This window comes from Ahaetulla prasina, chromosome 1, assembly GCF_028640845.1.
Source record: "Ahaetulla prasina isolate Xishuangbanna chromosome 1, ASM2864084v1, whole genome shotgun sequence".
In the NCBI taxonomy this organism is placed as follows: Eukaryota; Metazoa; Chordata; class Lepidosauria; order Squamata; family Colubridae; genus Ahaetulla; species Ahaetulla prasina.
Window position 1 is genome coordinate 223,278,327 of NC_080539.1, and position 144,179 is coordinate 223,422,505.

At 38.4% G+C, this 144,179-nt stretch overlaps 1 protein-coding gene across 1 annotated transcript; it reads right to left on the reverse strand.

Annotated features, from left to right (window-relative positions):
* Window positions 1-6,246: 6,246 nt before the first annotated feature.
* Window positions 6,247-94,704, reverse strand: SLC4A10 (solute carrier family 4 member 10). The gene is made up of 18 exons (XM_058188317.1): window positions 94,550-94,704; window positions 84,114-84,302; window positions 77,764-77,849; window positions 68,934-69,091; window positions 67,787-67,874; window positions 67,371-67,517; window positions 66,135-66,235; window positions 64,450-64,624; window positions 64,168-64,301; window positions 63,287-63,532; window positions 40,100-40,205; window positions 31,653-31,814; window positions 30,602-30,745; window positions 21,406-21,579; window positions 20,965-21,087; window positions 17,864-17,931; window positions 16,116-16,232; window positions 6,247-6,610 (listed from the first exon to the last, which is right to left on the reverse strand). The coding sequence occupies exons 1-18, from the start codon at window positions 94,578-94,580 to the stop codon at window positions 6,544-6,546; spliced, it is 2,316 nt and encodes a 771-aa protein (XP_058044300.1). The 5' UTR covers window positions 94,581-94,704; the 3' UTR covers window positions 6,247-6,543.
* Between the last annotated feature and the right edge of the window lie 49,475 nt (window positions 94,705-144,179).

The following is a 144,179-nucleotide window of genomic DNA, read 5'->3' on the forward strand; positions in this document are numbered from 1 at the left end:
TTGTGCTTCCCCCCCCCCTTTCTGAGAGTTGAAGATCACTTGGAGGGCATCCAGGTTGGGAAAAGCGGAGTTAATAGGATTGTACTTTGAGTCTCTTTAATGAGTGGAAAAATTAATTTAGTGAATATTAGCAGCTTTTCATAATTGCGACAGTTCCTATTAGTATCATGTAACGAAGTTTGTTGAGTATTTTATATTCAGTAAGTCAGTGTCAGATCTTACTTTTTCTGGCATGGTGAGTTGTCAGTAACATTAGGTGTGAATTCAAAGTAGACAAGGGAAGGGAGAGCAGAGCTTTGTGGAGAAGAAAAATCATTTTGTGATACATGTCATAAAGATTTTAAATTCAGCAGAGAAAGAAAATGTATTCTGATTCCTTCGAAGTGAAAGTTGTGCGGGAAGCTTGTTAAATAAAGCAGATATAAAGTGTCATAATCCGCATGTTTCTGCACCAGGAAGCAGTCCTATGTTGTTACTTTTCAAATGCCTCCTGCTAGCTCTACTTAAAATCTACAGATGCCTGAATTTTAAAGTAAAAACAGGCAATCATTCATGAAGTCCGTCAAATACATATGTAATTTGCTCTTACATAAATGGAATTGTAAACTTGCAGTGGAAAAAAAAAAGACTGGATTTAGTTCTACCGAGAATAATACCATTTAATACATATGTAAGGAATTAGTCCCAATGGGTTCACATTGACTTTTCTGAAGTGTCTGCATCTATGGATCTGCAGTTCTACATGCTTGTAAGTATGTAGGACAAGAGGGACAATCTGCATCCCAAGAGCCACATATGCCCTTAAAGCCTGCTCTGATCATGATTGGTGATTCCTGGAAGCCTAGTTTCTTGCCATTTTGTGTGGAGTACAAATAGGAACTCAAAGACATTTAACACCAACATTCAACATTTCTCTTAATGCTTGATTTAGACTTGTCTGCAACTGCATGTAGGCATCGACATACCTATGCTGAGAAGGGGTTGATGGATAAGCATAGGTTGCAGATCAGTGGTGAAATGCTACCGGTTCACACCAGTTCAGGCAAACTGGTAGTGATACAAATGACCGGTTCGGGCAAACTGGTAGTAAAAAAAAGGTACCGGTTCCCCTGAACCAGTATTTCCGACGATCAGCTGTGCCACGTGATTTAAAATTGCTAGAAAGCCAGAAATCCTGCTTTCTAGTGAATCTAAATTGTGCGGCACAGCTGATCCCCCCTTGCTGTTCTACTTACCTTCCAAGCCTCCTTTTGGCACGTACTGTGCATGTTCAGCACATTTGGTGTGCATGCACGCGCAGTGCACGTTTGGTGTGCATGCATGCATGCACAGCATGCATTTGGTGCATCATGCGCATGCGTACACATGCAACATACTTTTGGTGCACACTGCGCATGTGCGGCCAGCAAACCGGTGCCAAACCGGTTCAGATTTCACTGTTGCAGGTGGTTGCAAAAAGGCTGCTGTGCATACCTCCCAAATCTGAACTATGCATTGTGTGGAGATGCAAGTCCTGCATGTTGATTGGTTGATTCAACTTCCTCTTGGGAGGCAGGTGGAAGGCAAGGCACATTCAAACCACATTAACATTTATAGAAGTGCTAATGCAACAGCCATGCAACCCTCTCTGAATGCTAGGTACGTATAGAGAGTAACAGATGTCTAAACCAAACTTTACTCTGTCCACACCCCTTCCTGTTAAGGGTTACTCATCCCTAATTTAGATATAATATACACAGATCTTGAAATTTTCTAAAAATGCTAGAGTGGATTGCAAATAGAATCAAAAATATGCTACAATGTAATTTCTTACTGGTTCAATTGTGTAGAATTCATCAATCTAGTGATGATTAATGGTACTCTGTCGTAAATAAACTTTCCAACTTGAACTCAACTTCTGGTGGCTTCATAGATCTATTCATGTAGCTTTCTTGGCAATAAGATACAAGTGGTTTGCCATTGTCTCCTCAATTTTTTAAAAATTTCTTGGTAGCCTCCCATTTTAATGACTCATTCAGTCTAACCTTGATTAGCTTTTTGGAGATTAGCTAAAGTCTGATAGATGCTGTTAAAACATAATGTATTGATTTAGACATGAAATAGCACCATGAATGTTTTAGAATTGATTAAAATTCATTAAAATAATGAATTTTAATATTGGGATTCTGATGCAGAGAACTGCAATATCTAAAGTTTGCATGTTTGCTATAAGAGAGGCCTGAGACCAGGTGTCAGCCTCCACTCCAAGCTTCACTCTATTTGTGTTATATGTGTGCAATTTGTATTCAGTAGTTAGATTGCAATGTCAGTATGTAATGTAAAATAGCCATGGACCTAAGATGTATACTATCCCATTCAGATTAACAGAAGAGGGCCCTTTAAGAGTGTCGTCTGACATAAAAGAAGGAGGGAGGGGGGAGTAAAGGTTTGAAATCAGCATAAACGCCAGACGAGAGGGCTTTCCAACGAACCCTGCATTCCTGAGATGATAAACTGCCGGAGACCTTCGGAAGAAGATTACCATTGAGGGGGGGTGAGAAGGAGCTGGCATTGGACCAGGCCTGCCTGACCTTTTGTGGGAAGGAGGGACTAATGAAGGGATATGGGATGTTAGCCATATTTTGTCTCAGATCCAACTTTAAACAGCTGTAGTCCGGATGTATTTAGTAAAAGTACTTTTCTTTATTTCCAAATGAAGTCAAGGTGTATTCTTTCCTAAATATAATCAGAGACTGCCTGACACCAGGACTAGCTAGCACCAACTCACTGCTGCAATGGTCACAGGGGAGAGCGCTGATTAGCTGTGCATGTTGGATAAATCCTTGCATAAAATCTTGTGTTTGTGAAAAAGATTAATGACAATGTATTTTGTCTACATCATAAGCAATAAACATAGGCATGTTAAATATAAACAGAAAGAACAGTTAGGATAAATATTTATTTCTGGATAACACTTCTTGAATCATGAAAAAACAATATTCTATTCACAGGTACACTTAAAACTTTTTAATAAATTACATCCAAGAAATTAAGCAGTTTGACCTGGAAATGGGAAATCAAAAGAAAAAATAGTATTGCCAGTTGCATTTTACTCTCTTATTATGATTTGAAAATGTTGGGATTGATACTTACACAAAAACAGGATATCTATTTTAAAAAAGAGCCCTCCAAAATACTGAACAGCAATACTGTAGAATAATTCAGTTCATGAATTTTTAGTGTCCAGAAAGCTGAGTAGATTGTTCTGCACATTAGCATTTTTTTTTAAAAAAAATACCAGCAGTCTCTCTTCATGGATCACTCTACATTGCATGGCTATTAAGAGACTCACTTGGAATGTTACAAGGGATCGTCCAGTACACAATGACAAAGCATTTTAATCTTATCAGAGTCATACTTTTATCTAAATTTATCCATACATTTTAGTCAATGTGTTTTTTTTTCCTTTGAATTTTATCATTTGCATAACATGAATTTGAGGAATCTAGACAACACTGAAAGCCTGCTAATACTGGGCATCAAAAATAACTTCAGAAGCAATGCTTTTCATTACGTAAATCTAATTTTGCCTACTTTTGGCACAAAAGCAGCTGGTGTGATACTGTGTTCAAAGCACAAGGCATATGGAATTGGGTAGCCTTGACTCTTACTCTGCTATCACTGAAGAAAGAGTAGCCTGTGCAGATGGATGAGGCCCATTTCTCAAAGCAGCCGTTCCCAAGCTCCTGCAGTTGAGCGGATGCTGTGAATTTGACCCACACACGGCTCTTAAGGCTACAACTTTCTTGCAAAAGGCAAGAATACTGTACATTCTCTTCTAGCTGATGATAGAAGAGAACATGTCTATGGCAGGGAAATCTTGGCGCCTTAATCTTGGTTTTCCATCCACAACATGGAATTAACACCACATATTTCCTACTTGAGCACACGGGAAAAAAATCTGAAGCTGGTAGATGCTTTTGATTACAACCGTAGCAGATGTTCTGCAGCAAAGGTGGGGAACTATGGCCCCTTTTATTACTTGTGGACTTCAGCTCCCAGAATTCCTGAACCAGCCATGCTCAGGAATTCTGGGAATTGAAGTTCACAAGTCATAAAGGGATCATAGTTCCCCAACCCGAATCTAAATCGCTGCTGCTTGGACCCACTAGGTGGTTCTAATGGAGTGGGAGGTTGTACAGAAGGAGGAAGCCTTCTATACGCAAACTGTATGCTAAAAGGTTAAGCCATTTCCAAATTGTAAAAAGAACTATGCCTTTTTTTTCTGTCCTGGAAAATCCCTATTCTTTGGTCCTATGTTCCTGTCAACATGTACTGTATATGCTTTGAAGTTCATGATCCTTTGGAGAGAAACAGGCACAAACGCTTCATCTAAAGATTTCCATTTGTTTCTTGCACAGGCTTAATTTCATGTATGGCACCCACACAAACATTTCAATTGAGAAGTCAGTTCAACAACTGCAATCTTTCCAGGTCCCTGTCTAGCAAACAAGAATCAGGGCTGGTTCTTATCACTGATACTGCCTCCTTATTCTCTTCTAGCAATGCAAGCCCTGCTGCTTGTGGCTGTTACCATACCTGGCAGCAGTGCTCAGCTGAGGATTCTTCCCATATTAGCGGCAACTTGGAACTTGAAAAAGCCTGTATGTTGAAATCCCATAGATATATTTTCCTGATTCTTGAAATCACTGGTGAGCTTGTAAGATCTGATTGTTTATTAATATCCTCCCCCCACCCAAAAAAGCTAAAAACATATAAAAAAATTAAAATGTTTGATATTGCCCTCTTATTTTACACACAACGCATTCATTCTCACAGGTGTTTGGGGTATTTCCCCCCCCCCCTCTTATCTGCCTTCACACAATGTGACCATTCTCTTTGACAGATTGGCCAACCAGCTAGACCGACCTCCCCCCCAGTCTCTTAGCCTCCTTCACGAATATGCAGCCACAGGTTGCTTATGCTAATTCCAAATGAGCAACCAATGGGTTTGGCTATGGGCAGAATCATTATGGTGAGAGTGCCCTAAGGAAATTGTGCCCAGGCACCCTACTAAAACTAGGACTCCGTTACTTGGCATGGTGGTATTTGACCGTAGCTGAAAATGGCCAAGAATGGGGAGCTGTCCAGCACATGCAACCTGCTTGAGGGATGGAGCCTCTTTGAAGTTGTTTTCTGGGATGTTTGGCTATCGTAAAATTCAAGACAATAATAATATAATATGGCTTCTACAGAAAGAGTGTGGATTCCAAATACATGAAATTTTTTAAGAAAGACTGAACATACATTTGTGCAGAACGGAGACCTGATCAGTAACAGCCATGTCCATAAATGTCAACACTTTTATTTCATATTGGGATTCGGACTTCAAACTTAATTAGCAATGGGAAGTAAATGAAATTACAATCAAATCACACCTTGGTCCCATTGGTATATTTAAAAAAAAGTTCTTGCTCGAACAATTAGCCTGAAATCAATAGGTCTTAAAAATTTAACTATGGATGGATTGTGCCTGGAAGCATATGCACTTGAGGGAAAATGAGAAGCAATTGCCCTCTTGATTACCCTGGATCATTTTTACTGATCATTTCTGTCAAAGATTATAATCCAGAAAGTTAGGAAAAAAATAGGTATTATTTATCTCCACAATGCAGCTGTTGGACTTACCACTGCAACATTTAGTACAGTACAGTATAAGATACAATAGTAACAGCTTGCATTCACAACAAATATTGTACGGATAGTGCACATCGATGGATGTGGCTTTTTTTCCAAACAAGATGAGAGAATGTTAACTATATTCTATATATCTTTATATATTATATTGTTTTATTTTTCCAGTTATATAAATTTAAATATTAAATATCCAGTATTAAATCAAGGAAATTGCACAAATATAGGTCTCATCCTGTAAATCACACACACATACATACGATCGTACACCCACACATACAAGCCATGATTTTAAACTTCGGGCGGGGGGGTGTAACTTCCTTAGAATGTCATGTGTTTGGAGGATTAAAGCACTCATTATTGAAAAATAGCTCTAAAAATGAATTTTTCTTTGTTACTTTTAGATTTCTGAAACAGTTGGCCCCAAACTATACAATTCTTCAATTGTAGGAATATGAATTCAATAATTGAATCTTTTATTCATTTGAATAAAGATGATTTCCAGTTGGTTTTTTTCCCCCCTTCTGGTATGGAAAAGCTATGAAAATAAGTCACATAGGCAAAGTAGGAAAATATGTCCAACTCTACAGAGAGAGGTTGGAATGGAAACACTGGTTCACATATCCCAAGGGTTTCAACTGTGGAACCCCAACAAGGTTTCATTGGCTAACCCCATTTTCTGCACTGCTTCGGCCAGAACCAAAGAGCAGACAATGAACTGAAGCACATACTGCACGACTTACATTATACCAGTGCTACTGTGAGATGATGCACAAGATGTACAAGGGGGCAATCAAACCTGGAACATTAATGATTGCGGCACTCCTGCATTTCTGGTTTTTTTTTTCTTTAAACACACTGAGGAGCAAGTTACAGACAAGTCTCACGATCCACACCTTTCCCTGAGTCAGCTTTCTTCTCTCGTCGGCCTTCAGTGCTAATTGGGGAAGAAGAGAGGAAGGAATAAGTTGCACAGTTGTATTCCCACAAGGCATCATTTTGAGGACTGAGTAAATGAAGCAGCTCTCTCCCCTTTCCTCCCCCCCCCCACAGCCCCCATGCTATCAGCCTGGTGAAATGCTCCCGGTTCAGACCGGATCACCTGATCCCATAGTGATGGCGGCAGGTGGTTCGGAGAACCGGTAGCAAAATGCCCTGCTCCCCCCATGCCCAGCTGAGCCGCGCGATCATCAGAGGCTTTTTTTTAACTTTTAAAAGGATTTTTTTCTTCAGACGAAAAAATGCTTTTAAAAGTAAAAAAAAAAAGCCGCTGATGATCGCACGGCTCAGCTGGGATCATCAGAGCCTTTTAAAAGCATTTTTTCTACCACCTCTTGCCACCGCCCCACCCCCCCCATCACGCCCACAGAACCAGTAGTAACAAATTTTACATTTCACCACTGTATCAGCCTATGCTACACTGTTCAGTCTGGAACACAAGAACAGAAATGGGGCTGCTGTTTGTGGATTATGATTACAAAGAAAACTGTCAACATCACAGATAAATAAGGAAGAAGCAACAGAAATATTTAAAAAAAAACTGACATACAAATCTGCATGCACAAAGACCAAAAAAAAAAAAAAAAGATACAGTAAATTGCATGAGGGTCAAACAGCAATGAAAATGTCTCTTGCAAATAACAACTGACAAGGTATTTTAATGGCAGAAACAAGAGAACATCATCCAATTTATTTGCCTTATTTTTATTATTATTTTTGTTTATTATCATGACCATTGTTTGACAGAAAGATGAGATAAAAAGTGTCAATCAATATGTACATGTGCAATAATGCTTTTTATCTTTTAGTAATGTTTCAATGGGGGAAAAGTCATACTGTTAAGGGGGGAAGTGAGAAAAAATAGATGTGCAATATTTACAACACAACATAATAGGAAGCTTTACTTGAAAGCTTATTCATTCTGTATTTGCACAATAAATTTTATAATTCAAGCCTACGGTTAGGATATTGAATAGCTGGAACAGTAAAGTGTACAATAGGCCAGAACACAAAGTTGTAGTTGATTAGTTAGAAAGTGCTGACTCATGTATGAGACAATCTGCACCATGATTGGTTGGTGTCAGTATAAGGATGAGCTTCACTTTTTCTCAGCCTTTTTTCTTTTGTGTGTTCTGTGTATTGTTTTAGATTTACATATATATATATGTATTATATATATAGCACAAAGCCAAAATTATATGTATTATATATATAGCACAAAGCCAAAAGCAGCAGCCTGAAGATGATGAGTGAGACCTTGTCAAAACGTCGCCAAGATACTCTCAAACTTACACGGGAAAAGACCCGAAAATGCCAAGACATATATATATATATATATATATTTGCTTTCGTAGGTTTTCACGGGTATAGGTATATAGGTCTTAGCATTTTTGGGTCTTTCCCATGTAAGGTTGTGTTGTGACTCCAGCCCCCGAACCTGGCCCCATGCCCGAAAGTGACTCCGAGAGTGAAGGGGAAGGGCCGATAAGGCTTACTTCGGGAGCACCGATTCATTTGGCCCGGCTCCAGGAGCCAGAACCAGACCAGTCGGAGGACGTAATGAGGCCGTCATCCCGATTCCTCCCTTCCCCAGGCTACGCTTTCAGACCCAGCTGATAATAATAATAATCAAACTTCGATTGACCCGCGATTAGAGAGGCAGCGTCATCAAAGGGATATATAAGGAGCTTTGGGACTGCTCTCACTCCACGGGAAGCAAAGTTTAGCTGATCCATTTCAAAAAGAGCTGAAAGTCTTGCTACGTGAGTTATTTGTTTGAACTTTGGCAGGCAGCTGCGTTTTCTCTGCCAGAACTGATAAGAGCCGTGAATCCACTGTCTGAAGGCCAGCTCGTGGGTCTGAAGTGGGGAAGGAGACAGAACAGGTTGAGAGTGTCTTGGCGACGTTTTAATGAGGTCTCACTCATCATCTTCAGGCTGGTGTTTTCGGCTTCGTGCTTCTGTGAGCAAAGCGTGGTCGGAGCTGCCGTCTCTCTATAAATACCGGTGGGGAGGTGGGGAGTGTTGCTGTGAGCGGGATGGTTGGCTGTGTGGTTGCATCTTGATTGGTAGATGGAGTGGGTGTTTGCAGATTGATTGAGGTGTGGCGTGTTGCTGTGAGCGGGTTGGTTGGCTGTGTGGTTGCATCTTGATTGGTAGATGGAGTGGGTGTTTGCAGATTGGTCGGCTGTTTCATAGCATCCTGTGTGGGTGTGGTCCTTGTCTTTTGTTCCTGAGCTTTGATATTGTGGCCTCTGGAGTTCTGTGATGTGATGTCATGAGCAGATAGCTGTGATGCAGCATCCCGGGTTTTGGTTTGGCTCCGAGTCTGAGGTCTTGTCATGTGTTCCTGGCATGTGTCAGCTTGCTTTGTGTGAGGGATCAGAGGGGGGGTGCAGCAGCCAGTGGTGCCGGCATGGTCTGGCTTCTGGATGGTGGTTGTGTTGCATCTGTGGGATAGGTTTGGGTTTGAATCTGGTGAGGATGATTGGTGGTGGGGTTGTGTGTTATCCTGGGTCCGGTGTCAATTTTCGTGGCTGGGACTCGTGTTGACTAAGGCTAGTTTTCAGATATCTGGTAGGCGGGAGGTATCGTCCTGTTTGTTCATGTTGTGGGGGTTGATGGCTTCCATAATTATTCTCTTGTTATAATGTTCAGTTTTGGAGATTAATTTGGTTCCTTCAAAATCAATTTCATGTCCTGTGGTTTTATGGTGCTGGAAAAGGGAGGAGGTTTTTTCTTCTTTTCTGACTGCATTTTTGTGTTCTGCAATGCATGCATTTATTCTATTAGTTTGTCCAATGTATGTGGCTGGACAGATTTTGCATGGTATTTCATAGACTCCTTGATTTTCTAGATGGATCTTGTCTTTGGGGTTTCTTAAGATGTTAAGAAGCACGAAGCCAAAAGCACCAGCTTGAAGATGATGAGTGAGACCTCGTCGAAACGTCACCAATATACTCTCAACCTTACACGAGAAAGACCCGAATATTCCAAGACCTACATAAATCTAAAATCTATATATACACACACACAATTTTGTGTTAGACGTGTCTTCAACTTCATCTGGACAGCTGCTGTGCAATGATATCTACTCTATCATTTGCTTCTATAAATCAAGAAATGTATAATATCATTTTCTTGTGTTCGTGCATTTATTGATGTTCTGCTGAAAAGCAAACATTTACAACATTCTGCACAGCTCTTCCAGTCAGGAAGATGAAATTTTGTTTCCCATTTCTTCTCATACCTTCTCAAACAGATTTTTTTCCAACAATTTCCCAGACACATTTATTTCCCTGTTGTTTTGTCATGCCCTCTTACTAATTTCCCTTTTGTTTTGAGGAATGATTATGGTATTTTCCCAATAAACTACAAAACCTTATCAAGCATATCTTAACATTTTCTTCAGTTAGAGCATCCACTTCTGCAACTTCTCACCACATACAAGGCTACCTTTTCCTTACTTGCTTCTTGATATTTCTTCTGTCTTAGAATTTATTTCAATTGCACTCTTCAGCATAATTGTTATCATCCACATACAAATCTCTAAATCACTCATTCCACCACAGCTTCACTTCTGTGTAATCACAAATTATTTTATCATTTTTAATTCCATTCATTCTTCAGCATGTTCTTTCAATTGCAGTTTCCAAAAAGTTTTCTATTTGCTTCGAAGTTGAACTTCCTTTGGTTTTGTTTTTTTTTAACTTTTCATCATCACTTGCTTTCTTTGCTATTGTTTTTCTCTAATAGAGTTGTCTAACATTTTTCACTCATCCTTAGTTTCAGAAGTAATTGTTCTCTTATGTTCACTTTTTCTTATCCATGGCAACTTCTACTTCATTCCCCCTTCAATACTGTTTTTCATGCTACTCATTCCAGTCACTTCAATAACACTCAGTAACATAATTCCGTTCACTTTGTTCCAAGTATCTTCCATATCTTTTTCCTTACATCCACATTCCATTCATTTTGTTGGGATATCTAATATTTTTTCCGCACAGGATTTGTACTTTCTTTTTCTAAAGTTATTCTACTTTCATTCACTCTTCCATGAATTTCTTTCATTTCTCCCTTTGTGTCTATGTCCAGCCTTGGTCCAATCAATGGTCTGTCCCATCTTTAAAATACTTCATCATCATTTTATTCTTCACAAATTATCTCAACATTTCATCATAAACTATCAAATAAATTAGCTGTTTATATCTACTTTCATCCTTTTGTTGCATGATTTCATGAATAGACTAAAACTTAAACCACATATTCAAAAACAGATCTTTTTCTACACAGATACTTGAAAAATAGTCATCATTTTTATTCTATTTGTATTCAAATGGTGCAATATTTTTTTCTGCATTACCTTGCCTTGTCCCCAACCATCCATGTGGTTTATGTCACTTAACAGAATAATTCTGCTCCCCTCCATCACATCTGTTGCCCACCAAATCAGAACTCAAATCATCAATTACCATAATTTCTTGGCACGTAATATGCACTTATATAATCCTAAACAATTTCACAGCAACTAAATGACACTAATCCACGCTTACTTACTCCAAATTTATCCCTTTCATTCATAATTAAACTACAGCTTCATTTTTGTGCATGCATTCATTAACTCCATTCTCCTAGATTAGATCACCTTTATTTATTATTTATTTATTTGTTCCACTTTATTCCTATTTTCCATTCTTTTTCTTCATATCTATTATTTTTATTTCATTACATTCATTCATGGTCTGTATCATTTGCTATTACATTGTACATAGCTGCTTTCCATTTGCTAGGGTTAGCATTACAAGGGCCACTAAATATTGATTTCTATTGGCGATCATAGTTTTGATCATATGAAGCTTTCACATGATGCATTTTCATAAGCGACTGAATTATTACCAGCCTTACCTGTACTTGTGCCAGAAATATTGCTCCCCACTAATAGTAAGGGCAGTAATTTAGAATTCTAGCACATTTTGATCAGTATATTATTGGGACAACCAAGGCCCAGTTTCACCTCTAGAAACTAGACATTGTCTTGCAATCAAATATACTGGTCCCACATTCTAACAACCAGGTCCTTTCAGAAGCTGGAGCTCCTTGAAAAGACTTGCTGTTCTGTTATATTTCTGTTATTCTTGGTGTACAATCTAACTTCGCAATTTCCTGTCAGACCAGGCTCTCCTCTTGTTGCTGAAGCTTACGGAATAACAGAGGTCTCCTAATCCAACCTCGTACTCAAGCAGAAGGCCCTATACCTGTGATGGTGAACCTATGGCATGCAAACCTATGCCATATCTTCTGGCACGCAAGCCATTGCCCTAGCTCAGCTCCAGCACGCATGCACGCGCCGGCCAGCTGATTTTCAACTGACTCTTCCCATGCCTCCTCTCCCAGGAGTCTCCACACAGCCCGTTTTGGATGCCAGGTAAGTACAGGGCTCTGGGAGGGCATTTTCGGCCTCTGGGGTGTGGTAGAGGCCATTTTCGCCCTCCCCAGCCTCCAGCAAAGCTTCTGGAACCTGGGGAGGGTGAAAAATGGGCCTACTGGGCCCATCAAAAGTCAGGAAATGGGCCGTTTCTGGCGTCCGGAGGGCCTCCGGGGGATGAGGGAGACCGTTTTTGCCCTTCAGAGGCTTCAGGTAGGCCTGCTAGGCCCAAAACGGGACGCAGGGAGGTCATGCATACATGCATGGAGAGCGCAGGGGGGGTCGTGCGCGCATGCGTGGGGGGCAGGGTATAGGGAGCATTGAATTATGGGTGTGGGCACACGCATGCACCCCCCCTGCTCCCCCCCCTTTTGGCACGCAATGGCAAAAAGGTTAGCCATCACTGCCCTATACCATTTCAGGCAAATAGTTGCCCAATCTCTTCTTAAAAATCTCCAGTCCTGGATCATTCACAACTTTTGGAGGCAAGTTGTTCCACTGATTGTTTTGTCAGGAAATTTCTCCTAAGCTATTAAAAAAAAATGCTTGTAGGGAGACATTTGGGAGCCAATAATTGTTTAGTCAGGTGCCAAGCTTCCCAAGGATTCTTTAAAATGTTACCTTAACTCATACATTCAGAAGCCAGGAAATTGGCGGGATGGAAGAGTAGTTTGAATTTTACCTCCCACTTTGGCAAAGTATGGTGGTGGCATTCTCCATCAAGGATCAAAATGGCACAAAAGTTAGTTGGGTGTGATTCTATCTTTCATCCAAGGTAGCCTTGGACCACAGCCACTCGCCCAGAGACAGGATAGGCATCTGTTGGGGACTGGAGGCTATTTTTCAGCCTATTTTCCAGAGAGTTGCAGCAGGCCATGTTGACATGAAAGCATTGGGTGGGAGATGAATATTTTGGGCGGTTTATTTTATGTTTGAGAATGGGAATGGTGAAGGGAGGTATGAAAGCAGTATGGCTCCCAGAGCCGCCTGCTTCTTTTTCCATCCTTAGTTTTTTTTGGGGGGGGGAAGAAATATGACTGCTCAAATACATTTTTCCCTTCATGAAAAAAACAAAACAAAAAAGCCCAGTGACCCTGCTGACCGCAGGTTGAGGCTGATCCTGGTTTGAAATTATGCTGTTGCCGCATCTCACTTAATGGAATGTATGAATTAATCTCCACCATGGACAGATCGTCTTGTTTATGCTGCTGAGGGAGAGGAAGACCATGGCAAAAGCAGCATGCTCTTTTGGGGTGACAAAATACCGAGGCTCAAGCTGACATCTTTCATTCCTGCTACTTTATTAAAGTGAAGGAGTGTGGCTAAAACCAGTATCTCTTCTAAGTTTCGTGCGTCAGTATCGTGTCAGTATTCATTTGCTAATATGAAGCTGAATGCATCTCCACAGTTTTCCAAATGTGCTTTTCGTATTCCTTTTGAAATGCATTTTGTCTCCCCAAAATTTATATGCAGTACGTTTGTGAAAATATCAAAAGATACCACACAGTAACAATCAAGACAAAGGTTTGGAGGAAAGGATCTTACCTTTGGGAAATCAGCTTCTAGAGTTTAGGAGGGGGAGCTTATGGTAAGGATGTGATAATGGAACAATCAAGTAGAAAATCACGTTAATTCAGACGGAATAGTAACCGAGGGAACAGTAGTTAAACAAGACTTCACTTACCTCAACACTCTACATAGAGATTATCACACAAATAAACCTGTCTTTTACGCTGAGGCCTAGCAGCCTTGGAAGATGGAAAAAGTGAGAGAGGGCTCCTTAGGCCCATACCCTCTATGTTCTGACCACTCAGAAGTAAGCTACTTCAAGTCATCTTCTTATGGGAAGGGCCCTTTTCAATTGTTACCTATATGCATAATACATTTTCATTGATGATATTTTATTCAGCCGGGAAAGTCCACCTGCTTTAGCTCTTTTCTTTCTGTCATTCGGGGGTTCTCAATTCTATTAGGTTCTCACTCTGGAGCACAGTGTACTTTAAAGAAATAGTGCCATTACTTGCAATGGTGGGATCCTGCTGGTTTAACAACCGGTTCGGTGATCGCGCGCTTTGCACGCACGTGTGCAGTTTTACTTTTACAGTTCTGCGTTACTGCTGGGGAGTAACACAGCTGAGGCGTGGCAATCTGCTCTGCTGCGCAAATCAGCTGAGAAGATATAGGTCAGTAAAGCGCAGGGGTGGGCAGGCAGTCCCACCTGATCGTTGGAGCGAACTGATTCACTCCCAGCTGATCGTCGAAGCTACTGGTTTACCCGAACCGGTAGAATCCAACCCGATTACTTGTCTCCCTCCATTTCCTTCCCTCCTGCTTTCCTCTGTGTTATATCTATTAGATTATAAACCTGAAGGCGGAAACAATGCCTACTGCCCTTCCCAATCAGATTACACTAGAAAATAGATCAATTCTGGATGATATGAGAACCAGTTTATGTCCGCCAGAATCTCTGTAGCGCCCAGTAAGTCAGCTCAGTTTTAAAAGAGATGATGACAGGAGGGACTGAGCAGACCCATCATAAGGAATCCTTTAGCATTATTAACACATGTCTCTTGTGCTAGTTTTAAGAGTCTATAAAGGCTGTACAATGCCTGCTGCTGTACTATAATTATATTGAGAGAAACAAGCTCTTTTTTTGAGACAAGAGCATCAGGAAAGAAGAAGGGACAGAATGGAGAATGCATCTGAGAAGTGTGCTAAGCCTTCTGTTGTGTAGTTTTACAAAGAAAGGGGGGTACAGGTGAGAGATTACTTATATCCCACAATACAATAATAATATGGAGAACTCTGTATATATGTAGGCATGAAAATCTGTGTCTGTGTCAGGGGATTAGATTGATCCGCAGGGTGATTCTGGCTAGCTAGCCCGATTCCCTTGACAATTTACACTAGTCCAAAAAGACTAGCAGGTTCCATGTGGTTGGCACACAAGCTGTGCTGTTCAGAGACTTCTGTGCCAGAGATCCTATATGTGTTCTTCAATATGATTGCTTCTGAGAAAATCCCTGTCTCAATCCAGTTCAAATAACCACTAGGACTCAAGAGACAGGGGGAATGGGGTGGAAATATTTGCCTGAGCTTCTCCTAGCAGCTTATGGTATTCTGGAGGAAAGCAAGGTTAGCCAATATGATCCCTGAATAGAAGCACTTTTTCAAGGGGACAAAGATGCATTACAATATTTTGTCCTAGGCTCCATTTCTACATCCTAGAAAATTCTCTTGGAGTTCTCATAGTTTTGGGGAAGAAAGGAACATTTAGCACTTAGCACTTAGACTTATACACCGCTTCATAGTGCTTTACAGTCTTCTTTAAGCGGTTTACAGAGTCAGCCTATTACCCCCAACAATCTGGGTCCTCGGAAGGATGGAAGGCTTAGTCAACCTTGAGCCTGGTGAGATTCGATCTGCCAAACTGTTGGCAGCCAGTGATCAGCAAAAGTAGCCTGCAGTACTGCATTCTAACCACTGGGCCACCGCTGCTCATATTTCCCAAGTTATACACCCCAAGGCCTGTACAATCTTTACTAAAACAACTGTGGGCAGTTATTAATGACAAGATGTTGCCAAACAGGAGTTTGCAGGATCCCTTGTCACTGCCCTGTTGACTAAGGTTGCTTGAAGGTTGTTGGTGAGCAATGACTGAAAAGTCAGAAGGTTACCTCCGCTAGTGTAGAAGCTGTATGTTGATGCAATAGCTTAGTGTGTACATATCTAGGGTGCACTTTTATAGACTCTTCCTTCAGATTGACACTATATTATTCATACTTTGGGAATTTCCCCCCCAAAATCAATTGAATGCATCCATGGTCACATTATGTAAATCTAAGTAATAAATGTATAGTGGTTTTACTTTGCTAAGCAAAGCAAATACTTGATCCTCGGCTACCATGAATTATAACATGAAATAAAAGGTACAGTGGAACCTGTTCAGCTCAAAATATACTGATTCAGTCAACCAACCCCACTTTAAAAATTGTATAAAATAAAAATATTTTAAAAACCTTTTAGCAGGAAAGCTGGACTCCTTGTCCTTGGCATTTTCTGATGATATCAACATTGTCTTCCATACAGCTGTTTTTGCCATCTCATCAGAAATATTTATGACAGATGGGTCATCTCTAGAATAAAATCAGCACACTCAGAGTCACAATCAAACTATGAATGTTGCCGTTTAGTGCAGTCAAAGGAGGAGAAGTGTGTCAGTCTGTTTTAAGGTATTAATTCAAATTACCTGCTAGAACTGTGTGAAAATTTCTGTGGGCAATTTAGGTAAAAAATTTCCTAAATTGCCCACAGAGGTAAACCTAAAGGTAAAATGAGGACCCAGATTGTTGGGGGCAATAAGTTGATTTTGTATATAAATATACAAATAGGATGAAGACTATTGCTAACATAGTGTAAGCCGCCCTGAGTCTTCGGAGAAGGGCAGGATATAAATGCAAATAAAAAAAAAAATTTGAAGGCGATTCAGTCAAAGCACTGTTCAAGGTGAAATTTTCGATCAAATGAATTGAATTATTTGCCCTCCAATAATTGTGATTCAATTACAAACTGAAGATGTAATGGATTTCCTGGTTGAGTTAAAAAAGTGGCAACAGCATTCAATGATTACTTCTCACCCTATTGGTGCCACCTTCATTCAAATACCTATTTTCCTGGACCCTGTATCATTTTCATGGTTACCATGAGAGTGCAGAAAAAGGTGGTTACTTTCAGGAGTCACCAATAGTGATGTGTGCATACATTACCTCCGAATTTCCTTTCCCACTTCAGATTTGAGTGACTGTGCACCATTAGGAAGAGCTACTCCTCAGTGACAAAGGATCTGCTTTTCACAAGGCAAAAGCTTGATCCCTGGCACCTCCAGGGGCTTCTGGCTGAGAGTCACCCAGAGCCACTCTGGGCAATAATGAGTAGAAAGAGCCCAGCTCTGGAATTAAGGCAGCTTTCTTATTGGGCTAGAAATGATCCAGCTTTACCATATATAGACCAATAGGCACTTTTAAAGGTTTAGCTTCAAATAAGAGCCAAACCAGAAATGAGTTGGGAGATATATAATCAATCTGTATTTTTAATTTTGCACCAGGGTTATCATCATCATAATCAAAGGAGATGCAAATGTTTTTTTCTAGCATGGAATGAAAGCGGTGGAGGTTTTTTCCCCAATAGAAATCACAGAATTTGATTTGAATCCTGCTGGATAAAAAGGGGGAAATATTTTTATAGCTTATTTGTAACCTATGATTATCATTAAGTTTTAAACCTTATGATTCTTGATGAAGGTATCTTTTCTTTTATGTACACTGAGAGCATATGCACCAAGACAAATTCCTTGTGTGACCAATCACATTTGGCCAATAAAAAATTCTATTCTATTCTATTCTATTCTATTCTATTCTATTCTATTCTATTCTATTCTATTCTATTCTATTCTATTCTATTCTAATGGTAGTTTAACTGGAAAAAGGGGATAATAGTTAAATACACTCATCCTCAATCCAGTTATGAAACAACTGCATTGCATCACTTTTCGTTCTAAAGCAGGGGTCTTCAAAGTTGGCAAATTTAAGACTTGTAGACTTCAAGTCCCATAATTCTTCAGCTAGTCACACTGGCTGTGGAATTTTGGGCATTGAAGTCCCCGAGTCTTAAAGTTGCCAAGTTTGGAGACTCCTGTTCTAAAGCATCAAGAGAAGCCAAGATTCATTTCCTCACTGACAGGGAACACAATTAGTTCTGAGTAGTTTACCTGCAGTGCCCTTCAAGTGGCAACTGGACTGTTCCTTCCTCTTCCATTGCTAACATACTTTGTTCCTCCTAAGACCAAAAAAAAAATGGAGAGGTTGACCAACAAATTATTGCAGCAATATTGCAATTTTCAGATCCAATCCCTTCCCCTTAAAAAGAGCATAATTTCTTCACTTCTTCTCCATCCAAATGCTTTTTTTTAAAAAAAATTGTTCTGAGATAATCAAATGTCGTTTTAGTGATTTTTCTCATTCATAAATCCTCTTGGAAATTGTAGGTGCCAGAAGTTAGGCATTTGCTCTCCCCTGCCAATTTTGCTGTAGAAATCAGGATTAGAAAGTGAGAAATGAAAATAAAAAATATGAAATTAGATAGAGATAGATAGATAGAAGATAGATAGATAGATAGATAGATAGATGATAGATAGATAGATAGATAGATAGATAGATAGATAGATAGATAGATAGATAGATAGATAGACAGACAGACAGACAGACAGACACAGACAGACAGACAGACAGACAGACAGACAGACAAATATAGAAAGATGACAGAAAGACAGATGATAGAGAGAGATGCAGAGATAGATAGATACTGTAGATAGTCCATTTGCAGTACTTGTCTCTTGTTTTGTGTCTAATTTCTATTCATTTCAATAGAAATAGCACAACTGCATTTTGGGAACATTCTATATCTACTTTCATTTCATGATATTCTTCTTCTCCTCCTTCAAGCAGTCCAGCTCAGCCAAACAGTACTGATTCCCTTGCCTGATTTTGTCCATTGGCAGGAAGCTTAAACCAATTACGGAATTCTTGGTGCTTGGTTGTTTTCTTGCAGACATTTCATTATCAATTTAAGTAACATCATCAGTCTGCAAGCAAGAAAGCAACCAAGCTCAGAGAGCACCGAGGATTCTACAGTTCAACCCTGAGCTACAAATATTCTCTTAAGCCTTATTGGAGAGCTGGGGTTTGAAACTCAGTCATCTGGCATTAATTTTATAATCGTAAGTGAAAAGAGGCAACAAATAACCCTAATAGCAACTGCACTCAAAATAAAATTTGGTATCTCTGCTAGATTGTTTCCATTCAAAAATCAACTATTTTTGATTATTTTTAGGCTTTTTAAAACTCAATCTGCTGGACAAGTAGACAGTAGAGGTATTATTAGCCCAAAGGTCATACTTGATAAAAGAAATACGATAGTAAAACTTTTGGTTTGTCAACTACTATTATTCCCCATAGTTTGGAAATGTTACTTCTCATAGATGCAGCCTAAAATTGCATCTATGTTGTTATAAACATAGAACTGTATGAAAAGGCAACACCAGAAAGCGGTATTCAAATGTGGTCAAGGTATAAAAATGGCCATACAGATTTATAGCAACAAATCTATTCTAAGCACCTCTCTGTAGGTAATGATGACATATCAGGGGTGAAATCCAGCAGGTTCTGACAGGTTCTGGAGAACCGGTAGCAGAAATTTTGAGCCGTTCGGAGAACTGGCAAATACCACCTCTGGCTGGCCCCAGAGTGGGGTGGGAATGGAGATTTTGCAATATCCTTCCCCTGGAGTGGGGAGGGAATGGGGATTTTGCAGTATCCTTCCCCTGCCACGCCCACCAAGCCACGCCACACCCGCCACACCACGCCCACAGAACTGGTAGTAAAAACATTTGGATTTCACCACTGTGACATATGTATTGTGTGGCCAGAGGGAGAAATTGGGAGGTGGGTGGGAAATGGAACAAATGCATTTAAATGACTGCGTCAACATCAACAATACAAGTTAGTTTGTTTCCCACTTACTTCAATGGGAATTAAATAAACTAACCGCCAACTCATTATGATGAGGAACCGTTGAGATAACAGGATTTCCTTTGTTGGATGTATGTTTACATCAAATTTAATTTCAATCAGGAATATCAGATTAATCCATGACATAATAAGTGGCTGAGAATAAATATTATTTTCCACCTTGATGTTTAATGGTTACTATTGATGGAAATTTACTGTTATATTGAAGATCAAGCCACAAAATGAAAATCTTGATCCAGTCAAATCAGACTTTTAAAAACATCTTGTCAACTTCATTTCTATCTGTATGGGGAACAGATTTCTATTTTTAAAGCCAGCATAATGGTGCCTTTCCAATTAAATTCCAGAGGCTCCATGTCAAAAATTGTTACTTCTAGTTAATTTTGTCATTTGTAAGCTTCACAGCTTCCCAGGATTTTGACAGCTGAGCAGGTTTAATAATAGCCTCAAATATTTAATAATGCCATAACATGTAAAAATAGGGGCTCGGAAAATATAGCAATTGAAAAGAAAAAAACACTTATTCCTGTTTTCCTTTCTGCCACCATTCACATTTCTAAAAAGAAAGTGCAACATACAAATCAGACCAAAACAAATGCATCCCTGGAGAATCCAAAGAAATATCTTGTCTACATTTGACACTTCCCATTGTATGAGACAGAACATGACACTTTGGCTGGGCTTGGGTGCATGATTCAATTATTTTTCTACAGAAAAGTTGGGTAAAAGAAATCTGAACTGCCTATTGATACATGTTTCTATTAGATCTACCACTTCCGAGCTGCGGAAATCTGGATAAGCAGTAGATGGCAGCAAAGAGTTAGAATAATCAAGAAGTCATAGGGATTTTTGCAGCCAACATCTGGTCATTCTAACTCATGCTGACTTTTCTATTTCTTATGCCCAAACCTGCGCTATTTCAGAGAATTACTGAACATAGACAGATCACTGACATCTTAATGATTCCTAGGAATAACTTAACTTTGGGTGGATTGTAATTATTTCATTTAGCACGTCATATTTAAATCAGAGCTTTGGCTACTCCGTATGGAAATACACTTCCTGTTTGCATAAAAAATGTACCAAGAGGCCCTATCAACCAAGACAAAAACTTATGTTAAAAAAAATGACACACAAATCCCTTCTTAGTGAATTGGCCACCTTTATCTGCAGAGCCACCTGTTAGATCTGCTGCTTCAAAATAGAATTTTAATAAGCTTAGTTAATAATATTGGAGAAGGAACAAAGAGAGAAAGTCAAAGAAAAGACCCCGTAAGCATACCTCTTTTTCAGCATCTTCAAGTTTTTTTTTCTTACTCTCTGGCATCAAATCATCCAACCAGCTTAACTCACGTTTGGTGAAAAAGAAATCCATGAGTTTTCTGACAAACACCAATGCCAAGACCTAATCCAAATATTTATACTATGGTAAGATTATTGACAGGCACAGATGACATATTTATTCTTAGAAGGAAAAAGACAAAGTCTACAGTTCTAAAATTATTTTGTAAAATTCCCTCAAGCAACACCAATAATTACTGCTATATGCATATAAGTAATTTATCTGAGTTATAGGATGAAGTGGGTATGATCTGTAAGAGAAATGCTATCCTTTCACTATGAAAAAGAATTTAGTAATAATCACATCCATACTCAAAAGCAACTACTGTCCCTTAAAGACAACACTGAATCTTATACGAATACAGAAATAATGGATTCATACCATCATCGGAAATACAATGGCAGCTTTTGAAACTTTAATAACCCATAGTAACACAAGACAGCTCAGCTGGATTACTGTGAAGAGATGGACTTTTCGAAGGGGAACATGCCTTAGGTAGATGAAATCTGGTTGGTGTTTGGCAGGCATCCAGAATAACTTGATTCTGTCAAAAAGCTAACAAAGAACAAACTAATTGTTTATATTTAGGAAAAGACATTATGTTAGAGATTGTCAAATAAAATGTTTAGGAGAACAAAGCAACTACTATAACAAAGGCTTGTCCATTGTCTGCCTCTGCTTATTAATTTGCACGCCTACGATTTCTGAATTAATCTTCTGAATTAATCTAATTCAGAAATGTTCTTAGAATTGCCAGCATATGTGAGAGGTTCTTTAGCAGATCCAGAGTGAGATTGAAATAATTCAGAAATAATCCACCTTGAGCCATAGTGGCACAATGGTTAGAATGCAGTATTGCAAACTAATTCTGCTGACCGCCAGCAGTTTGATTCTCACTGGCTCAAGGTTGACTCAGCCTTCCTTCCTTCCAAGGTCGGTAAAATGAGGACCCAGATTGTTAGGGGCAATATGCTGACTCTGTAAATGGCTCAGAGTGCTCTAAACTTCTAAAGCACTATGAAGCACTATATAAGTTTAAGTGCTATTGCTATTGTTTGTGATCTGCGTCTAAATTCCATTCTTTCAATACACACATGAAATTGTAAATAACAAATAAAACAAACATATATATAAAACAGCCATCTTCCAACCCTTTCCTCCCAGAGCTGTTCAAATTAAACTACCATCATTCTCCAGCTAGCATAGCCTTTGACTCTTCATTAGGGATAACGCAAAGTTCAGACCTAACGTATCCAAAGGACTCTAAGGGCCTCTGGTGGCTCAACAGGCTAATGCAGTCTGTTATTAACAGCAGCTGCTTGCAATTACTGCAGGTTCAAATCCCACCAGGCCCAAGGTTGACTCAGCCTTCCATCCTTTATAAGGTAGGTAAAATGAGGACCCAGATTGTTGGGGGCAATAAGTTGATTTTGTATATAATATACAAATGGATGAAGACTATTGCTTGACATAGTGTAAGCCGCCCTGAGTCTTCAGAGAAGGGCGGGATATAAATGCAAATAAAAAAAAAAAGTTGGGGTAACATGTTTGAAATTCATGAATGCAAACAAACATAGCAAAATAATTTGGCAGCAGCCATTCCAGCCATTTCTGGAACTCAGGGATGGAGCACAGATAACTACTTCTCACTGACTATTGAAAATTGACAGATTCACCTAAAGGAGAAGAAGTGGCCATTTTCAAACATGCATTTATACTAAAAATATATCAGAATGATATATAATGGGGTTTATTGACATCATTATTACATCATTATTACATCATTATTACATCATTATTACATCATTATTACATCATTATTACATCATTATTACATCATTATTACATCATTATTACATCATTATTACATCATTATTACATCATTATTACATCATTATTACATCATTATTACATCATTATTACATCATTATTACATCATTATTACATCATTATTACATCATTATTACATCATTATTACATCATTATTACATCATTATTACATCATTATTACATCATTATTACATCATTATTACATCATTATTACATCATTATTACATCATTATTACATCATTATTACATCATTATTACATCATTATTACATCATTATTACATCATTATTACATCATTATTACATCATTATTACATCATTATTACATCATTATTACATCATTATTACATCATTATTACATCATTATTACATCATTATTACATCATTATTACATCATTATTACATCATTATTACATCATTATTACATCATTATTACATCATTATTACATCATTATTACATCATTATTACATCATTATTACATCATTATTACATCATTATTACATCATTATTACATCATTATTACATCATTATTACATCATTATTACATCATTATTACATCATTATTACATCATTATTACATCATTATTACATCATTATTACATCATTATTACATCATTATTACATCATTATTACATCATTATTACATCATTATTACATCATTATTACATCATTATTACATCATTATTACATCATTATTACATCATTATTACATCATTATTACATCATTATTACATCATTATTACATCATTATTACATCATTATTACATCATTATTACATCATTATTACATCATTATTACATCATTATTACATCATTATTACATCATTATTACATCATTATTACATCATTATTACATCATTATTACATCATTATTACATCATTATTACATCATTATTACATCATTATTACATCATTATTACATCATTATTACATCATTATTACATCATTATTACATCATTATTACATCATTATTACATCATTATTACATCATTATTACATCATTATTACATCATTATTACATCATTATTACATCATTATTACATCATTATTACATCATTATTACATCATTATTACATCATTATTACATCATTATTACATCATTATTACATCATTATTACATCATTATTACATCATTATTACATCATTATTACATCATTATTACATCATTATTACATCATTATTACATCATTATTACATCATTATTACATCATTATTACATCATTATTACATCATTATTACATCATTATTACATCATTATTACATCATTATTACATCATTATTACATCATTATTACATCATTATTACATCATTATTACATCATTATTACATCATTATTACATCATTATTACATCATTATTACATCATTATTACATCATTATTACATCATTATTACATCATTATTACATCATTATTACATCATTATTACATCATTATTACATCATTATTACATCATTATTACATCATTATTACATCATTATTACATCATTATTACATCATTATTACATCATTATTACATCATTATTACATCATTATTACATCATTATTACATCATTATTACATCATTATTACATCATTATTACATCATTATTACATCATTATTACATCATTATTACATCATTATTACATCATTATTACATCATTATTACATCATTATTACATCATTATTACATCATTATTACATCATTATTACATCATTATTACATCATTATTACATCATTATTACATCATTATTACATCATTATTACATCATTATTACATCATTATTACATCATTATTACATCATTATTACATCATTATTACATCATTATTACATCATTATTACATCATTATTACATCATTATTACATCATTATTACATCATTATTACATCATTATTACATCATTATTACATCATTATTACATCATTATTACATCATTATTACATCATTATTACATCATTATTACATCATTATTACATCATTATTACATCATTATTACATCATTATTACATCATTATTACATCATTATTACATCATTATTACATCATTATTACATCATTATTACATCATTATTACATCATTATTACATCATTATTACATCATTATTACATCATTATTACATCATTATTACATCATTATTACATCATTATTACATCATTATTACATCATTATTACATCATTATTACATCATTATTACATCATTATTACATCATTATTACATCATTATTACATCATTATTACATCATTATTACATCATTATTACATCATTATTACATCATTATTACATCATTATTACATCATTATTACATCATTATTACATCATTATTACATCATTATTACATCATTATTACATCATTATTACATCATTATTACATCATTATTACATCATTATTACATCATTATTACATCATTATTACATCATTATTACATCATTATTACATCATTATTACATCATTATTACATCATTATTACATCATTATTACATCATTATTACATCATTATTACATCATTATTACATCATTATTACATCATTATTACATCATTATTACATCATTATTACATCATTATTACATCATTATTACATCATTATTACATCATTATTACATCATTATTACATCATTATTACATCATTATTACATCATTATTACATCATTATTACATCATTATTACATCATTATTACATCATTATTACATCATTATTACATCATTATTACATCATTATTACATCATTATTACATCATTATTACATCATTATTACATCATTATTACATCATTATTACATCATTATTACATCATTATTACATCATTATTACATCATTATTACATCATTATTACATCATTATTACATCATTATTACATCATTATTACATCATTATTACATCATTATTACATCATTATTACATCATTATTACATCATTATTACATCATTATTACATCATTATTACATCATTATTACATCATTATTACATCATTATTACATCATTATTACATCATTATTACATCATTATTACATCATTATTACATCATTATTACATCATTATTACATCATTATTACATCATTATTACATCATTATTACATCATTATTGAAATGTTAAAGATTCTATATGGCCCAGGGAACTTAAGTTAATCATTACTAGAATTATTCAAATTATGACTGAATGGATATTACTCATACTGAATTAGATTATAAAGATAAGATACCAGTAATATCTTTCTAGTCAAATATTTAGTCTATGAAGCTCAGGTCTATCTGGATGGACAGCAGTTCTCCAGGATCTCATCCAGTTATCTAATATTTTGTAACCTAAAATCCTTTGTTTAAAATAGAAATACCCAACATTTGAACCCATAGACTTCCAGATCCAAAACTTGTGAAATGGACAAAAAAGTGCATAACAAAAGTATCATTTGCTTATAGGACCCATGCGTTCCAAATTGACATCAGATATAGGTAAAGTGCAATTCATTTTTAGTTCGGTGGTATGAAGTGTATACTTACTTTAAGCACTCTGGTTAAAAAAACTGAGCAGCCCATAAGGACAAATATCATGAGCCCAGTGACCCGTTGCTCACGAATGCCCAGAAATTTGGGCTGCTCTCCTGGAGCTGAACATTCGGATTCCAACTTTAAGCTATTCACGTGAGAGATGGACAGAACAGTGGCAGCCACAAACCAAGGCAGGCCCATGATCGAACACACGCCAAGCATGAGGGCCACCATCATCAAGTCCAAGTGATAGCCACAGCCTTTCTGTTAAAACAGAGGTAACAACAGACAAAGCTAGAAGGATAGGAGCCAACATCTACTTAGAATATGAACCGATAGTTGCACTTAATAAATGTTTATATGCCAGTAAGTGAAAAGTACATGAAATTGTATTAAAGTTTCCCTTGTTTTTTCTCTTATAGCGTATCAACTTTTCTCAATCTAATATCTTCTGTCCTAGATAGGAATCCGAGAGCTGTAGTCGAATACATCTAGAAGGCACCGGATGGGAACTATTCACAGTCATACACAAGAACAGATGTATCTTCAGTTCCTTCTATGCATTCTTTGCCCAGTTGAGAAACCAAAGCCCAATGTTTGATAGACTGTACTATTTCAAGGGTGTTATTTTATTCCCATTTCTCCTAATCTAATAACCTTAGATTAAAACTTTCAACATTCTAGACCAGGGGTGTCAAACTGTCAGTCTATGGGGCAGATGCGTCACACGCAGGCCATGCCCACCCTATGCTCCATGAATGGGAAAAACATCGTGAAACATCACGTGACAGCAACGTGACAGTGCGAGTTTGACACCCATGCTCTAGATGCTAGCCTAGTTAGGGTATGGACAACGGAAATTGTAACCCAAATGATCCAGGAGACATTAATTTTGATGAGATTGTTTTACAGGATCACTGATATTTATTTCTTCATATTCTGGTCTATAAAGCAATTCAAAACGATGTCAGAGTCCACTAAGTGTGTTGGAATCACTTTCAAATTACATCTTCATATCTGATGTATAAGAACTATTGCATAAATGCTCCACCAGACAATATTTATGGAATAGCATCTAGGCTGGAGCAGGTTTGCCTATTCATGGTAAGAAAAAAAACCACAGTTTGTGACATGCATTAACCCCCCCTTTTGCATCAAGAAATATATTCCCCTCTCTACAACAATCTGTAGTGAAAAACACCTATTTTTAAATGCTGTCAAGTAAATACCGTATTTTTCAGACTATAAGATGCTCCAGACTATAAGATGCTCCAGACTATAAGATGCTCCAGACTATAAGATGCTCCAGACTATAAGATGCTCCAGACTATAAGATGCTCCAGACTATAAGATGCTCCAGACTATAAGATGCTCCAGACTATAAGATGCTCCAGACTATAAGATGCTCCAGACTATAAGATGCTCCAGACTATAAGATGCTCCAGACTATAAGATGCTCCAGACTATAAGATGCTCCAGACTATAAGATGCTCCAGACTATAAGATGCTCCAGACTATAAGATGCTCCAGACTATAAGATGCTCCAGACTATAAGATGCTCCAGACTATAAGATGCTCCAGACTATAAGATGCTCCAGACTATAAGATGCTCCAGACTATAAGATGCTCCAGACTATAAGATGCTCCAGACTATAAGATGCTCCAGACTATAAGATGCTCCAGACTATAAGATGCTCCAGACTATAAGATGCTCCAGACTATAAGATGCTCCAGACTATAAGATGCTCCAGACTATAAGATGCTCCAGACTATAAGATGCTCCAGACTATAAGATGCTCCAGACTATAAGATGCTCCAGACTATAAGACACACATTAGCTTTAGAGGAGGAAAACAAGAAAAAAAAATCTGCTTCTGCATCTGCCTCCACTGCCCATTCGCCATGGCCCGTTCACCACCGTGGCCTATTTGCCACCATGGCCCTTTCACCACCACCAGTTCACTGGCGATCGCTGTGAACAGGCTGCAGCAGCGGCAATCTCCCCTGCCTAGAACAGCTGATCGGTGCCGCACCAACCCCCCTCCCCACCACCGCAATATTCACCCCATAAGACTCACAGACATTTCCACCCAAGTTTGTGGGTGGGGGGGAAGTGTGTCTTATAGTCTGAAAAATACAGTAATTGAGACTAAGTTGATTTTGTATATAATATACAAATGGATGAAGACTATTGCTTGACATAGTGTAAGCCGCCCTGAGTCTTCAGAGAAGGGCGGGATATAAATGCAAATAAAAAAAAAAAGTTGGGGTAACATGTTTGAAATTCATGAATGCAAACAAACATAGCAAAATAATTTGGCAGCAGCCATTCCAGCCATTTCTGGAACTCAGGGATGGAGCACAGATAACTACTTCTCACTGACTATTGAAAATTGACAGATTCACCTAAAGGAGAAGAAGTGGCCATTTTCAAACATGCATTTATACTAAAAATATATCAGAATGATATATAATGGGGTTTATTGAAATCATACCATAGTAATCTATTTTTTTTTTACTGAAATTTCATTTTATACATTTGGTATTCTTTGCTGTCAATATATAGATCTTGTCTTTTCACTTACAAATAAATAGTCTCCATTTTAACTACCTATGAGTATTTTTTTTCCTCCAGATAGGCAACTTCCATCATGCCATTCCCTTGACCCCACTTAGCATTAATAACAAGCAAAAAAAATTCTTGGCTTCTCTGAAAGAATCCAATAAATTGAAATTTTGACAACCCAACATCTCATAGTGGATGTTGGATTAAAGATATTATTTGTTAATACACTGAAATGACCTTATATGTCTTTACTAGCTATTCTGTCTCTAAGTTTCCTAAGCAGGAAACACATGGTGAAACGTGGTGGGAAAGGAAACAGGATCATAGGCCCAGTAATATGTCAGATGCAAGCTATAATTTGGCAGCAGCCATTCCAGCCATTTCTGGAACTCAGGGATGGAGCACAGATAACTACTTCTCACTGACTATTGAAAATTGACAGATTCACCTAAAGGAGAAGAAGTGGCCATTTTCAAACATGCATTTATACTAAAAATATATCAGAATGATATATAATGGGGTTTATTGAAATCATACCATAGTAATCTATTTTTTTTTTACTGAAATTTCATTTTATACATTTGGTATTCTTTGCTGTCAATATATAGATCTTGTCTTTTCACTTACAAATAAATAGTCTCCATTTTAACTACCTATGAGTATTTTTTTTCCTCCAGATAGGCAACTTCCATCATGCCATTCCCTTGACCCCACTTAGCATTAATAACAAGCAAAAAAAATTCTTGGCTTCTCTGAAAGAATCCAATAAATTGAAATTTTGACAACCCAACATCTCATAGTGGATGTTGGATTAAAGATATTATTTGTTAATACACTGGATATAAATGCAAATAAAAAAAAAAAGTTGGGGTAACATGTTTGAAATTCATGAATGCAAACAAACATAGCAAAATAATTTGGCAGCAGCCATTCCAGCCATTTCTGGAACTCAGGGATGGAGCACAGATAACTACTTCTCACTGACTATTGAAAATTGACAGATTCACCTAAAGGAGAAGAAGTGGCCATTTTCAAACATGCATTTATACTAAAAATATATCAGAATGATATATAATGGGGTTTATTGAAATCATACCATAGTAATCTATTTTTTTTTTACTGAAATTTCATTTTATACATTTGGTATTCTTTGCTGTCAATATATAGATCTTGTCTTTTCACTTACAAATAAATAGTCTCCATTTTAACTACCTATGAGTATTTTTTTTCCTCCAGATAGGCAACTTCCATCATGCCATTCCCTTGACCCCACTTAGCATTAATAACAAGCAAAAAAAATTCTTGGCTTCTCTGAAAGAATCCAATAAATTGAAATTTTGACAACCCAACATCTCATAGTGGATGTTGGATTAAAGATATTATTTGTTAATACACTGAAATGACCTTATATGTCTTTACTAGCTATTCTGTCTCTAAGTTTCCTAAGCAGGAAACACATGGTGAAACGTGGTGGGAAAGGAAACAGGATCATAGGCCCAGTAATATGTCAGATGCAAGCTATAATTCTGGCAGTCTAGAGATATGACTCAGAGTTTTGCTACCAATGCTGAAGCTTAGCCACTTCTTTTTATGTAGGTTGCACTTTTTTCACATTTGTGTCCAATTTAATAATGCATAGCAAGCAATAATAACTTGGCTGTGTTGACCACGGCAACAAAAAAGACAGGAACATAAATATTTCACATCCTCCCCTTTACCTGAATTCCTTTGAGAGAAGAGGCACCCATGTAAAGAAATACACCATAAAGTACTGGCATGGGAATAAACTGCAAAGAGTAGATGGAAGATATATATCGTCTCAGTAAATTGGTAGTGACAGGAGGCATGAAAAAATGAAGAACCTGGCAATTTATTTATTCATTTATTTATTTATTTTGCTGAGAATTAATTCCTGCCCAGTTTGGAACGGGAAGAAAAGTTAAAGCTGTTGTGGCCCGCCAGTGGCCAGCGGACCTGGCGGCAGACTCAGACAGGGAGGAGGTTGGGGAGGAACATGGGCCAGTCCTGGAGTCTGGGAAAGGCTCTGATGAGGGCTCTGCGCCAGAGGCAGAGATGGGGCCAGGGCTGTCCAACAGTTATCAGCTACCTTTGGAGTCAGAGATAAGCGGGGCAGAAGAACAGCTGGAGCCTGTTCCCGATGTGCGCATGCGCAGAGCTGTCAGGAAAAGGTAACAATTAAGGAACAGGGGTCGACTTGGGAGTAAAGGCACAAGTGGATGCTGAATGGCCCCTCCCATAGGCAATAAATAGGGGCAAAAGGGGAGTGGTGTTTGCAGGAGACAATTAGTTTGTTTATTGGTGTGAAGATTTGCTTATCTGAGTCCATGCCTCACAGAGACTCCTCGCTCCTTCACTGTACAGCATTGCGCCTGGAAGCTATAGGCCTGGCAACTATTCAAGGACTGATAATGTCTGTTGTTGCAATTCACCCTTGAAAGGCTTATTGCCGGGACTTTTCTGAATGTGAATGCTAGGAATTCACATTAACCAAATAAAATGGTGTTTTTTTTCAGGACAAGGAGTCTGTTTCATGATTTTGTGAAGCCTAGGTCAGAACAAAAACATTCTTTCTCGCCTCTCCTTTGGTATTCTCAGATATCAATGCCCCAAAGGTGTTAAATTTCTTTAAAACGCTATCCCGCACTGCAGAACAAAGATGATACTAATAACAATTGAGTTGGGGGTAAACTAATATTGCATCATGTGCTTGCAATATTAGTTTCATGGTTTGATTAAAAAAATTTTTACCTTGGTTGGGAAGTATCGGCTAGTCTTGAACTGCTTCAGTGTGGACGACAGTATGACTGTAGAAAAGAATAAGATGACTGACCAGAAGAGGACATCTGGAACGTAAGGCTCGTGATGGCCACAGGCTTGTCCAACAAACATCCCTTTCCAGTTCTTGCATTCCTAGTGGAGAAAGTAAAGGCACTGTTTCTGTTTGCTAACTGAAGCCATGCTATAGGTGGGGAAGCACAGATGGGGAACTATGGCCCAGGGGTGAAATGTAAATTTCTTTCCTACTGGTTCTGTGGGCGTGGCTTTGTGGGGGTCGTGTGACCGGGTGGGTGTGGCTATGTGACTGGGCGATCAAAAGACAGAAACTCACAATGTCCTGTTGGAGCAGGGTTGGACTAGATGATCTCCAGGTCCCTTCCAGCCCTGGATTATCCTCTGAAGCTGGAACTAGTGCCAGGTTTGTAGTCCTTCCTTCCTCTCCTTTTTTTTTCCTCCCTCCCTCCCTCCTTCCTTCCTTCCTTCCTTCCTCCTTCCTTCCTCTCTCTCTCTCTCTCTTAAACAAACCACCCACCCACCCCCATTTTTTGCCTGCACCCCCCATTTTTTGCCTAGCAGGCTTCAGCTTTTTTACCTTTTAAAAAATGCTTTTAAAAGAAAAAAAAAGCCTCTGACATCAGGCACCTCAGCTGGGATTGTCAGAGCCTTGTTTTAACCCTTTAAAAGCATTTTTTTAAACAACCTCTTCAGCGGAAGAGGTTGTTTAAAAAATGCTTTTCAAAGTTAAAAAAAAGGTTCTGATGATCGCATGGCTCAGCTGGGCACGAGCTGGGGGGGGGCAGGGATTTTTGCTACCAGTTCTCTGAACCACCTGCCGCCATTGCTATCAGATCGGCGGATCCACTCCAAACCAGGAGCATTCACCCCTGCCAAGGCTCCTTTATGACTTGTGGACTTCAACTCCCAGAATTCCTGAGATCAGCATAGTTGGCTCAGGAATTCTAGGAGTTGAAGTCCACAAGTCATAAAAGGGGCCATAGTTCCCTATCCCTGTTATAAAGAAACCAGAGACAGAACTTTACACTCCATTATCATTAATACTCTTTTTTACATTGAAGGGTATTGTATACATTTTTTAAAAGCCCATCCATAGTTTTACATTGCATACTTAAATATCTTATATGTTTGGGGAAAAAATATGCATATTATGTACAGAAACTCTGATCCGGGAGTCTAGAATTTTAAGCCGCGGGCTTAAAACACACTTATTTAATTGCACAGGACTGAGCTAGATTTTAAATTTATGGGTTTTAAATTGGGTTTTATTTCTATATTTTTAATTTTTGGGGCTTTTAGAATAAGTTTTTTAATTGTTTTTATATTGTATTTATGTGTTTATGTGTTTTTTAAGTGCCTGTAAACCGCCCTGAGTCCTTCGGGAGATAGGGCGGTATATAAATACGATCAAATAAATAAATAAATAAATAAATAGAATTGGCTCTGGACTTGTATTGATAGTGCAATGGGTAGCATATTAAATTCTGCTACTAAAGAAGTTAGAAAAACTATTATGCCTTTTTATCCCTCCTCTCTGGAAATACTGAAGGAAGATTAAAATGTACATTATCATCAGCGCACTGATGATGCTACCTAGTTTGGTAAAGAAACGTCTGCAAGAAAAACACTAAACTCAGAGCGTGGCAAGGACCCCACAGATTAAATAGCATCATTTTCCCTTGCTAATTCTGACTTGCAAACACTAAAAGGGTTGCTTTTCACAGTACTGAGCTCAGAATAAAAAGTTATTACAATGGCAGCATGTTAGATGCTACATGAGGTCACGTATCGCGTTCAAATTTTCTGGTGATTTCTTAGTAATTCTGAACCAGCAGTTTGGACTAGCTTGGGCACTTGCTTCCTGGAATCCGAAAGCTGAGTTTAACAGCCAGAAATTAGCGGCATAATTATATATTTCTTTATTAGCTTTCCCTTTGTTTCTCCTTTCTTTGGTCCTTATATTCTGGCTCAATTAAAACACACACAAAACTAATCAAAACGTTAAATCAGTTTCAGACAGTAATTTCAAAACAACTAATTGACTCAAAGCCATAATGGATTAACTGTGGTTTAATGTAACTGAGAGAAAGGGAGGAACAAAGGGGGGTCCAGACCTGGTTAATATCATGTTTCATACCAGCTAGTAATCATGGTTACATGAGGAATGTTACTGGAAGGTTCTGGGGTCTATTTTAACCTGACACTTCATCTTAGTTTGTTAGCAATCATTATTTTACATTTTTGGTAGCAAAAAGTATTTTTCCAGTGGGACCGGTGTATCAGGGCAACCTGGTCTACCCAAATATGGGACAGAGCATAGCTGCTTCTACTTTTGCCTTTCAGCCCCAATCCCGGAGCCTTTGCAGGCAGTTGCTTCCGTGACAAACTATTTTGTGTTAAATTTAAATTTACCGACAAAGAAATAAAGGTAGCAATTTGTTCATTTTGTTTTGTTTTAATTTAACATGTTGCTAATGCAGGTCTTAGAAAAAATTATCTAAGTTTTAAGAACCAACTTAAGGCAGGAAAAGCTGGATGAAATGCACTTAAAAAGCTCAAAACCATTGTCTCTGGATAAGTGTCAAATAACTGGTTTGTAAAGCACAACTTCTGTGATGGAAAACATCAGATTACTATACAAACATTTATCTTTTATTTTATGTACTCCGAGAGCGTATGCACCAAGACAAATTCCAATCACCCTTGGCCAATAAACAATTACTGTATATTCTATTCTAAATAATTTCTGGTAGTTTTACATTAGAGAGGACTTTCTTTTGCCACCAGGGGGTGATAGACTCCACAACCGCATTATAATAAAACTTGACAGTCCAGAGGAATATTTGAATGCTCATACATTCCACATGCTATCCCAAGCTTTTCATGATGCTTTTCTATGTGCAGAAACAGTTTGTGCAAACATATACAGAATCTTCCTTAAAATGTATTTCCATATCAAACCCTGCAGTACATAATATGCTCATTTGTTCACTGCAAACGTTTAAAAGACCATTTAAATGAGATCTGTCAGCAATCTGTACTATACAATAGTCTATATGGCTGAACTGACAGATTATTGGGAATTTGCCTAGACTATGTTTTCCTCTCTTAAACAGGGAAGGGAGTGGAGGAGAGAACATTTTGAACGTGGAGGGTTTTTGTTTTTTGCAAATGGACTCATGGACGTGAATGACTTAGGATTCCTTGCCATATGTTCTAAAGCATGGGTATCCAATTTTTTCAGCTTGCCTTGGCTTGCATTGAGTGAAGAGGAATTGTCTTGGTTTGCATCTAATATATATAAACCACATAATAATGTTAAAAGTTTTCCATGTTGTGGACCGACCCTCAGTGCTAGCTATCCAGGGCTACCTGTGACCTGTGGGTTGGACATGCCTGTTGTAAAGTAGCCTTTAGCGATGGTGGCGGGTGGTTTGGAGAACAGGTAGCAAAAATCCCTGCCCCCACCCACCTACCCAATCGCCCGGTCGCGCACTTGCTGCTTCTTTCCGGCTTGCCCACTTTTCCTGCCTGAATGGTAGGAATAGGTTGTAAAAAATGCTTTTAAAAGGTTAAAAAAAAGGCTCTGACAATCACAGCTGAGCTGCGTGATCGTCAGAGCCTTTTTGACTCAGTCATCTATCCAGGAAAACTGATTTCCAAGGAGGATTTGTCTTTACAAAACTGAATCGGGGTTAGTACTTATCAGTGCATCGTAAACCTAGCCATTACTATTGTCAGCCTTACTATTGCTCCTTTCTGTCATCTCCTCTTCCTGCACGGCTAACAAGAAGATTCCATCACTTTCCCAGTTGCTAGTTTGCCATGAAGCCGGAGTTAAGGTTTTAAAAAGCTATTGGGTTATTCACAAATAAATAAGATCTAGATTATTTGACAAAGTATATCTTTATATAACACCCAGGAAACAATTAAAATGATACCACGTCTGATTGTTTAAATATAATGAAAGAAAACAGAGAAGAAGGAAATGTATGACTCAAAACCTTCCTTCAGGTTCACAGACATTAACAAATGAGATGCTGTAGTATTTGCATAACCCAGCCTGCAGTTTTAAAAAATACAGCATTGAAAACAAACAGACTTTATTAGAACAGCTGAGAATTAACTCATTCTCAACGTAGTCCAAACTAAATCAAAACAAATTCTTCATAACACAATTCTTCAGTCTCATCACCAACCTTGGTCTAATTAGGCAAACTGCCAAAGGCTTTTCTTGGCAAAAGTTCAAAAACAGAACACGCCGACAAGAAATAAATGCAGCAAGGCAAAGAGCCAGTCTATCAACGTTGTTTTCCGACAAAGAGCCCAAACGCTGTTGCTGGTCTTTTAAGTCTTATGGGAGGGGCCAATCATCTCTTGGCCCTATTCCCAACTCGCCCTCTTTGCTTGAGCTGCTCTTCCCTTCTGGAAGCTCTTCTCGTGCGTGCATTAGGAACAGGCTCCTCCTGTTCCTCTGCCTCACTACTGTCAGCCTCTGGAGCACGGGTGTCCAAACTACGGCCCGCGGGCCAACTGTGGCCCGCGGGTCAGTTTTTATTGGCCCGCAGCAAATTCTGAAAATATAATTGAATATGGCCCGCACATGGCGCTTGAGCTCAACTCTGTAAAACCCCATTAGCATCCCCTAAACACGCTGGCCAGCCCTGCCCCCCCTTCCCCAAGCAGGGCAAGGTCAGGCAGGGGCCCCACTCCTGTGCGGGACCCCGGACCCCGCAAGCTCCTTACACAACCGCCGGCCTGGGTCGGGTCTGCGCGGGCGGGCGACATGCTCCCACGCTGGCTCCACATGCTCGCTGGCTGGCTGGCTGGCGCGCCCCACCCACCCACCCACCTACCCGCCCCCACCCACCCCACTGGGCGGGCGGGCGTGCTTCAGCCGCCCGCATTAGGCTCCGTTACAGCCTGGCAACTCCCTCCCTGCGCAAAGCCAGAGCGGCTGCCAACGGCTCCATTAGCCGCGAAGCAGCAGCGAAGGCGAGCCGGTGTCGGCGGTGGCTGAGTACCTGGCATCCCACCTGCCTCCCGCTGGCCGCCCCTCGCCTTCGCCGTGCCGGATGGGCAGAGGATGAGGAGAGATGGGCCAAGCTTGCAGGTACTCCATCCTCTGCCGGAGCCAGCAGTACCAGCCCGCCGCATCTGACCTGTGAGTTCGGCCGCGGGCATCCCTGCGCAGAGTTGGGAGACTTCGGGGGAATTGGAGGAAGGGCAGAGGAGGAGGAGGAAGGACGCCGCAGGACCAAGACTGGGAGCAGCCTCGTCCGGAGGGGTGGGTGGGAGCCGGCAGGGAGGAAGGAGGCGGGTCGGAGCCTCCGCGAGCGAGGCGACTTAAGCAAGGCAAGGAAGGAGTTGGGAGACGCGTGGAAGAACAAAAGGATTTGCCGGAGGTGGGGATGGGGACTGAAGGGGTGGGCAGCGAGCAGCCCGCGCCGCTTCCCCGCCAGTCAAGAACGCGCGCAAGAGGCAGCAAGGAAAAAGTTTTCCGTAGGCAAAAGATGACACGGGACGCGGATTGCCGCCTGAGCTGTCACGTGGCCCAGGTGGCCAGGGACGCCTTCCCACGCAGACCAGGGTCGCTCTAAAGCGGCCTGAGAGACCCACTTGGGCGCGGTCAAGAAAATCAAGAAAAAGTATTGTACGTTACTTCCTTTATCAATCACCTTGCTGACATTTGCAAAGAAAAGTATAATCAAAAAGTATAAAACAGTAGTCCGTAGTGCAATTTTGTGACTGGATCAATTGAGGTGCCACTGAAGGTGTCTTCTTACTCTTGGTCTACAGAAGCCACCTTCTGAGGTCACACCAGGGTCTCTGAACATGGGTTTTTGTAAGGCTGACACAGGGCTGATAGCGGGAAAACTCAGGCAAAATTGTCTTTGCGTGGTAAGCGGTTGTGTGACTGCAGAAAGTAACCCCCCCCATTTCATATTCCTGTAAAACACAACGTCCGCAGCTTGCAACAGGGTGGACGTAAAAGCCCGTCTTGACTCAGACACAGCAAATTGAGGATGTAGTTTGGCATCAGACTACATCAGACTGTGTTTGGTCCTACACAGAGTTCTTGATCTCTGTTAGAAATACACACAGTAATCATGTGTCAATATGTCACCTCTTGTGTGTGGCCCGGCCACACATGAATTTACTAGGCTTATATACTGTTTGTTGTCCAGCCGCATGCCTTTCTGAATAATTATATTTAAAAATATTACATTAAAATCAACATAACACAAACACACACGTACACAAACATAGAGATACACACGCACATATATATAACTCACACATATAGTATACTTAAGCCTAAACTGTGCATAGGGACTACCCAGACGGCTGAAAAAAGTGATTTCTGACAGGTTCTCACACTTTTGACCAGTCCTCACACTTATGACCGGTCATCATTTATGCCTGTTGCAGCATTTTGTGCATAAAGACTACTCAGAGGGCTGAAAAAGTTATTTTTGACCTGTCCTCACACTTTTGACTGGTCCTCACACCTACAACTATCTTTACATTTTGCACCCTATCTTGTAACCGTGGTGAAGAGAAGCAGTTGTGAAATAAGTGATATGGTTGTTAAAAATGCTGCAATGGGCATAAATGTGAGGATGGTCATAAGTGTGAGGACTGGTCAAAAATTACTTTTTTTAGCCCTCTGAGTAGTTTCTATGCCCATAGCCACATCCACTCAGTCACATGAGCAGTTAGCCACGCCCACCAGTCACATGACCACCAAGCCACACCCCAAAATAAGCCACGGCCAAAGAACTGGTACAAAAAAATTTCAGCCCCCCCCCGGGCCCGGGCCTTTGCTTATTTTTCTGTATTTGGCCCTCACTCAAAAAACTTTGGACACCCTTGCTCTGGAGGCTCCTGAGTCCGCACATCACTCCCAGATGGCCTTGGCCCCATCTCTGCCTCCAACGCAGAGCCCTCATCCGGGCCTTTTCTAGCCTCCAGGACTGGCTCATATTCTTCCTCATCCTCATCACTGTCCGACTCCATTGCCAGCTCCGCAGGTTGCTGGTGGACCACAACACTTGTGGACTTTAACTCCCAAAGTTCGCTGGCTAAGGAACTCTGGGAGTTGAAGTCCACAAGTCTTAAAGTTGCCAAGGTTGGAGACTCCTGGTTTATAGAGAATTGTAATAGGGTGGAGCCTCCACAGCTGCCTTGGAGGAGATTAGTCAAAAAGGTAGGGGCTACTATACAGAAAGCAGGGTCAGTTTATCTTCTGCTTTCTTCTTTTCTTGCTTCCTTTTGTTTTTTATTCTTGTGCTATCAGTCTTAGCAGATTTCCTGGTTATCGACCATAATAAAAAAAACCAAACATCATATTGATTCACATTCAACATGCTGGTAAAAAAGAGTTTGTGTTTATGACTTCCCTGCTACTTTATGGCCTACTGAAAATGCTATATGGATAACAAGGGATTTTTCTAAACGGAATGAAATGTGGAGCCAAGGGCAGATATCAAAAGGACCTCCTTCTCCCACCCTCCCCCATTTCAAAAATGTGATGGAAGTTCAGAATCTGCTTTTTTCAGGGAGTCCAATGAAATACACAAAGCCACATTTCTTAGAGTAGATCCCTATTATCTGTCCTCAGAATTGCTTGTATAGTACATAAAATTATCTCCCACAATATCCTACCTGTCAATGACTACTTCAGCTTCAACCACAACTATACACGAGCAAATAATAAATACAAACTCAAGATAAACCGCTCCAAACTTGATTGCAGAAAATACGACTTCAGTAACAGAGTGGTCAATGCTTGGAATGCAACTACCTGACTCTGTAGTTTTTTCCCCAAACCCCCAAAACTTTAAGCTTAAACTGTCTACTGTTGACCTCACCCCATTTCTAAGAGGTCTGTAAGGGGCGCGCATAAGTGCACCTGCATGCCTACCATCTCTGTCCTAATATTCCTTTTTACTTATTCTTTTCATGTATCCAAATTATGTTTATACTTTTACCTGTTATCTTATATATGATTGATTGACTAAATAAATAAAATAAAATAAAATAAAATAAAATCTGATGCCTTCTCCTCCTTCCCTTCATAGTGAACATTTTTAAAAGAATAGTCAAGGCACATCTTATTTTCCAAGATCTGATTTGTTAACTAGTTTTAGCATAAATCATAATTCATCATGTTTTGAGACTTTCTATGCCCTTTATGTTTTATTTTTTTGCTAATCATCTTGGATACTCAGTTGAATAGCAGGGAGAGATCTATATTGAATGAATGAATCAAGTATCAATACTGTAAGTAGTTTGCAGACTGGGGAGAACGGCCTGCCATTAACCTCCGTGTACTGCCCAGATATATTCCATAGGTACACCTTGATTGAATACATGATATGATTTGGTGGCATACTTACAGTCACAGTAAGGTTTCCCCAAGGTATCGCAAATGAGGACATGTTCTTTGACTGCCAATATTGTAAGGTAGTATTGCTTGGGTTATCTGGTTCCACACAGCTGCATCTGAAAAACAAATCGATGGTTGATGTTATCTCAATTAGAAATGAATAATGTAATTCACCATCATTTTGTTAATTGTCTGGGGCAATCACATATAAATTAAAGTTGGTTAAACAGCCTTGAATGATAGCAGACATAATTTTCCAGTCCCAGCAATGCAGCAATAGAATTGAATTGCTCCTGTATTGACTTTTCTTAAATGTTACATATGGTGTTTGTTTTCATAATATATTCCAAAAGAGGCCTTGTGATTCATTTGTAAAAGCCCTCTATAACAGGGGTCTCCAACCTTGGCCACTTTAAGACTTGTGGACTTCAACTCCCAGAGTTGGCTGGCTGAGGAACTCTGGGAGTTGAAGTCCACAAGTCTTAAAGTGGCCAAGGTTGGAGACCCCTGCTCTATAAGATGCAATCTCTGCCTCAGCCCATTTGTTTTTATTACTTATCTTTTATTTATCCTTATTATTATCTTTCTTACTGCCCCCCTCTTATTGGTATGATGATGATGATGATGATTCTGTTGCGCTGCCTGTACACTGAGAGCTTCTGCACCGGAGACAGATTTTTTGTGTGTCTACACTTGGCCAATTAAAGTGTTCAATTCAATTCAAGTTTCAGTCACTGCTCCACTTTGAAGGAAGATGATGAATCTATAAAACTTTTGTTTCTACTAGGTTCTCAAAAGAACAAAATTTTATTCTGTTCAGAAATACACTTCACTACAGTGTAAATTGAGACTGTAGCATTGAAAAGGTTCTCTGAAACCAGGAGAGAATATATAACTCTGTTGTGAATCATTTTTGTTAAAACTACGGTCCACATTCACACGTTTTAAAAAGTGCACCAAAACATTGCAATTATGTTGGAATTCTAGCTTCATATCACTGAAATCTTTGATATCATTACAATAATTACAATCATTCCGTTTGAATTATTGTCAAAAAAAGGGTGAAAAGAAATAATAGCTGAAAAACGGTCTGTTCCTGTATCTTTTTATCAATTTCCCATAGTAAAATTAATTGGATGTTGGATTTAATAATAATTTACTTTGCTTTAGTTACAGCAGACTGGAAGTTTTCCAATATCTATTCACAGATTTATGAATTATTTTTTTAATTTACATTTATATCCCGCCCTTCTCCGAAGACTCAGGGCGGCTTACATTGTGTAAGGCAATAGTCTCATCCTATTTGTATATTTATATACAAAGTCAACTTATTGCCACCCCAACAATCTGGGTCCTCATTTTACCTACCTTATAAAGGATGGAAGGCTGAGTCAACCTTGGGCCTGGTGGGACTCGAGCCTGCAGTAATTGCAAGCAGTTGTGTTTAATAACAGGCTGTCTTACAGCCTGAGCCACACCGCGGCCCTCGCCGCGGAATCAGCTTATAAGGCTCCAATTGTACAAACATAACCTCCTAGCAATAATGCATAAATCCATATCTTTCAAGTTTATTACCAAAAGTAAATCTGTAGGTGGATTGCATTCCAGGACTAAACCAGCATACTAAGTGGATAATAGTGGGTAGTACTATTATCCAAGGAATAGTGTCTGTCACATCAGTCAGAAGAACAGGCAAGAAAAATAATTGTGGGGATTCCTTCTCAATCATCTTTCACCTAATTCTTTGATTTGTTTCATCTCTTGAAGAAAACTGGGGAAATCATTGTGTATGCCTATGAACTACCAATTACTCCATGAACTACTAATTACTCCAAAACATACATGAAACATAAGCATAAGCTTATAAGTATAATGCGGGTATTGGTTGCTGCTGGTGACATTGCAATTCTGTCCTATTTACCAACCAAAAAAATCCTCGGAGATTGAAAATATTTTCTAGCCATTGACTGCATGATTGAATGACCCCTGAAATTTCATATGCTTAAACTTTTGGGGCCTTTGAACTCTGGTGCTGGAGAAGATTCCTGAGAGTCCCATGGACTGCAAGGCGAACAAACAAGTCAGTCCTAGAGGAGATCAACCCTGACTGCTCCTTAGAAGGTCAGATCCTGAAGATGAAACTCAAATACTTTGGCCACCTAATGAGAAGGAAGGACTCACTGAAGACGAGCCTAATGCTGGGAAAGATTGAAGGCAAAAGAAGGAGATGACGAGAATGAGGTGGCTGGATGAGTCACTGAAGCTGTAGGCGTGAGCTTAAATGGACTCCAGAAGATGGTAGAGGAAAGGAAGACCTGGAGGAATGTTGTCCATGGGATCATGATGGGTCAGACATGACTTTGCAACTAACAACAACAACAAAACTTTTGGTTAGAAGCCATTGTATTTCCCGATTCATTAAATGAACTCACTTACATCTATTTGGTTACCAATTGATTTCTGAGCTCAATTCAAAATGTTGGTGAAGACCCATAAAACCCTTTATGGCTTGGGATAGGGCTAACTTCAAGGCCATTTAATCCAAATAAAAATTGCCCTTCCTGTGCAGGGGAAGGATGCTTCTGACTTTTTGTGTTCCCGTAATGTGAAATGTTCTTGGCTGATATTTTGAACGAAATGACTGAAACTAAAGCACATTCAAAACAGCACCATCAGCTCCGAGTAATGCCCAAGTAATTCACTCTGTCTCCTCTTCCTCAACATAGCTGTAAGATTGGAATTGATTATTAACTATAATTTGCTATGGTGCACAAATCAAACAAACTATGCTTGTTCATAAACAGTAGTTTTGAAATCACTAGCTGGATTCAAACATCATACTTTTTTTTTTTTTGCATTTATATCTCACCCTTCTCTGAAGACTCAGGGTGGCTTACACTATGTCAAGCAATAGTCTTCATCCATTTGTATATTATATACAAAGTCAACTTATTGCCCCCAACAATCTGGGTCCTCATTTTACCTACCTTATAAAGGATGGAAGGCTGAGTCAACCTTGGGCCTGGTGGGACTTGAACCTGCAGTAATTGCAAGCAGCTGCTGTTAATAACAGACTGCATTAGTCTGTTGAGCCACCAGAGGCCTACTAAGCCTGATGGGCCCAATATGGCATCTAGAATCACCACTGTGTTTTAAAAATTCCTTTGGTGCTTCCTTCCCTTGACTTTTCTGATTAAAACTGTTGGAATAAAAGATAACTTGGTCTTGGAGAAAAGGAAAGCTTTATTTCTGACAAAACCTTTCTGTTCTAGAATAATTGTCACTTCGACCCAGAACTTGATTGAAATTGACCCAACTGGGTGGAAAATGGATAAAAATAAGCAGGAACTAGACTATATAAAGAGAAACAAAGATGTCTATTGAGGAGAGCAGATGATGATATGTGTTCAATGTCATCACACAAATGTCTTGACTTAAGTATCTGTGTCAGATGGTGAGATTTCAGTATGTAATGATAATATTGCACGACAGTGTGCATATCATCCTTTTGGCATCATTCTGATCTGCTGTGGACAACAGACTATGTTAGAGGGTAGGATAAGTATCATGGGAGTTGAAGTCCATAAGTCTTAAAGTGGCCAAGGTTGGAGACCCCTGCTCTATAAGATGCAATCTCTGCCTCAGCCCATTTGTTTTTATTGCTTATCTTTTATTTATCCTTATTATTATCTTTCTTACTGCCCCCCCCCTTATTGATATTATGATGATGATGATGATTAAACTCAGCAGAAGATCTATTTTGTAAATAGACAATTCTCAGTAGATATGAGGTGCTCTCTGAGCTTGGTGGTTGTTGTTTTTTTGCGGACGTTTCATTACCCAAACTACTGATTTGAGAAGTACTGATCACGTTACCTAGTCTGGGTAATAAAGCATCTTTAAGAAAACAACCAAGCTCAGAGAGCACCGAGGACCCCTCATTTCAACCCTGAGCTACAAATATTCTCCTTTATTGGGCTCAGCAGATACAGGTAATCCTTATGGCCACAACTGAGCCTAAAGTTTCTCTTGCCGACCAAGATAGTTGCTAAGTAAGTTATGCTCCATTTTGCGATCTTTCTTGTCACAGTTGTTAGGTGAACCACGGCAGTTGTTAAATTAGTTTAAGACATCAGCCAGTAATCTGGCTTCCCTATTGACTCTGCTCGCAAAAGGTGATCACATGACCCCAGCCATCATATTATATATATATATATATATATATATATATATATATATAATATATTATATTATAATTATTAGAAAAATAAGCAGGAACCAGACTATATAAAGAGAAACAAAGATGTCTATTGAGGAGAGCACATGATGATATGTGTTCAGTGTCATCACACAAATGTCTTGACTTAAGTATCTGTGTCAGATGGTGAGATTTCAGTATGTAATGATAATATTTGCACGATAGTGTGCATATCATCCTTTTGGCATCATTCTGATCTGCTGTGGACAACAGACTATGTTAGAGGGTAGGATAAGTATCATGGGAGTTGAAGTCCATAAGTCTTAAAGTGGCCAAGGTTGGAGACCCCTGCTCTATAAGATGCAATCTCTGCCTCAGCCCATTTGTTTTTATGGACGTTTCATTACCCAAACTACTGATTTGAGAAGTACTGATCACGTTACCTAGTCTGGGTAATAAAGCATCTTTAAGAAAACAATATATATATATAAAAAATATATAATATAATATATTATATTATATTATAATTATTATAATTATATTATAATTATATATTATATTATAATTATTATTATAATTATTATTATTATTATTATAATTATTAGAATAGAATAGAATAGAATTTTATTGGCCAAGTGTGATTGGACACACAAGGAATTTGTCTTGGTGCATATGCTCTCAGTGTACATAAAGAAAAGATATTATAATTATATATTATATATATATAATATAATATATATAATATATATAATATAATATATATATATATATATAATATATGATGGTTGCAATGTCCCGGGTCATGTGATCAAATATATATATTTGATCATGGAACCACAGGAGTGCTACCATGGTCATAAGTGTGAAAAACAATCATATGTTACTTTTTCAGTGCTGTTGTACTGAATGGTCACTAAATGAATGTTTTTTAAGTTGAAGACTCCTGAGAGTCCCATGGACTGCAAGGCGAACAAACAAGTCAGTCCTAAAGGAGATCAATCCTGACTGCTCCTTAGAAGGTCAGATCCTGAAGATGAAACTCAAATACTTTGGCCACCTAATGAGAAGGAAGGACTCACTGAAGACGAGCCTAATGCTGGGAAAGATTGAGGGCAAAAGAAGAAGGAGATGACGAGAATGAGATGGCTGGATGGAGTCACTGAAGCTGTAGGCGTGAGCTTAATGGACTCCAGAAGATGGTAGAGGAAAGGAAGACCTGGAGGAATGTTGAACATGGGATCATGATGGGTCAGACATGACTTTGCAACTAACAACAACAACAAAACTTTTGGTTAGAAGCCATTGTATTTCCCGATTCATTAAATGAACTCACTTACATCTATTTGGTTACCAATTGATTTCTGAGCTCAATTCAAAATGTTGGTGAAGACCCATAAAACCCTTTATGGCTTGGGATAGGGCTAACTTCAAGGCCATTTAATCCAAATAAAAATTGCCCTTCCTGTGCAGAGGAAGGATGCTTCTGACTTTTTGTGTTCCCGTAATGTGAAATGTTCTTGGCTGATATTTTGAACGAAATGACTGAAACTAAAGCACATTCAAAACAGCACCATCAGCTCCGAGTAATGCCCAAGTAATTCACTCTGTCTCCTCTTCCTCAACATAGCTGTAAGATTGGAATTGATTATTAACTATAATTTGCTATGGTGCACAAATCAAACAAACTATGCTTGTTCATAAACAGTAGTTTTGAAATCACTAGCTGGATTCAAACATCATACTTTTTTTTTTTTTTGCATTTATATCTCACCCTTCTCTGAAGACTCAGGGTGGCTTACACTATGTCAAGCAATAGTCTTCATCCATTTGTATATTATATACAAAGTCAACTTATTGCCCCCAACAATCTGGGTCCTCATTTTACCTACCTTATAAAGGATGGAAGGCTGAGTCAACCTTGGGCCTGGTGGGACTTGAACCTGCAGTAATTGCAAGCAGCTGCTGTTAATAACAGACTGAATTAGTCTGTTGAGCCACCAGAGGCCTACTAAGCCTGATGGGCCCAATATGGCATCTAGAATCACCACTGTGTTTTAAAAATTCCTTTGGTGTTTCCTTCCCTTGACTTTTCTGATTAAAACTGTTGGAATAAAAGATAACTTGGTCTTGGAGAAAAGGAAAGCTTTATTTCTGACAAATCCTTTCTGTTCTAGAATAATTGTCACTTCGACCCAGAACTTGATTGAAATTGACCCAACTGGGTGGAAAATGGATAAAAATAAGCAGGAACCAGACTATATAAAGAGAAACAAAGATGTCTATTGAGGAGAGCACATGATGATATGTGTTCAGTGTCATCACACAAATGTCTTGACTTAAGTATCTGTGTCAGATGGTGAGATTTCAGTATGTAATGATAATATTGCACGACAGTGTGCATATCATCCTTTTGGCATCATTCTGATCTGCTGTGGACAACAGACTATGTTAGAGGGTAGGATAAATAGCATGGGAGTTGAAGTCCACAAGTCTTAAAGTGGCCAAGGTTGGAGACCCCTGCTCTCTAAGATGCAATCTCTGCCTCATTTGTTTTTATTACTTATCTTTTATTTATCATTATTATCTTTCTTACTGCCCCCCTCTTATTGGTATGATGATGATGATGATTAAACTCAGCAGAAGATCTATTTTGTAAATAGACAATTCTCAGTAGATATGAGGTAGTCTCTGAGCTTGGTGGTTGTTGTTTTTTTGCGAACGTTTCATTACCCAAACTACTGATTTGAGAAGTACTGATCACGTTACCTAGTCTGGGTAATAAAGCATCTTTAAGAAAACAACCAAGCTCAGAGAGCACCGAGGACCCCTCATTTCAACCCTGAGCTACAAATATTCTCCTTTATTGGGCTCCGCAGATACAGGTAATCCTTATGGCCACAACTGAGCCTAAAGTTTCTGTTGCCGACCGAGATAGTTGCTAAGTAAGTTATGCTCCATTTTGCGATCTTTCTTGTCACAGTTGTTAGGTGAACCACGGCAATTGTTAAATTAGCTTAAGACATCAGTCAGTAATCTGGCTTCCCTATTGACTCTGCTCGCAAAAGATGATCACATGACCCCGGGACATTGCAACCATCATATATTATATACATATATATAGATATAGATATATATAGATATATATAGATATATATATATATATATATATATATATATATATATATATATATAATATAATATATATATATATATAATATATATATATATAATATATTATATTATATTATAATTATTATAATTATATTATAATTATATATTATATTATAATTATTCTTATAATTATTATTATTATTATTATAATTATTAGAATAGAATAGAATAGAATTTTATTGGCCAAGTGTGATTGGACACACAAGGAATTTGTCTTGGTGCATATGCTCTCAGTGTACATAAAGAAAAGATATTATAATTATTATTATATTATAACATAATATATATAATATATATAATATAATATATATATATATATATAATATATGATGGTTGCAATGTCCCGGGGTCATGTGATCAAATATATATATTTGATCATGGAACCACAGGAGTGCTACCATGGTCATAAGTGTGAAAAACAATCATATGTTACTTTTTCAGTGCTGTTGTACTGAATGGTCACTAAATGAATGTTTTTTTAAGTTGAAGACTACCTGTACTCTGCAGGAGTGCCACACATTTGCAACATTTCAGCACTTGAACTTGGATCCTCCCTTATTTATTTATTTATTTATTAATCGTATTTATATACCGCCCTATCTCCCGAAGGACTCAGGGCGGTTCACAGGCATTTAAAAACATATAAATATAAATACAGAATAAAAACAATTAAGAAACTTATTTGAAAGCCCGTTAATTAAAATATACAAATAAAACCCAATTAAAACCCATGAATTTAAAACCTAGCTCAGTCCTGCACAATTAAATAAATATGTTTTAAGCCCGCGGCGGAAGGTCCGAAGGTCCGGAAGCTGGCGGAGTCCGGGGGGAAGTTCGTTCCAAAGGGTGGGAGCCCCCACAGAGAAGGCCCTTGCCCTGGGCGTCGCCAGACGACATTGCCTTGCTGACGGCACCCTGAGGAGACCCTCTCTGTGAGAGCGCACGGGTCGGTGAGAGGTATTTGGTAGCAGTAGGCGGTCCCGTAAGTAACCCGGCCCAATGCCATGGAGCGCTTTAAAGGTGGTCACCATGGTCATAAGTGTGAAAAACAATCATATGTTACTTTTACAGTGCTGTTGTACTGAATGGTCACTAAATGAATGTTTTTAAGTTGAGGCTCCATCTATCACCCGCGCAGCCGCGTTCTGGACTAACTGCAGCCTCCGGATGCCCTTCAAGGGGAGCCCCATGTAGAGAGCCTTGTTAAGCCATAATTCATTTTAGATAAAACAGAACATTAATCCCCCCAGTTCTATGTTGTTCCTTCGGGCTTTCAGCAGATTATCTCAAGCAGAGAAACCTTTCTCTCAGAATATTAATCTTTATTTTATTTTTTAATACCAACTGGGGATTGAACCTGGGCATAAAAAGCCTCTGTTATTAATGGGTTTGCTAATATCAATCTTCATGATTGTCATCCGGGGATTTGTGGCAAATCTAAATGAAAAGGTTAGGGATAAACAGGAAAAAGGGCTTATAAAATAAGGAATTCGGCTGGAAATCAAAAAAGACCATACAGTGGGGTAATTCTGTTTGCAACTTCAAGCCGCATCAAAATTTTTATCGTGTTTCAGGAACAAAACAGAGATTTTATTTTTGCCATTTAATTTGGAACGATATATAACTGTACTGTGGAAAAAAAGTCCAGTTGCCTTTTGAAAACGCACCTTTGGGACTATGGAAAATAAAAAAGTAATAATTTGCCCTCTACTATGGGAAACAAAAAGAGATTTGGACCTGTTTTATCAAAATGTCTGGACATGCAAGAATAATCCACCTTGTCATACGACAATATACTTTTCCTGTTTCCCAGCTGCTGTTAAAGCTACACGTCAAAAATGAATTAATGAAGCCAAATGAAAGAACCACAGAAGATGCCATGCAGGTATCAAAGCGTTAAGTCTTCGGAGAAGGGCGGTATAGAAATGTAAATAATAACTAAATAAATAAATAAAGCAACTCCAAAGCAACTGTGGCTCCAAAAAGGAAGTTTATTCTATACATTGTTTCAGGAAAAAAAATGAAGATACAAATGCTTCTCAGAAAGCAACCATCTAAAGCAGACAATGAGCTTTTCTATCCCAAACTTTGACATAGAAAGAATATAAATGGATAGGTAGGTAGGTAGGTAGGTAGGTAGGTAGGTAGGTAGATAGATGGATGTGTGTGAGAGAGAGAGAGAGAAAGAGAGGGAGAGGGGGAGGAGGAGAAAGACACACATATAGAAAGGTTATCTTCAGATCTAGAAATAATTTTTTTGCTTTGGGCAGTTAAAACTAAAAATAGGGACAGTTGATTAAGAGGAGTGTCCACCTGTGCAGGTTTTCCAAATACTCTGCTCCAAACAGAAGAGCGTATCTGTAACTCAGGATGGAACTGTGGAGTCCTTGCTGCTCATTAAGCTTGGTTGTTTGCTTGCAGGTGTTTCATTACCAGACTAGGAAACATCATCAGTCTGCAAGCAACCAATGAACTTCAGAGAGTATCAGGGATTCCATTTTATCCCCTCCTCTGTCAATCACCAGCATTCCACACCAGTGGTGAAATACATTTTTTTTTCTACTGTGGCTTGGTGGGCCTGGCAGGGGAAGGATACTGCAAAATCTCCATTCCTACCTGACTCCAGGGGAAGGATACTACAAAATCCCCATTTCCTCCCCACTCCTGGGGGAAGGATATTGCAAAATTTCCATTCCCACCCCACTCTGGGACCAGCCAGAGGTGGCATTTACCTGTTCTCCGAACTACTCAAAATTTCCACTACTGGCTCTCCAGAACCTGTCAGAACCTGCTGGATTTCACCCCTGTTCCAAACCCAACTGAGCAACCTCAGGAATGCCCTGTGGTTCTGAATTCCCCCACACACACATCGAAGAATGTCTGTGCATATGTGTATTCACAGGTGTGAACATTGTCTGACAAAAGCTCCAGCACTTGGAGACTGAATTATCTATCAATGTACATGGGTTGGTATTTAACTATATGTGTGCATATGTTAGCATATAGATGTGCACCTGTTTATATGTTTGTGTGTATGTGAATGACCTACTATGTTCTTCTAAGACTGTTTTTTGTCATTTTTCTATTGTTTTATTTGAGACAGAGTAAAAAGTTGAAATATGAGCTGCTGTCCATCAGATTTCAGTACCTCACTGCTGCTATATACGGGAGATGCTCACTGTTGGCCTCCTTCTCCTTCTCTTAAAAAAAATTAGCTGTTATGAGTTCAGCAACAGATACTTCATAGAGACTTTCTCTACATCAATTTTACAGACATGCCTGAAAAGGAACTACTATAGAAAGAAAGAAAGAAAGAAAGAAAGAAAGAAAGAAAGAAAGAAAGAAAGAAGGAAGGAAGGAAGGAAGGAAGGAAGGAAGGAAGGAAGGAAGGAAGGAAGGAAGGAAGGAAGGAAGGAAGGAAGGAAGGAAGGAAGGAAGGAAAGTTTCTCTTCATTGTCATTTGATACCACCTAACATCTCATAGTACGGACATATAGTTGGTTAGATTGACTGTAATTTATCTTAATTACAATCATTATGCAATGCTTCATGCCTCTTGATGACTGCAAAGTATAAGGTTGTCCAATCAGTGTATGAAGAGTTAGCAGAATCATGATGGATGGAGTCCAGATCCCTCCCACATCAGTGTGCCTGCTGGTCATGTTTTTGAGATTGTGCATTTGGCTTCATTAGGGAAGCAGCCATATCAGGGGTGAAATCTACTTACCTTCCTTACCAGCTTGGGAGACCTTCTGCGCATGTGCAAAACCTTCTGCGCATGTGCAGAAGGTAAAAAGCACATTACTTCCTGGTTAAAACCAGGAAGTAATAACACCCGGGTGGGTGGGCGGAGCTTTGCTCCATCATTGCTACCTGATTGCCAAACTACTGGCTGTGATCGCTACCAGATCGCGCAATCCGGTCCGATCCGGTAGCATTTCCCCCCTGAGCCATATGCAGATACAGATGTGTGCTTACCAGACTCCTCTGTCCAATCAGGCATCACTGACCAAAATTCCCCATCAGAAAAAAGAACACAATCATGTTCCCTTTTCACTAATTAGACATTAGATGCTTAGTCAAATGTGAGTATGTACAAGCCTCCTGAAGACTCAGTACCTAGTGCATGAGAGGCTGAATTCTCACACTGTAGTCTACATATAGAAGGAAGATGGTTGTGAGGCCAACTCACAAACACCTTTGCTAAGTCCTCTCATTCGTACTTAGGATTCAAAGATAGTTGGGGTTTACTGACTAGCCTGACTAAGTGGCTCAGTGGCTAAGACACTGAGCTCATCAATCAGAGAGGGTTGGCAGTTCGGCGGTTCGAATCCCTAGTACAGGTCTCCTGCGTGAGCAGGGGGTTGGACTAGATGACCTCCAAGGCCCCTTCCAACTCTGTTACTGCTACCGTTACAGGTTTTAAATATAATATGACCTAACCCCAAAATTAAAGCAAGCAAGCAAACAAACAAATAAGTAACAGTAGCATCCTTTAACTAAAAGAATCTAGCTCAGTTATTCATCAGAATGACATGAACTTGGCACCTTAAACAACTTTCACAGTGGGATATTACGCTCCCAATTCTTAAATGTATGCCATGGACAGATTGTCATATGCATACCGCCATGCCAAAGCTCTTTGAAATTATTCAGTATAATCTGTTAATAATCAAGGGACGTCTGGTAAAAATTAGTTTTTCTTTTTTGTTAGGAAACATCCATTCACCACTTTTGAAGTACAGAACAGAACTGCCAAAGACAAAATTAGTGAATCGATTTTTGAATATTATCGAGAGAAAATTGATTCTGATGAAGTAATGGCAGGTGGGGGGATGACCTTGGGAGGCAGGAAGAAGAGCTGCAGACTGGACAACTGGCACGCAAAGATGTCTCAGCCTCTAGAAGTGGGGATAGTGTGGGAAATATTTCAGAAGGGCCCCACCCTAGTAAAAGGAATGAGGAGAAATGCATTCAGTCTCGCAAGATTCTGTTAATGTAACCTTATAATAAAAAAATAGAGTTTGGTTGTGCTTGTTTTCCGGACTACCTCACAGGGGTAACACACAAAAGAGATAAACATTCACATTTTATTTAGAACACTTCTCTGCATTTTTTCCCCACTGAGACCCTATCAACGCTTACAGCAGGGGTCTCCAACCTTGGCAACTTTAAGCCTGGTGGACTTCAACTCCCAGAATCCACCAGGCTTAAAGATGCCAAGGTTGGAGACCCCTGGCTTACAGGACACACAGCAAAAAAAGGGTTGGGGCTTCTCAGTGAAAGTGGATATTCAACACTTCAGTGTGAATACAAGCAACCCTTGCTGTTCTCAAGGATTCCATTCCAGTATAAAACCATGGATCATGAAACTGGGAATAACAAAACTTCAGTTGCCCACAACCCTGCCAACTTTACTGCTGTGGCCATTAGACCAGGGGTGAAATCCAGCAGGTTCTGACAGGTTCTGAAGAACCGGTAGCGGGAATTTTGAACAGTTCAGAGAACTGGTAGCAGAAATTTTGAGCTGGGGTGGGAATGGAGATTTTGAAATATCCTTCCCCCAGAAATGGGGAGGGAATTGGGATTTTGCAGTACCTTTCCCCTGCCACGCCTGCCACATCACGCCCACCAAGCCACACCATGCCTACCAAGCCACACCCACAGAGCCAGTAGTAAAAAAATTAGAATTCACCACTGCATTAGACCCTTAAAAAATGTGTGCGTGATTACCAAAAGGCCACCTAACCTGTGGTAGACGGTTATAACTATCAGGGTTCCAAGGAACACCCCCAACGAAATAAGGCTCTGAGGCTTGAGGTTCCTCAGAGTTCCAATTTATTAGAGATGACATGTTGGCACAGCTGGGAAAAATGAAACTGAAAGCTTTCAGGTTTTCCACACCCAGATGACAGTTCACAGCCCTGCCCTACACCCACAAGTTCATCACATTGTCCAATCAACTCTTCATACTCAATTGGATACAATCTTCAGGCAGTCTCCATCAGATGCAGGATTGAAAACGGAATGCTGTTATGACTAACTTTCTACCGCTCCAACAACAACCTCCTCCCAACTTTCCCAGCTAAAATATGTGGCAGTCAAGAAGCAAAAAGAAAATTGCCTTCCAAAACTGACAATAACACTGCAATCTAAAAACCCCTTAATAATAGTAAGAAAATGTGGTATGTAAGTTCCACTTACAGATTCACTTGTGGATAAGTAAGCATCTACAGTGGAATCCATTATGAGGTAAGTGTAAAAGTATCATTCAACATTCAAGGAAGGCCTATTTTTATACCCAGTAATAAAGTATCACACAAAGATACATACAAACACACACAAGGCATTGTTGTACTACGGACAGATTTTACATAACTGTTCATACAAGCCGCCCTGAGTCTTCGGAGAAGGGTGGGATATAAATGCAAATTAAAAAAAAAAGCCAAAGGACTGTTACAGGGGGCTTAAACTCAGTATATACCCTTTAATGAATTTTCCCACAAGAACCTCTACACAAATATACCTATTTTCTATACGTGTCCACTGAGAAATAAAAGTTATTGACATTCATTGGACTGACTTTCAGTAAGTACTCAGAGAATTGCAACCATATGGTTAGCTATTCAGCTCTGGAAAACATGATGCCTTTATATTCTCCATCAACTATCCGTCAGTGAAGTGATACATTTGGCCAATGACAAAGTCCATAGATAGTGTAGTAGGAGGGGGGGGGATTGGAGGTTATTTGTAATGCGAAAGAGCTTTTAAATATGTATTGAGTTAAAGAACTGTAAAAAGACAAAATGAGCAGATGTGTGTATTTACTTTATGAATGATAATGGCTAGCAAAAAAAAAATTACAGAGAATTTCATTTGCTATTTCTGACAAGTGAGAGACTGATATAGATTTAAAAACTGAAAAGGTCTTTCAGAATTTATTTCTGTACCAACTCATAAGCAGACTCATGCATCAGTTACAATTGCCATGAAGATATCTATGTTGATTTCTTTAGAAATATTTGACCATATAATTAACCGTTCTAGAAAGAATTTCAGTATAAGTACCTACATGAAAAACAAAGGACTGCACAGCTTTCCAAACACTGAGGCAAACTTCACGACAAAACTGTAAGCATATTAGCAAACCAGCCACTGGATCCTGTCCATCATCTTGGGTTGGACTAGATGATCTCCAAGGTCCCTTCCAACTCGGTTACTGTTACTATCTTGCTGCTTCCTCACTAATCCCATTGTCATTTGTTCATTTTTTGCATCTTCTCTTTCACCAAAGTGGAACCGGTAATCTAGCATCTAATAGGTGCTTTGAATTTCAACTCCTGTCAAGTTTATCCAGCCAGTTAATGTAAAGGAACCATGGGAGTTGTAGTTCAGTAATTTTCTATTTTTGCTAAGTTTTATGGCTCAGTTTCCTTCCACCATTCATCCCAATTCAATGGGATTCTGACAGTATGAACATTTTCATTCTCTACCAGTTGCATCTGAATGCAAGTTGTTTTAAATGTGGTTTTTTTTCTCCTCACAGATAATTATAATTACACCTTGATATGCCACCAACATTTATAAGATAAAATACAACATAGCTGCAGTTGTGAAATTCTACCCTGTTTTCCCTCAAAATAAGACATCCCCTGGGCTCCAGTGACGTCACCGCTCCTGCTGGGTGCTCTAACAGAGCACTCCGTGTTAGAAGATTGTAAAAGTCAGTGAAACAGAAAAAATCACTGTTCACTGAGCTTAGCATACCCTATGGGAAAAAGGGGGTTATGCAGAGTTGTGGAAAAGTGGCAGATCTGACAGGGGGTTTGCTCTTAAGAGCGAATTTTCCTGGATTTATGGTCCCACCGAATTCCACTCCCTCCAACTTCAAACACGCTCCTGTTTTTTATCAGGAAAAAGGAGTAGGAGAGTCGCTTCTGCTCAAAAGGACTTATTAAATTGATTGATTTTCTAAGCAGACGGGAATTTCACAAGCGTTCGATCTTTGATGTAGAATCAGCACGGCAAGTACCGACTCCCTTTCTGAAACCTGAAACCTTTCTTTGTCTTTGATTAATTGACTTTTAAAATGGCATCTGAAAGTGAAAGTAAAATTTTTAGTACGATAAAGTAGCGTTATTTGTGGATTGTTACAAACGGAGTTTTTTATACTGAAAGGAGGAAGGAAAGTTGTTAAGTTTAAATTCTGATTCTTTTGAAGACAGAATGGCAGCTAAACCTTTAAAGCCTTCTGGAAGAAGGGATCTGAACCAAGTCTTGAGGAAAATATTGAAAGAACAATTAAAACTTTCTGAAGATAGGCAGAAAGAGATGATGGAGAATTTTAATGCAAAAATAAGAGAAGATATTCTTATGGCAGTTCAAGGACTGAGTAAAAAAATTGAGGGATTGGAAGGGGAAATGCAACAGATCTCTCAGTCAAATAAGCATTTAGAAGATAAAATGCAAGGTGTTCAGAAAAAAGTGGATCAAAATGAAGATCAGGTTGTGATATTACAATATAAACTTATGGAAGGAGCTCTTAGAATCCGTGGTATGCAAGAAGAGCGAGGAGAAGACTTAAGAAAAATTATATCAGAAGCATTGGCTGAATTTATTGAAGTGGACCCCAAGAGGTAGCGTACCAAATTGATAAAATATATAGAGTTAATTCTTGGATTGCAAGACAGAGAAAGCTTCCTCGGGACATTGTGGTTTATTTTGTGAAAAGGACTATGAGAAATCAAATTCTGCAAGTTTCATATCAGACAACTTTAAAAATTGGAGAACAGGAGCTGAAGGTGCTGAAAGAGATTCCTTCAAAGATGTTAAGAGATAGGAAGGAATTTGTTTTTTTTACACAAGAACTTAAAAAACATCAGATTCAATTCAGATGGGAGGTGCCAGTTGGACTGACAATATTCTATCAAGGAAGGAGATATAGAATTGACACTGTTTTAAAGGCAAAGGATTTTCTTTCTACAGTTTTGAAAGTCGAAATAGAAGTGATAGAAAAACTTCAAGAGATTCAAGAAGGCGTGGTGATCCAAGAGCCTTCATTGCTGCCAGTATCAGAGGAACCACAAGAGCAAAGGGTGACAAGAGGAGCTCTTAAACGTAAAGAAGAGCAACAGTCTCAAAGTAAAAGTCAGGATCCCAGCATGGAAGCTGTGGGAGGAGCTAGACAGAAGATACCGGAGGAGGAGCTTCCGTTGTCTGCTTCAAAGCTTCAGGAGGCCAGTAATGGCAAATAGAATTTTGTCATGGAATGTTAATGGCTTGAATTCAGCTCAGAAAAGAAGGAAAATATTTCACTACTTGAAACAATTTAAAAATGATGTGATTTGTTTGCAAGAGACACATATAAAATTATCAGACCAAAAATATTTAATTAATTCAAAATTGGGTAACCATTTTGTTGCATCAGCTTTGGAAAAGAAGCATGGAATTGTTGTATATATCAGGAAGGATATACCAGCTAAGTTAATTGAGGCAGATATTCAAGGAAGATTTATTGCTATTGAACTGGTGATAGATGCAAAAGACTTTGTTGATAGGTATTTATGCACCTAATCAGCAACAAGAAAAGTTTTACAAAATGTTACATGAGAGGTTGACCCTCTGGGATTATAGTTCGTTTATTTTATTAGGAGACTGGAATGGAGTAATTGATACAAGAAGGATAAGAGAACCTCCTCCAAGAAGATACCTATACATGCAAAATTACCAAAATCCTTTTTGAAATGATGGAAGACTTTGAGTTTAGAGATATATGGAGGTTACGGAATCCAGATGAGAGAGATTTTACTTTTTTCTGATAGGCATCAATCTTTTTCACGTATTGATTTTATTTTAATTTCTAATGACTTGCTTTCTAGGGTGAAGAAAATGAAGATATTTCCGAGGTGTTTAACTGACCATAGCCCAGTATGGATGGAATTATTACAAGGGAAAAAAGGTGGTAGAACATGGAGGTTGAATGAAAATCTGTTTAGATATGAGGATAATGTAACTTATTGTAAGAAACAGTTGAAAGAATTTTTTGATTTTAATATGTACAAAGGGACACCTATAGGAACTGTGTGGGAGGCGAGCAAAGCGTTTATTAGAGGGATATTGATTTACTTGGACAATAGGCAAAGGAATAATAAACAAAGGCAGCGTAGGTACTTGGAAGAAGAAATTCAAAGGAAGCAACAGTTATTAATTCAAAACCCACAAGATCATAAACTTAAAGAGGCTATAAAAATATTACAGAGTCAATTTAATATGTTAATGGCAGACCAGGTGGCAACGAATATACAATATGCTAAACATAATACCTTTTGTAATGCAAATAAACCTGGGAGATGGTTGGCATATAATTTAAGGAAAAAACAGAAAGCACGTGTCATACAAAAAATAGAATATAAAGGTAAAGAGATATCAACAGGATAAAATTAAAAAGGCATTCTCAGAATTTTACACTGCATTATATGCAAAAGACAAAATATTGAATAGGGACATTTATGATTATTTGAAAGATTATAAGGTTAATATTCTAACATTAGAACAGAGGGAGGAGCTGAATCGGCCCATAGCTACTGGAGAAATAGTGGAGGCAATTAAACAATTAAAAATGGGGAAAACCCTGGTACAGATGGTCTTACAGCAACTTATTATAAAAAAACACAGGATGAAATATTAGGCCCACTTAAAGAATTATTTAATCAGATACAATTAGGAGTGGGAATACCCCCGTCATGGAAAACATCTTTTATTTCACTGATACCAAAAGAGGAGCAAGATTGCTCTAAACCCGGTAACTACAGGCCGATTTCACTTTTAAATAATGATTATAAGATTTTTGTAAAAATAATAGCAAATAGATTAATGTTAGTTTTACAACAAAGAATTCATACTGATCAATCTGGTTTTATAAAAGGGAGGCAGATGAGGAATAATGTTAGACAGATTATTAATATATTGGAATATTTGGAAAAGAAGAATACTTCAGCAGCATTTATTTTTTTGGATGCAGAGAAAGCCTTTGATCGATTGCATTGGGATTTTTTATTTAAATTAATAGAGAAAATGCAATTTGGAGATTGTTTTGTTAGAATAATCAAAGCGATTTATGGAGAGCAAACAGCACAGATTATAATAAATGGTAGTTTGACAGAAGTTATTAAGATTGCGAAGGAACGAGACAGGGATGTCCCTTATCACCATTATTGTTTGTTTTGACTCTGGAACCATTATTAGATAAAATACGAGAATTAATGAAAATAGAGGAATTAAGATTAGACAATATGAGTATAAAGTTAGAGCTTTTGCAGATGATGTAGTGGTTACTTTAACAAATCCTATAAATTCAAGTAGATTTTGTTGGAAGTAATTGATAAATATGGAAAGGTATCAGGATTTAAAATAAATCAGAATAAAACAAAAGTGATAATTAAAAATATGTCTATACAACAGAAACAAAAACTAGAGGAAATGACAGGATTTGAGGTAGTAAAAAGGTTAAATACTTAGGGTTTATATTAGCTCATCGAACAAGAAACTTTATAAGAATAATTATGACTTGCTATGGCAAAAGTTCAGAATGATATGAGTGTTTGGAAAAATTGCAGTTATCCCTATTGGGAAGGATTGCGGCTATTAAAATGAATGTGTTACCTAGATTTTGTTTCTGTTCCAGATGATACCAATAATTAAAAAGGATAAAAATTTGGAAGATTGGCAGATTGGGATTAATAAATTTATATGGCAGGGTAAAAAGGCGAGGTTAAAATGAAAATAATACAGGACTCACGGGAAAGAGGTGGTTTAAGAATGCTTAACTTTAAACTATATTATGAAGCAGTAACCCTTTCAGTAATAAGTGACTGGTTTAACTTAACAGAGGAAAGAATTTTGAATCTAGAAGGTTATGACTTGTTATATGGATGGCATGTACCTATTTTATGAAAAAAGTGGATAGGGCTTTTAAGAATCATGTGTTGAGAAGTGCTCTTTATGGTCTGGAAAAATATTCCTATAAATTAGATTACAAGATTCCTATATGGGCGAGCCCTAGACATGCAATAGAGAATATAAATATAGAACAGAAACAGGAAATGATTACTTATAAAGAACTTTTGTATGCTGAAGGAGGTAGATTGCAATTAAAATCATTACAGGTATTAAATGAAGAAGGGAGGAATTATACTTGGTTTCAATATGGGCAAATAAGTGCTAGATGGAAAGAAGATCAAAAATTGGTATAATGCAAAGGAGGAAAATTTAATAAAGCAAATTAGAAATCAGACCCAGGAGCATATAAAGAGATTGTATAATGTGTTGCTTGAAATAGATTCGGAAAAGGATTTGGTAAAGGATTGTATGATAAAATGGGCACAGAATATTCAGGAACCAATAATGTTGGAAACATGGGAGAAAATTTGGGTTAGAAATGTTAAGTTTACACAAGCACAGAATTTAAGGAAAATTTTTATAAGATGTTTTATAGATGGCACTTAGATCCCAAAAAATTATCATGTATGTATCCTAATATCCAAGCGAAATGTTGGAGGTGTGATTGTGATGATGCTACATATTTTCATATTTGGTGGACTTGCAAGAAAATTAAGGTCTTTTGGATAAGAATTTGGTGGATTATTCAAAATGTACTGAAGAAGAAGATAAAGTTCCTGCCACAATTTTTCCTTTTGGGAATTATAACGGATTGTACAGGGATTGAGACTAAATTGATTCTGAATTTAATAACAGCAGCAAGACTGTTGATTGGACAATACTGGAAGAAAGAAGAGATACCTACAATAGAAGAATGGATATTGAAAGTTATTAATTTGGCTGAGATGGCTAAAATCTCAGCTTTTTAAAAGACAATACGCAGGAAAGATATTTAATTGAATGGAAAAATGGATTGATTATCTACAAAATAGATATCAGATTAAGAAATATCAGATTGCCTTTGAATAATTAGAAAGTTATTTTATGTAATGGGGAGGGGGTTGGGAGATGAAAAGCTTTGGATGTGGTTATTTGGATTGGAAGGGAAATTTTTATTCTATGTTTGGTTTATGTATAACAATACCTTGTGATTGACCCGGGAAGCCGGGGGGGGAGGGAGGGGGGAAGGGGGTTTTTTGGGAGGGAGGGGGGAAAAAGGGGGAAAAATGTTTTTGTTTTTTAAAACCCTTTCAATAAAAAAAAATAAAAAGACATCCCCTGATAATCAGCCCAATGGGGCTTTTGAGCGCATGGCAATAAGGCCAAGCGCTTATTTCAGGGTTCAAAAAAAATATAAGCAGGGTCTTATTTTCGGGGAAACACGGTAGTATAAAAGTAAAAAGCCAGTCTTTCCTTGGCACCAAATCGAAAGCAATCTTATAGTTGGAGAAACAGTAACTGTTTCCAACAGTCCAAAGCTGTTGAGAGGAAGATGACCTTGATAGAAATAGTTAAGCTCTCTTACCAAGATGAAAAGGGGAAAACCAGAGGTTGGTTTCAGCAGGTTCTGACCAGTTCTGGAGAACCGGTAGCAGAAATTTTGAGTAGTTCAGAGAACTGGTAGTAAAAATTCTAACTGGCCCTGCCCCCATCTATTCTCTGCCTCCCAAGTCCCAGCTGATTGGGACGGAATGGGGATTTTGCAGTAACTTTCCCCTAGAGTGGGGTGGGAATGGAGATTTTACAGTATTCTTCCCCTGCCATGCTCACCAATCCATGCCCACCAAGCCATGCCATGCCCACCAAGGCACGCCCACAGAACCAGTAGTAAAAAATTTTGAAACCCACCACTGGGGAAAACCATATATTAATCCCACAAAATAGTTTTCTCAGATGGTTCAAAAGACACCTCATTAATCCACAAGAGTATAAGAAAAGGAAGGGGATACAGCACAATTAGACTTGTAAGGCGATATTATTACAGCCAATTTTAATAATAGTAGCTTTAGCCTTCCTAAGGAGCTGCTTTCTTAGCCTGGTCTACCTAGTTGGGCTGATAGAAACTATGACAAAGAAGGCCCCCTAGAGCATTCTCTCATGATGCCCCTTTCCTAGCTAGGGTGCTGAGGGCGCCCTGTCCTAAATATCTTGATGTATGTATCGGGGAAGGCCCTCTTTCAAGTATCAAGGGCCTCTGAAATGTCACTTCTAAAATCTTAAAAACCCAATCACTAGCATACATATAGGCAACCAGGACAGATCCTATATGGCAGGGTCCCCAACCCCTGGCCCCTGGAGCAGCACCTGTCTGAGGTATACCAGAAATGGGCTGTGCAAACAAGCGGTGCTCCATCCATGGCATGCAGGCAGCACATCTCTAGTTCAAAAAAAAGCATCTCTCCATGGAATCGGTCCTTGGTGCCCAAAAGATTGGTGGCCACTGCTGTATGGTATCTAAAAGATATTCAGGCAGTATGTCACAGTATTGTACACTAACTGTCAGTCCTGGAAGCCATCTTTTACTTTGGATCTTCAGGGCTGCCACATTTAGTGCTGTGGGAAACTGGGAGGGGGGATTGTATGGAGTTGGAGAGATATTTAGCCATAATAACATTCTTTTCTCTGAGAGTCAAGGACATCCTGCCCTGCACCTGGAGTGGTGTGACTGGAAGGCATCTCCAGTTGGGACGGTGCATTGATTGGACCATGTGATGGACATGTGGGTGCAGGGGAAGGGACTTAGTCTTTCTTTTGGGTGGGGAAAACCTGGAAGCTTTCAGATTCAGGTATTCTCAGATGTGCCAATATGACATCTCTAATAAAATGGAACTTTGAGGAACTTCTAGCCTCGGAGACTTCTTTCGTTGGGGGTGTTACTTGGAAACCTGGCAGTAACTGCAGTGTCCAGATTATTTTCAGAGGAAACCTATGCAACCACATAGTTTAAGGGGCGTGCATAAGCGCACAAACGTGCCTACAGTTCCTGTCCTATTGTTTTTCTTTTCTTCTTCCTATATATATATATATGCTTATACCTCCTTATATTTACTCATATATGTGTTTATATACTATATAATCTTTTTTGTATGATACCTACATATATTGTTGTGACAAAATAAATAAATAAATAAATAGTTTAACAACAAACTAGTCAGATTTTTAGCATTAGGACTAAGATAAAGACTAAGCTAGCATAAACTTAGTTCTACCAAATGTGTTGATTATTTCATTTAATGCAAAGAGAACTAAGTATAATTAATTTTAGGGTTAGGTGAACACTTTATATAATTCAGAATAGTTTTGTTGAAATGTTTACATTGCAGAATATCTGAGTTGCTAAACGTTTTTGGCTTATACGACTCCTATCAAGAGGCGGTGCAGTAGCTCTTACCTGAAAAGGAGAATCCTCACAGACATTTCTCTAAAAAAAATAAAACCAGTCCCATCCTACCATATCTATTAGTTATTGCATTAAAGCTAACATTCATGAAATACATTTTCTTTTTGGAAAACATCAGATTAACATTTCTTTGAATTTGTAACAATTTCCTTTATTATATGAACAGAAGAAACAGTGTAAAATGCAACTTCAAAATTAATAAGTATGATAATAACAAAAGGGGAGATAATGAGTCCATATCACAAAAAGCCTTCTTCTATACCCCCTTTATTTAAAAAACTAATTGAAATATTGACAAACAACAGATATCAATGTGATCTTGGTGATCTTGACAAGTTCATCAACATGAGATTCATGAACAGGGAGCCAAACCTGAGCAAGAAATATCAAATCTCTCTTCCTATTGGGCATTTCCTTCCTGATTCTCACAGTAGAAACTCTCCCTTTAGCAAACAACATCAGTAAAGATTAATGTAAAAAATCTTACTTACGAGTATTGTGTTAGAAGTTCCAAGTTATTATGCATGTTGATCGGATATGTTTCTCTGAGATGATAGAGCTTTTCTAAGGCCTCATAAATGAAAATGATGCAGATAAGAGATGCAAAAGCTTCTTCCGTAAACCGAGTAATATAGCACACCAAAGAACTTGCATCGGTCGCAACGAGAATGATGCACAGAATTGCAGTCCATAAACCAATGCTCGCTCGCAAAGAAAGGTAAGACAGTCCGTATTCCCTATTAATAGATTTTAAAAAATATTATTGTGGTGGTCAAATGAGAAGATATAGCAATAGCGATATAGCAATAGCACTTAGACTTATATACCGCTTCATAATGCTTTTACAGCCCTCTCTAAGCGGTTTACAGAGTCAGCATATTTCTCCCAACAAAATGGGTCCTCATTTTACCGACCTTGGAAGGATGGAAAGCTGAGTCAACCTTGAGCCGGCTAGGATTGAAGGAATTGAACTGCTGGCAATGTGAGCAGAGTTAGCTCGCAATCCTGCATTTTAACCTCTGTGCCACCCTGGCTCAAGGATGCTGCCATCTTGTTTTTTCCTTTGTCTGTCCAATCTGCAGTACTTTGGCCTGAAATTAACCACTCTTAATGCTCAAAGATGGAAACTCAAAGATATTCAGGAATTTTTAAGATGGTAGTTAAAAATAGTATTCATCATCCCTGATCGTTCAAGCTATGGGCAAGGCTTATGGCTCTACTCCAGTGCTAATACCAATCAGTAGCAGATTTTTAGAAATGAGGTTAAACATATCAAAAGACCTAGCACAATTTTTTTGAGTCTTTATAAGAGTCTCGTTCAAAGGAAGGCAGAAACGGTGAAACTCAAAAAGGAGGAACATGGAGCACTTACTTGCAAAATTTGAATAATATCTTTTCAAACACCAAAACTGGTCCTGTGCTACCCAATATGGTAAGAGGCTGCCCACCAAACAGTGAGTAAGCTATTCCAGTCATTGATGCGCCAAACAGAGATTCTATTGCACTCTGTGTATTAAAAAAAAAAAAGCAGAATTGAGAGCTGTGACTTGGGAACCGATCCTTAGAAAATGCCACCCAGAACATTTTATTTATTGGGGTAGGGATAGGGACAAATAGATACAGTAAGGGCTGAAAATCCAATTGCAACACATACTATACGACCCTCTGTTGCTTCTCCCAGCAAACCGCCAAATGTGATAACAGGAGACATACAAGCACAATAGAGGAATAGAAAAGATGCTAGACACTGCAAGCTGAATGCATCGGTGAAGTCACTCAAAAAGAATGGCGCTTTCCTCTTGATATCTAATACCAAGCCCCCAAAGAGCCTAAAGAGAGTGAAAAAGAATGAATATTACTAAAATGTGATGGTGATTTTTATTTTGTTTTAAACAGAAACTTATAGTTACACTAAAATTGAATGTGATATTTGCATTCATTCTTAAAATGAGGTATGAAATAATCAAGAAGTCTCCAGCTCACCACCTTCCCATTTCTAGCCTGATCAGAGGAGGGCGTCACATACTGTAACAACCGGTTCACCCAGAACTGAAAATGTGAGCGCGATGCACCTTCCGTGCATGCACACGACATCGAAAAACTGGCAATTATACAGGATGTGATAGCGCCAGGGTGGGTGGATGGACCCAGCAGCTGGTCGGAACTACCAGTTCACCCGAACCAGACCAAACCGGCAGCAGCCCACCACAGAGCCTGATGCTTTAACCACCACATCAAATTGGTTCTCTAACATCAGTATTAGATATTGAAATATCCTTGATGGTAGGTTACTGCCACAGCTTACTGCCATTGAGATATTAGAGAAAGCAGAACTGTGGCCACTTCATTTTGGCAGAAATCCTGACAAGAGGACTTCCTGTTCGTATGCAAACACAGCCAGATAGTATGGAGAGATCTTCAAAGTTGCTACTAGGCCCACAAGAGTATATATTAATGTGATGCTTACAATTAGGAAGTTCAGTGGCTTTGCTTGAGAGAAAGCCAAAATGGTCACCTAACCAGGTTTTCAGCATTAACTGAGAGGAACAATTTCCTATGAATTCCAAAACATTGGAGTTTCTGTTATAACAATATTATATAGTAACTATCCCTATTCCTATGTAAACTTCCTACCAGTAGTAATCATCCACAGGATGACAGTTATGATCTGAATTTTTCTTAATTTGTTAAAAAACATATGCACATACTGAATTTCAGTATTTTAGCAATTGAACAAAACTTGAACAATTTTAACAAGTTTCTAAAGTGAAAAGGTCAGTATTTTTTTTAATTTTATATTGTTTTTTCCTTAACAACATAAGGCAGCTACAGTATAATCTACCTAACAATACTTGAAACAATGCAAGTAAAATTATACATTTAATACAGAAAATTAACCTTCCTTCCTTCATTAAATGGAATGGGGCTCTCCATACAAAACAGCTGCACCTGCACTTTACAAAGAAATATGGGACTGGAATTTGCCACTTAAAGCATAGAGACTATCATGACTCTATTTATTGCATGGCTATTTTTAATGTGTTAAATGATATGCATACCAATTTAGTAATTGTTTGCAAGGCATAAATATATATGCAGGCGAACCCAATCCATTTTAATAGAGGAAAGACATTTACATAAGTATTGATTTCAAATAAATGGGACAGCCTATTCATTTTAACCATCGTTTATATGCACGTATCGTAACACCTACTGAGCTTCAGGTGGGTGCTAGATCATATTTTTTTAAAAAGAGCCTTGCATGTCTTTCTTTCTGTGTGTATGGATGGATATTTACATATGTATGGAATCAAATAAAAATACTATCTTACTACTAACTTTCCAGTGCGTTGTAATTCTGGCCCCGAATGTCCTCCAAGTGGCTCTGGGTCTCCATGAGCAGCAGTTCCATTTGGTACACCTGGAATTTTACGTTTCTCCTAAATGAAAAAATGGATGTGTCTGTTTTGAATTTGTTTTCCATTCCAAATTGCGGACTGAAAAGAAACTGTCAAGGTAAATTAGAAATATCACATCTAGCTTCCTTTAGTAGGCATCTTTCACAAATGAAAGTCACCAAAGCAACTTATTTAACAGAACTTCTAGCATCTGGAGATACCAAGCACAATCTGATAGAAGCGTCTGGAAAAATGCTACAATAAGAGCCTCCTTATCAGTTAATAACATCTTCTGGGGCTTCAGCACGAGAGTAAAAACTAAAAAGGAAAAAGGACTATATTCAGCCATCTTTCTCCTGTGGGTTTCTGGGATGCCGTGTCCATCATATCTGTTACATTGCTGAGACTATTCAAGTACAATGATGTTCAAGTCAAGGCAGAGAAGAAGCATATTCCTGCTGATTTAGCACAAGGACATGTTACTGACATATGTGCCTCGGTGCTGCAGTAGTTAGAGTGCAATACTGCAGGCTACCAGCTACCTGCAATTTGGCAGTTCAAATCCCACCAGGCTCAAGGTTGACTCAGCCTTCCATCTTTCAGAGGTGGGTAAAATGAAGACCCAAATTGTTGGGGGCAATATGCTGACTCTGTAAAACCGCTTAGAGAGGGCTGTAAAGCACTATGAAGCAGTATATAAGTCTAAGTGCTATTGCTATTTCTATATACGTGCTACTGTCATACCTCTTTCTAGAATCTCTTTCTATGTCTACTTGGTAAAATTTATTTATAATAATAAAAAAATACAATGACAAAGATGCTCAGACTTTCACTGACTCATATAAGCAGTGGAGTGGAGTGGACTGGAGTGGCATAGAATGGAATGGAATGGAATGGAATGGAATGGAATGGAATAGAATAGAATAGAATAGAATAGAATAGAATAGAATAGAATAGAATAGAATAGAATAGAATAGAATAGAATCTTTATTGATTTAGTCAAGCCGTGTTAATGGAAATATGTCTCTGAAAAATCATGGGAAAAACTGTTTGAGAAGCCAATGACCTATAGGAGAGGTAAACATTGTAGAGCACTGATGATATCTTATGTAATTGTATCACAACTGGAAGAAATGAGGAATATAAATATAAACGATAAATAAATAAAAATAAATACCTGAGAAGGAACATTTTTGGGAGGTTCTATACGAATTGTTGGGTCCCATTCTCCTGGAGGGAGAACTGTCACTTGATCAAGAAACTCATCAATTCCAGCGACTAAGTCACTGCGATCCTTAGCTTTATACGCAACATCATGAAATACCTATAAAAGAAAAAAGGAACTCCATGAGATTTGATTTCTAAGAGGAAAAAAATCCAAACACAGTTGTTTCTCAGCAAATCATAAAAATTATTTTCCTGGTCATTTTCATTATTGTTCACTGTGATTCAAAATATTGAATTAAGAAATTGCTAGTTATTAAACTAAAGCATTTTAGAAGGACGTGGTGATACAATAAATCTTCATACAAAGGACTTTAAAATAGGTAACTTTTCAATGGATTTAATCAACGCCTATGAATGGATAAGTACCTCATCTGTCATTAATGTTCCAATTGACCTGCCAATCTCATGATACTGTTGACCTTTTCCCAAGGGTCCCAGAAGAATAAATAAAAATCTATGAAAAATAAAACACAAAAATATTCAGTTAATGTTACATAATTCTAGTATCTGAACAAATACAAGTTAGAAGAAACCTAGTCTCTGTTTTAACGGCTCTTGAATTTGTATTTTACAAGTTGGAGAAAAAATCTTTTAAACATTGATATACCATTTTTTTAAAAAAAAAATCCCCAAGAATATATTATTTTTAAAGAAAATTATAAACACTTCCCCTGGGGATGACCTAATTGGAATTATTACATCCTCGCCTAGTAACTTTTGGGTTCATGTATTTTTTTAAAACTAAACAGAAGTATACAAATAAAAATGGTTTCTTAATATATTATTAAACTGTAACTATTTCAAAACATAATATCACACAAAACAAAATGAGAATCATTTCTGTTTGTGCAGATATCTTGTCATTTTTTAGAATAGTTAATCTTGTTATGTTCTATTTAGGCTCATGAACTTCCCTCCCAGCTTTCTATAAAAAGATTTCCTGTTAATCATGAATACAAAACCCATTTTTCTACCAAATTTAAATGGAAATTTTCATTCAAACTCTCTTAGAATTTTCATATATGGATTTAAATTTTTAAAATTGTAAAAAGGAAAAAGAGAAAGAGGATAGCCTATGAAATTTAGACCTTCTTCTGACTTTATTGCAGGCCATTAAATAACTGCAATCTTATATAAAGTTTGAGACAGCTTAACCTTCAAAGTATAATTGTGCATACATCATACAGTACTCAGTGATGATGGTTGTCAGTTACTTCTTATCTCATGGATGGATGGAAGGAAAACATTTTGGCTACAGCTGTTTGCTATACAAATCAGGAATTTTGTTAAACTAGTCAGAGATCTTGTAAGTCTAGCATCAATGATATTGTCCAATTTGGGTGGTGAGGGGGTCTTCACAAATGGTACTCTGTAGCAATATATAATCCTTAATATTATTCAGAGCAGTCTTCTTTATTCCCTGGCTGGCCCCTATTCTTTTTATCTGTGAGCTGCAGGATTTAAACCAAGCTAGAATAATTATATTTCTTTCTTAGCAGTGGTCATAAATTACCTTGATGGGATTGGAACTTCTGTCAATCCTGAGAGCAACATAGCAGGAGACAATCTAACAAAAGCGACTACAGCACGATCCAAGAATTCAAGCTCACCAACCAAAATGTTTGAGGCTTCAGCTCCAGGAGGGATTTTTTTCATGAAATGTAGATCAACCTGATCATTAAAAAAAAAAAAGGCATACAAGAAAAAGAAGGATGGGAGGGAAAATGAGAGAATCTAACAGATGTGAAGATTCCTAGCATTTAATTTCACTGACACATTGATACATCATGGATCATTAACCACAGGATAAGTTAGCATAAACATGTATTAGTGCAGGTACAAACTCTGATAAATTAATTGAAGTTATCAAACAATAAAAGCTTTAATTGTGGGTTTTTAAGACTTGGCAGTTAATTGAACAATTAATGCTCATATTTGTGCTCTAAATATAATCTACTATCTGCAAATAGTATCTTAGTCATATTGATACCTTCTAAAAGGCTAATATTTCTGGTATTGTGCAAAGTCTATTTAGGGTTGCTGATTCTACAGCTCTTGAAAAGGCAATTTAAGAATTCCGATCCAAATAATCTTCAACCAATGAGTTAATTAATTTGTTCAACATGATTGATTCCAATAGGACCAAAGATCTGACCATTTTTTAAAAAAAATAAAATTGGAGTCATTCATGCTTACTGACAAAAGTAGTAGTCATTTTTACTTCCATTTAAAATTTTAAGTAAATTCATGAATGAAAATGAGATTGTGGTTTTGCTTTACAAAATTGACAATGGTTTTATTATTGCGGAAGAAAAATAGCACATTTCACTTGGAAGCAGTAGTGGGTTTCAATTTAGTTTGCTACAGGTTTGCTTGTGGGCGCACATGCACAGAAGTGTCCGGGTAGGTGGGCGGAGCCTCCCACCACTGCCGCTGCTACCGGTTTGTCCGATCCGGGAGAACCGGTAGCAACCCACCACTGTTTGGAAGGTGCTTCAGTGTGGCAGTTCTGCCATGAAGTGAGCCAGGTGGCTCACGCTAGAACCTCATGATTCATTTCCATGGAAATCAAGAAACATAAACTCAGAATCCCCATTTACTGCTCACAGGATGACAATTATTGTTCCATGATTATTATGACTGTGTCTATGCCTCAAAAGTGATTCCTGCCCACTGTAAAATGCAACATGACTGGCAGCTGCTGCTCTACGTAAAGCATCCAATGAAGTTTTCCTTTGACAGAATAAGACATTAGAATAGTGTTTCCCAATCTAGACAACTTCCATGGATTTCCACTCCACGGAATTTTTAGCAATGACATGTAGCTGGGGAATTCTGGGAGTTCAAGTCCACACTTCAGGGAATTGTCAAGGTTGGGAAACACTCCTGTTAGGACCCAATGGCTCAACACAGAACTTGCTCAGGTGCTCCACTGTCACAAAACCAACAATGCTGTTAAAAATTCAACACATCACACTTGCATTGTTAAAACTTTGCTACTTTAAATTGTGTTTGCTGTTACTGTAACAAAATGTTCTTCACTCCGTTACCTACAATGCCTCCCTCTGAGGAAAAATATTTTCCTCAGTAGGATGCATAAGTGTTTGGGGAAAATTCCACAGGAGGCCTCCACTGTTTTATTGAGGCACTGTTACACTGTTAGTGTTAAGCATAATGGATCTCTCATTAGATTATATCAGCCAAGGTACTTGCAAAGATAGTAAGCAAACAGTTGAAAGACTTCTAATCTTTCTCTCTCCAGAAACCATTATTTTGGAATCAAGGCTGTATTAGCTTTCTGAGAAGACAAGGATTTGTAAACAAAAGGAAAGAAAGAGCAGCATTATAGTAGAACAGTTACCTACTAATTGCACCGAATTTCCTGTTGCCCCAAAATCCAATGTGAGAACGCTTAGGAGCATTATTTAATGCAAGAAAAGTAACCATTACGATGTGGGCTGGTGTTGAAAGGGGTTGTGTTAGCATTTTGAGAAAGTAAGGAGAAATTCTATACAACACAAAGAGAGTGCAGCCTTACAATAAAGCAATTTGTTATTAACTGCTGTGCCAAAGATTCACTAAATAATACCACTGAGAAAAATCAAAAGAAAGGTTCAGCTAATGCTGGGAATGTCGATACAGGTATTGTCCTTAGGCAAATACAAAAATAAGGAATCAACAGGATTAAAGCAAAAGCTCTCTCTCTCTTCCTGGTCCTACCTTTATCTAGGCATAGTGAGGATACGGCCTGGGTAACTAGCTTGATACAGTGGTTTTATTACAGTCCACAGTCATGAAAATAGCATTCTACAACCACAGTTCTTTTTTTAAAAAAATCCTAGTTTAATGTGCTTAAACTAAAATTTCTCTCAAGTCATTAGAAATTATTGTAACATATATGCAATTATACTATAATTATATGGTAATTAATTGTTATTATACTCAATCAGATTAACAGAGTTGGAAGGGACCTTGCAGGTCATCTAGTCCAACCCCCTGCCCAGGATCTCTACCTCTACCTAGGATCGAACTCACAACCTCCTGATTGTGAGGTAAGAGCTCCACCTCTAGGCCACAGCAGCTCCTATACTAAAAACACAAGCCCCAAATGACTGAGGATATTGCAGGTAGCCTTGAAAAACCAAATAAAACATTAAATGGGCTAAATCTCAGATCTCAGAAAATTGGCAAATCTTACGAGATTTTGGTGCTTTTGCATCAAAATCTCACAAGATTTTACCATCCTTTCCTCCATATCACGTAAGATTTCAGGGTGAAACACCATCTGTGGTCATGCACAATCTTTCCAACAAGCTTTTAGGGTGATCTTTGAAACTGACAATGCAAAGATCCACATGAAGAAAGGGTTCCGACTTGCTACTCTATTTGTCAAATTATTGAAAAGCATTCTTTTTTTTCCCTCCTCTTTGATTTGTGTCATTTACTTTATGTTAACAGTTAACTGTCTGGTGTTCACAAACATATTTTATTTGTGTTCTCCCCATAATACCTTTCTAAATGTTATGAAGAGTAGTTCACAAAACAACATGTTCAAATTGATGTCACAGCTTCATATTCTGAGAATTTCAAATTACTGCTTTTCTCTCCCATTTGCTTTCCCATTACCAATCTAAACACAAAAACAGTGACCAAATCCAATATAAACTGTTAAAGTGACCATTTTAATGTCTATCTCGCAGCCATCTGTCAGTAGCAGTGTGCAGTGTGTCTTCAATAGTGTTTACAAAGTTGTTTTCTTGCAAATGGCTCTGGCACATGGACAGAATTTAAGCGCCATGGCGTTGTCTGTGTTATGAAATCGTTTTCAAAACTTTTAACATCTCCAAAAATTAAGCCCAGAGTTCTTTTTTTCGCTGCTTTGCCATCTTATTTACATATTTCTTGTGGAATAATAATTTAAATCTACATATTTATCCGGTACCGAGGAATTATCACTGATTGCTTGAAATGGAATAGTTCTTTTAAGGGAGGACTACTTCACAGATGGGAGAAAGCATATGCACATGCTTGGAAGGATTTGAGTTACTTTTGATGGCAGGATTGTAATTGAGCCCTCATACAATTCAGCAAAGAGGAAGCCAAGCCAAGATTTTGTTTAGTGGGGTGCTTTTGGGTTCATATAAACTGCCCTTCCTCTCGTCCCCAATCTCATTTCCACTGATCAGCAACATGGCTTTGGGCACCTGCTCAAGCCAAATAAACCCAAAGAGCTGGGAGCTTACAAAGCAAGTATTCTGCACAACTCCAACTTGGTTAATCAATTGCCGTCAAATAGATTGTCCAATGAAACAGTAGAGGTCACCTAATGCACTCTGCAATGTCCCCTGGCAGTTTCTGATAAAAAAAAAATCAATTAATTTGCAATACATTGTTCACCGCATCTAGAAATAATTGGCCAGCAAATGGCATCGATCTTGACAATCCATGAATTGGAGATATGATCATGTTGTCATGTAGTCCTGCAGATCAGGCTAGAGGTTCATAGTGACAAGAGAGAAACCTTGGGTTTGTTAATTCTCAGGCTGTAGGGTGGCTTTTCAAGCACAAATGCAGCTGAAGCATGAAAAAGCACATAGAATGCAAATAATGCTTCTTATCTTCTATTAATTAAGCTTTGGCTGCTGCGAAAATTGCTCTGCCAATTGAAAGGGATAATATCACACAAGACACTGTTTTATAGAGATTTGCATATATTTTTTTCTGAATTCCAGAGGACTCTACTCGTGATTTATTCATTTAGTATGTTTACTTGCTTGTTGTTGGCAGCAATCTGTTTGTCTTTCATTTCTTCCTGGCCTCCAAAGATGTTGAGGCAGCTTTAAGCATTGCTTCTTCTCTCTCCTAATCTTTTCTTCATAAAAAGCAGTTTAAGTCAATTAGACTGAGAAAAAGTAACACTGACCCTGGTTACTTATAGGTAAGGTGAAGTCCTAACAAGATATATTGTGTTTTATTTAGCACTCTATGTATACATGGACCACTGTGGTTTTTCCAACAAAATGCCATGTGGAGACCTTGGTGCTCTCTGAATTTAGTCTTCCCTGAACAATCAAACTTAGAGCGGACCAAGGATTCCATAGTTTAACCTTGAGCTAGATATGTTCCCTTCTATTAAAAATACCATCTCTCAGCCAAGGATTGACAAACTTTTGGGGTCTTGAGCACCACTGTGTAATCTTATACAAGGCTCTATGTGCACTTTAAAAAAAAGTATCAACCCAAATCCTATTATATCACTAAACCTTATAAGATGTACCACAATACTTTGACCTTCCTGTGCAATATCACAGAAAATAATCACTGAAATTGCTGAAATCTCATACCCCTTGTATAACAACTTGCTCTATGGCTAGCTCAAAAAAGCAGGGTTTATAAACCTAGAGAAGCATATCCACTAACAAGCTCGAGTAAGCTGCCATACCACACAGCTGAGCGGAGATCTAAATGTGGGTTTTCTTAATCTGATGCCCATTTCTGATGCATCACCAATCAACTTAAGACAATTATATTCAGAAAAGAGCCATTACTGTTTCCTATTTTCCAATATGAATCGGTACAGTTTATGGTACGTGGTTATGTTTACCTCAGCTCCTGATGATTTAATGGATACGCGCATGCAGTTTCCTTGACTACAATATGGAAGTCGTTCACCTCCTCCTTCTTCTGGGATGCCCACCACCATACGAGTTTTCTGATAGACTCTCATCCAAAGCCATCTCTCCCAGGCCTGAACCTGCTTAGCTTGCAGGACCAGGCAAGGTTGAGGGGGGGGAAAGCTATAGTTTTGGGTACTTCTATTATGATGACAGTACAGATGAACACAGTTCTCAGGGCACTTTCTCTTTGGATCTGATTTTAGTGAGTTTATTCTAGGCCAGGGGTCACAACCTGCGGCTCTGGAGCCTCATGTGGCTCTTTCACCCCTCTGCTGCAGCTCCCTGTCACTCAAAATATGCATCACAACCGCCAGTGTGTGACACCCGCCGGCACACGATTTATTGAGCTTTTCAACCCCCAGTAGGCCAACCATGGATAAATCCAAGAAAAGAAAAGTTTCAAAAGAAAACAGAATGTTTAATTCAACTACATATGCTAGTTTTCTGGCCGCTCAAGGAATAATCAGGCATGGAAAGGGTTTTGTGGCTCCTGGTGTTTTCTTTTCTGTGGGAAATGGGTCCAAATGGCTCTTTGGGTGTTTAAGGTTGGAGACCCCTGTTCTAGGCTATAGTCCTGTATCAACTTACCTGATAGTAAACTTCATGGAATTCAGTGGAAATTCCTATACAAAATTGTACTGCTATGGTAATATTAAAAGTAGTTTTGCTGGGAAAATGATTCTGTTTTTCTGGATTTGCATGTGTATAAAATAAATTTATATCTGCCATCTCTTTAAAAAAAATACTTTGTATATTTGAAGGTTACAAGGACAATCTTCAGATGAAATGAAGGGTGGCAGGGCTATTGATGTTTAAAACGTTTAATACAAGCATCTAGAGCAGCTTTCCCCATCCTGGTACCTTCCGTAAAGATTGGACTACATCCTATCTTCCTCAGGAAGAAGCATGTTCACTTCTGGGAAGAAGATGCATGGTCCAGGGAGAGCGAGAGCGAGGAAGGCTGTTCTAGAACGCCTGGAATTTCTGCCAACTGCACTGACAAAACACAGCATTGAACTGGTACTAACATTTAGCAAGAGATGCTGCTTGCAATCACCATAGAAAGATAGCCAGAGTGAGTCCTCACCTCTCTCTCTCTTTCTTCCTGATGAAGGTGTCCTTTTTCATTTCTCTGTTTCATCCCAAATAGACTACTGTTATGCCCTTTTTGCTGGTCTCCTAGTCCCTGCACGCACAATTAACAGACTTCAGCTGGTTCAAAAGGCTGCTTCTCATATTCTGCCTGGCACCAGATGGAGCAAGCACATAACTAGAACTGGCTCAGCCACACTGACTGGATGTCACATTCAACAACAAGTCAAGGCACTGTTGGCATCAATTCCCTTAGAAGAGAAACTCAGTTAAAGATACCCTCTTTAATCCTCACCTGCCCCACTTGGTTCAGCTGAGGCCAACTGCTGTGGCTAGAGGTTTGTCGAACCAAAGCCTAATACAACCATGATTTGGTGACACAACACCCCTTAGGCAATTTTTAACTACAGATTGGTTATATAATGTTCCCCCTAAATCCATGTTTTCCCTTTCAGTTCTTTTGGACAGCCACGCTGCTTGTCACAATTTACAGTGAGCAATGAAGTATCTCAACTTGATCACAAAATCCTCAGATTTTGTGCATGGTTAAAAATGGTTTAAATATTGCCAAAGGGTAAATGTCATAGAACATATTAGAACCAATATAAATCTGAGCATTAAGTCAGCAGAAGATTCTTTCCCAATTTTCAAATTTAACAGGAGGCTTATCTCCACAAATACTCTGAAAATGAAACACAGAAAGAATTGTTTGGCTGTAGCTAAACATTTGGGATATATTTTATTGGGAACAGTCTAAGTATGTAAGTTATGGGATAAGAAATGGGGGGGGTCCATCTTCTTGGCTGGTCTAATTGCTCCTTTAGAAAAGCCGAGTTTAGGGGTAAAAACTTGGCAGAAGTTAGAAAGGAAAAAGCACTTATTGCCCTGTTATTACCTTGCATTTTTCAATTAACACCTGGAAGAGAGAGGCTGCTTAGACAAGCTAGCTCTTCCTATTTACTCTTGCAAATTGTGACATAACAAAACTTTTTGTTCTAACCTCAGTCAAATAATTATTTCTCTCTTTTGTCATAGCAGGGACCCAGTACCTGCTGGATACTTAATCTTCATTAATACCTAACCTTCCTTTGCTGATGCCTAATCTAAGCAACTCTGGGATGGAAGGAGAAAGAGAGATTGCAAGGCTATAAAACTCGGCCAATGAAAGCATCTCCTTTGTGATTCAAATTCCAGAAACCATCCTCAACATTTGGGCTCATCTGATTGGGACAGATCCCCCCTGTGCTGTGAGTATATTCAGGGACAATTTAATAAACTTTCTTCAAAGTTTATTACCATGCTGGCATCTCCCTTAATGTTATAGTTCTTTGGCTCTGTCCTGCAAATCCTAAATTAAGCATTGATACACAAATTAGTGGCAATATTTCTTTTCTAGCAAGTTAGATTATGGTTCTCTTTCCTTAGCTTATAAATAAGCTTTTAAATACTGATAAATAGCTCTTCTGAATTTCAAGCAAAATCTTTTCCAGCTTTCCTTAGAAATGGCTAAATTGAGTCAAGTCCTCATGTATGCAATGCAGGGGCTTTATGTTATGGATTGATAGTTTATTAATAGCCACTAGCTATCAATGAACAAAATATTCAGGAAGTTCAATGTGTTAAGATTTACTGTAGAGCAGGGGTCTCCAACCTTGGTCCCTTTAAGACTTGTGGACTTCAACTCCCAGAGTCCCTCAGCCAGCTAAGTTGGCTGAGGAACTCTGGGAGTTGATGTCCGCAAGTCTTAAAGGAACCAAGGTTGGAGACCCCTGCTGTAGAGAGGAATATCCAACCTTGGCAACTTTAAGGCTTCTTCTTTCTTCTTCTTCTTCTTGTGCCATATCCATATCCATTGGCGATCATGTTGGCAACCCTATTTTTGTCAACAGCTGCATGGAAAAGTGCTGCTGACTTTTGTACAAATCAGTCCCTTAGGTTTTGAAGCCATGATGTTCTTCTTCTGCCTAGAGAACCTTAAGGCTTGTGGACTTTAATTCCCCAGCCAGCATAGGTGGCTAAGGAATTCTGGGAGTTGAAGTCCACACGTCTTAAAGGTTGGAAACCTCTGCTGTAGAGTTTTTATTAAGGGACTTCCAGGATTTTCCTGCCAAACAGAAATTAACTGGCTCCTTCACGGTTGAAATCACACAGAGCAATTTTTATACCTTAATATTGTAGTGACAGCATGGAAAGGACGAGTGAGTCAATCAGTCAGAACTCTACTGCACTAAGCTTTAAATATATTGTCCCCACGTTTCATTTTCAGAGATGGGAAATGCTTGAGAATGCTACCACTTCATTTCAATGATCTTTCGGCTCAGATATTGAAACATAGCTTTCATCTCTTCTAAAGTTTAATGATGTCTTCACAGTGATATGGAATGAAATGAACCATTTTTTTTAAAGGATCATTTGTTTTAAATGATAAAATGTAGCCCCCTCCGTTTATTTACATAAAATGCATGTGGTATGAGACAACGGCCAGTTATAATTTATTACACTGAAATGAAACATGCTTTATTGCCAGAACGAAGCTGTACTCTTACCATTCAAAGATTCACGTTACAGTCTTACCTTACTAAAGTCAACAGTGCTGTTTTCTCGGCTGACATCATTTTTGGTTTCAATGGTTGGTGCAGACTGTGGGGAAACAATCTGACCTGCTGGAAAAAATTGTTATTACAGAATACTAACACTTTTCTGTATTGTTGTTATAAAACAGTCAGTTGAGATAAAAAGTAAATTCTCCCTTGAGTCCAGTGAACCTCAGAGAAGGGATTGCAGTTTGCTTGGTAACAGTAGATAAATAATAATTTTAAAAATATCAGTCTATAGTTCTGGATTTCCCAGTCTAGTCTCACATTTAAATAATAATCAGGGCAAATGCTACTTAGCTTTTTCAAATTAATTGAAGATTTGCTAGGTGCTACCACCTGAAAGGGCCTTCTACTGAAGAGACATTTAAATGAAAAATTCATATACATCATATCTATATACAAAACATTTCATGTTGCAAAGTATAGGCCATTACTACATATATAAGTAATATACTTTCTTGATCATAACTTTCTGAAAATAATTAGGGCCAACTGAATAAAAACTTTTAGTCTATTTGCAATACGCAGCACATTATAAAAGTTTGCTAAAGCCATTTACTTTATTGATTTACTAAAGCTCATGATTCAACTTGTATTTAAATGGTGAATGTGAAATTGGTTGTTTAATGCCTCCTGGAAGAAAACAAGCAGAGGAAAGAGTATTAGTTATGCACTACTGCCTTGAGCTCTTTATAAAAATAATAAAGGCGGGATTAAAATAAAAATAAAATAAAATAAAATTGTTGAAACAGTCACCCCTCTTGGGTGATGATGTCATGGAACATTGAATACAAAAAGCATGACATAAGGCTGTGATGGTGAACCTATAGTATGCGTGCCACAGATGGCACACAGAGCCATATTTGTGGGCATGCAAGCGTTGCCCTAGCCCAGCTTCAGCACACATGCGTGTGCCGGCCAGCTGATTTTTGGGCCTTCAGGACCCACTGGAAGTCAGGAAACGGGCTGTTTCTGGCCTCTGGAGTGCCTTTGAGGGAGTTCAGAGGGCCATTTTCACCCTCCCCAGGCTCCAAGAAAGCCTCTGGAGCCTGCGGAGGGCAAAAAACAGGCCTACCAGGCCCACCGTGCCATCGCATGCCAAAAGCAGGGGGAGCTTGGGGGGGGGTCATGTGCGCATGAGTGGGGTGGGTGGGACGCATTGAATTATGGACGTGGGCACGCGCACACGCAACACCCACCCCCTGCGTTCCCCCTGCTTTTGGCACACGACAGCAAAAAGGTTAGCCATCACTGACATAAGGTAACAACTCTATCTCTCTACTCTGAGAGTTCAAATAAGGAAAGCTATTCCTTCATAGCTTATCCATATATCCACTTTCCTGCAAATCCTGAAGACAGATCCATTATAGCTCATGAAGCTAAGTGCCCTATATAAAGTGCAATAAAGTACCCTATATAAAACTTAAGAATTCAATTCCTGGCAAAGGGGCAAGGTGGTGGTGGTGGGGAATTGAATCATATACAATCTAATCCCAACTATAACACATGTCCCTGATCAAGTAATGTGTAAAATATGAATCAAATGAAAGCTGACTATTGCTATTGCAATAAACACATTTTGCCAGGATCACTGTTAGAAGGCTATCTCTATTTTGCAATGATGCATATTTCTTTACAAAATTGCATAGAGCTTATTCATATCAGGAGTGTTTAAGATTGAAGCACTGAACTCTTCAGTCATCCTTCATTCTCCCAAGGAGTTTGTGGGAACTATAGTTGTTTTTTTTGGGGGGGGACATGTAGGAAGTTTGAATGCAGTGCGCTCATTCAATTATGATCCCAGAAATATTGGGAGGGAAATCATTATTTTTTAAAAATCTACAAAGGTTTTAGTGCTAAACTAAAGATATTCATTGTCCAAGTCCACTCTACATTTTCATTCAGTCTTCTTCCCAATTTTATTTTATTATATATGTATGTGTGTATACATACACATACATATATAATATGTGTGTGTGTGTGTGTGTGTGTGTGTTTATAAAATGACAGGTAAAATATTTCTGACAGCACAATCCATTTCTAATTTATACTTTTCAGATTAGAAAAATATTAAGATCATTTACAAAAAGAAAATTATCCTGACTAGAATGGAATAGCCATTTTTTAAAAAATCTGATACCTTTTTGCAAAAAGGCCATGAAGACCTTGAAAGTGATTGTCTAGATTAATCATGAAGACACATTATTCTAAAAAAGACTGATGTGAAGAGTGAATATCTGAATTGACCTAATGTTCATGCAAGATAGATTTATAGTACACTACCTCTGGACCTTCAAGGAGTTTACAGAACCCAAAGGTTAGAGATGAAGGAGGACAAAGATGGGATGAGCCTGTTAGAGACAGATACAATAAAGATATAGCAAAATAAAGAACATGGAGATGATCATGCACAACAGCAGAGTTTAGATCAGAGATTGTCAAACTTTCTCTGACTGCGAAATCTGTTAAGTTAGAAAAAAACATATATTCAGGAAATCTTGATCAAGAGGCAAACCTCTAGTGATTAAAAAAAAATAACCTGCCACATGCTAGTGAACTATTTTTTTTCTTGTCCTTAATCTCTCAAAGAACCCTCCTACCAAGTTCACACAGAACAAGCAGGGTTCCATGAAACATAGTTTGAAAAACTCTGGTTTAGATCGTGCGCTATTATTCATGAACAGGGAAACCTCCGATGAAGGAAAGGTATGATATGAAGTGGAAATGGTTTAAGAATGATGCAATATTTGTTTCAAAATAGTAATACGATAACATTTCTGTGAAAAGAAATAGTAAAAGTGAAAAGGATGAGCAGAGGAGAACAAGTGAGAAAATAAGAAAAAGTGACCAGGCTGTGGAAATTTTGAAGCCAGGAACACCTAAATTTTAAGGAATACAAACTAGAACTACTAAATAGCATAGAATTTTCCTCCAGCAGCATTCAAACAAGAACATCCCATGCATTGATTACACCTTTGTTGGAACTTGCAGCAGAAGATGTACAAAATTTCTGGTAGGGCAATCTAAATATGTCAGTGGCATATCGTAATCTCATATAGCCTCCCAGAACCATGGAAACTGAAGGCAGGGCTGAAGATAACAATGTTACATTAAGACTGTCATCTTAATCAAAAATGTCATAATTTTGATGGTCTGTTATTCTTGTTCAGTATTTTTTTATCCTCACTTCCGTTATCAATAACAATAGCCAATAACAAAGTCTGCAATGTAAAACCTACTCTATCCACAGGGGAGGACTTTATTTATGTATAAGTAAAATAAATATATTTTACTTAAATAAAGTGTTCCGTGCGCCTTTGGCGTTGAGTCATGCCAGCCACATGACCACGGAGACGTCTTTGGATAGCGCTGGCTCTTTGGCTTTGAAACGCCCCCTAGAATCGGGAACGATTAGCACGTATGTGCGAGGAGTACCTTTACCTTTACCTTAAAATAAATATGTAACTACAAAAGAAACTTTAAAGAACTACCTAGTACTACTGAAGTTGCAGAAAACAAACGATCTTTTACATATAATAAACAAACAGGGATATTTTACTGATAAATCTGATATTTTATTGATAAATTTGATATTAAATTTAATATATTTGTTTATATGATAAATAAATACGCAACTAAATAAAGTTTGGCTCCCTCAAGATACAGTCCATTTAGAAAAGAAAATCATACATGTCCTTAATAATTAGGATATAATGGAAAGGGTTAAATTAGGAACCTAGTGACCTGGTTTTATAAATGCAATTCTTTCATCTGTAGTAGAAAAGATAGCATTGGTGCATGCAAGTTACCCAGTCTCCAAGTTGGCTTTTCCAGAGAAAATACCATCAGCACAGCCATAAAATAATTGGAAGGCTAAGGAATTTTGCTAAATATGAAATATATAATAGGCAACTATAGATTACGCCATATACCGTATATACTCGAATATAAGCCGATCCGAGTATAAGCCGAGGTCCCCAATTTTACCCCAAAAACTGGGGTAAACTGGGGACTCGAGTATAAGCCGAGGGTGGGAAATGAGGCACCTACCGGTTGGGGAAACCCTCCCTCCCTCAGCTGAGAAGGCTGGCGGCTCCCCCGCCCCGCCCTCTCACTGCACCGTCCGGTAAAATGTGAAAAAAAGAAAAAAAAAACTCGAGTATAAGCCGTATATACTCGAGTATAAGCCGAGGGGCTTAAAAAAAAAAAACTCGAGTATAAGCCGTATAGACCCGAGTATAAGCCGAGGGGACGTTTTTCAGCACAAAAAACGTGCTGAAAAACTCGGCTTATACTCGAGTATATACGGTAAATAACTCTCTAGAAAGAAAAAATATTCATGAAATACTGTTTGTTTTTTATGGAGGGGGTTCTCTCAAATGCAGCTTTATTTGTGTAGGCCTGCCTTCATTACCTCGCATAATTCCCCTTTCCACAATTGATTTCACCAAATACAAAATGTGCTGCTATATCCATTCACACGTATAGAGGAATTGCACCTTTGCCCTTGTTAAATTTGCTTCTGCTACCTCCAGTACTATTATAAATAATCTGGGCTTTGATGGTCCAATTTAAATGAATTCAAGAAAATTTATGAGAGGTATCTCCTTTACCTAGAATCTGGTCATAAAAAGCTCCATTTACCGACTTCATTAATATAAGCCAGACCCAGATGATGCACTGGGTGTAAACAATGCTCAAATTAAGTAGCTAAGTAGTAATAATAAAGAAGATGCAGTGACAGAGATTTAATATCCCTAACTCTTTTTACTTCAAAAAAGATTTATCGCATGTGATGCTGTTTAAAGGGTGAATGTATTGCTAAGTGTTCAAAGTAAGAATTCCTTGAAAATATTCAGAGTGGATGTAGAAGACCTACTTCTCGTTTACATTGTATAGACTCTATCCTAGCAAGATTAGGGTAATCTGTAAATTATTCAGTTTAATCCAGGGCTGAAATCTATTTACCTTCCCTATTGGTTCAGAAGGGCGCACACACGCATGTGTGCGCTCAAAAACAGGCTACTTCCTGGTTAAAACCAAGAAGAAACGATGTCTGGGCGGGTGGACAGAGTCTCGCACTGCCGCCGCTACCAGTTGTCCGAACCACGCACCACCGTCACTACTGGTTTGGCTGAACCGGTCCAAACTGGTAGCATTTCACCCCTGGTTTAATCTGTAATCCATCGATGTGATTACCTAGGGAATTATTAAATTTCTTGTGACTCAATCAAAAGTATTGCTTATTTAATGGCCAATGTTGTGAGATATTGGTCACTAAAGTCATGACAATAATCTGTTGACCTGTGTTACAATTTGCACTTGAATATAACCAACTCAAATCCTTGTTGTTAATAGATTGTTAACAGAACTCATTAAATGTTAGAATGTAATTGCATCAATGTTAGTTTACTAATATGCATCATTGTCACTGGAAAATGAGTCAAAATAAATTAGTACTGTTCAAATATATTGATCCAGAGTTTGTATCGTTCCTAAGGAGCAGTCAATGAGCAAGTTAAGTATGGAATTGTATTCTAGCACAGGTGCAGGGCATCAATTTAGGAGGGAAATGCTTAAGACATATACTGTACAGTTCTGAACCTGCTTACATGAAATAGGCTCAAAGAAATCAGACTTGTTAAAGGCTTTATTTCAAGACAAAAGATGACTAATTTGCAAAATCTTTTTCATAAGGGATTTTATAAAATGTATTGCTTAGGTCTCCTGAAGTCAGGATAATTGGCTTGCTTTGTTCTGAAAATATCATTTTTCCCATCTTAATCTTAGCAACTCATAATTGTTTAGGAAATGGAGTGACAACAGACACACTTACATAACCCCATAAAAATGATTGCTTTTTATTCCTTTTATAACTCTCTTCTCACTTTATCTCAAACTCTAAATTGATGGAAGTGCCCTTAGGAATGTATAAATGATATTTAAATCCATTCAGTAAAATCAACGAGGTATACAGCAACTGCTGAATATATCTTTCTGTAAAAACAACTAGTTAAATAAAGAAGCCAGTTAAGCTCCTGCATATTAGTACCAAAAATGTATGCTTTCCCTTCCTGATTGCCTGTAAATTGTTTCCTTTTGTGAGATGTCCTAGTCTATAATTTCAGAGCCACTGTCAAAGATTTGCTACCATCCCTTATAACTCCAGTTCCCCACAGCTAGGGAAAGGAAGCTGAGAAAATTCATCTGTTGGACAAGAAGACTGAAATGCCATTTAAAATCAAAACGTGGAATAAATCATGGATTTTGGCAAATCCATTGTATCAAAGCTACAGTAACTATTACTTAATTAACATGACACTTTACCATTTTTGTCCATGGAATGGGGTTCAGACTGTTTCTTGCCAATGTCAGCAAAGGACCTGACTATTGGGATCCTGTTGCTTAATTTCTTTTGGTTCTGATGATGATGCTGTTTGAGTAACGCCTCATGGACTCTGTGGCGAACATCCTCACTGAGCTGTCCGGACCCTACTTGTTGATCAAGAATCATATCTGAAAAATAAAACAGCAATTGAATGATCTTTTGAGTTTTGAGTCAATAATGCAATAAGTAGCCACGTTTCTAATGGATTGTCAATTGAAGCATTCGGTTAAATCTGTTACTTATATATGAGATTTTATCACTGTGATGGAAATATAATTGAAAGTAATACGTAGTATTGATGGTTCAGTCTTCCATGGGAGAGCGAAAGGGATTTTTAAAAATGTGTGAAAAGTACACACACACACACACACTGAAATCACCACTCAGGCTTGCTTGGTCAATGACCTTCCAGAATTGAACTGGGAAGTTTGCAAGAGGCCTCTAGTTACATTTGTTTCTTGGTGAACCTGCAAGAAGGTTTCCACAAACCATTGTTGTGACCCAGGCCCAAGTAGGTAGTAGGAAACTCAGTCCGTGAAAAAACAAACAAACTTTATTCAAACAGCTGAGAATTACTTCATTCTCAACGTCATTCAACTCAAATTAAAATAAATGCCTCCCAAAACAAATTCCTCAGTCCTATCACAAACCTTGGTCCAATTAGACAAACTGCCAAAGGCCTTTCTTGGCAAACGTTCACAAGTCACAAAAATAAATACAAGACATAGACGAAGCAGAAGACGAAGCTACCAACGTTGTTTTCCAGCAAAGCTCAAACGCCGGTGCGGGCCTGTTTTAAGTCTTATGGAAGGGGCCAATTATCTCTTGGCCCTACTCCCAAGTCATCCTCTTTGCTTGAGCTGCTCTTGCCTTCTGGCAGCTCTGCTCATGCGTGCATTAGGAACAGGCTCCTCATGTTCCTCTGCCTCACTACTATCAGTCTCTGGAGGCTCTGGAGTCCGCACATCACTCCCCGATGGCCCTGGCCTCACCTCAGCCTCATCACTGTCCGACTCCGTTGCCAGCTCCGTAGGCTGCTGATGGACCACAACCATAGAGAGGTCTGTCTGCCAAGACCTCATAATGCCAGTTTTGGTACTGGTATTTGGTATTTGAACGATTGAGGGCAAAAGAAGAAGGGGACGGCAGAGAATGAGATGGCTGGATGGAGTCACTGAAGCAGTCATTTTTAGCTTAAATGGATTCCGGGGGCTGGTAGAGGACAGAAAGACTTCACAACTAACAACAACAATTTCGTATTTTGGTATTTTGTAACTATGATTATGAACCCAAAGGATAAGCAGTATTGACAAACAGATAGACCAAGTTTGCTATTCACTTCCATATTCAATTATTTAAATTTAGGTAAGCATTTGAGTAATCAAGCTACAAGACATTGGGATTAAGACCCTAGAAAAAACCATGAAGTGGGATTTAACCCTTTCCTCACACATCATTTTCATTCCACCTGCTGGCATTCCCTTTGTGGTTTTCTTGTTGTACAAAAATTACAGGGAGTGGGGCTTTTTAAAGAAAACAAAATAAGCAAGTAGGGTAAGGATTAATCACTATTCTACCCTCACTTCAAACTGGGTTTGCCTCTACTGTTTTGGAACTACCGTATTTATTGGACTCTTTTTTCAAACTGTATGATGAGATAGCATCTTTTAGGGGAAGCAGCTTTTGAAAAGCAGTTGCTTCAAACTGCTTCCTTGGTTATGCAAATATAAAAACTGCCCAAACTCTAATCAAGGCAATAAAGTGGATTTTGTTATGCAACCTCAATTCTGATTTAAACTGCATATATGAAAATGGATTTTGAAAGAACGAGTAGATACGACCATAAAGTCATCAAGAGTGCAGCGTTTCTCCAGTTTTAAAATTATAACCAGGGAGGATGGGCAGTTAAAAATATGAAATATCAATAAATATGTCCAGATCAGCTTCTGGTATCTCTATTTCTCCCTCTCTTTCTAAGCATAAGCAAAATTCATTTCTATACAACAGACATTGGAGAATCAGTCACTATAGAAGACAGGGATGCAGGCATTAAACTGAAACAAAACGTACATCTATATGTTTGATATAGATATATAATCTATATATTTGAGTGCACTATTATTAACTATATAAAATTAATAGTCTGGATAGATACAGCAGTTTCTTTAGCAAGAAAATTAAAGAGGGAAATAAACAAAGGAAGACGGAGAGAGAAATTTTATACTGTTAAGTTTTAGATATTTTTAGAAAATGGTAACACTTTCAAAAGCAAGTTTCTTAGTACAACCAATGAATCAACATTAATTAAACCACAAGGAGTTTGCATATTCATTAGAAGACACAATGTCACACAGCCCCTCTGACATAGCCAGAGTGAGTCATCAACTGTTTTGTTGAAAATCCTTGGATGGCTCATGAGCCTTTATTCTGAGCCATTCCACTTTTCCAAGAAAACTCAGGCGTGAAACAAGAAGGGCACGCAGATGTCAAAAGCAGATGGGATTAGTCAAGTGTTTGATTATTTGAGAAAAAAAGGCACAGGTACTCAGAATAAAAGGCACAATTCTTAATTATGTATGTCTACAGAACAAACCAGCTTGCCATGTAATGATGTGACAGTCACCCTTTTATGTCTTGTTCAAATAAAAGAGACCACGTGATCCGAAGAACACCAAGTTGTGCTATTGTCAAGGCCATGCATTCTGCATGGATGTCTACCAGGAGGAATCTTATTTGTATATTCATTAACCCAAAAAAATCCAATTGCATGAAGTTTTGGCTCTCAGACAAGTACACATGTGCAGACTCTTTCAAATATGCAGGTGTTGACACAGAGGGAAGAAGCCCGCTTTCTGTTCAGTCGCATTGACATCTTTCGTGGGATTAGCACATGGAGGAAGAATATAAGAAGACTGCCTTCTCCCCCACATTCTTTTGACCTGAGATGTCATGTAACAACACTTTTAGGAACAACTGTCATTTTTGTGCCCAACTTTCTAGGTTCTATCATATCGCAAGATCTAAAATGGACAGCTAACATCAAAAATGTCATCAAAAAAGCACAACAAAGAATGTTCTTTCTGTGCCAACTCAGAAAGCTCAAACTGCCCAAGGAGCTGCTGATCCAGTTCTACAGAGGAATTATGGAGTCTGTCATCTGCACCTCTATAACTGTCTGGTTTGGTTCTGCAACCCAATAAGACAGACTCAGACTTCAGAAGATAATTAGAACTGCAGAAAAAACAATTACTACAAACCTGCCTTCCATTGAGGACCGGTATATTGCACAAGTCAGTAACAGTTTATATTCCAGGATGCGAGGGATCTGTAAATATTTTCACAGCCTTCTCGCATCCTGGACATAAACTGTTTCAATTCCTACTTTCAAAACGACGCTGTAGAGCACTGCACACCAGAACAACTAGACACAAGAACAGCTTTTTCCCGAACGCCATCACTCTGCTAAAAAAATAATTCCCTAAGTCTGCACTACTATTAATCTTCTCATCATTCCTACCACCCATCTCCTTCCACTTATGACTGTATGACTGTAAGTTTATTGCTTGTATTGCTTAAGATTTATATTGATATTGATTGTTTCCTGATTGCTTATTTGTATCCTATGACTATCATTAAGTATTGTACCTTATGATTCTTGATGAACGTATCTTTTCTTTTATGTACACTGAGAGCATATGCACCAAGACAAATTCCTTGTGCGCCCAATCACACTTGGCCAATAAAAAAAAAATCTAATCTATTCTGTTCTGTTCTGTTCTGTTCTATACTACTATTCTCTTCTCTTCTCTTCTCTTCTCTTCTCTTCTGTTCTGTTCTGTTCTGTTCTGTTCTATTGAGTCTCAAGAGCATATGTATATCAGGTCACATCAGGAAAAAAAATCTAATCCAATAGTATAGTTTGTGTCTGTTTAAGAAAAGTCTATGCAGAATGGCATCATATAGTCCTATTTCTATTTCATCCATAGCCACCCAAATAGCTCTCTGAAATGAATTAGCAAAGTAATATAAGTTTTTCCCAGCATTTAATGCCAACAATGTATACAGTCTCTTATTTTTTTTAAAAAAAGCTTCTGGAGTGGATAGGTAGGTAGGTAGACAGAATAATTAATTTTTAAAAACAGCCAAAATTTATATTAATACTTTAATAAATATAATCTATCCTTGACCAAGATTGATGCCTACCGAAATAATACGTATATCCTTTCAGTGAAGGATTTGTGCCCGTCTCCAGGTATCAGTAAGCCGATAGATGTGTGATAATGCCCATAGCTTCTTGAGCATTAAATACTAAAATGCTCATCTTTTATTCTTAAGAACAGGCATTAGTATTCTTGCATCAACATTTAAATCTCCAATAATAGAGAATATATGTAACTCAGGGTTGAAATGAAGGGTTCTATCTTGGTGCTCTCTGAGCTTGGTTGTCTTCTTGCAAACATTTCATCATCATATCAGTGATGATGTTACCTATTCTGGGTAATGAAATGTCTGTAAGAAAACAATCAAGCTCAGACAACACCAGGAAGCCCCTCATTTAAAGCTCCTTGCAAGATTAGATTTTCCTATCCAAATTTCTCCAAACATTTTTATAAAACCCATTTGATTTTGATTTGGGATATAAATGGGGGCTAATATTAAACTTCTATTATCCAATTTTCCCTTGAGAATAAGATAAATCTCCATCCTTATCTTTTTGGATCTTTTTTTATTTTCAATTCTATATTGGTCTCTAATTAAAATGGCCACTCTCCGGATTCATTAGCACTTTCAGCAAAAAAAAAAAAAAGCTTTTCCAAATTGCTTTTCTTGAAACAATCCTAACTTGTATGTTTCCCATAACATCACTATTGATACACTAAAGGATATTATATATTTATAGATATTCTCTTCTATTGGATCTTATATATTGGCTAATTCTAGTTCTTTTTAATCAAATCTCCCATTCCCCTAACATTTAAAGTTACTATTGTATTTTACATTCAGTCGTTTCTGCTTTATATTTCTCCAGTGTACATTTTGCTTTCCTAAATAAGGCATTGCAATAACAGCTACAAAGACATTGCAACAGCAAGCAGATAGTTTGATTAAGTTGGAGTAGATTTCAGAGAAACCATTTAATTTAATGGTCCCCTTTCACCTGAACCCTCTCGTCTCCGTTCCATTGCCCCAATTCCCATCTAATCTCTCCCAGGAAATATTGCCCTCCCTGACCCTCTTGATTGGATGTGAAAAGTACATGGCTGTACACCGCCCTGAGTCCTTAGGGAGATAGGGCGGTATAAAAATACGAATAAATAAATAAATAAATAAATAAATAAAAGTCTCAAAGGGGGGTTGAAGAGTCCTCTTTTCAGTCTAAAATGGAGCACTGGCAGCAGGGAGGGAGGAGAGGTTATGCAGTACTTAATTCATATTGCCCCCATGTCCCAGTTAGGCTTGGGTCTTTTAAGTATCTACTGTATAAAATAGGTTGTTTTATATCTATCCTATTATTCCTTAACTATTCTCAGACACTTATTCTAACCTTTAACATTTTTTTCCTTCCTTTCCCTTCTTTTTTTTTTTTTAATCATAAAGTCTAATTCTTTACAATGTTCTTCAAGTCCATTTATCTTCTCAGGGAAAGTCAGCCATTCTCCAAGTATACAAATTCATCTTCTGATAATTATTCATGGGGCTGTCAAAACTCTGTTCACTTTGGAAAGAGTAGAAGTAATCTCCTTTTCCTGAAGTTTAATTTATTCCTTGCTTTATAAACCACTTCAGTGCAAAGTTTGAAATCTCTCCTTCCTTGTAAAGTAGCTGGATTTTCATCCGGGAAAAGATATGTAGTTTCTTCCCCTCTGTTTTATTTTCTCAAGCTAATGAGCCTTTTATAAATCTTATCTCTGACCCAAGATTAAGACATCTTATAATAACATCTTGTGGGGTTTGCATTCTGGTGAGCCTAGGTCTGTAAATTCCAAGGGCATGCTTCACATCTTTCTCAGTAAGTTATATTTCTGGCACAATAATTTTTAGAATAAGGTATCCTAATAAGTCAATCTTATCTGCATTCTCCCATATGCCTCTAATCCTTAAATTGTTTCTTCTGTTTCTGTGCTGAACATCTGCCAAGTCCAATTTCATGTTCATCGAAACTTTTTAAAATGATGCTAATATCACTCTAATTTTTATAGCAGTGTATTGAGCCTTGCTAGCTATCTGATCAATCTCTGAAATCTGATTAGTCAAATCTTTGAATTGCTTTTTAATATGGTTAGACATGCTTTCAAAGTCTTTGCAAAGTGCAGTTGTTCATTTATCCCATTCTAATTTTAATTGAATGGTTGGTTGGTTGATATTTTCTATTTCTAAATCGCCCATCTCCCTCAAAGTGGGAGTCTGAATGGTATATAATAAAAAATTGAAATATAGAACAGTATATAAAACATTAAAACAGTAAAGTTAAAATGTCAGTTAAAAAATATAACTCCTTCTGGAAAGTAAGATGGGATATAAATGTATTAACATTAAATTGTTTAAACAGCCAAGGAAATTACAGCAAAAAAAAAAAAAGATCAGTAACATTTTTCTTTTAAAGAATTGCAGCCTACATGCATTTTAGCAGGGATTCCACTAAGAATATTTTGTGCCTTTGAAGGATATTCAGTGGGGATACTTGAGCAATACTAGGCAATAGCTACTTGGAAGTAAACTAGAGAGGCCAAGACCTTGATATAATCTGACTCAGTCCTGCTGGTGGAAGGTCTACGAACTCAACATTGCAACTGTAAGCTGCAACTACTGTCAGGCCTGGAAGCCATATTACATTGGTGTCTTCAGGATCCAGGCCTGCCACAATCCTACCGTGGGAAGTTAGGAGGGGGGATTGCATGAGTGAAGTAGAATTAGCCATAACAAAATTGTACAGAGGAGTTCAAGGCCATGGTGTCTGACAGCTGTGCAGAGAAGGAAGTGGAAGTTTTCTTTTGTTCGTGAAAGAACTGATTGGAGCAGTGGTGGACATATGGGAGAAATGGGCAATGTTGACTCTCCAAAATCTCAACTAGTTAAGAACAGCAGCTTTGTAACTCAGTACTGCTATCTAAGCTAAAGTTGCTAAATTGCAGATGTGAACAAACTCACATACTGTATGCACAGAAGATCTGATTCTTGCAGAATCAAAATCATATATCTAAGGTTGCTTCACGGTGTAAATCCAAGATGTATTTATTTTTTTGATCTATTTAATTATATTTGTAGCCTTCCCCCATCCTGTCTGATTCTGGGTGGGGTACAAAAAAGTAAACAATAAGACATCACAACCCAGTAGAAAGACTTAAAATCTTTAAAAACCATGTAAACATAAAGAGTCTAGGTGCCCAATAAATTAAAGCACAAAGCTGTTACTCATGAAAAACAAACAGGATTGGGGCTGCCAATATTCCAGAAAAAATTATTCTTCCACCTCAAGGACACTGCAGAGAAAGCTTGTTGCCTAATCTAGACAACTGTGCACTTTGTGAAGGGAAGGGACAGTCCCACAACAGGCCCTCTCTCAATGGCCAGACTGGATAAGCAGATTCAATTTTGGCAAGTTATACCTGAAATATCCTGGTGCTACATCATAAAGGGCTTTAAAAAAATGATAACCAGAATTAACACTTGGACTCAGAAGCCAAAATGGTAGCCAATAAAGCCGCTTCAGAATGGGTGTTACTTACAGGAATTTATATTTACAGGGTGTTATGGCTGTGTGTACCACCTGTAGCTTCCCAGTCACCTCTAAAGGCAACCCTATGTAGAGCACCTTATAGTAGTCTGAGTGAGTGGTAATCAGGGAGTCTTGTCCAGGTAGAGATGTAACTGGTACACTCGCTAAAGCTGGGTGAAGTCTTTCCTAGTCACTGTTAGATTAGCAAATTAATTTTTAGCAGAATTTCATCTGTGCTTATTTTGCTCTTATTTTGTCCTGTTCAGATCTTCATAGTCTCTAGATACCAGTCTTTTCTTCCAGTCCTTTAGAATCAATGGACTTTTGGGTAATTCTCTCAGCCAGCTAGTCAAGATAAGACTGTCTGTGTTTATATAATGGTTCAGTCTTGCATGAGAATCATTGGTTCCCACGTTGCCTGTTTCAACCCTAACTCATATCACTATCTGATTAGTATTAGTATGATTTGATTGCTTATTTGTACCCTATGACTATCGTTAAGTGTTGTACCTTATGATTCTTGATGAATGTATCTTGTCTTTTTATGTACACTGAGAGCATAAGCACCAACGACAAATTCCTTGGTCAATAAAGAATTCTGTTCTGTTCTGTTCTGTTCTGTTCTGTTCTGTTCTGTTCTGTTCGGGTCTATTCTATTCTATTCTATTCTATTCTATTCTATTCTATTCTCACCTCATCTCATCTCATCTCATCTCTTATTTTTTTTTGTTCCCCACTTAAATAAAAATGATTTTTAATAAAAATGAAGGTCTGATTCCTTAACATGAAAATCACCATGATCTAATAATAGAATTATTCAAAACAGAAATTGGACCTCATATGGAGATAGACTTCTAACCAGCCATGGTTAAGTCTCACTTATCATAGTGTGAGAAATCTCTTCTAACAGCTTTGCAGATAAATTTTGTCAAGTAATATTTCATTTTATAACAAATGTTTATTGATCAAAATGGAAGTTATATTTAACTGTTAATTTATTTTATCAGTTTATATTACTGGTTGCATTCCTATATTCGCTTACCTAGAAGTAAGTCCCATTGACCTCAATGAAACTCACTTCTCAATTAGGATGTTAAAGGAATCTTTCACTGATTTATTTTGAAACAAAATGGTATCATCCGGCAAAACAAAATATGTCCACCTAATGTATACCTTATATCGTTCCTAACTAAAAAAAAATATCAAATAAAAATGAGGACAGTTTGGAAAAAAATGTATAAAAAAAAGTGAAAGAAGAACAAAACAATAACCGAGAAATTGTATACATACAAAAATCCTCCTAGGTATCAGAGATAGATAAAAATATTAGAGGCAAGATTACTTTACAGCAGGGGTGTCAAAATTGATTTCATTGAGGACCACATCAGTGTTGTGTTTGACCTTGAGGGGCCTGGGTGTGTCCAGGGTGGGAGTGGCCAGCTCGACGTCACTCATGTCGGGGGTCTGTGGTGGCCTGAGCGCTCTGCCAGTGAAAAAGGGTTCCAGAGTTCTGTTTTCGGCTGCAACGGCCTCTGGCAACCTTCTGCCAGCAAAAACAAAGCTCAGGAGGGCCACCTGCAGCCCTTTCGAGTTCTGTTTTCACTGGCAGAGGCACTGCAGGGCAGAGGCACCAGTTCTTTGCTGTTTTCAGGGTGGCCCCACGGGCAAGATCTAACCACCCCGCAGGCCAGATCCAGCCCGTGAGCCTTGAGTTTGACATCCCTGCTTTACAGGAATATTTGATGTTATGGAAATATTTGCAGATATTTTTTTTTACTGTCAGAAAATAATAATTTCCAGAAAAACTGATGGAGAGAGCTAATAGTCTGCTTAGAGTCATGGAATAGATTTGGCTGAGCTGTAAAAAAATCTTAATTCTGAATACACTTTTTATTTTTTGAAGAACTTTTTCCTATTAAATAACAAAAGCAACCTAGAAAACATAAGCTTCGTATTTCTTTCATTACAATTGAACAATTAACGATAGTTTTAAGTGCAAATTTCAGGTTTTCAAACTAATTAGGTACTACTAATATTTCAGCAATTTATGGAGTATACAGGAATGCATTCATAGCACCGTTACTGTTACTTGTAGAAAACATTTCCTTTTGGACATTTCAATTGTTTTTCATTAATTTAAAATATCACCATCATAAGTTTGGAAAATTCTATTATTTTATTTCTTTACAGCAGACAAATATTAACACGCAAACACACATGTCAATTAGTGTGGTTTATTTTGAGCCTTATTAACGAAGCTTTATGTAGCTGAGTACAAAACTGGGTCATTCTGCAGCATCCCATCTGATTCCCTTACTATTATTAGTAATTACTTACTATTACTTACTATTATAGCCCCTTATTATTCTGGTAAATGGTATATTTCTTTCAAGGACAACCTCATCCAAACACAACTTTTCTGTTCATTGTTATTGCTCTAAATCCACAAGAAATAGCTTCTTGCCTTGGAGAAAATAATGTAAAATGCAACATCAGTGCTATCTATGTATTATATAAAACATGCTACAAATGCATGCAATAATGTTGGAACCTTTAATCTAAAGTTTTTCAAAGTTTGCTATCTCACCCTAACATGCTGAGAGAGATTTCTGAGCGGGTAAGATAAGATTAAAAGGTTAAATAAATAAAACAACTCACCTGCGATTTCTTCTAAAGAATTTGCTCTCATGTCTAGTAAGACTGTGCCGTTAAGGATACAACTTCTCACTTCAAACAAGCTATGAAGTGATAAAGTAGCAACATATGGTTTACTCCACCTCTCCCCACCATCTTCAACATCTTCTTCAAACTTCAACCACCTAGGTAAAAAAAACATTTTAGTCAGATCTCCTCAGCTAAAGAATAAGTATGCAGTATGACAACCACACATAGAAAACAATCCACAAATAGTAGGTAGTATATAGTATGGGAGGAGATATGAGAGAAAAAGGGAATTGCCAAAACCATCTTTCGAGGTTTTCAGTTTCTGGGATCAGATAGCCTACTATGAAGAGGAGATTATCACTAATCCATCTTTGTTTCTGAATTTTTGACTCAGTCTGTATTAGGAAAATTATACTGCTATAATGTTATGAATTCTATATTACAAGGATTTCCAAGATTGTATATGTAGCAGTGACAGGAAAAAATGGTATATAATTGTCAGAAATCATTATTTTACTTTAATAATACCATAAAGCCTATCACAATTTCTACCTTCATATACTAGAATTTTGAGAGCAGCTTTTGGCATTCTTGCTAAACAATGATTATGCTGGACATCCTGTGGAATTTCTTATTTAAAAGCAGGGAAACCAATGATGAAAAATATTCCTTTTTAAGATTTTCTTAAAAAGTTGACTGATGAATTTTGATCCATATAGACAATTTCAGTGGATTCTCCCCAACCTCCTCAACTCAATAATTGTATTCCAGACCATTTCCACACCATCTTTACCCAACTCAGACTCAAAGGATATTTTTCTGTTTATGTTTGTGGCTCCTCTTATGACTGTCTTATACTGTTGCATAATGTATGGGATAGGATGTTGCATAATGTGTAGGATAGGGTAAATACATTCTTGGAGATCCAGGAAGATGAAGCAAGACTTGGTCAGATAAAACACAGGAATGCAGTCAAGTAGTGCACTGTGGATAGTTTTTACCTGCACTAGAAGGCCCATTTAAGATATATTCCTCAACATACTTTTTAGCATCCATGGTGAGACAAATTCGTTATTTTATTTATTATCTTTTTTTACCATCAAGAATGTTACTTGGATTTTTTTTGCCAATAATTTAGCTGAAGGAGAGGGTATTATCTGCAGCTCTGCCTCATTCAGTAAAATGTCTTGGGACAGTTCCCTGTTTTCTAAAAAAAAATAATACAAAAATCTACCAATTTCGCTACTTAAATGATAAATCTGTTACTTTCTGAATAAGTGAATCACAAAGTTCTGGTCAAACTTAAACATACCATTAAAGATTTCAGAAGCATTATCTTGATTAATACATTCTGCCAGATTGATTAATCATGAAGCAATGGGTTCAGTCCTAAAGTTGGTCAGGGTCTCACCTGAGTTGACTTATATCACTGGTTTATCCAATATTGTTTAGTTTTTGTTTTCAGACAGAGCATGTAGAAAAAGACTTACCACCTTTTTCTCTGAGGAGAGCATTCCATAAATTGCCACCCTCCCCAGTCCAATTTAGGGCTTGATGGTTGTTTACAACTGAAGCCAGCAACAAGTTATTATCAATAATATTTTGATTTATATCCTGATTCTATACCACGTCTGAGATATCTATTTCCCTTCCAAGCCCAAGCCCTCTGTTTCCGTATCTATTAAACTATTATTAACCTTGTCAATTTTTCATTGAAAAATTCTAGAGAAAAATGAAATTGAAGTCAGGTATTTAAGTCCTACAGTGGAAAAGCTTGGTGTTTACTGCATTGGATTTATCAGATACACAGACAGACAGACACACATACACACAACTTCATATACCAGTCTCACCTTTTCTTCTTGAGAATTATTTTTGAAGTTTTGAGCCCTCATAACTCAGTCCAGCCACAGCTTTCTCATTTTCTTTGGCATTTATCCCCCTTCCTCCCTCTTCTTTATTGATTTTGTAATTTGGAACTCAGTTAATTTGAAAATTCAGTCCAATCAGAAACATTTCTACCAATCCATCAGTAGAGAGACTGTAATAAACCAGTCACCACCTCACAAAGAAGAAACAGCACACTTCTGGGCACAGCTATGGGACAGCCCAAAGAAATACAAAAAGAATGCAACCTGGATAAAAAAGGTAGATAAGAATAAAAACAAAGTTGAAATGAAATAACTTTTAATGAAAAGCAGAAAACATGAAGAAAAGGGCAAGGAAGATCAAGAATTGGTCAGGCTCAGGTGAAGATGAACTGCATGGTTTTTGCTTGAAGCAAGTCTAAGTCTAAACTTGGTGGAGGAAATGTTATCAAGTCAATTAACACCTGGGTAATTCATTAGATTCACAGCTGGAAAAGTGGATTGGACTCAAGTAGAACTAAAAACCCTGGATTGGAAGACCAGAAAAATAATGACAATGGATCATGCTCTTCATCCGCACAGGAACTTTGACAGACTCTAATTGCCAAGGAGCATATATGGATATAGAATATTGCAAATCAGGAACTGGGTATGTCTAGTTTAATAAAAAGAAGGACTAGGGGAGACATGATAGCTGTGTTCCAATATCTCAGGGGTTGCCACAAAGAAGAGGGAGTCAAACTATTCTCCAAAGCACCTGAGGGTAGAACAAGAAGCAATGGGTGGAAACTGATCAAAGAAAGAAGCAACTTAGAACTAAGGAGAAATTTCCTGACAGTTAGAACAATTAATAAGTGGAACGACTTGCCTGCAGAAGTTGTGAATGCTCCAACACTGGAAATTTTTAAGAAAATGTTGGATAACCATCTGACTGAGATGGTGTAGGGTTCCTGCCTAGGCAGGGGATTGGACTAGAAGGCCTCCAAGGTCCCTTCCAACTCTGTTGTTATGTTATGTTATGTTAAATATACCACGCAGTTGAAGGAGAAAAAAAGGGCATTGGAAGAATATTTGAAGGACAGTTGCCCTTTGTGCTTCTTCAACTGTCTAGTATATTTACAACATTACACCATGCAGGCTTACCGAATACCAGAAAGACCAAATGGCCTACAAGAAAAACCAACTGAAGAACAGAAAAGATATCATTACATGGCCAATACCTTAAAAAAATATAAGGCAAGGGAGATACCTTAAAAAAATATAAGGCAAGGGAGATAATAACAAATCTTGGCAATGGCTAAAAGCAGGAAATTGAAAAAAGAGACAGAGAAGCTTATTCTGGTTGCACAAGACCAAGCCTTAAAAAATGCATACAAAGCCAGCATTGAGAAGACAGCAACAGACAGCAAGTGGCGCCTCTGTAAAGAAGCTGAAGAAATAGTAGACCATCTAGTTAGCTGGTGCAAGAAGATCACACAAACAATGGCATGACAAAGTAGCAACAATACTGCACTAGAAGATATGCAAGAAATACCTCAGTGGTGGGATTCAAAAAAATTTATGACCGGTTCTGTGGGCGTGGCTTGGTGGGTGTGACGTGACTTGGTGGGTGTGGCTTGGTGGGCATGGCAGGAAAGATACCGTAAAATCTCCATTCCCTCCCACTCTAGGGGAGATTGCTTCAAAATCCCCATTTCCTCCTGATCAGCTGAGACTTGGGAGGCAGAGAATAGATGGGGGCAGAGCCAGTTAGAGGTGGTATTTACCGATTCTCCAGAACTGGTCAGAACCTGTTGAATACCACCTCTGATTTGCCTACAAGCAAGAACTGGTAGGACCATAAAATAGACACTAATTAAAAAATGAAGAAAACCAGTACTCTGAGACTTTAGACTTCAAGCAGACAAACTACTACCACATAACACCCCAGACTTAACGGTTGATAAGAAAGACATAAAGGTCTGGATAGTGGATGTTACAGTACATGGAGACAGCAGAATAGAAATGAAAGAACTGGGGAAAATTACAAAATACAAAGACCTTCAAATAGAACTAGAACAACTGTGGCAAAAGAAGCAAAGATAGTACCAATAATAATAGGCACCTTGGGTGCAACCCCAAAATCTCTGGAGCACCGCATGAACACCATCAGCATGGACAAAATTGCCATCAGTCAATTGCAAAAGGCAGCTTTACTTGGAATAGCTTACATCCTGCAATGATACCTTTAATATTATTAAACAACAACATCTGCCTATCCCAGGTCTTTGGGAAGGACTAGTGTTAGTCAGAAAATGCCAAATCCAGTCTACACATCTGGCTGACTGTGTGACCAACCATAATAATACATAAGTATTATTACATAACTGTTTCAACTCCTATCCTCAAAACAACGCTATAGAGCACTGCACACCAGAACAACTAGACACAAGAAATCTTCCCGAACACCATCACTGTGCTAAACAAATAATTCCCTCAACATTGTCAAACTATTTACTAAATATGTACTATTAATCTTCTCATCATTCCCATCACCCATCTCCTTCCACTTATGACTGTATGGCTGTAACCTTTTTGCTTGTATCCTTACGATTTATATTGATATTGTTTCCTGATTCCTTTTTTGTTCCCTATGACTATCATTAAGTGTTGTACCTTAAAATTCTTAATGAATTTATCTTTTCTTTTATGTACATGGAGAACATATGCACCAATACAAATTCCTTATGTTTCTAATCACACTTGGCCAATAAAAAATTCTATTCTATTCTAAGTAGATGGGCATGAAGGTAAAACTAACTGAAGAATTGTCAGCTGTTATTTCACATTCTTGTGTACAAAATAATGCATTTATGTCTTTTTCGTGGATATTTCATGCTATTAAACCTTTCCCAACATGGATGTTCCTTTCTTTCCTCACCATACTTTTTCCCCTCACCATATTGTTTACGGGAAAAGAACTCTTTGCCTGACTTCTCTGATGAGACATGTCCATTATGGTTGATAATTTTTAAGAAAATGTTGGATAACCATCTGACTGAGATGGTGTAGGGTTCCTGCCTAGGCAGGGGATTGGACTAGAAGGCCTCCAAGGTCCCTTCCAACTCTGTTGTTATGTTATGTTATGTTAAATATACCACGCAGTTGAAGGAGAAAAAAAGGGCATTGGAAGAATATTTGAAGGACAGTTGCCCTTTGTGCTTCTTCAACTGTCTAGTATATTTACAACATTACACCATGCAGGCTTACCGAATACCAGAAAGACCAAATGGCCTACAAGAAAAACCAACTGAAGAACAGAAAAGATATCATTACATGGCCAATACCTTAAAAAAATATAAGGCAAGGGAGATACCTTAAAAAAATATAAGGCAAGGGAGATAATAACAAATCTTGGCAATGGCTAAAAGCAGGAAATTGAAAAAAGAGACAGAGAAGCTTATTCTGGTTGCACAAGACCAAGCCTTAAAAAATGCATACAAAGCCAGCATTGAGAAGACAGCAACAGACAGCAAGTGGCGCCTCTGTAAAGAAGCTGAAGAAATAGTAGACCATCTAGTTAGCTGGTGCAAGAAGATCACACAAACAATGGCATGACAAAGTAGCAACAATACTGCACTAGAAGATATGCAAGAAATACCTCAGTGGTGGGATTCAAAAAAATTTATGACCGGTTCTGTGGGCGTGGCTTGGTTGGTGTGACGTGACTTGGTGGGTGTGGCTTGGTGGGCATGGCAGGGGAAAGATACCGTAAAATCTCCATTCCCTCCCCACTCTAGGGGGAGGTTACTTCAAAATCCCCATTTCCTCCTGATCAGCTGAGACTTGGGAGGCAGAGAATAGATGGGGGCAGAGCCAGTTAGAGGTGGTATTTACCGATTCTCCAGAACTGGTCAGAACCTGTTGAATACCACCTCTGATTTGCCTACAAGCAAGAACTGGTAGGACCATAAAATAGACACTAATTAAAAAATGAAGAAAACCAGTACTCTGAGACTTTAGACTTCAAGCAGACAAACTACTACCACATAACACCCCAGACTTAACGGTTGATAAGAAAGACATAAAGGTCTGGATAGTGGATGTTACAGTACCTGGAGACAGCAGAATAGAAATGAAAGAACTGGGGAAAATTACAAAATACAAAGACCTGCAAATAAAACTAGAACAACTGTGGCAAAAGAAAGCAAAGATAGTACCAATAATAATAGGCACCTTGGGTGCAACCCCAAAATCTCTGGAGCACCGCATGAACACCATCAGCATGGACAAAATTGCCATCAGTCAATTGCAAAAGGCAGCTTTACTTGGAATAGCTTACATCCTGCAATGATACCTTTAATATTATTAAACAACAACATCTGCCTATCCCAGGTCTTTGGGAAGGACTAGTGTTAGTCAAAAAATGCCAAATCCAGTCTACACATCTGGCTGACTGTGTGACCAACCATATTATTACATAACTGTTTCAACTCCTATCCTCAAAACAACGCTATAGAGCACTGCACACCAGAACAACTAGACACAAGAAATCTTCCCGAACACCATCACTGTGCTAAACAAATAATTCCCTCAACATTGTCAAACTATTTACTAAATATGTACTATTAATCTTCTCATCATTCCCATCACCCATCTCCTTCCACTTATGACTGTATGGCTGTAACCTTGTTGCTTGTATCCTTACGATTTATATTGATATTGTTTCCTGATTCCTTTTTTGTTCCCTATGACTATCATTAAGTGTTGTACCTTAAAATTCTTAATGAAGTTATCTTTTCTTTTATGTACATTGAGAACATATGCACCAAGACAAATTCCTTGTGTTTCCAATCACACTTGGCCAATAAAAAATTCTATTCTATTCTAAGTAGATGGGCATGAAGGTAAAACTAACTGAAGAATTGTCAGCTGTTATTTCACATTCTTGTGTACATAATAATGCATTTATGTCTTTTTCGTGGATATTTCATGCTATTAAACCTTTCCCAACATGGATGTGCCTTTCTTTCCTCACCATACTTTTTTTCCCTCACCATATTGTTTACGGGAAAAGAACTCTTTGCCTGACTTCTCTGATGAGACATGTCCATTATGGTTGAAATTCTGACATAGCTCTCAGAGGGTAGATGAGCCTCACAACCCAGTCAAGGTAAGCCCTAGGCTTACATTCCATGACAAAATCATTAATACTATCAAACAACAACATATGCCTATCCCAGGTTCTTGGAAAGGACTCAACAAATGGATAAAAATGTCAGATTCAATCTATCCATCTCACAGACTGAGCAACCAGTTATATTAATAAAGAGTTTAATCCTGATTTTGAAGAAAACTGAATGATCCAACAACTCTAATTCTACACAGATTTAAACTACTATTTGTTTGACTTCAAGAGCCGTGGTGGTGCAGTGTTTAGAATGCGGTTGTTGTGACTCCAGCCCCCGAACCTGGCCCCATGCCCGAAAGTGACTCCGAGAGTGAGGGGGAAGGGCCGGTAAGGCTTACCTCGGGAGCACCGATTCCTGTGGCTCGGCTCCAGGAGCCAGAACCAGACCAGTCGGAGGATGTAATGAGGCCATCATCCCCTGATTCCTCCCTTCCCCAGGCTACGCCTTCAGACCCAGCTGATAATAATAATCAAGCTTGGCTTGACCCGTGCTTCAGAAGATTAGAGAGGTGGCATCATCAAAAGGAAGGGTGGGGCAGGAGCCCCACCCCACAGGATATATAAGGAGTTTTGGGACTGCTCTCATTCCACGGGAAGCAAAAGTTTAGCTGAACCGTTTCAAAAAGAGCTGAAAGTCTTGCTACATGAGTCATTTATTTGAACTTTGGCAGGCAGCTGCGATTTCTCTGCCAGGACTGATAAGAGCTGTGAATCCACAGGCTGAAGGCCAGCTCGTGGGTCTGAAGTGGGGAAGGAGATAGAACAGCGGTATTGTAAGTTAACTCTGCTCACTGACAGGAGTTTGATTCCTTTGATCTTGATCAGGTCAAGGTTGACTCAGCTTTCCATCCTTCCAAAGTCAGTAAAATGAGGACCAAGATTGTTGGGGGCAACATGTTGATTCTGTATACTGCTTAGAGAGGGCTGTAAAGCACTGTGAAGTGGTATATAAGTCTAAGTGCTATTGCTAAATCTAAATGAATATATGTTTTTTCTGCTGATATTCACTGAGTCTTAAGCAATGAACCATGTGGAAGGGAAAAAATTTCATTTACCTGGCAGTCTCCCTCCACTCGGCATCCTCTCCTTCTCGCAAGCAAAGTTCATCAAGCTCTGTGAATAAATCATGTGGGATGTGCTCCTCATCGTCATCTTCTGTTCCAAGAATAAACTGCACCCTCTGGGAAGGAGTATCTAGAGAGAAAAAAGAGCAGTACTAAGAAAGTTAATCAGAAGACATGAACTTACCAAAGGAGCTGAATAGCCAGCATTATGATTTGATAGAAACATTATATAAATCATAGAAGGCAAACATTATATGATAAAAGACCAATGTGAAATTTCAAGTATAGTCATTCATTCATTCACAAAATGCCATTTGTCAGAGATTTGTCAGTTGATAAGTTAGTAACACAAATGAAAAATACCCCTTTACTAAAAGACAAGGATATGCTTTCTTGTACCATCCCATCCAACATCACAGCTCACCTCTTTTCTTTTCAGAGTAGGTATTTCCGAACAGAGCACTAGACCAACCCCTATCCCCACATCATTTTATTAATCATCATCATCTTCTTTTAACAACCCTCCCCATAATCCCTTGCGGGGTGGAGTCTGGGCAACTGAATGGAGCTAGGGGAGTATTTTAATGGCTGGATGCCTTTCCTGTCACCAATGCGGAGTTTTGTTCAGCAGATATATTCTCATTGTGCCCAGAGAGAGAAATATCTGCCTCTACCTAGGATTGAACTCACTGCCTCCTGATTGTAGGTGAGAGCGTGGCCACAGCACCCCTCCACACCATTTTATTAATGACTTCTATAAAATACCTCAAACACTTAATAGAATGGAGAGAGCCTGACTAGTGCAAAGGAAATGTCAGGGGTCATATTGGTGCCTATCCCTGATACAGATAAAAATTGTTAAAGTAGATGTGGTCCAGGGGTGAAATCTAAAAATTTTCCCTACCGGTTCTGTGGGCGTGGCTTAATTGGTGGGCATGGCTTGGTGGTCAGATGACTGATGGGCATGGCCAATAACAATAAATAATAAAAATAATAAATAAGGTATACAAAACAATAAGAGGTACCAAAAACCAACTTTCACACTTTACACACACACAATACAACACAACTGACTCACACACAATGTAAAAGCAGCTGCACTTCATCCAAAATGGCCCCGCAACAAGAAGGAACCTCACACTTTCACACTTTACACACACACACAACACAACTGACTCACATACACACACACACAATGCCACATACAGCTTTGTGAGATTTTGTGTGTTTGTGTAGTTAGAGTGAAACACTACAGAAACACACCAAATCTCAGAAAGCTGCACAAATATTTTATTTTATTATTTTTATTTATTTTTTTAGATTGGGGGGGGGTCTCCAACCTTAGTAACTTAGTTTGTGGACTTCAACTCCCAGAGTTCCTCATTCAGCAAAGCAGGAAGTCAAAGCAAACTGTAATCAGTAGCTGAAGAAAAAGCATGCCATTGCAGCCGGAAAGGAGCAGTAATTATAGGTAAGTGAGGAGGGGGACTTGGCTGGGCATGGGTGGGGGCTCTTGTAAGTGGAGGCTGTTAAAAAGTTAGTTTAAAAGCCTGTGAGGATCAGGAAACTCCTCTGGGATTGCCAGAGGAGGCTTTTAAAATCTTTTTATTCTTTTTTTTTCCCCCTTCGGCTGAAGAGGGTTTTTAAAAAAAAACTTTTAAAGGGTTTTGATGATCTCTGCTCAGCCCCGCAAGCATCAGAGGTTTTTTTTTAAACTTTTCAAGGCATATTTCGGCTGAAGAAAAACTGCTTTTAAAAGTTAAAAAAAAAACAACCCTCTGCTGATGGTGCAGCTCAGCAGGGGCAGGGGGTGGGACCAGGGATTTTTGCTACCAGTCCAGCAGCCGCCATCGCTACCGGATCATGGGAGCCGGTCCAACCCGGAAGCATTTCACCCCTGATGTGGTCCCTATTAAGAGTTCTCTTAGGAGTGTTCCTGAATTATTTTTATCTTTCCACTGGGGAGAGAAAATATTCACTATAAATGTAAGATGAATTTAAATATGACAATGAATAAATGCAATCACGTTTGCTTTAAAAAGGAATTGAATGTGTGGATGTCCAACAAGAATAAGTAAGCATAAGTATTTACTTAAGTAAGTAAATAAGCATAAGCATTTACTTAAGCATAAGTAAAATTCATTGACTAGGAAAAAAAAATATTCTCTGGGATATCCCCTTCTCTCTGGATTATCTTAAAATTCCTCTGGATTTTGTTCTGGGGACTATTTGGTGATTAGATGAACCGGAGGCAGTCTGAACTTAGTGGTATATTGTGATTCAGCCCCCCAAAATCTGTTCCATCTGCAACACCATGTCCAGAATACTTTGACCTACTTCTGATTCAGAGGATTAATTTCCAGAGGAAATTCAGCATCGTCCTGGGGTGAGTTTTACACATCCCTGCAAGGAAGGAAGAGGCATGTAAAGGATCATTTTTTTAGTGGGAGGGACAGGGGTGGGATTCAGCCAGTTCGCACCTGTTTGGTAGAACCGGTAGCTACATTTTTCTGGAGTTCGGCAAACTGGCTGAAGTGAGGGGCAGGAAGCCCTGCCATGCCCGGCGAGGGGGGGGGAGAAGAGACAGCAAGAGGAGCCCCATCTCTCTCATGCACCCCAATGAAAGGCAGCAGCAGCAGCCTGGATGCTTCCCTTCTGTCCCCTGTCTGGTGCTGGAAGTAATTTAACAACCGGTTCACCCAGGGTTAGGTTGGCCGTCGCAGGAGGCTCATCCCGTATGTGTGGCGGAGCTGGAGGGCCACGCCTCCCACAAGGGCCAACTTGACCCTTGGCAAACTGGTTGTTAAATTACTTGAATCCCACCACTGGGAAGGGTTATAGATACGACACTACATGGACATCTAGTTTGAAAATCCATACTTGTTTCTGGGTTGGGCGGAGGTCATTCTATACTTCCCGCTCTTTCTTTAAGATCCCGGTTCTTTTCTTCAAGGTTTCTGATTTAGTTTGGTTTTCAAATCGATAGGTTTCATGTTTTGAGAAACAGTGGGCATCACAAAATATATAATGCCAGTAGGAATTAAATGCCTTAAAGCTATAAACAGTAGACCAGGTAACTTGAGTTTTCCATGAAGGCAGTCATTTTTGTTTTGGAGAAAGTCATGAACTGAAGGACTTTTACACAAGAAATAGAAAGAACTGTGTGAATAATGTTGGCATATCACCATAAAACGTTCCATGGCAGAGAAAGACTCTTCACAAAAGAGCAATGTCTCACTGCCTTGTGCTTGAAGGGGCGGTCTGGGCCTTCATTATAGGGGATTTTTGACTCACCCTACCTCCCACTTCCTTGGATCCTGCTGTAGCTCCATGCTGATCTGATTAAGTCAAGGAGCTGAATGGAGAGCGTGCCAGGTATTTGAAAGGCAGCAGAGTTTTGCCACCACAGCAAGCACAAAAACAGGGGGAAATGCTCAAAATTCATTCTCTTTCATATTTGTGCAAAGAGTAAATGTGTTTTAGGCATGGATCTTGAGTGGGTAGGATGAGCCGCTTGGTTGCGAGCTGGTAACTGAGCTTGCATTATTATTATTTGTACCTATGTGTCAGGTTTTAATTCCTGGAGATTATTGGGACACATCCTTGCAGTTTTCTTGGCAAGGTTTGTCCTTGCCTCCTTCCTAGGGATGAGAGGGAGTGATTGGTCCAAAATCACTCAATTGGCTTCATGCCTAAAGTGAGACTACTGTAGAACACACAGTCTCCTGGTTTCTAGACCAGAGGCCTCCAACCTTTTTGGCACCAGGGACCGGTTCCACGGACTGGAGGGGGGTTGTTTCATGTGTTGCTGGCATCCCGCGGATGGGGCTTTGCTTGTTTGCACGGCCCGGTTCCTGGCATGCCACATACCAGTACCAGTCCACGAACCAGGGGTTGGGGCCCCTTATTGATGCCTTAACCATTACACGAAACTAGTTGTCAGTTGAGTTTTTAAGTGAGCACTAATTGACTAACAGTTCTCTGAGCTCAGCTATTAGCCAGAACAGCAGTCATAGACTGTCTGATGGTTTACTGCAAGCTCTATAACCTCACAAACCTGTCAAATGTGTTCTACAGACAAACAGACATAAAAACAGCCCTGGGGTGGAAGTAAAAGAAGAAGGCAAAATTCTGTACACCACTGGATGTCTGTTCACACAATAATGCTTTCTACTGACATTCGTTGTTGTTAAGATATGCTTGTGCAAAAGTAGCATAGTTCCCTGTCATTATTGCTGGAATAATTATTAAATTTTAGATAACATAAAGCAAGTAAACATATCTGATACTCCTGCCTCCACGACAAACCTGTGCGGAGAGTTGGGCTGAGAGCGAGCGAGCGAGCAAGTGGCCCAAAGCCACTCAGCTGACTTTGCGGCCTAGAACTCACAGTCTCCTATTTTCTAGGCTTGCCTTTTAACCAGTATGTCATACTGGCGCAAGTGAATTCTCTGAGTGAATAGGAGAGTATGTAAATGACCCTTGAAGCTTGTTCCAGATTTTAACAGATGAATGCACCAAAGTTTGTGTTAATGCAAGATACACAGAATGTTGTGTTATGGAGGGAAACCTCCTAGTTGTGTTGCCTTTGAGTTATTAAATAACAAATTATGTCCAGGTAATATTTACAGTGTTCTTTGTTATCTCAACACCAAAAGGGTTGTTGTTTCCTCTTAGCAGTCTCAAAAGAGAAACATCTTTTTGGTCATTACACTCTGAACAGAATCTAGATTTTGTAGTTTTACAAAAAGTTTTGTAAAACTTTTTCAATAAAAAAAAACACGAATCTACATTTCTGGAAAACACAAAACGATGGCTGCGAGCTTCTGCCACTCTGCTTCGCCATGGACAAGATTGTCCTAACTGCACAAGAGCCATTCTTTATTCAAGGCAAAGCAGCAACCAAGGGTCTTCAGCTGCAGTGGTGGTGCACTCTTAAGACATGGCTTTACTGCAAGGCGATGGGAGACCTGATTTCCCAGCCGCCAATTAGTAAGAAGAATTAGTCCGTCAGTTTCTGTAGTTTGGTTCACTCGACACACAGCTATGCTAAGCTGTTTCACATACAGTGGAACAGAACGGGGAGGAAAGAGCTAGTTTGAGATGGCAAAAATAAAGATGGATACATTTTTTGATTGCAACAACAATTACAAATGGACAACCATGGTGTATTACAGGTGGTCTTCAGGTTATGATGGCAGATATGCAGGCCTTGTTTGACCACATCTCTTGCAGGAAGAAGAGGAGCTAGTGTGGTGCTAAAAGGTAGCCCCAGAGGTATGTGAGCCACAACACTTACTGAGTCAGAAAAAAGTGGTCAATAAAATATCACAAGTAAACTTCTCAGACTAGCCTCTCCCAAGTTCACATGAAGATAAAGGGGAAGTGCATTCAGACATGCAAGATTCTGTTACTATAGCTGTACAACAAAAGTAATTCTAATCTACATGGTACTAGTTTTCTAGTTTGGTCTACCCTGAAGAGCTGACAACAGGGGGGGAAACCCCACATCTCCTTTTCACTTTCTGATGATGCCACCAAATCACTACTAGTATTTTGCCTCAGTTTCAATTAGTTCCCAGAACAATAGCTATTTTAATGGACAACCAAGTATGAATGCCTCTCAACTCCATTCTATGGCACCTGGAGCATCAATAACTGCTCTGTAGATATTCTGTATTTTTTTTTTCTTCCAAGAGGTGCAGAATAGGTGTTTTAAGCTTCAGTGAATCTCTATGTTTTATTTTGAACTAATTTCCACAAATTCTCCCAAAACAAAAAGCTAGCAAAGGATGATGTGTCTCCTAGTAACTTCAGAGTGTCCCAAATATGTCTCTGCAGTTCCTTACCTCTCTCTTTGATAAAAATAAAATGTTATCCCTGACCAGAAAAAAAAATTATTTCCCTGACCAATAACAACAACAAAATCATCCTTAAGAGCTCAATATGAAGTAGAATACTTATAATAGCACAAGCTTTCATAAGTTAGTATACTTTGTCATCTGCATGAAATTGTGATTTTTCAGTTAGCAAGTACTACATTGTACATGTATAGGCAGAGAAAGAAAATAAATGTAAATAATACTGACTGTGACAATAAAGTAAAAATAACAGTAAAAAAGAAGATATAAAATAAGGATGATGACCGTTCATAAAACGATACTGCTAAAAGCACTAATATTCCAGCACACTGATTATATCTTATTGTGGAAATGAAAACTGATCAAGGACACATATTTAAATCAATAAAATTACTTACTTACAAATGAATGTGCACAGAGGATTCCGAAGAAAGAACAGGGGAAGTTCCAAACAAGGAACCAATTATTATGAGTTTAAAATAGGTTATGCTGAATTTTTAATCATACACAAATAGCTCTTCTTCTATAGGCTCCCTAGAGCCATATGTTAAATAAGCCTGAGGAATAAAGTTTAGCCTACTATAAAATCTAGCCAAATGGATGTCTATGTTGTTAAGCTCTTTAAATTGTTCAAGCCAAAATTATCATGAAGGATAAAATTTGAATATGGACTCCTATTTTCACAAAGCATCTTAAAAAGACAGAAAACCTTAAGAAAGGTTTGGGAAAAACTTCAGATAAAATATTTTATCCTTGAAACTGTGGGACAAAAAATATTACTGATATATTCTGTGAATTTTTTTGGGGGAGGTCTCAAAACTATCAAGAAAAGGCATGTTAGATGCTACATAATCAGGTTCAGAAAATCAAAGCAATGTGTACACTGCTTTTTTCCCCCTCTCTTTTTCAAGAAGAGCTCCTTAAGACGCGTACAGCATGCTAGAAAAATCTGTGAAATCTATTATTAACTAGATTATTACTCTGTTAAACTTACCCTCTTTCCCATTATATATATATGTGTATTGCACAAGCTTATTTCCTGTTTGCACACAGCACATATTGTTTTGCTTTGGAGCAGCACTATGATCTTTCTAAGCAAGCATCTCTGAATAAAATAAAGAATGAAACACAAAATCAAAAGGAAAAACTCCTTAAATTCTACTGTATCTTAACAGATAGTTTACTTAACATATAAGAGGGGGGTTTTTGACCATAGGAACCGGTTCAACCTACAATCTACATGTACACCTGGTCTGTTTGCTCAATCTCAAACCCAACCATGTTGTGCAGCAAAGCTTAAATTACGACTCTAGTCACATTTACTTGAATAGGAATTTTTTTTCACAGTGGGTGAAAGCCTGCATAATGCAAAATCCGTGATTGAACAGGGAGTTTATGGAAGTCAAAATCCCCCTCAGAGATTGTCCACTTCCAAAGCACAAAGGAATATTTCCTGATTGCTTATTTGTAGCCTGTGACTAAGTGTTGTAAGTGTTGTACCTTGATGAAGGTATCTTTTCTTTTATGTACACTGAGAGCATATGCACCAAGACAAATTCCATATGTGTCCAATCACACTTGGCCAATAAAAAAATTCTATTCTATTCTATTCTATTCTATTCTATTCTATTCTATTCTATTCTATTCTATTCTATTCTATTCTATTGGTATAGAGAATGGTATCCTACACTTCTGGTCTGAGCAGGTCTACACCTATAAATCTAGCTTCATGCAGAATGTGAGGGGAATATGAGTTAATTAAAAATCTTCCAAGTGGGCAAGAGCCAGGGTTTTAAAAATGCCATTTTAACAACTGAACAATGCTTTAATAGCTATATGCCCAACTCTTTATATGCAGGGAGTTTTAGCAGCTTCAGCAACAATTGAAAATATTTTTTTAATTGTTGTTACCAAGGTGACAGTTATGAAATAGGTATTTAAAACACATGTAAGTTATGTGTTTCCTCTCTAACCTTTGAAAATGCAACCTAGTTCTTTCAAAAACAAATACTTAGCCATGTCAAGTTGACCCACGTATTATCAAATTCATCATACATTTATCCTACTCCTTGTAGGAAGACTTTCAAAGAGGTTCATAATTGCTTAACACTGTCAAACCCTTGAGTATTTTCAGGACATTTGGAAAGAAGATGCGTTTTTTCCCCTTTTGCATTAGGTTATTTCCCCAAACCCTAAATTTATACACAGATACTAATGTATGCTGACAGTTTCAGGTCTTTTTTTTTTAATGGAAATATATAATTGAAAGCCAAGACAAAAAGACATTTGTGTCACTAGTGGCATTCTTAAAAGGAGAAGGCACAAGCTGAGCCAGGATTTTCTTGCTATGGATAAGAGGTGCTTAACATTATGATTTCAAAACAGCCGAGGGAGAGGACCAGACTAAGCCAAGGGCAGAGTCAAATGCATCATCAGTTTGGAGATGGAAAGTTTGTCCTTTCAGACTTGCAAGATTCTGCTACGGTTAAGAGTCGTGGCAGTGCAGTGGTTAGAATGCATTATTGCAGGCTAATTCTGCCCACAGCCAGCAGTTTGATTCTCACCAGCTCAAGGTTGACTCAGCCTTTCATCTTTCTGAGATGGGTAAAACAAGGACCCAGATTGTTGAAGGCAATATACTGACTTTGTAAACCATTTAGAGAGGGCTATAAAGCACTGTGAAGCAGTATATAAGTCTAAGTGCTATTGCTTATGTAGCCTTTCAATAAAATTCATCTAGTCCAGTTTCCTGTCTAGTTTACTTGAGAGGGCTGACAATAGAGTGCATTCTGCACACTTTTTCTTGTCTTAATTAATTTGATATAATGAGATGAGGCATGAAAATAAAAAATGAATTACACGCCTCTATTAATAGACATTGTCTTTCAGCAATTGATAAGAAAGGATTGTAACCACGTTGTCAGCTATCTCTAAGTGCAATGCTTTCTGCAGTACATAAAACACTGTAATGTCTGACATTAGTTATTTATCTCTTCAACTGATCCTGATGAGTAATGCTGCTGTCAAAATTGATGCAGAGATCTTTATGTCCTTTCTCAGTATGACAGTTCATGCGTAAAAGCTGTGCACATGCACACATTACTCCATATGAAGAAAAAAAACAACCCTTCCATATATAAATACATCTGAGAATTTTGGAATCCTGTTTTTCAGCTCAACATTCTTCAAGGCAAAACTTTGTTATGATGTAGTAGCCAATAGCAATGAAATATTAAAAAAAAAAATACTCTGTAGCCCGGCTCCCAAATGACGTAGATTTGATTATGAAAGAGAGCTTAACATTAAATGCATGAAAGCGGATTAAGTAAAAAGCAGAGTGTGCCAAAGTATCCACATCTCTGAAGAGTTTTGCATCAACAAGTATATCAGAAATTCCAGTGATATAAACAGGGAATGGGATAACTCAGCCTGCATTCCTACAGCACCAAGTGAAATTTCTATAAATCAGGATGCGGAAAGAAAGATAGATATATTCATAAATGCTCATAATTTGACAAATCAAAATGTTATTGATAAATTGAGATGTTGAGAAACAGTGATTTGATCAAATGTCCATACAAGGTCCCTTCCTCTCCTACTCCTTTCACCAAGCATAGTGAGCAGGTTCCAGTGAACTCACTATGGCTCAGACATGGACAAAAATGTCCCGCTAATCTCTGATTAATCCCAACCATGTATCCCCCAAATGTTTTTAAACATTTGGATTAATATTTGAATAAATCATCTCTGGATGTCTGCAAAACCTCCCTATTTATTTTATCAATAATTTTGGTATTTTATATATATTTTATTTTCAGTTCAGATTGATACAAGTGCCAATGGATGACTTTTTCATTTTGCTTTCTATAAAAATCTCAGTTTTTCAAGTACAAGGTCATTCCATGCCATTTCTGCCCTGTTTCTCATTAAAAATCTGTGTATAATTTCTAAGCAATTTCCATTAATATTTTCAGGGTTTTTTTTAGGAAAATGAAAAAACCAACAAAAAAAAACAACTTTGCAGCTTTTGGTCAACTCATATTAAAAAGCCAATCAAATAAGTGCCTCCAACATTAGCCAAATCTATTCAGGCATTATTCATGGAGCATGATAACACAGAATTCTAAACTATACCGGTAGCCTGAGAAACTTATGCTTGTTTAGCCTTTTTAAATTGTTTTTAAGCTACCTGCTAATCACTTAAATACCCCAAAGAAAGTTCCCAAATGTCAGAGGCAAAATAATTTTGTGACACTCAATAGCTCTTCTGTATCCAAATAGTGTGGTGGGATGAGTAATGTTTCAACTGGGCTATAATGTAAACAATACTGATATAACTTCCTAGAAGATGCAGAGTATTATTTTTTTATTTTTTATTTGTCGTAACAATATATACAAGCATTGCATAAAGGATTATATAATATATAAACATATATATGAGGAGAAACAAGGTACTATAAACATATATATACATAGGGGAAGAAACAATAGGACAGGAACGGTAGGCACGTTTGTGCTCTTATGCACGCCCCTTAGAATCCTCTTAGGAAAGTGGTGAGGTCAACCGTGAATAGATTTTGAGTAAAGCTTTTGGGGTTATGAGAAGAAACCATAGAGTCAGGTAATGCATTCCAAGCATATACAATTCTGTTACAGAAATCGTGTTTTCTGCAATCTAAACTGGAGCGGTTGACATTGAGTTTAAATCTGTTGGTAGCTCTTGTGATATTGTTATTGAAACTAAAAAAGTCATTGACAGGAAGGACATTACAATGGATGATTTTATGAGCTAAACCCAGGTCCTGTCGAAGGCGATGAAGTTCCAAGTTTTCTAGACCCAGGATATCAAGTCTGGTGGAATAAGGTATTTTATTGGTTTCGGAGGAGTGGAGAACTCTTCTCGTAAAATACCTTTGGACACGCTCAACTGTGTTGATATCAGATATATGGTATGGGTTCCAGACAGGAGAGCAGTAATCAAGAATTGGCCTAGCAAATGTTTTATATGCTCTGGTCAGTAGCGTGGTGTTTTTTGAAAAGAAGCTACGTAGAATTAAGTTAACAACTCTTAGAGCCTTCTTTGCTATATAGTTGCAGTGGGCTTTGGCACTTAAATCGTTAGATGTAAAAACTCCAAGGTCTTTGACAGGGTGGGGGTCATCTGTGAGGCAATGTCCATCAAGCATGTACTTTGTGATTGGGTTCTTTCTTCCAATATGCAAGACTGAGCATTTACTGGTTGAGATTTGTAGTTGCCAAATTTTAGACCAAGCAGTTAGATGATCAAGGTCCTTTTGAATTGTGGATGTATTGTCAGTGGTGTTGAAAAGTTTGACATCATCAGCAAAGAGAACACAGTTACTTGAGATATGATTACAAAGATCATTTATGTATATCATTTATGTATATTATTATTATACATAATAATAAATTTATGTATATTATGTATATTATAGTTGTTCTTACCTTACTGACATCCTTATGACAGAAGCAAGCAATCATTGTGGGCAGTTAACAATAGCCTGTGATTCAGTGCTCATGTAAACAGATTCAGAAACAGATTCCAAAGAAAGGCAATGACTCAGAAGTCCAACCACAAATTAACAGCCTGGGTAATGAGCCCATTTCGAACAAACCATGGATCAATGGAAAAATCGGTTATATGTAAAGTTCACCCTGGGTTTTTCCTGCAGGGAGAGGTCTGTGCCTCTTATGTAAGTGCTTTTATGCTTATCAATAAAAGATTGATTATAAAACATGGCAAACAGGACTTCCAAAATTTGCAATCGTCAAGAGGCTTTGTATACAGGCTTTGTATGATTTTTTTTTAAATGCAATAAACTAAAATATGACAGAGGAAATATCATGTCTATTAAGATGATAATAAATGTTATCCTGGAAAAGTGCATGGAAATTTAAAAGGCAGAAAACATGAATTCAATTTCTCTGTATGGCCTGTATATATCAAGATATCTCAGCAACTAGCAGCACTGGATTGATATCTGTTAGGTTGTATCAGGCTAATCAATATTGGGATGGGTGACCTGCAGGGAATATTTGGGCTGCTGGGTTAGACTCCACTCCAGGGGAAGGATACTGCAAAATCCCCATTCCCTCCCCACTCTAGGGGAAGGATATTGCAAAATCTCCATTCCCACTCCACTCTAGGGCCAACCAGAAGTGGTATTTGCCAGTTCTCGGAACTACTCAAAATTTCCGCTACCGGTTCTCCAGAACCTGTCAGAACCTGCTGGATTTCACTCACATGTGGATATCAGCTCACATTCACTTTGCTGAAGATTTAGTTATGAAACAGGCTTTCCATATATGTACAGGTAGTCCTTGACTTACAACAGTTCTCTTAGTGACCATTCAAAGTTACAACGGCACTGAAAAAAATGACTTATGACAATTTTTTGCAATTATGATCATTGTTGCATCCCCATGGATACGTGATTTATATGCTTGACAACTGACTCACATTTTTGACAGTTGTGTGACAGGGTCACGTGATCCCTTTTTGCGATCTTCTGACAAGCAAAATCAGTGGGGAAGCCAGATTCACTTAAGAACTGGATTACTAATTTCACAAATGTAGCATTTCACTTAACAACTGAGGCAAGAATAGTTGTAAAATGGGGCAAAACTCACTTAACAAATTTCTCATTTAGCAACATAAATGTTGGGCTCCATTGTGGTTGTAAGTTGAGGACTACCTGTATTGTAGATTTCCTGTCAAGAGAGATTTGTAAATTTCCTCTTTAAAAATATCTGAACAATGCACATAATGAATCAATCCAAACACCTGTTTTAAAGTGATGAGTAACATACAGAAAAGAGAGGGGTGAAATTTTCAGATTAGGATTTTCCAGCATTGCCAATTTATATGAAACAAACTCATGTGCATCTTTTTTTTTAAATTGACCCTCTGTTGGTTTCTGTGACCATTTTTATTCTCTTAATACTTATTAATAACAGATTGCAAAATATACTTTTTCTGCATTCTTCCGCAAGGGATGTTAACGATTTCAACTCCTCCTCTAAAGGCTCATATCATTTTGCTTTTGTATCTCTAACACTTATCCTAGAAATACTTTTTAAAATAAAAGATTTGTTAAATTTATGCCAGAAATTACACCGGCACTTCTAAGAAACTAAAATATGTTTTCACATTGCAATATTGTATAGTAAGTTATTCACCCATGTTTTTGTAAGATCTGTGACAAATGAAGGTGAATATACCTGTCCCAGGATAATGTTACAGGATCCAATCTGGGTCGGTCACTGGGACCAGAGGTTTTGTCTTCTGAGCTTTCGGATTCGTGCTGGACCATGAGTGTCTCTTTCTCTGTGAAAGCATACAGAGAAGTTTCCTGAGGATGGGCTCCAACATAAGCCCAAAAGCTCAGAAGACAAAACCTCTGTTCCTGGTGACCAACTCAAATTGGATCTTATAAAATCTGTCCCTTTTAGTACAATACTAAAAGTATTCACATCTTTTATATACTTTTAGTGGCTATATTCTTATTCAGGCAGAAAAGTACTTTCTATCATTATTAAGTCCATTAGAAATTTCTCCCGGGGAACAACGCCATTATAGTAGCATGGGACAACTCTGGAATTGTTAAAGCTGAACTCACTGTTAAAACTGAGCCGTTGGGAGAAGGAAATGGGGCTCATGCCTAGATGAATAGGATATTCAAGGCAGAGGAAGACAGAAGGAAATATCTCCCTGCATACGTATGTAAAATATATCAGACTTACATGACTCCTCTTAAATTTGTAAATGTCTAGTGGTTTTGTGATTTTAATATGTTGAGGTTCAGTCTTCTGAGCTTTTGGACTTGTGCTGGAGCCCATCCTCGTGGAACATCTCTCTTTACCAGAATCTGGAGAAAGAAGTTCCCTGAGGATGGGGCTATCAAACCTGGAAGCCATGTTTTATATTTGGGCCTTCAGGCCTGCCACATTTTCTGTGGGAAACTGGGAGGGAGGCTCCAGCACAAGTCTGAAAGCTCAGAAGACAAAACCTCTGGTCCCAGTGACTGACCCAGATTGGAGCCTGCAACATTATCTTGGGACACGTTTATTTGCCTTCATTCGTGTTAATATTTTGATTTATTATTGTTATTCCTGGAATGCTTCCAGCAAACCTTAGTACAATACAGACTAATCAGCAAATAAGAATGGTGGTGGTTTATTCAATGCTTCTGCAGAGTGCTTTCAAACTCACTGTACCTTCCAGTGAGGAGGAACAAAAGAAGCAGGAATTCAGGAAGACAGGAGAGAGGCAGTTTATTACCTGCCAGAGCTGGCAGTAAGAGAACTCAGAATGCAAATTGTTCTGTTGTTCAAATGGAACAAAAAAAAAGAAGAAATGAAACAGAAATAAGGAAAACGTGCAGGGGGGAAGGAGGCCAGAAGAGAAATAAGAATTAAAAATGACCAGGCCATTAACCTGATAAGTTAATAAATCAATGTTTTCTTATAAATTTTCCATGTACAGCTATAATTCTAAAGCATTATAATGAAGGAAAATATATGGCAAAAAGACCATGCTGCAAATTAGAAGCACAATTTCAATAAATGTTCCTGTTTTAAGAGATAAAATATCCAAAGGCTAAGTGAATGTCCCTTTTGAAGAACGAGAGATGAAGATCAGGGCAGCTTCCAAGATTAAGGGTCCACTGGAATTTCAAATTACAGTAGGCAGTGATCAGAAGGAACTTGGAGACAAAGAAATCCTCATGTGACACCACTCTACCTCCTTCCAAACCACTATTTTCATATAAATAATAGTAACAAATAGCACCGGTAATAGGTCCCTTCATAGATCTAGTCAGATGGCACTCCGTCTATAAACCATTATAACAATATCCTCTATTCCTCCTCAGTGAGTTCCCACTGGTGGCATTTGATGCTTTCTGTAGGCTTTATAAGTTTGTGGGAGTTAGTATAGTCTGAAGACCAAGTCCAGGTGAGATATAAAAGATTGGCTGTGCTTTGTTTTCTTTTTCTTTTTGAATAATGCTGTTAATTATATTAAACAGATAAAACAGATACAAAAATACATTAAAAATATAGAAGCTGCAGAAACTCACCCCATTCCTGCCCCAAACTGGGAAAATAAGAAAAAGAAACTTCCCTTTCATCCCCAACAAATACATTCAACATTAACAATTCTTCTCTGCCTTTTAAAATACAACCAAGGAGAGATTCAACCTAGGAATAAGGAGGAATTTTCTGTCAGTGAGAACAATCAACCCATGGAACAGCTTGCCTTCAGAAGTAGTGGGAGCTTCATCACTGGAAGCTTTCAAGAAGAGACTGGACTGCCATTTGTCAGAAATGGGGTAGGGTCTCCTGCTTGGGCAAGGGGTTGGACTAGAAGACTTACAAGGTCCCTTCCAATTCTGTTAATCTGTTAAACCAAATATTTATTTATTCCATACCTCACCCCATTTTCTATAAACTCATCTCTAGAGCCTCAGCTCACCTTATTAAACAACAAAATCCAATAAAAATTAATACAAATTAACAAAAAAAAATATTCCCATTTCTATTTAAAGCCTAATTGCCCTAATTCCTAAGCAAAACATGGCTGTGCTTTGGATGCTTAATTAGAAGGTTCTTGTTATATGGGAGAAACATTTCTGACTAAGGCAATGGCCCTTCAGTCGCACTGATGTATCTCCTTCATTTTACCATTTTCTAGATTTTTACAGAGTAAAAGTCATCCCAGGATAGACAAAATAACACAATTCCTGGGAAAAAAGAGATGCCGATGGTAGGGGGATTTCTTTAATCAATTTTGTGGAATATACTGCTGTACTGATTACTCTTTTATGAATTAAGGTTGCAGACAAGTATTCTTTGGTCTGTCATAATTTCTTAGTTGTTTAGATACGTTGCAATATTTACAAGCTTTACCTGCTTTGTTCTAGGAAAAAAGAACTGGATACTATCATATATTCTCTTGTGTCATCTTGACATGTCTGCTCTAATGTGTTCCTCTTCAGACTACTACCCTTATTATCCAAAACTTCAAAAGGACTAGAATGTATCAACTCTTATTTACTGCGGTTCCCATTTCACTGAACTATTTTTTTTAAAAAAATACAGTAATAAAGCAAGACTTACCAAATGAAGGAGACTCTCGGCCATCCTCTAATCCCGAATCTCTTTCTCTGTCTCTCTTTCTGTGTTTGTGTCCACGGTGTCTATGGCGGCGATGGCTTTTTCTTCCACCCAATGGCACATGAACCCCGATAAACAAAGTCCTGTGACCTACACAACAGAATATAGTCCAAGTAAGATTGTTTCCTGATTGCTTATTTGTACCCTATGACTATCATTAAGGGTTGTACCTTATGGTTCTTGACAGATGTATCTTGTCTTTTTATGTACACTGAGACCGTATGCACCAAAGACAAATTCCTTGTGTGTCCAATCACACTTGGCCAATGAAGAATTCTACTCCATTCTATATTTGATATTGCATTTAACACTAAGATGTTAGGACTACAATAAAGTTTATGCATTATATTGGGGTGAATGGAAGTCCTAAAAACATGTTAAAATGGGGAAAAGGGAAAAAAGACTGAACAGATTTAGATGCATAACTCACACACTTCTTTGCTAATGTGTGTGTGTGTGTGTGTGTGTGTGTGTGTGTGTGTGTGTGTGTGTGTGTGCGCACATATGGGAAGGCATGCTGAATAGAAATTCTGGGATATTTAATTCTAATACATTAAACAGCAATAATCTGAGTAATGGTGCTACAGCATAAAATGACAGTTTCAGAGGCTCTGGAAACCATCCTAAGATTATGATTATAATAAATTAAAAAACATGGAATGATAAAACAGCTGAAGTAAATTTTAGAAAGAAAGTAACTCAAGTAAGAAAGAACAAAATTAGTAAATTCAATGAGAGTTCCAATTTGGACATTTTCCCCACCTAATCATCTACTTGTATCGTAAGATTTTAAACACTATGATAAAATGGATAACAGCATATTTAGACAACGCAAATAGAAATACAGATAGTTGGGATAAAAAGTTTACATTAATATTTTGATATTGTTGTGCAAAATTGGATCTGTAGAATATATCCCTGTTACAATAATTGGCACTGAAAAGTACTATTATTTTTTATCTATTTGAAAAATTCATTTCATTGGACGTATTATAGTATTTGACGTATTATTATTGACGTATCTGTGGGGGTTTTTTCAGAAAGAGAGGGGGGAGGGAGGGAGGGAGAAAAAAAAGTGAGAGAGAGAGAGAGAGAGAGAGAGGGAGGGCACCACTCTGGTAGAGTGATTTAAAGTACTGAATTAAGAATATGGAGATCCAGATTCTGCTCCAACTTCAACCATAAAGGCTCACTAGGTGACTTTGGGACATTCATTCTCTTCAGTCTAGCCTATCATGCAAGATTGTTATGTAGAAAATATGAGAAGGAACACAGTGTATGTCACTTTCATCACAAGGAAGGAAGGAAACATGAAAGACCACTGATGATGATGCCTAGTTTGGGTAATGAAAGCTCTGCAAGAAAACAACCAAGCTCAGAGAGCACCAAGGGCCCCTTGTTTCAACCCTGAGCTACAAATATTCTCCTTTATTAGTAACATGAACATGCTAAACCCAAGCAGAGTCCAGGAAGAACAGAAAATACATCTAACTATCATTATCATACTACTTGAAAAAATATAGAAATCTCTTCAGCTGGGGCTTCCATCTGCATCTACATGAACATACACTCCAGGCAGGCAGGCAACCTCTTTTAACTGCAAGCGCTTATAGTGACCACTAGAAGGCACCACATGGCCAATTTAATCCATATGAGGACTCTTCAGGTGCAAGTAACCAGAGGTTATTTTATGGGATTCAAATTCTCTACCAGGACTCATACACTTTCTCACATTAGATAACTATATGGTGGGCATTAGCTTTAGGAGACCCCTAAACAACACTAAACAACATTGAGCATCATTAAGGTATAGGTTACTTTTTAAACGATCATTTAAAAGATGCTTAATGTGGACAGCGGTGGCGCGAGACCCATTGCTTACTTCCAGTTGCACTGCAAACTGGTTTCCCCTCAGAGGTTTCTTAATCCATTGCATTACGGGCAAAATAAAATCAAGAAATTGTGCCATTTAAACACTGTAGACATGCAGTGCACAATTTGCTGACAAAATACCCAAGTGGCATATTTAAAAACATTTTAAATATTTAAAAACGTTTTAAAGTTTTAAGTCCTCATTTTAAAACGAGGACTGAATATTTCCATTTAAAATCTGTTGGAAAATAGCTCTTTTCCAATAATACTGTCCAAGTATTTGCAGAAGCAGAGAAGCCACTTTTATGCAATATTTTAAGGGATCCTACCTAATGAAAAAGAATCGTATTTTACAACTGTCTTACCATTATGGCACAAGATGGGCTACAATTCTTAACTGTGCATTTATCGTATTCATTGTGTTGTTGATAATTGTCTTGCTATGTATTTAGTATATAGATTGTTATTACGTGGCAGGGTGTGTAGGTCAGTGTTGCCATGCAGAACAAGCACAGTAACATGCATAGGCGGGTGCACTGTGTGACACAAGTGTCAGCAGGTGGGGCGGGGGGGCTGAACCCTGCCCCAGGGCATGAGTGTAATAGGGCATGCAGGTGGATGCTGCACCATGGCATGGTTGCAACAAAGCCCTTGGATGTGTGCTGCTGCAGGGCATGAGTGTGATAGGACATATGGGTGAACACTGCAATGGGGCATAAGCAAGGCCCAGGCTCATCTTGCCACCCAGAGGCTCCTCAGGCAAAAAAATGTTACAGAAGTGAGGACAACTTAGGAGTGCAACTTGCAAACTTCCCTGCCTGTTTCTCCATTGGCTTTGCTTCTGGGAAACTGGGAAACTGTGGGAAACAGGCAAAGAAGGTCGCAATGCTGATCGTGTGACCATGGGGCACTGAACCCATTTTAAGTACAAGTCAGTAGCCAAGCACTGCAACCTTTCTAAGTACAAGCACTTTCTAAGTACAAGCACTGCAACCTTTCTAAGTACAAGCCGTGACTGCGCAGATATTCTGATGGCGGCAACTTTGAAGACTGGTTGTAATTTGCCCTCAGGCAGACCCTCCATAACTTTGAACATTTGCTGAGTGTTTGCAGTCACTAAGCAAGGACTATCTGTATTTATTAATATTATTTACTTACACTTTCCTTTCATACTGACCTACGAACAAAGGTTTGCATTTCTAAGATTGGGAGAAATGCATAATAAAAGCTGCATGATAGTTAAGATGCTGGGGAAGTTTGTCTTGTAATAGATGTAATAGGTGGGCCTCTATCAGTATTATTATGGTTGCAGATTTCTGCATTGAATAGAGAAGAGAATCAGTTTACATGGCCACCAAGATCTCTTTAGAACACTCTTCCTCTTCCATCAACATGTTCATATAAAGGACTAATTTGCCTAATCTCATCCACCCATTAATATTATTCTGCCTGTTATGGCCGTGTTTATTTATTCTGTTTTAGAAGCAGGATCAATGCAAATCTCTCCAATACCTGAACAGAAAAGATCCAGCTATTGCTAATCCCAACCAAGGTGATGTTTGAGTTGCAACAACACTACTGAACTTGCTCATCAACAGTTTGTTCTGGGACAAGAGAGAGCAACATACGGCCTCCAATATTACTTAACTACAACTCCCTCCATATCTAGCCACTGATATGACCAATGCAGGGGTGAAATCTAAAATTTTTCCCTACCGGTTCTGTGGTGGGCATGGCAGGGGAAGGATACTGCAAAATCTCCATTCCCTCTCCACTCCTGGGGGAAGGATATTGCAAAATCTCCATTCCCACTCCACTCTGGGGCCAGCCAGAGGTGGCATTTTTCCGGTTCTCCGAACTGCTCAAAATTTCCGCTACCGGTTCTTCAGAACCTGTCAGAACCTGCTGGATTTCACCCCTGGACCAATAGTGTGTGATGCTGAAAATTATAATTCCTTAACATGTAGAAGACATTACAATAGCCCATTTCTTTTCTGAGAGGAAAGTAAAACACTTTAGCCATGGTATTTATAAATCTTTCACAGAAACCCTGACTACTGCCTGAATAAATCCTTCCTTGGAAGACGGTATTAGAGTTAGCAGATGTTCCAGAAAGCCATTTAGAGGTGTGGCTTTGGGTTAGGGTTATTGGCAAATATTCCAGAGAGCGCCTTGTAAGCCATCCAGAGTCATTGATTGTGGTGGGGTACTATAGAAAATAAATAAAATAACAAATAAACTGCTTTCCTGCAAATCCAATAGGAACAGAGAGCTGCAGGATCTGATCTGGGTCAGTCATCATCAGGACCATGCTGGAGCATGCATGGTCTCCAGCACAAGTCTGAAAGTTCAGAAGGCTAAAGCTCTAGTCCTGGTGACCAACCCAGACTGGATCCTGCAATATTATCCTGAGACATGTATATATTTGCCTTCCTACAGAACAGAGAGTTCCCATAGTATAAACAAAGGAAGTTGTATAGTTAATTTGAAGGGGAGGAAGAAGGAATCAGATCGAGCATATTTTTAATTTCAAATGATCTTTGCCTAAACCAAAATAAAATGTCTTATTTAGTTTTATTTCTTGCAAGGGAGTAGTCCTGCAAGAATCCTATAAGACTCAAATTCACATTAGACTTGAAGGGATAATGAGGAGATCTAGAGCAGGGGTCTCCCACCTTGGTCCCTTTAAGACTTGTGGACTTCAACTCCCAGAGTCCCTCAGCCAGCTTTGCTGGCTGAGGGACTCTGGGAGTTGAAGTCCACAAGTCTTAAAGGGACCAAGGTGGGAGACCCCTGATCTGGAGCACTAGGGTGATGGTGAGCAGCTGAGATGGAGGAAGCTTGCTTTGTGAGGAGAACCTGGAGGTACAGTATCTTTCTCTAATTCCCTCCCTTTTTCTGAATTATTATTCATCCATAATAACTTTATAAGATGATGTAAACCAACATCTTTTACCAGCCAAAGTTCACTTGGCATGAGAAGGAGCTGAAGCTAGATTCCTAGCCTAACGTATTAACCCTACGCCAGGGGTGCCAAACTCGTAGCCCACAGGCAGGATGCGTCATACGCTGGCCACACCCATCCCCAGTTTAGCAATGGGGGGAAAGTCACGATACATCACGTGACAATGCGAGTTCGACACCATATTGGGTCTCACCAAACCTTACAGCATTTATCCATTAATGCAGTTTCTCTGGAAACAAGACAAAAGGAATTCCCTGGAAACAATCTTCATTAAAACTGATAATGTATAATGTAATGTGGCTTTATCAAAGTGGCATTGTAGCCTAGACAGGATTCTAAATAAAAATAGATTAAGGGATAGAAAACTCAATAAGAAAGAATGGTTGATACAGGGCAATGCAAACATTCACTGAAGTATGAAGAAAGGAACAAGGAAGGAAAAGAGAACATCTGCGAACCACTATTCAAACTCTGTGTCCCTAAAGTTAATTGTAGCCCAGAAACCAATAATTTGGGATTCAAAAAAAGGGGGAAATTAGAGGATTGTAACAGATGATAACTACTGAAGAGAAGACAAAATGAGAGCTAAGGAATAAACAGGAAACATGAGGCCTAATGCACACTGAGGTGATAAATCTTGTTTGGAGCATTTCAAATTGCGGGCAGGGGCTTCCCATGATTTTGTGTTCTTCAAGATAAAAAATTTCCCACAGCATAGAAACAAAAGGCAAAAACAGATGCACATTGTATATAGGAGCTGTTACATCATGCGAGTTTTCCCTGCCTTTTCATTACTGCAGTCCCAGCCACAGGTTTCCCATACTATTGTGAAATATTCTTAAAATAATAGTTACTAAACATAATGGCTCCACCCTGGCACATTTTCTGTGCTGTTTCCTGCACTGCCCAATCGGAGGCCAAGGGAACTGCCATCCAAAGGCTATGCAACTAAGCACCCATTAAATCTACATTAAATCAAATCTCTTTGCAAAGAAGAAGAAAAGAGAAAGATCGCATCTATCTGAAAGCTCATTTACATCAGACAGGATTATTTTATTTATATTTATGTATACTTCACATTTCTTATCTACCCATCTCCCCCAGAGTGGGGCTGTCTGCATTATAACTTAGTGCAGCAGCTGATAAGCAAAGTTGAATACAGAATTATTATTGGTGCTTGGTCTATTCAGAACTTAAGAGTTTACACTTAGCCTTCTGCTTTATTACAATAGAATTGTGATTTCCTATTTTTCCCTATCAAGCAAGAATTTTAAAGAAGACTGATCATTAACATACTCTGATGTGCAGAAAAACAGCAACTTTTTAATAATGATTGTGAAGCTTAAAAATGAGACTCCCTAAAGAGGCATTTGTCTCTTTTAACATTTAGGAGAAAGTTAAAAAAGAAAAGAAAAGCAAGTTTTCAAAATGATTAACTTTCAAGTATAGCGCTTTCCCCCCCCTAAACTTCTGTCACTTTGTTGATTTTATATTCAAGAGAATTTTATCTGATTTGAAAACCTCTTGAAACTAGGGAGAACAGATTTAAGCAAATAAAGCACCATTCAAGATGATGACATTAGCCTTCCTCAAATACTGGGAATGACTAGCTCACTATAAATAATAATTATCCTGTTCGAAGTGTTTATTTATGCAACTGATTTTTCTGTGCCTGTTCCTTATCAGTGACTGCTAGTCATGATGAGTAATTCCCATTTTGCTGACTGGATCTTGCAAACATTTGATCACTTATAGTACAACTTCTTTCCCTATCTTTTGTTTTCTTCGGGAATATAGGTAGTCCTTGACTTATGACCACAATTGAGTCCTAAATTGAGCCCAAAGTGAGACATTTGTTAAGTATATTTTGCCCCATTTTACCAGTTGTTAAGTGAATCACTGCTGTTGTTACATTAGTAACATGGTTATTAAGTGAATATGGCTTGCCAATTGACTAGGCTTGTCAGAAGGTCAAGAAAAGCGATCACATGACCCAGGAACACTGCAACTATCATAAATATGAGTTAGCTGATGAGCCGTGGTGGCGCAGTGGTTAGAATGCAGTAGTGCAGGCTATTTCTGCTGACTGCTGATTGCCAGCAGTATAGCAGTTCGAATCTCACCAGGCTCAAGGTTAACTCAGCCTTCCATCTTTCCAAGGTCGGGAAAATGAGGAGCCAGATTGTTGGGGGCAATAGGCTGACTCTGTAAACTGCTTAGAGAGGGCTGTAAAGCACTGTGAAGCAGTATATAAGTCCAAGTGCTATTGCTATAACCATGCTTTAATGCTCATAAATGTGAAAACAGTCATTAGTCACTTTTTTCAGTGCTGTTGAAACTCCGAGCGGTCACTAAATGAACTGTTGTAAGTAGCGGACTAACTGTACTCCTTGTCTTATAGAGTTGTGAATGAACTAAACTGAACTCTTCAGAGTGATTAGAAAAATAAAATTATGAAGAGCTTTAGGAGGATATTTTGAAATTGTGTGAAGGATCAACCAAATAGCAAATACAGCGTACTTCAAGTAGACATGCTGCACATTGGGGTAACAAGAGTAATAAATCAACTTCGCATAAACACTGATGAGGTCTAACTTATCCTTTATCTGATCTTTTTTAATGAGATAGGACAGATCTGGAAAATATGTAAAAGAGGGCAGAATAACAGAAAAAAAGAGTTGGAAGGGACCTTGGAGGTCTTCTAGTCCAACCCCCTGGCTAGGCAGGAAACCCTACACCACTTCAGACAAATGGTTATCCAATCTATTCTTAAAAACTTCCAGTGTTGGAGCATTCACAACTTCTGAAGAAAATTTCTCCTTAGTTCTAGATTGCTTCTCTCCTTGATTAGTTTCCACCCATTGCTTCTTGTCCTGCCCTCAGGTGCTTTGGAGAATAGGTTGACTCCCTCTTCTCTGTGGCAATCCCTGAGATATTGGAACACTGCTATCATGTCACCCCTGCTCCTCCTTTTCATTAAATTAGACATATCCAGTTCCTGCAACCGTTCTTCATATATTTTAGCCTCCAGTCCCCTATTCATCTTTGTTGCTCTTCTCTGCACTTTTTCTAGAGTCTCCACATCTTTTTTACATTGTGGTGACCAAAACTGTATGCAGTATTCCAAGTGTGGCCTTACCAGGGCATTATAAAGTGGCATTAACACTTCACTTGAAGTGTTAACCAGAATAATGGCAACCAGAATAATTTGAGCATATGTACTTAAGGGCAGCCAGAATAATTTGAGCATATCCATTTAAATGCCTTTCTTACGAAGGGTGGGAGGATTGAAGCCTCTTAAGATAAGAAGGACGTGGTCTGAAGTTTGGTACAATAAAGTTAAATGTAGATTTTAAAAATCATTATTATCAGGAATGCTATATTCCAAATATGGAATAGATACAAACCCAGGCTGTGCCCAAAAATTCTTCTGTGTATCTCAGCCAAAGAAAAGAAAGAGTGTCAAAGATAAACAGTTACGTATAAAAACTTGATTATACAGGAAAATAGAGAGCTTAAAATGAAATCAAGAGAACAATTGACTGCTGAGGAACTTAGTTTTCAATGGTTTTCATACGCACAATTAAGAGAAAGATTAAATATAGATAAGATACCACAAATAGAATATGATAAAATGAAATGAAAATGAATTATGTATAAATGATAAACATCTGACTGCTAGAATGTACTGTATAAAATTTTAAATAGCAGAAGTTACAAAATGCATGATAAAACGGGCCAAGAACACTTTTTGTCGTTGTTTGGAATATTTGTTCGGAAGGGACCATGATCTCCTAGGACAAGCCTCTCCTCAAGGCAGGAGATCACTATTTAAATGGATTAATGAAGAGAATGTAGTTAAAAGGTTTGAAATTTACTTTCTCTTACAATTTAAAAAAGTAGCTTTATAAAATGATGCACCATTGATATATGATTCCAGAAAAGTTGTCTAAAATGTACAGTGGTCGCTCAGTACTCAACTTTAATTGGTTCCGGGAAGCCCAATGAGTACCAAACAAATTTTTCCCACAAGGAATAATGTAGTGAGTCACAAGTCACAACACTGACTTGCTTGTGCATTGAGTGCCACACAAACAATGAGTACCGGCACAAAATGTTTGCATAAAAATGCATTGGGTACCAAATTTGATGAGTTTCAAGGCTGTTGAGTACCAAGGTATTAAGATACTTCTTAGAAATGGGAAAATATGAAAAGACGTTTTATCGTGTATTTTTCTTGTAGTCTTTTGTATTTCTTCTTTTTTTCTCTTTCCTTAACCAAATTCAGTGCACTTCCAACAGTTGTTACTGAAGAAGTCCCTTACAAAGTGAGATTGTGTCCAGAAGGTGGAGGAATAATTGAATCAATGGAATATGTTATTCTGTATTGCCCTCTCTATGTAGGTGCTCACCAGGAATTAATATTTCCACTCTTTACTAAATATCCTGGTTATTCCAACTTGTTTTATCTAAAGATGTTATTATCAAATCAATCTGACATTATTTTCTTGCCCACAGCCGAGTACTATTCCATCCTCTGCACAGAATGCCATAGTATTAACTCTAAACCTTTTTAGAATTTTTAGAATATCTATATTTTTCCTTTCTTCCAACAACCAGTTTGCCAAACTGCTCAAAAAGTTAACAACCAGTTCTCCCAAAGTGGTGCGAACTGGCTGAATCCCACCACTGGGTAAGTCTGCCCCTAACATGAATTTCCTTTTAATGCTTGGTATTCAATATTACTGTGTTTTTTAGCAACGAAGGCCTTACAAATCTGACAGCAAAATATAGGTAATCCTCATTTATTTATTTTATTTATTTATTTATTTATTTATTATTTAAATTTATATACCGCCCTATCTCCCGAAGGACTCAGGGCGGTTCACAGGCATATAAAACATCAGTGTACAAAATTAAAATAATCTTTAAAAAACTTATTCCAATGCCCTATAATTAAAAATATAAATATAAATATTAAAATCAATTTAAAACCCCTATAAAATTTAAAATCTAAGCCAGTCCTGCACAGATGAATAAATGTGTCTTGAGCTCGCGACGGAAGGTTCGAAGGTCCGGAAGTTGACGGAGTCCTGGGGGGAGCTCGTTCCAGAGGGCGGGAGCCCCCACAGAGAAGGCCCTTCCCCTGGGCGTCGCCAGACGACACTGCCTAGCTGACGGCACCCTGAGGAGTCCCTCCCTGTGAGAGCGCACGGGTCGGTGAGAGGTATCTGGTCGCAGTAGGCGGTCCCGTAGATAACCCGGCCCTATGCCATGGAGCGCTTTAAAGGTGGTCACCAAAACCTTGAAGCGCACCCGGAAGGCCACAGGTAGCCAGTGCAGCCTGCGCAGGATGGGTGTTATGCGGGAGCCACGAGGGGCTCCATCTATCACCCCCGCAGCCGCATTCTGGACTAACTGTAGCCTCCGGATGCCCTCGAAGGGAAGCCCGATGTAGAGAGCGTTGCAGTAATCCAGGCGAGACGTCACGAGGGCGTGAGTGACCGTGCATAGGGCCTCCCGGTCCAGAAAGGGGCGTAACTGGCGCACCAGGCGAACCTGGTAGAACGCTCTCCTGGAGACGGCCGTCAAATGATCTTCTAGAGACAGCCGGTCATCCAGGAGGACGCTTGTTGCGCACCCTCTCCATCGGGCCAGTGACTCGCCACCGATGGTCAGCCGCGATTTAGCTGACTGTACCGGGATGCCGCATCCACAGCCACTCTGTCTTGGAGGGATTGAGCTTGAGCCTGTTTCTCCCCATCCAGACCCGTCGGCCTCCAGACACCGGGACAGCACTTGATAACCGTTGGGGTGGTCCGGTGTGAAAAGTACAGCTGGGTGTCATCCGCATACAGCTGGTACTTCACACGAAACCACTGATGATCTCACCCAGCGGCTTCATGTAGATGTTAAACAGAAGGCGAGAATCGACCCCGCGGCACCCCACAAGTGAGGCGCCTCGGGCCGACCTCTGCCCCTGTCAACACCGACTGCGACCGGTCGGAGAGATAGGAGGAGAACCACCGATAAACGGTGCCTCCCACTCCCAAACCCCCAACCGCGCAGCAGGATACCATGGTCGATGGTATCGAAAGCCGCTGAGAGGTCTAATAGGACCAGGGCAGAGGAACAACCCTATCCCTGGCCCTCCAGAGATCATGCACCACCGCGCCCAAAGCCGCCTCCGTCCTGTAACCGGGTCGGAAACCGGACTGGAACGGGTCTAGATAGACAGTTTCATCCAGGTGCAAGGGAAACTGATATGCCACCATACTCTCTACAACCTTCGCCGCGAAGCGAAGGTTGGAGACCGGACGATAATTACCTAAAACAGCCGGGTCCAGGGAAGGCTTCTTGAGGAGGGGCCTCACCACCGCCTCTTTCAAGGCGGCCGGAAAGACACCCTCCACCAAAGAAGCGCTCGTAATCGCCTGGAGCCAGCCTCGTGTCACCTCCTGCGTGGCCAGCACCAACCAGGAGGGGCACGGGTCCAGTAAACATGTGGTGGCATTCAGCCTCCCCAACAACCTGTCCATGTCCTCGGGAGCGACAGGGTCAAACTCATCCCATACAATGTCACCAAGACCACCCTCAGACGTCTCACCCGTATCACCGCAATCTTGGTCCAAACCATCCCGAAGCTGAACGATTTTATCGTATAGATAACCGTTAAACTCCTCAGCACGTCCCTGCAACGGGTCATCCCGCTCCCCCTGGTGTTTTAACAAACAGTTAAAACTGGTCATCCCGCTCCCCCTGGTGTTTTAACAAACAGTTACCCAACAGCAGTTCAAAGTTACGATGGACTCCCTCAAAAGCTAATTACAGGTAGTCCAGCAATTTACAGCAATTTGTTTAGTGAGCGTTTGAACTTACAATGGCACTGACAAAAGTGACTTAGGACCGTTTTTCACAGTTACGACTTTTGCAGCTAGTTCACACTTACGGCCGTTACTGTGTCCCAAGGTCATGGGATCCCCTTTTGCAACCCTCTGACAAGCAAAGTCAATAGGGAAGTCAGATTCACTTAACAACCAGGTTACTAATTTCACAACCGCAATGATTCACTTAACGACTGAGGCAAGAAAAGTTGCCAAATGGGGCAAAATTCACTTAACAAATATCTCATTTAACAATTGTGGGCTCAATTGTGGCCCTAAATCGAGGATTACCTGTGGAGTTCCAGAGTTCTGATTGGGCTGCACACACCTACACAGTTACATAACTACATTTCAGGCATTTGGCAACTGACTCATCTTCATGGCTGGTTGCAGCGTTCAGTGCTCAGGGGATCATGTTTGATGGTTTCCACGCAAAAAACACCATAGGAATATATTGATTCATTTAATGACAGTGGCATTCACTTAACAACTGCTGTATAAATCTCATAAAACCAGGTCTGGTCACATGAGTGCCTCGACTTATGACTGTTGTGACTTATAACAGGTAAGTAGCTGCTGCCAGGCAAGGAAACAGGCACGGATGGCCAGAAGGCATGGCATGATTGCAGACAAGGCAGGGGTGGCTGCTGCTGAATGGAGTGGAGTACAAACGGCTTACTAGAACAAGTTGCAACCTTCCTTGCTGGCTCCCTCATCAACTTTGATGAAGCCAGCAAAGAACAGTGATCAAGTGATGGTAGGATGCTGCAACCATAGTAAGTGTGAGCTAGTTGCCAAGCACCCAGATCACAATCATGTGAGTCTGGGGATGCTGGGACAGCCAGAATTCAAGGACCATAAGTACCACTTGTTCAGTACCATTGTAACTTCAAAGGGTTGCTGAACAAATAATCCTTTTCTGAAAACTATGTATGTCCTTCTCCTTAAACTGTTAGTGAATTAAGGAGGAATCTGCCTGAGGCACTTACACATTTTCCACCTCATTGCTTTTTTTAAAAAAAATTCAATCCCAAATTGTCATCAGGAATTGTGGGAGGAGGGAAAGGAGTCCAAAATTTAGATTACTTCCAAACTTTTGAGTTGGTTGAAGATTAGCAATATCGTACCTTCTTTAGACGTGTTTCAAAGAAATAAAAGCTTGAATCAAAAATAAGCAGCTCACCTTCCAAGTCTTCCTTTTCAAAATGCGTCTTGAGGATGGAGCGTGTTCCTCCCTGGTCCACCACCGCCTCTTCATCATTCCTCTGGAACATAGAACAGAATAGAATAGAATTTGTTATTGGCCAAGTGTGATTGGACACACAAGGATTTTGTCTTGGTGCATATGCTCTCAGTGTACATAAAAGAAAAGAAACGTTCATCAAGAATTCTAAGATACAACACTTAATGATAGCCATAGGGTACAAATAAGCAATCAGGAAACAATATCAATATAAATTGTGAGGATACAAAGTTACAGTCATACAGTCATAAGTGGAAGGAGATGGGTGATGGGAATGATGAGAAGATTAATAGTAATGCAGACTTAGTAACTAGTTTGACAATGTTGAGGGAATTATTTGTTTAGCAGAGTAATGGTGTTTGGGGAAAAACTGTCCTTGTGTCTAGTTGTTCTGGTGTGCAGTGCTCTATAGGGTTGTTTTGAGGGTAGGAGTTGAAACAGTTTATGTCCAGGATGCGAGGGGTCTGTAAATATTTTCACAGCCCTCTTTTTGACTCATGCAGTATACAGGTCCTCAATGGAAGGCAGGTTGGTAGCAATTGTTTTTTCTGCAGTTCTAATTATCCTCTGAATTCTGTGTCTGTCTTGTTGGGTTGCAGAACCAAACCAGACAGTTATAGAGGTGCAGATGACAGACTCAATCATTCCTCTGTAAAAGTGGCTGTAGATATAATTTTCCAGCATGCTGAAATTCTGCATGATTTATTTAAAACAACAATTTTAAAAAAACATCAAAATAAGCACTGCCAGTTCTAATTAAAAGATAATGCGGTATCTTCTTCCCATCAGCACCAAAAATGCCTCTAAGAAGCAGCTCTCAATATTCCCTGCTGCTGTTTTAAATACTGGTTCCACTCTAGAGAACTGAACATGGTCATCCTAAATAGCATCTAGGGATAGCCTTAACACTTCTGTATAACTTCACAGAAGCTTCTGCTGATAAAATGCTTTCCCTGCTCATGCTAATGAAGATCTGATTGCCTAGCATAAGGTTAATTAGCATGTAAAAATAAGAAAACAGGATGAGTTGGGCCACTAAGTAACACTGACATGTTGCCTGAGAAAGCCAAATGGAACAAAAGGTGACAGGCTACTTCCTTTATATAGAAGGGCAGAAACCAAGGAAACTAAGATATGCATCTTAATTGGTTGGAATTAATTGCTTAAGCTCTAAAATGGCATGTCACTATTTATTTATTCGATTTCTTTAGCCGCCCATCTCAGTCAATGACTGCAGACTTTTTAAATGAATTATCATGGCCAGTGAATGAGATAGAATTAGGCTTAGAGATCTATTTTTAGTGCATCCTATTCATGTATACATGTATTTCAGGGTTCCAAAGAACACCTCCAACGAAATAAGGCTCTGAGGCTTGAGGTTCCTCAAAGTTCCAATTTATTAGAGATGTCATGTTGGCACAGCTGGGAAAACCTGAAACTGAAAGCTTCCAGGTTTTCCACACCCCGTTGACAGTTCACAGCACACCCACAAGTTCATCACATTGTCCAATCAACTCTTCATACTCAGTTGGATACAATCTTCAGGCAGTCTGCATCAGATGCAGGATGTCCTTGAAAACGGAATGTTGTTATGACTAACTTTCTACCACTCCAACAACGACCCCTTCCCAACTTCCCCAGCTAAAATACGTGGCAGTTAAGAAGCAAAAAGAAAATTGCCTTCCAAAACTGACACATATACATGATATTCATGTATCAGGAATATCATGTATACATGAATACATGGTATTCATGATACATGAATACATGATACAGCCAGAGTAACCAATAGAGAGGTGCCGAGTCGTATAAAACCAGACACATCGTTAGAAGGCAAAATCACAAGACTGTGTCTGATTTACTATGGCCATGTCATGCATGCAAATTCATTGGAGAAGTCAATGATGCTAGGAATGGTGGTTAGTGGAACAAGAAGATGGAGCAAGCAAAGAACACAGTGGCTTGATAACATCAAAACTGATACAAAGATGAACATCCAACAACTGTAAGTGGCTATGCTTGAAGAATAACATGGACAACACTTGCCTATAAGTCGCGCACAAATGAATGGTTAAACAACATTCATGATACCAGAAGTAACTGAATTCAACAGAAATATATTAGTTAACATCTCTATTCATCCACTTTCTCTTTATTACTATTACATTGTTTATAATTACTAATCATCTTGGTTTTAGTTCATAGGAACAGTATCATGTTTTCCATCTTCAATAATTCTCATGTGTTATTGCCAGATCTTCTCATCGCGAGTAAGTCTGAAAAATCTCACTGATCCTGTATTGTCACATGAAGAGGTTTGCCACTGACTCATGTTTTCAAAGTTTCATTTAGTAAATATATATATATATATATATATATATATATATATATATATATATATATATATATATATATATATATATATATATATATATATATATATATATGTCGGATGCAATGTTGTGATGGTTGATGTTTCTTATGCTCTGCAGGAAGGCTGGGAAAATGCCAAATACAAGGATGACACACAACTTGCTATTCTTACTAGGCATTCCAACAAGGGGACTCGGGAAGAAATGTAGGTCAGCGATAGTCATACATCTCCTTGGAACCAATAATCAAGTGTTTATTTATTTATTTATTTATTTATTTATTTAATCAAATTTTTATACCGCCCTATCTCCCGAAGGACTCAGGACGGTTTACAGCCCGATAAAAATACAAATATAATACAAGATAAAACACTAATTAAAAAACTTATTTAAATAGGCCAAAATTTAAAATTACAATTAAAATGATAAAACCCCATTAAAATTAAATTTAATATTAAAATTCTAGTCCAGTCCTGCACAAATAAATAGATGTGTTTTAAGATCGCGGCGGAAGGTTCGAAGGTCAGGAAGTTGACAGAGTCCTGGGGGAAGTTCGTTCCAGAGGGTGGGAGCCCCCACAGAGAAGGCCCTTCCCCTGGGTGTCGCCAGTCGGCACTGCCTGGCAGACGGCACCCTAAGGAGTCCCTCCCTGTGAGAGCGCACGGGTCGGTGGGAGGCAATCGGTGGCAGCAGATGGTCCCGTAAGTAGCCCGGCCCTAAGCCATGGAGCGCTTTGAAGATAGTTACCAAAACCTTGAAGCGCACCCGGAAGGCCACAGGCAGTCAGTGCAGTCTGCGCAGGAGTGGTGTCACATGGGAGCCACGAGGGGCTCCCTCTATCACCCGCGCAACCGCATTCTGGACTAACTGGAGCCTCCGGGTGCTCCTCAAGGGAAGCCCCATGTAGAGAGCGTTGCAGTAATCCAGGCGAGATGTCACGAGAGCATGAGTGTTCATGCTACTGCTAATGCAAAAGTTGCATGTTGCAACTGATACACAATCTTCTCTTGTTCTCCTCCAACATACCTCTACATTAATCACATTAATTAATCAATACATTAATCATAGTTAATGTTTGCAACTACAGGAGCTTTTGTCACTATGTACAAGCTGCCATTATAGATGCTAGGTCCGTGATGGCGAACCTATGGCATCCTCTGTGAGCACGTGTGCTGTCGTCAGCTGCTCTTTTGGTTTCCAGTGCACTCATGGGTGCTGGCCAGCTGGTCTTCATGCATGCTGGAGCGCCAAAAACCCAATGACCAGCATGCGCACTGGTCAGCTGGTCTTTGAGTTTCCGGCACTCTAGTGCTCCGGCGCACACACACGCCCACACGTTCCAGTTTGGGCACTTGGTGCCCAAAAAGTTTGCCATCACTGTGCTAGGTGGTTGGAGTGAGCCACTGTTAGTCCTAACTATCAGTAGTTAACTTAATTAACTTAATTAACTTAACTTAATTCTACGTAGCTTCTTTTCCAAAAACACCACGCTACTGACCAGAGCATATAAAACTTTTGCTAGGCCAATTCTTCATTACTGCTCGCCTGTCTGGAACCCATACCATATATCTGATATCAATACAGTTGAGCGTGTCCAAAGGTATTTTACGAGAAGAGTTCTTCACTCCTCCATAACCAATAAAATACCTTATTCCACCAGACTTGATATCCTGGGTCTAGAAAACTTGGAACTTCGTCGCCTTCGACAGGACTTGGGTTTAGCTTATAGAATCATCCGTTGTAATGTCCTTCCTGCCAATGACTACTTCAGTTTCAACTACAATAACACAAGAGCTACCAACAGATTTAAACTTAATGTCAACCGCACCAGTTTAGATTGCAGAAAACACAATTTCTGTAACAGAATTATCTATGCTTGGAATGCATTACCTGACTTTGTGGTCTCTTCTCATAACCCCAAAAGTTTTATTAAAAATCTATCCACTGTTGACCTCACCACATTTCTAAGAGGACTCTAAGGGGCGTGCATAAGAGCACAAATGTGCCTACCATTCCTGTCCTATTGTTTCTTCCCCTATATATATATATGCTTATACTACCTTGTTTCTCCTCATATATATGTTTGTATATTATATAATCTTTTGTGTTATGCTTGTTATGCTTGTGTATATTGTTATGACAAAATTAAATAAATAAATAAATAAATAGTATCAGAAGAAGAAGAGATAAACCCCCAAGTGGTCTCAACTACTTTCAGGGAGGCAGTGACCGATCTTCAGAGTGGTAAAGACAAGATGACTGCAAAGAATATAAATCCATCCACTCCCACCATTCAGTCAAAACTGAAGAAGCTTCTTAGATGAGAAGTGATACGTTTTCAAGGGCGCACCAGGGTGCCTACCGTCCCTGTCCTATTGTCTCCATTTATTTGTACTCATTTCCTGTGTTCATGTCAATGTTTAAACTTACACCTGTTGTCTTATACATGTTTGACAAACTAAATAAATAAATAAATAAACCAAAGAAAGCTCAGTTGCCTTTTGAAAAATGACCTTTGGGACAAGAAATGAAAAGCTTCCACTAAACCAATTATGAAACTATCTCATTCGGGTAATGTAGACATTTAAAAAAAAACCTAGTATAAACTGAATGCTTCCCTTTTAATAAGCCATAATGATAAGCTGTTAAGTGTTTTTTTTTAGTTTTGGAGAGATATTTAATATATATAGCTAATAGAGGTATATTTTATTGATTGGTTTATCAAATGTCTATGCCACCCATCACGCCTGTGCCTCTTATATATTATATTATAGAATAGAATAGAATAGAATTTTATTGGCCAAGTGTGATTGGACACACAAGGAATTTGTCTTGGTGCATATGCTCTCAGTGTACATAAAAGAAAAGATACGTTCATCAAGGTACAACATTTACAACACAATTGATGATCAATATATCAATATAAATCATAAGGATTGCCAGCAACAAGTTATAGTCATACAGTCATAAGTGGAAAGAGATTGGTGATGGGAACTATGAAACGATTAATAGTAGTGCAGATTCAGTAAATAGTCTGACAGTGTTGAGGGAATTATTTGTTTAGCAGAGTGATGGCCTTCGGGGAAAAACTGTTCTTGTGTCTAGTTGTTCTGGTGTGCAGTGCTCTATAGCGTCGTTTTGAGGGTAGGAGTTGAAACAGTTTATGTCCAGGATGCGAGGGATCTGCAAATATTTTCACGGCTCTCTTCTTGATTCGTGCAGTATACAGGTCCTCAATGGAAGGCAAGTTGGTAGCAATTATTTTTTCTGCAGTTCTAATTATCCTCTGAAGTCTGTGTTTTTCTTGTTGGGTTGCAGAACCGAACCAGACAGTTATAGAGGTGCAAATGACAGACTCAACAATTCCTCTGCAGAACCGGACCAGCAGCTCCCCGGGCAGTCCGAGCCCACCGAGTCGGCACAGAAAGAACACTCTCCGCTGTCCTCTCCCAATGATGTCCCCGATGTTAGCTGTCCATTTGAGATCTTGCGACACGATAGAACCCAGAAACCCGAAGGCCTCCACTGCTGATACCGTGCTGCCAAGCACCGTGAGAGGTGGAAGCATGGAAGGGCCCCTCCCAAAATCCACCACCATTTCTACGGTTTTGAGTGTGTTCAGTTCCAGATTGTTTTGGTTGCACCACAAGGCTAGTCGTTCGACCTCTCGTCTATATGCGGATTCGTCATTGTCTCGAATGAGACCAATCACTGTTGTGTCATCTGCGAACTTCAGCAGCTTAACAAATGGATCACTGGAGATGCAGTCATTGGTACACAGAGAGAAGAGAAGTGGGGAGAGCACACAGCCCTATAATTATAATATATAATTATATATTACACATATTTTTTGTATCGTTTTAATTTTTACTCTGTTGTAATCAGCCCAGAAATTTGTGACTGGGGGGAGCTATAAAAAAACCCTGCAAATAAATAAATAATTCCGTATGATACACTGACTATGTCTCTGGGGCTTATTCTACATTCCATTGTTTAAAATTCTAGCTAGAATAATTTGCAAACCAGGCCAATGTCTCATTAAAAAAAAAAACCTGTGGGCATGCATGTGTCATCCAACCACTCCTTCTTTAGAAATGTAGGTCTGTAATACAATTGCTGATTTAATCTCACCACAGAAGTAGTCCATGCCGTTATGACCAATACAGTACTTTATACAAAACATATATTGTAAGATAGTCCTGATTATCTTATAAGAAAACTTGAACAGATACTCACTACTAAGATACATTTTCTGTAACGAAACCCCATATTTTCTGTTCCATTTATTTTTAGGCATTTAGAAAAATCCAGAGAAAACAGCTCTTTTACTGCATTATTAACCTGTATACATACCTAATTTTTAGACATTTATTATGTTCAGCACTTCTTCTTAATATTCATGAGGATCAGTGCAACAATTAGCTTCATTAAAGCCAAAGAGGAGCATGCTAATAGAACATACGGATAGCTCAGAGCACAGAAGAAGACATCTTTTCAAAGGTTATCAAGTTCTTGTCTTGGTTGTAGAAACTAATAAGCCCCTGCAAGCTGTCCATGAGATGAAAGCCATTGTGCCCAACTGATTTATTAGACTAACGTTTATTCACCCATCTGATGCCGCTGCTATCCTCCCTTTTTACAAACGTAATGATATTATCCCTCTGAATACGATAAATGTAGTCCTTGGTTAATGATGATAATTGGAACCAGAAACTCCTGTCACTGAGTGACACAGTTCTAAAGCACAATGTCACATGGTTGCTCTGGCTTACAATGGCAGTTCTGGCAGTTCCAGTTGCCCTTGTTAAGCAAATCCCATGTGGTTCATTAGGTGCAACACCATCTGATCGCCATTTGCAACCTGCTGCCAGCAATTCCATTCACTCTGTTTGTCAGAAGCTGGCAGTGAAGGTCACAAATAGCAACAGAATAGAAATAGTAGAGTTGGAAGGCATCTTGGAGTCCTTCTAGTCCAACCCCCTGCTTAGGTAGGAAACCCTATACCATTTCAGACAAAAGGTTGTCCAATCTCTTCTTAAAAACGTCCAGGGTTGGAGAATTCACAACTTCTGGAGGCAAGTTGTTCCACTGGTTAATTGTTCTAACTGTCAGGAAATCTCTCCTTCATTCTAAGTTTTTCTCCTGGATTAGTTTCCATCCATTGCTTCTTGTCCTGCCCTCAGATGCTTTGGAGAATAGCTTGACTTCTTCTTCTTTGTGGCAGCCCCTGAGATATTGGAACACTGCTATCATGTCATCCCTGGTCCTCCTTTTCAGCAAACTAGACATAATCCAGTTCCAGCAACCGTTCTTTATGTTTTAACCTCCAGGTCCCTAATCATCTTTGTTGCTCTTCTCTGCACTCTTTCTAGAGTCTCAACATCTTTTTTACATTGTGGCAACCCAAACTGGATGCAGTATTCCAAGTGTGGCCTTACCAAGGCATTATAAAGTGGTATTAATACTTCGATGGGATCACTGCTACAATTGCAAGCTGGTTGCCGACCGCTCAAATCATGATCCCATAACTGCCAGGATAGTGTGAGGGCTGAAAACTTTGAAGACCTGGCATAAGTCTCCTTGTTCAATGCCACTGCAACTTTAAACAGTTGCTGAAGGAGTGGTCATTAACTGAGGAATACCTGTATTATATTCCACATTTTAAAAAAGGTAAAAGAGTCTCTGCAGATTTTACTCCACTAGTCATTTGCTGACTATGGAAGGATGGTATTCATCCCTGTTTCAAGGCCACTGAGCCAACACTTCCTGAAGAAATTTTTGTAATCTTTAATAACAATCATAATCTTTAATAAAGAGCACTGCTATCGTCTCACTGAAATGCTACCTATTTATCTGCTCACATTTGCATGCTTTGGAACTGCTAGGTTGGCAGGAGCTAGGGCGAAGACAGAAGCTCACCCCGTTACATGACACTAGGGTCACAAACTGGGCTGCTGGCTTTCCAGCTGACAAGCCCAATGTATTAGCCACTGAGTTACCGCACCACTCATTCCAAATAAAGCACTGAGGAAAATGTTTTGATGTTTATTTCTGAAAAATAAATCTTCCACAAAGTACAGGATGTGCATGAAAGTACAACTCAACTAGTTCTCATTCCAGATTTTTATCTTCCTTGAGGCTGCCTGTCAGTCATATACATCATGACACTTTAGCACTCTCCCTCCATCTTTTTTTAATTGTAATTTTATTAAAGATTATAATTACAACAGTGAAAACTAATACAACTGGAAAAAAAGAAAAAGAAAAAGCAGAATGTGCAGAAAAGAAAGGAGGAAAAGGGGGAAATAGAAAAAATAGGAAAGTGCCTTCCTATCTACATCCTGTACAAACAATTTTAGTAGCATATCCCCTTCTCTTAAAATATTACAAATTATCTCTTTTTTCCATATCTCCTCTCTTATCTTTAAACAAATCCATAAAGTCTTATCACTCAATAAAGTCAATAAAATCCATTAAGGATTACCAGAGGTAACAACATATCTACAGTATTCATCCTTTATTAAATAAGTCAACTTTATATTCCTTCGCTTTATGCTTGTTAGTCTTCCATAACATCTTTTACATACAATCGATAGATGCAGACGCTATCAAAATTAATTTCTGGTCCATTGTTCAAAAATATATCCAATTTTAAAATATTTTACTTCATTCCGCAATTGTAAGTCAAGTCTGAGTGTTCTTGTTTAATTGTATTCTTTAGTTCCTCTACTTCCCTCAGGTGTCCAATTTTTAAATAATGTTTTAGTTCAAAACACATATTTTGAGTACACACTGCAGTGGCACAGTGGTTAGAGTGCAATACTGCAGGTTACTTCTGATGACTGCATGCTGACTGCAATTTGGCAGTTCAAATCTCACCAGGCTCAAGGTTGACTCAGCCTTCCATCCTTCCGAGATGGGTAAATTGAGGACCCAAATTGTTGGGGACAATATGCTGACTCTGTAAACTGCTTAGAGAGGGCTGTGAAGCACTGTAAAACGGTGTATAAGTCTAAGTGCTACCGCTATTATATCTACAATTCCAAAGCCTTGTTTCAAATGTATGTGGAGCTTATGCATTTGTAACTTTCTAAAATCCAAATTTTAATCAACTTATACCATATACTATTTTTATATGTGGATGAACTTTTGGGATATTACAGATAAGAATGTAATATCATTACCAAAACTGATCAATGTCATTACAGCAATACAAGTTTATATTCACAGTATTCTCTTAACTGGAAAACTCTGGTTTGCTTTATTTGGAATAAAAGAAATGCTGCAAAAGCATCTGGACCATAATGTTGTAATAATATCGTACATATTTTAATTATATATTCTGCCAAGCAAATAACTCCAATATATTGTATTGAAAACATAACCCACAAAACAGTGGTGGGTTTCAAAAATTTTTACTACCAGTTCTGAGGGTGTGGCTTGGTGGGCGTGGCATGGCTTGGTGGGCGTAGCAGGGGAAGGATACTGTAAAATCTCCATTCCCTCCCCAATCCAGGGGGAGGTTACTGCAAAATCCCCATTTCCTCCCGATCAGCTGGGACTTGGGAGGCAGAGAACAGATAGGGGTGGGGCCAGTCAGAATTTTTACTACCGGTTCTCCAAACTACTCAAAATTTCTGCTACCGGTTCTCCAGAACTGGTCAGAACCTGCTGAAACCCACCTCTGCCACAAAATCCTTGAAACACCCTCCTTGCAATACCCATTGCAAATCAGTTGATCCAATATTTTTAATCAGACTTCCAATAAAACCTTTCCTTACAAAGTCCATTAGATTGTTGTACTGCTTTGTAACACCAAAGGTTTTGGAAATGCATGAAATTGATGGGGGTTTCCTCACATTTTGAAAACAGAGCAGGCTGCCATTTTGCATGCAGAAACAAGTGGGACCTGCACAGGAAAAGCTGCATATAAGATTTCAGCTCTTTGTTCGCCTCCCTGAAAGTTCATGAGACTTTTGAGGATGAAATAAATTATCTACTGATAAAAATAGCACACTCAGCAAACCCTAGGTTTCTAATTCCTCCACCAAGAACCCATGATCCTCCAAAACACCCCACTGGCTGCGCTGAAGAAAAACAACGTAAAATGGCTTTAGATTAAATTAATGAGGTTTCTTTACTGACAATATTTTTTAACCTCCAATAATCTGTACTACCACATCCTGAATTTAAATTCCTCCTAAGCTATAAAGCTGCAAATGCCTCCAATTACTGTCTCATCACAATTATATTTATCTGCTAATTACCAAGCCCCCAAGATTTATTCAACTTCTTCATGGTAGCGTGCATAAGGGGCGTGCATAAGTGCACCAGAGTGCCTACCGTCCCTGTCCTAATGTTGCCTTTAATTGTATTCATTTTATGTATTCAATTCATGCTTCTACTTATATATATTATTTAATATGTATTCGACAAAATAAATAAATAAATAAATAAATAAATAAATAAATAAATAAATAAATAAATAAATAAATAAATAAATAAATAAATAAAATGGTGCTTTAAATCCATATCCATTACTATCTTAAAGTCTATACCAGTGATGGCGAACCAAAACATCGCATGCTCACGGACTTGTCGGGGCTGCGCTCCGGAAAAGCCGAACTTCTGGGTTCTAGCACACATGAGCGTCCGGCGCACATGCACAGGCCAGTTTTCGGCACTGCCCCACACGCGAAGGGATTGTGGTCTGGAAAAGCCAAACTTCCGGGTTCTGGGGCACATGCACATCTGACAATTAGCTGGCCAGCATGCATGTGCACAGTTTTCTGCACTGCCACATGCACAAAAGACAGCTGATCATCGCACACACATGCACACCAGAAATCCAGAATACAAACAGGCAAGGCCGCGCATGGGGAGCAACATGGCTCCGCGTGCCACTATGGGCACACGTGCCATAGGTTCACCATCACGGGTCTATACAATCAGCATGCATAGGACTGCAGTTCCCTTATGCTAACCAGGATTTGCCTTGGTTAATCTCCTTCATTTCAGGATCACATCTGAGGGGGTTGGTGGCCTTCCAAAGTGCAAATATATAGGTACCACAATTACTACAACGGTAGCAGGCCTTGGAGTGATGATATTGGTAGAACAGTAATATATTATTCAACTAAAACTTTAAAAATGTCAAACGTTCAACACTCAAAATGCCAGACCCAGAGGGAATTACTATTTCCCTTTGTGGCACAGGTAAAAAAAGGCATTGTGGACATTTATGTTAACAGCCTGTTGATCGATCACTTCAGGGACCAGTTTCCAGTGTCCTGTGGTATTTGGAATTACTTAGCTGGGTCATTTTTTTTATGATAGCACATCTCGTACAGATTTCCACAAATGTAAGTCACTACATATATTCATTTCCTGTCTGTTATAACACAACTCCCACACACATCATAAGTCTCTCCCTATCCAGATTTTCATTTATTGCTTTCCACAAACTTGATAATCAGCTTCTAAGTACCTCTTTTTCACTTAAGACCCTCTTCTAAACGACTGTTGTTGTTTCCCAATAAATGACAAGCTTTGTTTGTTTTGGGGCCCTAATCAATGATGGCAATTTTCTACCGGCCATTCTCCCATAGCTGTATCATTAGCTTAAAATAATGATATAGTAACATCTTCCACTGCCTGAAATAAGCAGCTGGAGAAAAAACAGGTGCTAAGGATAACAGGCCTCTCAATATTTTCCAGCTTTTTCTTTCAGCAGCTGACTAGGAGCCGCAGGGGGAGGATTTCGCACCCTTTCTGAAGAGTTTTATTACAGACAAACTAATTTGCAGTTTGTCACCTCAAAAAAAAATAAGCATATCATGAATTTCAATAGAATTGTAAGATGCAGAATATGAACTCCAACTCAATGACAGAAGAGCTTTTTTGGAGAAAGGTAAGTAACTTGATTCAGAATCCTGTGTTCACACTGCTGAATGCGAAGTATCTCAGGCGTGTATTACTCAAAACTACCAGAATGGCAAAATCTTGAAGAAAATGAGAATGTGCTGAAAGAGAAACTGGAGGAAGACGCGATGACCTATTTATTCCTTGTGAAAGCCTTTCGTTTCGGGTTATATTGTAGGAATATTGGGGTTGATCATAGCTAACTCA

Coding starts and splice junctions, on each gene's coding strand:
- SLC4A10 (XM_058188317.1), bottom strand. CDS start 94,580: ATGAGAGCAAATTCTTTAGAAGAAATCGCAG. Junction 66,236..67,370: donor CCAAAAATGTTCCTTCTCAG/GTATTTATTTTT, acceptor TTTTTCATTTAG/GAGAAACGTAAAATTCCAGG. Junction 31,815..40,099: donor GGGGAAACCTTACTGTGACT/GTAAGTATGCCA, acceptor TTTCTCCACTAG/GAATGCAAGAACTGGAAAGG.